Below are 142999 nucleotides of genomic sequence, written 5' to 3'. Positions count from 1 at the left end.
ACGCTGTGAGTAGTTTGAGATCTGATAATGCTACTCTCTCAGCGAAGAAGGATGTGTTGACTCACTGACTGATGATGCAAGGGGAATTGGTCACGATTGGTTTGCCACCCACTGTTGCCAAAGTATTTTCTAACACCATCTAAGAAATGGAGATCCTGTGAACTACACCTTACTTTCAGAGAACCCTCTTACTCAAACAAATGACTAAAGAGGCCAACAAAAGAACTATATTAAGCCAGCATAAAATGGTTGTTGTTCATGAAGGCTTTTAGCAGCTGATATTACTTGCACCAAATCAGCATATTAGAATGATTTTATCCAATAAATGCTTTGGTGAGCATCAATTTAAAAATCTTACTGACCCCAAATATTTGAACTGTAGTGTATGAATTTTTATATTTGCTAGAAATAATCATTTTTGTCTTGGTATTCATCATGAAAAAGGTTATGACAAAATATATTTTTTCCCTTAAAAAAAAATTGGCACCAAGCTGGAAATTATACAGCTACAATGTAACTGCTATAGACCTTATGTAGCTCCGCCCCTTTTCAGCGCTGCGCTCATTGTCTTTTGACTTCCGGTCTGTATTTTCACAGCGATTTGCGTGTTTATTAATGAACGGCTCGTTTTAAAATCTTCCCGGTCGATTTACATTTGTTAAGTCATCTGCTTTAAACATTACAGTCCTCATGATAACTTTCGTTAGTTTACATTAAGTAAATCCACTTAAAAAGCGAATTACTCCTGGACAGAAATGCCATATAAATTTACAGAGCGACCGCAAAACGGAAGTTAAAAGACAATATTCCAAAGATGGCGGCGCCCTTGTTTCTCTGGTGCATAAGGTCTATAATGTGTTTGGTTTGTAGTTTAACACATTCTTGATGATGTTTTCAAGACTTGGCGACAAAGCAGCACATTTTGCAAACAACAATCTCGAATAAAACTCAGAAAAACAAACGTTTAATTGTGCATGGCATAAAAAAAAGTAAATGTACATCATTGATGAACGTAAGAATTCCAGTGGAAAAGAAGCACTGTCCCAAAAAGGGAATTAAAACTTTGTCAGCTGGCCTGACACTCTTTTACAAAACAATCAAATGACCTTTCAATATTCAGTGTGATGACAAAACCTGCTAAGTAAATTGTAACTTGATACCTAATGGTTTATAATAAATGTTTCATTTTGAAGAGTTTTATTTGTCTACAGGCTCTTATGTATGTGTCAGCAGTGTGAGGTGTGTACATGTGACTCATAGTTGTGTATTAATGGAGAAGCCGGATGGAGACCACGAGGAGCTGCCGATTGAGTGTGGAAACACATACCGCCTCCTTGCATCATTTTGTAGATCTTGCTCTCGATGTGCAGCTGTGGGTGCTTCGTTTTCACACATTCTAGCTTGATGGCTACTTCTTCCCCCACAGAGATGTCTGTGCCTGAAGATCAGAAAAGACAGGATTACACTATACATCACCAAACAGACTGATAGTGGATGGAGAAACAACCAAATTGCTTGACATGTCTACAGTAGGGAGCTTTAACATAACATATCTGCTCATGTACCTGTGACGTACAATACACGCATACCCGAGAGTGCGAAGAATAAATCCACTCAACTAGAGAGGCTTTGCGATGTCTTAATAAGCATTAGCTTCCAGTATATTATGAGTCATTGGGACACAATTAAATATAACCAAAAAATATAATGTATATGCAGGCCCACTATGATTAAAAAAAGTCTGCATATCTAAGGTTGACTCACACACACACACACACATCTTTCCAGCGTGAGGGAGTGGGAATTATCTACGCGTACTGCTGTACCACCTCCTTTCCGCCCCACCATCTGCCTCAACTCAACATCCTGAGCAGAGGATGCTGAAAATCATCCACCTTCATCTGCTGTAACAAGACACCCAATAAAACAGATAAGGAGAATGACAACACTGGCATTTCCAATGACTAGGCTAGTATGTGTTGTGCCTGATGGACGTGACACAAAAAGCAGGATGAATAAGTTGGTTTAAAAAAAAAAAAAAAAAAAAAAAAACCTTGCTAACTTCCCTTCCCTCTTACTCAAGAGTCCGGGAACTGACATGCTCAACCACTCTGTCACATGCCCAATTTCCACAAACTGGGAGCCGCTACTCTATCTTAAACGGTTTCCACAGGAAATATGGTTCTGCACTGGAAAAGTCCCCTAAAACCTACTAACCACTGATGTCAGATGCAGGTCTACAACAAAACAGCAAATATCATGTGAATAAATTGATATAAATGTATAATTTTTTTACAATGTTTTATAAATATATCAGGCTGAATGATAAATCAATTAAATTGAAATCGTTATATTGTGACATGCAGTTATAAATTATCTGCACTTTAATGAATAAATATATGAGCTGCTCATTTCATAGTAAAGAGAATTTACACATGCAGCTCATGATTACGGTTTTCAGTCTCAGAGTAATTTGTATACAATAAATAATTACACCGTTGTAAAGTTAAAAATGATTATTTTATTAAAGGGATAGTTCACCCAAAAATGAAAATTCTGTCATCATTTACTCACCCTCAAGTTGTTCCAAACCTGTATGAGTTTCTTTGTTCTGCTGAACACAAAGGAAGATATTTGGAAGAATGTTTGTAACCAAACAGATCTCGGTCCCCAATGACTACCATAGTATATTTTTTTCCTACTATGGAAGTCAATGGGGACCGAGATCTGTTTGATTACAAACATTCTTCCAAATATCTTCCTTTGTGTTCAGCAGAACAAAGAAACTCATACAGGTTTGGAACAACTTGAGGGTGAGTAAATGATGACAGAATTTTCATTTTTGGGTGAACTATCCCTTTAAATAATTTTTATTTTACAGTACAGTATTGTTACAATGTACTTATTTTGCATAATATACAGGCCACCCATCATATACATTTTTTAATGTTATCATTATCGACCCGATAAGAAAATGTGGCTGATATATTAAAGCCGATAAATAATGGATTATTTCCTTCAGCTGAGACTCAGATGCACACGGCTCGCCATTGGTGGTTTTGAATTGCTTGAAATATGCCTGGAATCAGATTTTGCATGCGTTGGTTTTCTCTGTGATGGCAAGTTCAGAGAAACGTCCAATCGGAAGATGAGCAAGGTGAAGTGAGTATTTTGAAAGCCTACACAAAACTGTTTTCTGTTTTCTTCTGTCACGTCAAACTAGTATATAACAATTGTTTGCGTTTAGGTTTGTTATACTACTGGTTATGAAGGACAATATGATATGATAAGGTATGATATGGTATTTTATGTCGAATTAAAGGAGAAGCATTATGAATAAAAGTTACTTGACCTGAGAAGAGAACACGTAGAGAATAATTTTCGAATTATTAGAAAAATAATGCACACCCGAGGTGGTAATGCGGTCACGACGCAGAGCGCTAACTCAGGGAGTATGTTAACTGAAATAATTGAGAATCTCACCTGAAATATAATCAAAGACCTATTCAGGCAAGTCATTTCACTCTGCGATCATCTTTATAACACCTTTAGGGCAGCTGTTTCAGTCATGCAAGTGCAGCTCCAACCTCTTTAAACTGGGAAACATCAAATTCGCCAAAGCTGTTGTTCACTAAGCTTATGGTTAAATTTCATATTTGAAATTACCAATGAAATCTGACAACTGACTATATAAATTGTTTCAAAACGCTCAAATCATGACAAAAAACTGAATTATTGAGGTTGGACCAACCAATGTTGTCCTAGGTCCAAGTCCTAAGCAAGCGTCTCAGAACACTGACTGTTTCTGTAGCAGCCAGAGCTTCTAACAGCAGCTGCAGTGATGCAATGACTTCACTTTACCAATTGGTGATTGGCTCTTTTACTTAGAAGGCGGGACTTATTCCACCATATTGCACGTTGCACTTTCTCCCATTTATAGTAATACGAGTGCACCGTCTTAGAATATCTAAAGTCTTATATAATTCAGGGTATTTCCCACACATTCATAGGCTACATTCACACTTCGAGCCTTAGTGCTCAATTCCGATTTATTGTTCAGATCCGATTATTTTGTATAGCCGTTCACGTTGTTGTTTTAAATGTGGCCCATATCAGATTCCAGTGCGAACAGATCATGGTTCTGAAGTGACCCGCATGCACAAAAGAACAACAAAAAGACGTCATGCAGCAAATTGTCATAAGAAAACACACAGAACATTAAAGTAAGCGATTACACGTTTATTTAGTGTGATTTGCCGCCAAAGGCAGCAAATTTTTGCACAAGCAATGTGAAAAAAAAAGACAAGGATGCGAAAAAAGGATTGAGTTTTTAAACATTTATGATCCAGCCCTCGTGTTTTGCTTGTATGTAGAGCTGTCACTGTAATGCTGTAATGATACTGTAATGATAAAGTCAGGTATGGCAAATCTTTGAAGTGACTCCCTTGAGTGCAGAATTGTGACATAAGTCGCATGAATGACTGCTCAGACTGTGGTCACACTGCAAGACATCTGACCTGTATCGGATTTACCAAATATATAAGTGACACATCAGAATAGAAAAGATCAGATTCCATGTGGTTTGTGCTGTTCACACTGTCATTAAAAAAACAGATCTGAGTCATCATATGTGAGAAAAATGTGAAATTTGAACGTATCCATCCATAGTAAACTATTTGTTCGAAATACGGCGCTGCGCTTCTCGTGTGCGACCCCTCAAGATTGAGTCATGACATTTTGATAAAAAATTACATGGTCAAAAATATACAAAAATTGCATGGATGAATTGTTCACAATAAGATCAATAACATGCATTTACAAAATAGACCTTATGCCTATTTTGGTAGAGAAAGATGCACCACACCACAAATAAATGAAGGCATCGCTATTATCCAAAAGCGACACTGCCACTATTCTACGTCACCTCAAAAGTTCAGCAACACAGCTTAAAATCTAAACAAATCCCTGTGCGGTTGGGATATTTGAAAAGGCTCTTGCCAGGATTTACAGCTGTTTGTCAATGTGCAAGGCTACTCACACCAGCCCAATTTCCATCTAAATTGAACCGAGTCCATTGTTGGGGATGGCGAGATTTTCCCGTCACACACCAGCGAGACCAGGCCACACAGCTCCGATCACCCTGCCTTTTTTAGCCTCGCATAACGAGTGCATTCACAGGGAAAGACAAACAGCTACACATTAGACACATATTATTACTGTAATGAACATGAGCAAAGGCTGGACACATGATCAGACTTATCACAACAAGCAAAGTCCATGCTCTGAGACAGCCAACGGCCCATGCAAACAAATAAGGATCAATTTAACCAGTTTCCTCAAAAAAAGTCCATCATTTCTAAAAACGTGTTTGATTTATTTGAGACAGTCAAGACTAAGGTGAATGGTAGGCTATGCTTTACATTGTGCATTTCTCTGTAAAATATCTCCCCTGGATCTTTTATGCATTTCATGCCTCCATGAATGTGACACCACCACAACTGGTGAATATCAAAGACTGCAAAGATATGTACAGTGGAATTTGATTTGCCTGGGCACATATAGAGGAGAGAATGTTCTTCCTCCCCTATACTGATAGCACAGGGGATATGTTCAGACACATCCGCATAATACATCAGTAAACACTACAGGAGCCCATCCTTAACATAGATGTCGAAGTTCACATGGTTCAGCAGCAAATGACATGTCTTCAACGCCCATGGTGATTTTCAAGTGACTGCATATCAATCATGGTTTAGAGCTCTTGAGCCTTCCCTTTACATCTGCTTGCACACTCAGGGTTCCAGGCTGCAACCATTTTTTGAGAATGTGCGAGTTAGAATTTGATGTGGTCGCATTTGTGCGAGTGCATGGTCATTAAACCGCTAAATTTGCACGTGCGCAACAGTACGCCGTTGTATCCGTAACGGCTGCAGTCTATAACTTTTTGTGTTCAAAATGGAAGAAATGTATATAATGAACGAGAACATCACGAATCTATTTTAAACTTCCATATAAGCCAGCTGGAAAACCTGTGAAATGTCACTTGCTGGTGTGTTGGTATCTTCAATGTCCTGAATGTCGTGTTTCTTATTCCAACGTTCACATTAGCTTCAAGTCTTGATTGCAAACAATAAAACTGCTTTATTGGCAAATTAGGTAGGGCTAAGTGTGATAATGGCATTAAAATATAAATACAACATTAAAAAGTCAACCATTGATGGTTTTGTGTGGGTGTAAGCTACAGTGAGTACAGAATGTTCATCGGAAATGCCCGAGCTGGCTTATCAAAAACCAGGAAGTAACTGTGCATATAGTCCATTAGGAATTCAGGGAATTTAGGAATTAAGTCATATAAAAATGAAAAGATTGAGACAACTATTCATCAGCATGCATTGATTAATCCTATGTTGTAGCAGGGAAAACAAGGTATGACCAAATCATGTGCTGCTGTGACCCATTGAGAAAGTTGGTAACACCAGCCAGTGCAACCAGTGGAAAAGTTAGTCTGGAGCCCTGACACCGGTTCCTTCATAAGACTCTCTGTGCAATCATTTCCTGGGGAAGCCTTCCATGATGTATTCTTGAAGATCAATAAAATTCAGCCGTCCCCCCACTGCAGGCAGCTGGCATGTTTCTCAACCCCTATCCCACACACCAGGCCCAGGGCCCTCCAGAGGGATTGAAGGTTCGGCCTGAGCCTGTCTGGAGATCAAATTGGTTGCACTCATCTCATTCATGTGCATATGCTCACATTCATTTTTCGTGACCACACACTTGTTGGTTTGTGCAGTGCGGAGACAGATGGATACTTGTGTTGCAGCGCTGAGATTCAATTCATTAGCGAGAGATCTGCTAAATAAGCATGTTGGTAAATGAGAGAACAGCATGTTAAAACTGTGTGGATCTAATACCGGTTCAGCTACACAAAAAGAGAGTAAGAACAAAGAGATTTATGACAACACTGGCTGTTAAACAATATGATTTATCAAACAGCATGTGGGAAAATGCTCGATAGGGTTAAACCTAGCAACAAATTCAGTCCTTTTTTTAAATGCTATGGCCGATAATTGATAAATGGCAGATATTAAAATTCTAAACATTTTGTCTCTATAAATTAAAAATGAAACACTAAAAACAGCAAGTAAATTTGGGAATCATAAGTCATCATATATCAAAGTTTTGCTGCTTAATTTTTGGGGGAAACTGATTTAGCCTTATTTTATAAGATTAAAAGAACAGCATTCATTTGAAAATATGTGATATCTTAAATTGTCACTTTTGATCAATTTAATGCATCCTTGTTAAATAAAAGTATTAATTTCTTTCAAAAACACCCCAAAACTTTGAATAGTGTCATTACGTATACTACATACATGAACTTAATTTTTAGTAATAACAAATAAGCATAAGTGTTCCAGTTTGCCAGTATTCACCCTGAACTTATTTAACATTAATTTCTTCAAAAATAAAAAAAAATACTTACTGACCCCAAACTTTCCTCAAAAAAAAAAAAAATCTCATTTTCTCCTATTTTTACAAATAAATGTCCAAAACTGACTGTTCTGACAAAAAAACCAACTCAAATATCATCTGATAAACAGTATTGTTGAGTATGTGCAATCCTAAGAGGTTAGTTACTGGAGATAATGTAAACAATGCACAGAGTGCCAATAAAAACACTCTTGGCTGCATGATTTAACAAGCCACAAGACAGCTCTGTGAGTATTTCACCCTCTCTGGTCCATGTAGGCAGGCCAATGCTGTACTTTTTAAGAGGCTTGGTAGAGAGAGAGCATGTGTTGTTGATCAGGTCGGTCTGGCCTCCTTCAGCCCCAGCTGGAGTTCATCAGGCTCTGCCTCCCCAGGTGTGGGGATATTGGGAGTCTTTACATAAGCCCCTTAGCGAGTACATGGACACGACTGTTTCCACTACACCAGCTGAATCACCACTGTTGCGTAACATTTAGGCACTTTGCAATTCACACACTCGGATTGCACTGTTGACCATTAATGCCAAACCGACATGTACAAGATGTGTAACGTAACTCTAGAGTCCACAACCGCTCTGATCCTGCCATTCTGCAGCAAACAGAAACAAAGAGCCCAGTCTGTATGTAAACAACAGCCACACAACAATCAGCTGATCTACTTTTTCCTACTTTGTCTGCAAACCTCAATGGACTTCCGAAAAAAAAAAATGTTGGGTAATTTCGCAAGAACATACTGGCTTATGTATTCAGATTTGGGATCTTGCTTTTGGAACTAACGGTTGTTTTTTAGGCCGTTTCTGGAAAGAAGTACAGAGTGGAGGCGTGGAGTATTCCTCCACCAAAGTACTGCAGAGAGCGTATCATAAACACAACTCTGTCCAGCAAATGAGATCATTGCGCACAACTCCAACTGTGAAACAAAAACGAAGGAGTTGTGCAAGAGAACAAAGCTCAAACCACAAGGAACCATATGCATCCCATATTGCAATGAGTAGTTTATAGAACTTTGCATCAGAAGTCAAACCATAAAGGCCCGGGCAGAATGCTTCAAAAGGAACCGAACAACACAAAGACTACTATGTCCAGAACCACGTATAACCGGCAGCCTTCAATATCTTTATTGTGGTGACGTGAGAACTTACAAGAAATGTACATGTACATACAGGGCAGCTGCCTACAACAATACTCCCAAAACCAATGACGAAAGCAAATATTACATAAGCAGCGCCTTTCACAACACAAAGTGGAAGTTAAGTTGAAACTTGCACACTAAGGGAAATTGCCAGCTAGTTCAAGTTGAGCATAACAGACCTTTTATAAAGGTTCTTATAATTAAAGACCTCCACCAACATGTAGAAACAACTCAGAAGTTGCGAAGCTCTGATCACACAAGCTACAGACAGCATGCGATACAAAGTGTTTACTTGTGACAAAGTACTTCACTTCCTCTTCTCTGTCAATCATTGCATTGTTACTCCTGACAAACCAGTGAGATATAACAAATATCCTGTATATTCTAGAGTGTAGCAAAGTCATTAAAAGGGACACATCAATCTTGATAATATTAGATGTTTAAGACACAAAACACAGGCTAAACTCGCCATTAGATTGTCTTTGACAGGATATGCTGGGACATTTAACGACATTTTGAACGCTCCAACACAACTTCCAAACAAATTATACAAAAATAATGACATTAAAAATGCACTTGACAGGTCAGCAACCCAAATGCATAACCGTGTATTACAAATGGCAAAGCACTAATATATATATATATATATATATATATATATATATAAATGATCTGAGACCGACAGTCTGCTCAATGTTCAGCGAGCACAGCAGGTTCTTGACAATATAATATCTGACAATATGTGGTCCATAGAGCATAACTGTCAAGGTTTGACTGCCTGATTCTGTATTTTCACTCAAGAAAAGCTTAATGGTGTCACGTAATGTTCATAACAATACACATACAAATACGGGCCTGGTGTCTTTTTAAACTGGTCTACAGTTAACTGACCTTTTAAACTAGCTGACTACCCATCAAAATAGCAATGGCTAGTGGGGGTTTTCAAGCTACACTGAATAGGACCTTCAAGAGCAGCTGACTGGGGGGACCCCACTGGCCATCGATTTGACGTTTCAAAACAAAATATGATGTTTACCTTGATTACACTGACAAATAATACCGACTATCTCGATAAAAGAAAAAAGAAATAAACAATTACTTACCCAAATAAATGTCACCAAAGGATCCAGAGCCAATTTTCCTTCCCAGTCTGTATCGGTTTCCTACTCTCAATTCCATGATAAATGGCTATATTTCAAAGCTAGCGATAAAGCTAGCTTTAACGGGAATAATTTAAATGATATCTGTTCGGAGAGCTTGATAAAAGAAACGAAAATCCGCTCTTTGTTATCCGTCTATTCTTCAGTGTCTTCCAGCCAGAATCCCCCAGCTAGCTTGCTAATTCCCTTCACAGTAAGCTACCCAATTTTCACCAGTCGTTTTCTAACATTCCGAATCGGTGACTATCGAAATATTAGGCTTATTAAAAAGAGTAAAGTGTGAACTTTATGCTCTGGCAATTTTCACCCTGAAAATAGATCGTTTAAAAAAGGATGAAGTCGGATTTTGAGAACGACTCCCTTCCTGTTGTGCTGGCCCCGGATCTACCATCGACTCCCTCTCTCTGTCTGTGTATCTTCTACAACAGAAGCTCCATCAGTTGAATAATCCAGCGGGTCGCAGTGACGTCACTTCCCGTAGCAACAACGGGCCACTGGAAAATCTCGGGGTTAGAAACCCAAACCAAAATTTCTGTTGTTAAACCTGTTAACATTTAGAAACATTCATAACCATAGCGTCAGATATATATTAGATGTTTATTTTAAGTTGGTGTAGGTCTATGGGTAAAAGCGTTTTATTAGACGACGCACCACCAAGGGGATGTAAATAAATGTGTTTTAAATACATTTATGTATATATATTTTAGTCAATTTATTTGTCATTCCTGAATTACATTTATAAACTATTTTTTTCAGTTGTAGCCTTTTATTTTTTAAGTCTTTGTTAAATATGGTAAAAGTCCGTTTACATCTATGGCTGTTTACTGTGCACTGTGTGTTCATCTTGATGTGTCAGGAAGATATATATACCTTGAAAAACCGGTTTGCAAAGTTGAAACTGATGCTAAACACATAACTGACATCTTATTTTCATTCATGTCATGAAAGGTCTTCAGATGGCGATAACAGATAATAGGTTCACAGTAGTTCCTGTTGAATATTGATTGGGTTTAAAGTTGTTTATTTACTTGAAGAGAAACTGCTTGTTACAGTTGACTTGTTTCATGCAGCAGCAGCCCTGAAAATCATTAACTGCCTTATTAAAACCAAACCGTTTCTGACTGTCACAAATATCATTGAAATTTCACATGATTTGAAATATACAAGCAAAGCATTGATGTGCAAACTTGTTCTGAAAGTTGCAAAGAAACAAGCAAGACCATACTCTAAAACATTATGATAATCGTATACTGAATATATTGACTTTATGTGATGCTTTAAACGTAGCACCTGTACAATCACATGAAGCAGATGATTTACTAATATCAACATGAATCCTATGCCTGCTGATAAAAAAACAATTACATGCAATTACATTTATTTAAATTGCAGGTTATATTTAATCAGCTTATTTGAGTTCAAATCTAAGCTTTATGTAATTCATATTTCATTAAGTCATGTTTAGAGATGCTGTACAGTGTGACAAGCTGCCAAAATGTGTTGGTAAAAGAATAATACTTTTTCAAAACACAATTATGTCTTCTTGGCAGTCAGTCTTGAAAAACAACTTTTTTCAGTAGTTTGAGCCCTCCTTCTGAAACATGATAACGCCCACAGAAGCTGGTGTTGTATTCAGTGGACCATGATTGGTCAGAGAACAGCCAATGCTTGAGGCTGAATGGAGGAAAGTCACATGACTGGATTACTTCGCTTTCCGTTGCATGTGTTCAGTCACGTTGAGAGCAATGCACAAGCAAAGTCTGTGAACGCCTACTCTTATCAGCCATACCAGATTTCTAAAAGAGAACTAGATCCGAGTCCGACACACAGTTTTAGTACAGTGATAAACAACACTTTTATCCCCCGGTTTCACAGACAAGGCTTAAATAAGTCCCAGACTAAAATGCATGTTTTAGCTGTTTTAACTGAAAGCAACTTGCACTGGCATATCTTAAAATATGTAAGTGCCATTGTTTTGTCTCAAGATGCACAACCATAGACTGTAAAAAATAGTGCACAACATGGCACGTTTAAAAAAGCTACTTAAATGTCCTAATTTAACTAAGGCCGAATCCTGGTTTAATCTAAGCACTGTCTGTGAAACCAAGCCTATAAGATCTAAACAGGCATAACAAATGAAAATAAATAAACTTTCACAACAGAGTTGACAAAGAAAATGTGTATGTTCTTTTACAGCTACTTGCTTAACTGGTATTTTCACCGGTGCTGTGTCAACACAAAGGTCCTAAAACATGATGAAACAATTGCCTGCTTGTTGATTCTATTAATAATAAAGAGAAGTGTCACGATAACAGACATTCGTGCTTCTTAATATATGATGTATTAACTCAGTACAAATAGATTGATTACAGTACAACTGGCCTTAAGACTAAATTATGATATAAATATGTATTTTAAGTTGAATGAATGGAATAATTTTGCCTTTTAATAATATCTCCTGTATTTTATATTAACTTTCAGTCTTATTTTGCTATTGGTTAATGAATGTGTAGGCCTGCATCTAAGAGCTGCAATTAGTTCATGTGTATCTCACAAATAAACCTAAAAATTAATCTTCTTAAGTCATGAATACAACCTGTATAATTTTTTTTTAAATAACTAATGGTGAATTAATATATATATATATATATATATATATATATATATATATATATATATATATATATATATATATATATATATATATATATATATATAAACACTCAACTAAACACAATTAAGACCCATAATTCAGCTTACAAAGAAAAATACAGTATATCCCAGTAATAATATTTGGTTTGCAGTGACATCTGGTGATCAGTTATGGCGCAGACGTAAATGTATTATTTCACTGACTTCTGTAAATCTTGTAAAATGAAAAATCGAAACAAAACAGATTTTAAGATTCTATATTCCAGATTGCTTCACTGAATCCGTCTTTATTAACATGGCCCGAATTATGGATATACTGTATACGAACACGATTATATACTAAAACAAATGTGTCTATACATTAGAAAGATCGGTGACATGAGTAATTTTTACTTTTCAACGAAATCTTTTTTTTTTTTTTTTTTTTTACCACAAAAAAAGTTATCCGGCAAGATAAGTAATCTGTTTTCATAATCAACACGGAATAAATCAATAGGTATATTGTTTCCTCACGGATGTATATCACCGCGACACACACACAGCAGTTCATGTGCCGCATTACAGAGCTGCTGTCTGTAGCTGGATCACAAGCTACTGTAAGTAATCTGCTCTCATCAGTCTGTTTTAAAACAATGACAGCTCGTAGTTTACATATAAGCTCTGTCAATGTGTTTGCCTTTCATATGTATTATTACAGTTTATTTCTAAAGATGTACAGCACAAATCATTCCGTGGTCACAGTCTCTTGCTGAAGCACATTTCAAAATGTTTAGTAAAGAATGCCTTGACAGATCCATATAGACTACCATTACTAATGTGTTAATTAATGTTCCTTTTAGGTCGTATAGTGAATCTAATTGTTATGTTAATCAAAACATGCAAGTGAATAATATCCATGTCTATAATCTTATGATTTAATGTAGTCAATATGACTTCATCCCATGTAGGCAGCATGGCGAAACCCCGCGGGTTCGAGTTCTGGAGGAGCACTCTGAAGGGCGCGCGCTACGTGGTCGCGCCTATGGTGGACCAGAGCGAGCTGGCGTGGAGGCTGCTGAGCCGCAGACATGGCGCAGAGCTCTGCTACACACCCATGCTACACGCTCAGGTGTTCCTCAGAGACGCCAACTACCGCCGCGAGAACCTTTACAACGAAGTCAGCCTGGAGGACCGACCCCTCATCACACAGGTGGCTGTTTGGCGTCAGTAAACACAAGAACACATCCTCCTCCGTGAGGTTACAGAGAGGATTGTTCGAGTTATTGACTTGAGTATTTTTGTGTTGGTGTCTCCATATAGTTCTGTGCCAATGATCCTGAGGTGTTTATCCAGGCAGCTTTACTTGCCCAGGATTACTGTGATGCTATTGATCTCAATCTGGGTTGCCCCCAGATGATTGCCAAAAGAGGTAACAGTACATTTCTGTTGTATGCAAGATATGCCATTCAAAAGTGTTTTTTTTTTTTTTTTTTAAAGCAAGAATTCATTAAATTGATCAAATGTGACAGTAAAGACATTTATATGTTGCAAAATACTTCTATGTCAAATAAAGCTTTAGATTCATCAAATAATCCTGAAAAAATGCATCACGGTTTTCATAAAATATTAAGCAGCAACCGTTTTCAACATTGATAATAATAAATGTTTCTTGAGCATCAAATCATCATATTAGAATGATTTCTGAATGATCATGTGACACTGAAGACCGGAGGAATGATGCTGCAAATTCAGCTTTGACATCACATGAATAAATTAAAGTTTAAAATATATTCAAATAAAACATTTTTTTTTAATTGTAACTATATTTAAATGTCACAATATTACTGCTTTTACTGTATTGCTGCTGCTGTTGATACTTTAATATTAGTCCCCTAAGGGAAATTGGTTTTGGGTAATACATATATGAAGCTGCAAAACAAGATAAACACATCAATAACAATAACACAGTCATGTCCTTCACACTAGAGGTCAACAGTTTTGTAGCCAAAGGAACAAAATAATTCTCATAAGCAGTTGTATCTAGATCTTGGGGTGTGAAAACGTTAATCAGATGGGAGAAGTTTAAATTCTGGATAGAGCGCAGGAGAAGGGTCCAGACTAATTTTTCTTGCTTTGTTGTGCTTAAAGGGATAGTTCACCCAAAAATGAAAATTGTCCCATTATTTACTCACCCTCAAGCCATCCTGGGTGCATATGACTTTGTTATTTTAGCCAAACACAATCGGAGTTATATTAAAACATATCCTGGCTCTTCCATGCTTTATAATGGCAGTGAATGGTACCTTAGATTTTGAAGCCCAAAAAAAGCTCATCCATCCATCATAAAATAATCCATATCCGGCTCCAGGGGGTTAATCAATTGTGTTGTCCTTTAAGGAATTTAACTTTAGAATATTTGTTTTAAATATTTGTTGGTACATATTCTCAGGTGAAAATGTGAAGTTTATTACTTCTGAAGCAAAGTGATGCATTTTTGTAAGAAAAATATCCATATTTAGAACATTATAAACTATAATCACTGGCTTCCGGTAACGATCGTACACGAGTCGAGTTCTGGGGGAAGAGTGACCTCTGAACCCGATGCATATTAAAAAAATATTTTTAATATAACTCCGATTGTGTTTGGCTGAAAGAAGAAAGTGAAATTTTTCTTGCTTTGATAACAGTAGGATGGCTTGAGGGTGAGTAAATTATGGGATAATTTTCATTTTTGGATGAAATAACCCTTTAAGAGACTTCTTTCAAATCCATTCAAACATTTTTACTATCCCAAACCTTTGAATGGTAGTGTTTCATTTAAAAAAATGTGTCCCTGTATGGAATCATTTAATGTTTTTGAATCTCTCCTAGGCCATTATGGTGTGTTTCTTCAAGATGAGTGGGACCTTCTTGAGAAAATGAGTAAGTGGTCTCATTTTAAAAGCTCAGTGCAGATGTGAATCATGCAGAGAATATGTGTCTTATTCAGGTGCTGTTGTTTACAGTTAAATTGGCTGATGAAAAACTCTCCGTGCCCATTACTTGCAAAATCCGGGTCTTCCCGGAGATCGAGAAAACAGTGAAGTATGCAAAAATGCTGGAAAAGGCTGGATGCCAGGTAAAGTGTTCCATATAGAAGATACTCTTATCTAAAGTGACGTCTAAGGGGTAGTGCATATGGAGCAAATTGGGATTACGTGCCCTTGTCAGGAACCCACTGGTGGATGGGGATCTCTTCTTAGGGTCTCTCTAACCTGGAATTGATCAGTCAGCATTTGTGTTACCAGATAGAACCACTTAGTTACCAAAAACCTATCATATGTTCTTGAACCAACTGATGGTTTGGTATCTGTTTTTTTGACAGCTCCTCACAGTTCATGGGAGAACCAAAGATCAAAAAGGGGCTTTGACCGGCATTGCAAGCTGGAAGCATATCAAAGCTGTACGGTAAGAGATACAACCCTTGCTGCTGGTGCTGACTGTAAGTGTTTAGTCCTGGTGATTAACTTTTGTTGTACTTGTGAAGGGAGGCTGTAAACATTCCTGTTTTCGCCAACGGAAACATCCAGCATCTGAGTGATGTTCAGCGCTGCATGGAGGAGACTGGAGTACAAGGTGTCATGAGTGCAGGTAACGCTCTCCTCATACAAAGAGAAGATTCATAAACATACTTGTACAGAAAGACTGATACTTTGATCTTTCATATTGCAGCAGTAATATAAACATGAACACATTACATTCACAGAAGGGAATCTCCACAATCCTGCCCTGTTTGAAGGCCGAAGTCCACCTGTGTGGGAGATGGCTGAGGAGTACCTGGATGTTGTGGAGAAACACCCACCCTGCAGTCTGTCTTACGTCCGTGCCCACATCTTCAAACTATGGCACCACACGTATGTTCCTTCACATTTGACCCCGATATTGTGCTCTGGCTTGAGATTTTCATCTCTTAAAACGGAGAGAGCCACCATTCGGGGGGAGGGGGTCAGTACGAATTTTCTTTTGAAAAAATAATACTTTAAGCTGGGATGCATTAAAATGATCAAGAGTGACCTTAAAAACATTTGTAAAGTTACAAACGTTTTCTATTTCTAATAAATGCTGTTCTTTTGAACTTTTTATTCATCAAATATCCCAGAAAAATATTAAGCAGCACAACTGTTTTCAACATTGATAATAATCAGAAATGTTTCTCGAATCATCATATTTGAGTGATTTCTGAAGGATCATGTGACTGAAGACTGGAGTAATGATGCTGAAAATTCAGCTTCACAGAAACAAATGAGTTATTAGGAGTCCAAGCACTATAGGTGCTGGAACCCTATTGTGTTTATACATAAAATACATACATAAAAGTGTATGGGCACATAGAAATTAACATAGAAATTAATTATAAAAATGAAAAGGGCCTTAAGATAAATAAGGTTTTGAGCTGCAGATGATATCTTCACATTTACTTCTGATTGTCCTGTGATATCCTATGGCATGCAATTCATCTGAATTTAAATGTTGAATGCGAGTCCACTCATACATATTATGATCAAAGATTCAAGATGGACTTTACTCTAAAAACCACATAAGATACATTTCAACTTATTGGCTAATCATCCACATGGGCCATTAGTGCTTGGACCCCAAATTGGCAAAAATGTTCAATTGTAATAATATTTCACAATATCACTTTTTTTTTTACTACATTTTTGATCAAATAAATGCAGCCTTGGTGAACATAAGAGTTCTTTCAAAAACATTTAAAAAAAATCTAACTGACCCCAAACTGGTGGTCACTTCTGTAATGATAAGTATGTATATGTTTACAACAGCCTACAGATACATCAAGACCTCAGGGAGGAGTTAGCCAAAGCCAAGAACGTAGCTGGTATTGTGGAGATCAACAGACAGCTGAAACAACGTTGCCAGGTAAAGGAGCATTGCTGATTACAAACTTAATTCCAAGAATAAACATTAGGCGTATTATAGATTTTGGGAGTTTAATTCTCTGGCTTTTTACTCTTAAGGAGGAGATGGATAAAGATGAATCAGAATGGAATCAGACTGGACTTCCCTTCCCTCACTGGATCTGTCAACCCTACGTCAGACCACCGTGAGGATGTGTTTTCTGATCTTGTGTGACACCATCACAATCATAGTATTTCTGTGTTCTCAGCAAAGCAGTATATTATTAATCATAACGGTCACTGAATGACCCAAGGTTTGAGGAGGTCCATGATGGACATAAACTAGTTTGACTATAGCAGTGTATACCCTGGAACTTGTATGTGAGGATGGGATATTTTGCAGGCCCAAGGACCCAAACACTGAAAACGGGCAGAAAGCACTGGAAATGAAAGCTGTGTGTGTGAAGAGGGCACTGGAGGACAGTGACGGAACCAACGACTCGCTCTCTAAGAACAAGCAGAAGAAGAAAGCCCGTAACCCCTACAAGAACTTCTGTCCAGAGCTGAAACGTAAGACCAAATCTTTTCCCAGTGTTTTCTAAAGCCTGTAGACCTCACTGATGGCACAGTGCACACTATCCTAACCAACTGAAGTCTTCTATGCTCACCAAGGCTGTATTTGTTCGATTAAATTTACAGTAATATTGTCATGTCAAAGCTGAATTCTTCAGTGTCACGATCATTCAGAAATCATATGATGATTTGCTGCTCAAGAAACATTTCTGGTTGATACATAGACACTAAAAAATGTTCAGGATTTTTTGATGAATCGACAGCATTTAGTCTATAAATGTCTTCCCTGTCACGTTTGATGAATTTAATACATCTTTCATCTTTGCTGAATAAAAGTATAGCAGGTTCTTTGCTGAATCAATTTCCTTCAAAAATAAAAACATCACTGACTCCAAACTTTTGAACGGTAGTGCTGAACGACATTCTTTCATTGATTTAGGTCAAATAACATGCCTTTGCTTCCTTGTGTTCTGCAGCAAAATACATTAAGTGTGAGCAATGTGGCAACCCTAAAGTAAGACTTTTGATTATCTTTTTAACTGTTGTTTTAAGTTTAATGTTCTCATTAAAATCTTAAAATGTACACAAGGTGAATATGTTATTTTACTCCTTCAACAGGGGAATAAATGCGTCTTCAACTTGTGCCGTGGCTGCTGCAAGAGGAAGGCTTTCAAGGAAGTGGCTGATTGTCCTGGTTAGTATATCAACCACAAAGAGACTTACTGATCAAGTTGCACATTGCACACTATGAAATGAAGTAATTTTTTGTCATATTTTTAGTGATTTAATACTGTTGAGAATGAGGTATTTGGTTTTAATTTGCCAAAATATATAGTAGTGTAAATATTGTATATCGTTCTATGAGAAAGTTACATTAACTATGAATGTTTAAAATTAAAACACTATTGTTATGGTCAGTCTGCTCACCCAGCTTGTATCTGTATGTATCTAGTAATATCCGTCCACTTCTACAAGACTAACTATTTCCTCTGTGTCCATTGTTGGGTTTCAGGCCATGGATTGAGATTCAAAACCAAGGCTTTGAGACAGAGTAACTCCGACACAGGTGGTGGGCTGACAAATGGGAAACTCAACAGTCAGACAGATTCCACCGCTGTCCATGATCCATTGTAGGATGTGCCCTGACCTAAAGGAGGCTCGTGTCCTGGATATCTCATTGAACTGATTGACCACTTAACCATTGGGAAGCTGCTGCACTGAATTTGAAGCAAATTCTGGAACCAAACCTGGTTCTCATCTCTTTATATGTAATTTGGATCATTTTTGTAGATGAATCCAAAGTAACTGAACATGCAAAGAAACAGACAGAAAAAGGTTCAAGGTGCATCAGCTGTTGATGTATCCTCAGTGCTGCTGTTACTTGTGCTAATCATTCTCTTCAATGATGCACCACTTTCTGGACTGCTGCTGGGTGAATAGATCCATATTTTGAGACTGCTTATTAGAATCAGTGTTTTGATAATCACTTATGTGTTTGATAATGATAGGAACATGGTATATGAAGCAGCCACTCTGAACGCACAATCCTGCTTGGCCAAGAAAGAAGATCTGGCCTTTTATCTCGGGACATTCTGTGGAAATGCACTGATGGACATCTTCACGCAGACATAATCTGGAATTTGCTTTTTAATTTTATTTATTGTCTTCTGAAATGAAAGATTCAGCAGATTTGTATGTTACAGCAACAGTGAAACAACAACTTTTAATGTTTTTTTTGGAGCATGTAGGCATATATAAATTCACTTTTACCCCGAGATCTCTTACTACTTTCCTCTGCTGCCGTGATCATGTATGATCACACATATTGACATTCATTTTAGAGGTGAGGACAGTTACACTACAAATTATCTGATTTAGATGCCTTACCCCATTTGCCATCATTGTGTTGCCTTTTTTTCTCTTAGCATTTCAAGTATGCAGTTCTAATACAACTTTGGTTCAACAATGACTTTTATTATTATTATAGCCAAACATGCTTATTTTTCCACACAGTACTTTAAAGCATCAAGACTCAACTCAGTGCCTTATCCTAAAGAATGTGGGTCAGTTACTCAAAGACATCCTTGAATGAATCCTCCTATACTGTCCATAAATGTAAATGTGTGTACAGAGCTGTGGTTATTCTGTGTGGATTGTTTTATTTTTTTTGCTTATCAGTTACAGTAATGGTTTTGGGAATTTTGCTCAAATAAATGAAGTTCTGAAAGAAAGAAAAAATGTAGTTGCCCTTCTCCCTTTCTAATAATGACCAAAAAACTGCATGGTTTCTAAACGTTTCTGTGTAGTTTATTCAAGGCCATAAAAGCAAGTAAAGTCTACCTTTGTTTTACGTCACTCTCCAGCTCATGATGATTCACTGGAGTGACAATCAGAACACAATACAACAGAGAAATAACAAAATGTTATTAAACAGAGATGAGGCTGAAATCGCTATAAAGAGTGTTAAAGTCGGTGTATCTGCGTTTTCATCTGCACCAGAAACGGATGGAGAAAGAGCCTTTCCAGGTTGAATCATCTTTTTGAATGTATGTTTATTTTAAAAGCATGTTTTGTGATGAGGTTTCTCAATGTGTAATCAAGGTTTGTCACAAGATACAGAGGAAAGTGCATCCTTTACAAAGAACAACAGGCCAGTACAGCTTAAGTGCCGCATTTCTCTTTTTATCTATTTTTCCTTTTCATTTGAGCAACAGGGTGTGCTTGTCTTTAATAGACAACAGATATCTTCTTCCCAACTTAAATAAAGTCTTTAGATTGTGATTTTTCTCTCTTCAGCAGGGAAATAATTGATTTCTAAACGGGGGCCTAAGATGCGGCAGTGGCCCCGTGTACTTTACTTTCCTTAGAGAGGCATCTGGTCGAGTCTTCACATGTTGGTGCTCATTCGTGTTTGGCTGTTGGCAGGTGTGAGCTCCCCTTGACTGCCTTCTCTTGGAGGGGACTGTGAAAGGAATCAGAGGCATCAGTGTGAAGCATCATGTAGAGCGAGAAAAACAGACTGAGAAGGAAACGCATGCTGATGTTCATGAAGAATGACAGGGCGACTGAGGGATGAAGACTAGGGGTGTAACTGAAACATTTGAATGTTTATGTGTCTCCGATTCTTTTAGCTCCTTTTCTGGGAACAGAGCCTTAAGAAAGCTGAAGAGAGCTCACAGTTATTCTGGTCATTGGAACTTAAAGGAATTTGCATCTAGTTGAACAGTTGAGTGCTGGACAGGTAATAGAGCAATGACAGGCTAGTGGACCGCTTTAAAGGAATATTCCAGGTTCAACACAAGTTAAAGCTCAATTGACAGCATTTGTGAAGATGATAAAAAGACTTTAAAAAAAATGGTCATGGTGAAGCACTTACAATGGTTTTAATGGCCGCCAATTTTTAACAGCGGAAATGTAAAGCTTATTTTTTCAGTTAAAACTTGTACTGTTTGCAGAGTAAAGTTGGTCTCTTCAAATTTGACATTTGTTTTAGGGTTTAACCCTCTGGTGCTCTTCACACGTCGGTCAAAAATGACAGATCTTTTTTTTATTTCAATGAAATTAATGTCCTATATTTTAGTTCGATAATGTTTTTTATTTTGTATTTTTAGGAGATTTTACGGTACTAAATTATATTTATGCTGTATTTATAATCCATTTATTCACTCTTTGAGCATAGACCTGAAAATTTAATTTCCAACTTAAACTGTCGTAAATTTTGAATGCTTTAGAGCACAGGCTTAAGTTTAATCTCTTTTTAAAGACCACACTTGGCAGAATATGGCTGAAGTAAAAAAAGTAAACTTAAAAAAAGTTATAGAATTTTACATTTATTATTTTTAATTAATTTTTCTATGAAATACATATTTTCAAAAAACATGTTTTACTCTAAAACTGTGAGAAAATCAAAGCCATAAATCTAAACAAGTTTTGTTAAAGCCTGATACCTCAAAAGATTTGCTTTCAGTAAGATTTTGTTTGGCCGCAGTACCAAAAGTTTCCACCAGATGAAATTCGTCTCCCATTCATTTTCCAATGCGAGGAGCACAAGTGTGACTATTTTTTTCAGGACCATTTAACCTGTTCAAATGAAGTCCATGATTTTTTTGTGTGTTTACATAGCAAGTGCCAAAACCTTTACCAAGAAAAAAATTCGGGGGAAAAAAGAAGAATCTTTGATGAATAGAAAGTTGTTTATTTAACATTATTTAATTCCTTAACTCTCACTTTATTGAGAATAAATATATTCCTTGCTGAATAAAAGTATTACATTCTTTAAAACTTATTTCTTTACTGACCTCAAACTTCTGAAAAGAAGTGTCACTTCACAAAGAGAAGTTAAAATTCATCTTAATGCATTGCATACTGCCTACTTTTTGTGATCATACTTTTGAAACCGTAAGTATTTTAACATTTATATGGACTGGGCCCATTAATTTCAGTAAGTTGTAAGAGCCTCACTGTAACCCAGATTTTTTTTTTATTTGTTTAAAAGAAAAGTAGGGACAAAAGCACTGTTGAATTGAACCTGGAATATTCCTTTAACATTCGCTTACCACCACAAAGCTCATGCAGATCACTTACTGCCTTAGAAATACAGAGGAGCGTAAGTGCTCTGAGACACTCATGCTGAAGGGACGGGGAAGGAGATGGTCAGGGGATGGTGAGGTGAAGAGCAGAGCAGAGCGAGGACACATTACCCTGGGGACCCTGTTACCTTGACGTGTATCTGATTACGAAGCACAGCTGCCCGCAGGATCATGGCTTTCGCTCGTCTCTGGAACTCTTTGCCCATCTGTAGAGACTTCTCAAAAGTTGTGCTTCTCTGATCCACATCCCTGGCATACAAGATCTACAAACAGGGAGACAACATTTTTTTTAATTCACAGGTGCAACTCATGTGTCAAAGTTTATTGCATTTTAAAGACCAAAGGCTGTTTCTATAATGGTCCCTAAGATACAAAAATATGTATCATAGCATGTTTCATTCAAGATCAAGCTCAATGACAAAGTGAGAGAAATGTTGACAGTAAATATAATTCATTCAATGCAAAAAGATATTGATTAAAAAAAACAAATCGAAGTTAGGGATGCACCGATCCACATTTTTTCACTTCCGATCCGATCCCGATACCTGAATTTGGATATCGGCCGATACCGATACTATTCCGATACCAGAGCTGTGTTTGCTTTAATATTATTATTATCATTATTGTTTATTTTATATGATGCTGAAATAAACTTCTCTCAACAGGCAAGTATGAATGATATGTTATGTACGCATGTATGCATGCATGTACGTCCCAAAAGGCAACTTGAGGTAGGTATAAGCTCAGAAAAGGAAGTCAGAAAAACAGGAAATCCTGTTAACAGGAAAAATCCCATTCTGAAAACAAATATGCAACTGTAAGGGTTTCAAATTGACTGTCATGTCAATATTTATTACATTCCCAAAATGTCAAATACTTGCGTCTTGAAGTGCAAGTGTAAACATCTTACACACACACTATCTGAAGGGTGATCCTCGCTCCGATGCAGTAAATGAGTAAAGATCAACATCAGCATCGTGCAAACGACAAGCGGATTTTGCCTCAGACGCGCGTCAATTTCGCTTCAAACTTTTGCTTTTTTCGCACGTCAATTTTACTCTGGACGCGCGAATGGATTCAAAATATTCAAGCGTTTAACTAGACGCGGTAGACGCGAATTTGACGCGCTATTCGCGTTTGGTGTGAACGCACAGTAACGTGGTGCTTTTTTAAATGTTTGCGTTCGTTGTGTTGTACGACGCGAGGGAGCTTCAAAGGGCTCTGAATTACAGCTTTGCAAACATAGCATTTTGCTGTCTCGCTCTGCGGTGTTTCCAGTGTGAAGTATATCCACACAGCGGACGTTGTTGGCTAGCCGCAAACTGCGGAATGGATTTCCTGAGCGGGGGCGTGTCTCATAACTCTGTGTCTCATTGAGCCGTGCCTCCATTCAGGAAATCCATTCCACAGTTTGCAGCCAGCTAGCAGACTGGCCGGCGGGAATCACTTTTGGAGTCATTTCAGCAGACGTTAACAGACATGACTCGTAGATATCGGATATCTCCGCAGTTTGGATCGGGAAAATCCGATACGTGAATTACGCTGGTATCGGTCCCGATACCGATACTGGATCGGATCGGCCCCATCCCTAATTGAAGTATTTTAGATTAGCAACAGGCAAAGGGAACGTTGTTCCAGAAGAGGAAGTATCAGGGTGACAAATGAGAGAACGCAGCCCTGCCTTGCTGTGGGAGTCGATACGAGCATTGATCAGGCCCTCCAGGATCAGCTGGGTCAGTTCATCCTCCAGATCTGCCACTGTGGTATTAAAGGCCACAGCCATTTTGTTCATGTCTGCTGACACATAGGGGCTAAAGTACTGCCCATGGGAAATAAAAGACAAAATTAATCAATTACTCATGTAAGTGCAACTATGCTGATACTTTTCAAAGCAAATATCAGTATTCCTACAAATTTTCCATTTAAAAAAATCCATACTTTTCCAGACCCAAATTTCCAAACCTCTCTGCAAATTTTTCAGACCATGTTTATCATTAATGATACAGCATTATATTTGGTATATAGAACAATCATCAACGGTAAATATAAAATAAAAGTTTCATTGGTTTTCTCCATACCAATGCAAATATTTTCCATACTTTTCCAGACCTGGAAATTACTCAAATCAAATTACATACTTTTATAAACTGTGTAGTATAAATTCTCGAAATTTAATGAGTTTATTCTCACGATTATTACGAATTTAATCTCGCATTATAATGACTTTAATCTCAAGATGGTTTTATTGTTTTATTATTGCTTGGCCCTAATCCTCTTCTGTACAAATGACTCAAAAGAATAAAATGTAGGACAAAACAAAACAAAACAAAACAAGTTTCAACTTGACTTCTGCTTAATCTGATTTTACTGTTTGTAGTTCTTGGATACAAGATATCAAAGAGCAACAACCATCAGATTAAGCAGAAGTCAAATTCAGCATCTAAATCAAATGCATTGACTGAAACCTCATATCCATTTACGTACCTGTATGAGGGCTCTGTTCCTGATTTGTGTGTACAGTGTTCTTACATGAGGGGCCAGATACATGTCTAGGAGGAGATTATCCTATAAAACAGTGATAAAACACTTATGAATCACAATATCCCAACTAAAATGAAAATATATATATATATATAAGTCTTGCAATTGCACATTGTCAGTGTCAAACTTACCTTCATTTCATCCAGCATTTTCAGACAAGATGCATACTTTGACTCGTAAAACTTGAAGATAATATCACGGACTTGGGGTTCCAACTCTAAAAATAATTTAAAGGAGCTAGAAAATAAAAGGAGAGTTAAATGAAAGAAGTGAGGTTTATCCACATGTAACCAGTAACAATCTAACTCTCATTAAGGCACCTAGCATAAACATTCAAAAGGTTCACCTGCTTGAGATGACATTTCGTTGCAGTTCCTGTCTGTCAAATGTAGCCAGGGCACAAAGCCCCCCGTACACCGCTACATTACTGGGGGAAAGCAGCTAAAGAGCAAATAGAGCATCTCATTACTAATTGTAGGAAAAAACTGCATCTCATTCATCTTCACTTCAATTGGTAATATGACTAGACATATCTGCTGTAGCATTAGAACAGGGTTGAGAATGACACCAACCTCAGGGAAGTCGCAGTGGTCAAAGGAGGCTTGCAGGAAGCACTTGGCAGCCGGTTTATACTTTCTTGAGGCAAGTTCTGCTAATCCTAATGTGACCAAAGAGAGATGATGATTATGATGATGATGATGATGATGACGACATCAAATCACATGCTCAAAAAGGTTTTTAACACGACAAATCGTAGGAATTGACTACCAACTGAAAATGTGACTAATAGAAATTACAGATTTTATATATATAGATATATTGATATATATATATATATATAGATAGATAGATAGATAGATAGATAGATAGATAGATAGATAGATATAGATATACACAGATACATAAAACATAAATTTTAAAATCATGCTAAATTTATCATTCAGAATGGGTCAAATGACACTTAATATACTTGAAAAACAAATAATGTACTTGCCTGCAGCACATTTTAGTTTGGTTAGTACAGATTGGTTTTGACTATCTCTCTCTCCTCGTTGCTAGATTGCAGAGACAAACAAAAATGAACATTTTATGAGTGAAATGAGTCATTTTCTATTGTTATCGCACGGTCAGTAAAGCAGAAGATGAAAGATTGCTCTTACCTCTGCTATCTCTGGAGTTGATTCAGCCTTGCTGACGTAGCTAAGTACATGGGACCAGTTTTGGAGGTAAACGCTAACCTATAAAATAAGTTGTTTGGATGAGTTGTTAGAGATTGCCTGAATTTTCAAGCTATAAGCACCAAAAAGATTCACAACTGTGAAACAGAAACTTCTGCTATATGCAGGCAAAATTGAGAGATTTTATGCATTAAAGCATTAACCAAAAATAAAAAACTTAATACCCTTTCATAAATGTGTATCCAGAGCCTAAAATTAACACTCGCCAAATGAGAGTAAAAATCAGCGCTGGTGAGTATATGAAATGTCAATCGCCAATTAACCGATATATGATTCCTAACAATGCAATGTTGTGACTGTGAGAACATTAACGTGAACTAACGTGAATGATGCCCGTGACGGTTGAAAGGACAGCACTGCATCGTTACTACAGTGTATGCCTTGCCAATTTAAATATTCAAGCGCACGACGTGAAGGGGAGCACAATTAGTTACTCTCGGCGGTGTGGAAAGTTTTCTCTGCGCAAACATTTACAAACATACGCAAATAATTAATTGAGCTTTCATATCATCTTGTGCTTGAATGGACAAATTCACAAAAAATTTTGCAAAAAAAAAAACAAAACAAAAACACCAGTCTCCTTGAGCATCCTAGTAAACAGTCAGTTACGGCTTAAGTAAATGTAAACAGTAGAAAAAGACAACAAGTGTGACAGTATCAGTATATTGGATCAGTGCATTAGCTCTTAAAGTGACAGCAGCCTAATAATCCTTCTGCTGTCTGAGTTTTTAATATCCTTTCTACAAAAGCACTTTTTGTAAATGATATGATCACAGATCATAACTTACATGTGCTGTGTTTGACAGAAACCTGGCTAAAACTAGACAATTGCATTACTTTAAATGAGTCTACCCTCCAAGACGGTTATAAACATGTCTGAAAGGCAAAGGGGGAGGTGCTGCTGTAATTTATAGTAATATTTTCAGTATTACTTCGAGGTCTAGTTTCAAGTATAAAGCGTTATCTAGTGCAAGTGATAAATCCTGTTTGACATCTGAACTGGCTACTGTATACAGGCCACCAGGACACCATACAGATTTATCAAAGAATTTGCTGATTTCAATCGGAATTAGTACTGGCTGCAGACAAAGTCTTAATTGTTTTTATTTTAATATACATGTAGATAAAGAATAAGTTGCATTGGGATTGGCAGGACCCACTAATTGTCCTAAATCAAACTTCAGATCTAATACTGTCACACGGAATTGATGTTGATGGCGTTGAAATTCTGCAGCAGAACGATGACATCTCAGATCATTATCTAGTCTCATGTATACTCCATTTAGCCAAGGCGGCAAAACCATCTCTGTTATAAATATGGTAGACCTATCACTTCTACAACTAAAGATTGCTTTATAAATAATCTTCCTGATCAGTTTCTACTCCTTAGCATACCAGCAGCTGAAAGAAAACAAAACTAGAGGCCTTTCGCATTGAGGAAGGAAAGTGTTATTGCATACAGAAAAGCCTTAAAAACTGCTAGATCTGCTTACTTTGACTCTCTTAAAAGAGAACAAAAACAACCCTACGTACTTATTTGATACAGTGGCAAAATTAACGCAAAATAAAGCTTTAACTTCAGATGTTTGCAAACAGCACAGCAGTAATGACTTTAGGAATTTCTTTACTTACAAGATTGATACTATTAGAGAAAATTATAACCAAGCAATGGTTTACTACACTTTCACATCAGACATTGTGCTATAAACCCCCTGAGGAACAGTTTCATTCATTCTTTGCTACAGGAGAGGAAGAATGGTCTAAACTTGTGAAATCATCAAAAACAACATGTATGTTAGACCCTATACCCTAAGCTACTGAAACAGATACTTCTAGAAGTCATAGATCCTCTTCTTAATATTATTAATTCATCATTGTCATTAGGATACGTACTTGATCCTAGAGAATTAGTTAATTACAGACCGATCTCGAATCTACCATTTCTGTCAAAAATGCTAGAAAAGGGAGTATCCTCACAACTATGTTCCTCTTTAGAAAGAAATGGTCTCTGCAAGGATTTCCAGTCAGGATTTAGACTATCATAGTACTGAGACTACTCTCATTAGAGTTACAAATGATTTGCTCTTATCATCGGAATGTGGATTTATCTCTCTATTAACGTTACTGGATCTTAGTGCTGCATTTGACACTATCGACCACAAGATTCTTTTGAATAGACTCGAAAATTACGTTGGCATTAGTGGAATTGCATTGGCATGGTTCAAATCATACTAATCTGAACATTACCAATTTGTATCAGTAAATGAATAGGTATCATATTGATCACAAGTTCAGTATGGCGTACCACAAGGCTCAGTACTAGGACCGTTGCTTTTCACTCTGTACATGCTACCCTTGGGAGATATCATTAGGAAGCATGGCATTAGTTTTTACTGTTACACTGATGATACTGAGCTCTATATTTATTTGTGCCCTGACAAAACATACCAATTCACAAAATTAACAGAATGCGTAGTTGATATAAAAAAATTGGATGACTAGTAATTTCCTACTTAATTCTTTAGAGAGATTTTAATTATTGGACCAAAAACCTTTGCATGGAATAACCTAGAATATTGTTAGACAATGATAGTACTTGATGGCTGGTCTGTCAAGTCTTCATTGTCAGTTAGGAATCTGGGTGTGCTCTTTGATAGCAATCTTTCATTCGAAAGCCACATTTCTAACATCTGTAGAACAGCATTTTTCCCTCTTAAAAATATATCTAAACTACGACATATGCTCTCAATTACAAATGCAGAAAAGTTATTTTTCTTTAGCGTTCATGACCTCAAGGCTAGATTACTGTAATTCTCTACTGGGTGGTTGCCCTACACGCTCAATAAACAAACTCCAGCTGGTCCAAAATGCAGAAGCTAGAGTTCTTACTAGAACCAGAAGTATGACCATATTAACCCTGTCAACACTGCATTGGCTCCCTATTAAACATCACATACATTTTAAAATCTTGGTAATTACTTAAAAAGCACTAAATGGTTTAGCCCCTCAGTACTTGAGCGAGCTCTTAACGCATTATTATTCCTTCACGTCTACTGCGATCTCAAAATTCTGGCCAGTTGATAATACATAGAATATCAAAATCGAATGCTGGCGGTAGATCCTTATCCTATTTAGCACCCAAACTCTGCAACAGTCTTCCTAGCCTTGTTCGCGAAGCAGACGCACTCTGTCAGTTTAAATCTAGACTAGTAAAAACCCATTTCTTTAACCTGGCATACACATAACACATTATCAATTTCTATCATTCAAATCAGTTAAATGATCGTCATGCTGGATAAATTAGGTCAACCAGAACCGGGAACACTTTCTATAACACCCGATGTACTTGTTACATCGTAAGAAGAATGGCATCGTCGCTAATATTAGTCTGTCTGTCTCATCCTTATCCCGAGGTTACCGTAATCAGTCGGATCCGGTCCATCTCCAGATCAGATGGTGGACCTGCACCTAGACACGACCACAACACAGCCCTGAATGTCAGCAGAGACCGTGCCTACTAGACAATCCCCTGTGAAGGCCTTGTTGACACGACAGCCATCAGCACAGATCCTCAGCAAAGACCACAAGAACCAGACAGGTCCTCTGCAAAGACCCTATGGCCAGCTACGTCTCCATACTGGCGTGATGAATCCGATCTTCAAGCAAAAAGGAACTGGATGAATATTTGAATGCTACCGATCCCGATCTGCATTCTGACTTGTGAATCTTGTGAACAGCCTGAATCACAATCACGCCGTGTTCGTTCGTTGGCCAGATGAAAACTGGGCCCCCCCAGACTGAGCCAAGCTTCTTCCTAGGTTTTTTTTCTCCATTCTGTTACCTGATGGAGTTTGGGTTCCTTGCCACTGTCGCCTCTGGGTCGCTTAGTTGGGGACACTTAATATTCAACAATATTATTGATCTGACTGACTCGGTTATATGAGAACTGAGATGGACAATGACATAATTTTTTGCAGAACTGCTTTATAGATGAAATTAACTAATTTAATAATTGATGATCTTTACAACAGAACCGAATCAACACTGAACTGACTTCAGCTGAATAACAGCCAAAGCTGAAACAATTGAAACAATCTGTATTGTATAAAGCTTTACAAAGGTGACTTGACTTAAACAACAAGACAAAAAAAAAATCTACCTGCTCTTGACTGAATAACTTTTTAAACGTTAAGGATTAATCTATATTAAATGTATACAGCGACTACTATGCAGTGTTATTACTCTGATCAATTTCTATACTACTGTTAGACCTACCTGGAAAAACCTGAAAAGCACTGTTCATTTCATTTGTATCTTTGTTCTACTGCATTTATTTGTCCTATTGCTTGTAATTTGATTATTTGTTATTGTTTTTACAGACTGTTTACTTGTCCTTGATAATGTTTTAAATGTATATTAGTTAGGCTAGTAGTTTTAGCTGTGGTATCGAAATTTGAATATAAAATTGTGAATTTTCACTGGTATCTAAAATTTTGGTGTCATTTGGTTTCATGGTCAGTAAAAAAATATTTATGGGCAGTAAAAAAAATTTAAGTCACCGACCACTGGCATGTGTGGCAAAAAGTTAGTTTTAGGCCCTGTGTGTATCATTAAACACACCAGTTGATGGCCAGGGAGGACAACACATCCATACCTTGATTACATTAAGACACATGTTGATGACATGCTTGGCGCTAGTGCAGTAGTCTCTGGCTCGGGAGTAGCATTTCAAGGCATTGCTAAGGTCACCACAGTCAAGATAGTGATCTCCAAGGTCATCATGACCCCTCCTGAACACAAGCAAGAGATATTCAGATGTAAAATAGCCACGGAACAGAATCAATAGGGGCTTTCGCACCGGGTAGTTCTGGGAACTAATCACCAGGGTGGTTCTCCTAATGGTTCTCCTAGGAACGTTTTCCTGGTTGCATTCGCACCGCCAGTAGGACGGTAGGACTCTGAAGTGACGTAAGCCGCGCTTGTTGTTGTGACTTTTAATTTGACGGCGAGGCGGACCTTTAGTTTGACGGCGCTGAGAACGCCAGCGCTCGCATTCTCCGTGTTCATTAGTTTACAATCTGCCTAACACGTTATTAGATAGAAATGTTAAAAATAGAAAGTAGACAGTAGACAGTAATGAAAAGTTATTAGATTCTGCCGTGTGGTTGATGTACAGTGTTGCTAGCTGAGCAGAAATACATGATCATGTTTAGCTTGGTTCTCTCAAAGTTGCGTTGGATTAACGCATAGAGGTTAAGAGGCCCATCTATCACTGTTTTCCATGTTCGTAGAGTTAGTTTGTGGAGTAAATATATAGGCTATAATCTGTGCGTTTACACAGCCTTTTTAAAAATGGCGGGTGCTGGTGTTTCACGTGCGTTCGGCCAATCAGCGTACACTAACGTCACAGATAGTTCCTATAGCGCTGGTTTAGACCCTACTCTGAAGTAGGAGCTAAATTAGTTCTTCCAAAAGTAGTTCCTAGAACTAAAATCGTTCTTAGTTCCTGCAGTGCGAACGCGCCAAAATCCGGGTACTTCCGGCAAAAGTTCTAGGAACTATGAAAAGGTTCCTCCGGTGCGAAAGCCCCTAATACCAAAAAGAGAGAAACAATAAGTCTGGCCTTGCCTTATGCTTTCTTTGATGGAGTTTCCCTTGTAGTTCTTAAGGTCGGTATCCAGCTTCTCCAGTTTGAGTAGGGCTTTTTTCCTGGTGGATTCTGCCCAGGCTGTGTCGAGAGGAGGGGGTTCAACTGCTCCCTCCGGTACTGCATCAGGGACACCTTGCACGTCCCTGCGATTGACAAATATTTTAAGTACAAACTTAGTCAAAGCCATGCATGCTATGCTAGAAATGTTAGAAATGGAACTGGAATTGCCTGGTAGCTTCAGTGAGTTTGCGATGGATTTCTTCATAGACATCAACATTAAAGGTTCTTTGGACAAAGGACAGGGCCATCTTCAGTGCTTCCACTCGTAGCTGGGGGCAGTGGTCTGCAATAAACTGCAGCCTCTCAATCCTCATCAGTCCACTGTAGCTGGAGGCATACTGCTCAAGATCCTGTACAGAAAAAAGAAAATAAAGATCAAGTCACAAAAAAGTAGGGAAGCAAACTATACTGACACCATATATTACTGGATATCGAACAATAAAGTGATGCTCATTTGAATTCAGTGAGCATTAGGTAAGTGCAAAGGTAAAGCAGTGTTGTGACTGTTGAAACTAAAACTACTAAAGTAAAAATGTATATATTTTTTTAATTGCCTTTGTCAACTGAAATAAAATAAAATACAAATATTAGATGAAAAAAAAACAATAAATAAATCATATGAAATGGCAAAAGCACATATTAAACAAAAATAGGAAAATACAGAAAATAAAAGCATATTCATAATTACTATAATAGTATATAAATAATACTAAGATAACACTGAGGTAAAGTAAATGTTTAATAAAAGTAATGATGTAATGTCAAATGTAATCTTTAGCAAATCTCAAAATGAAAATATTTCGTATTTTGAATTATAATGCTGTGATACCTAAATCCTGAAGTGTGTTTATTATTTTTAATACAAAATATTATAGAATTTCTATCAGTGCATCTCTACCAAAAGAAGATCAAGGATCAAAACACCAAAAGAACTTAGATTCTGAAGGATATTTTGTTCAAAATAATTTAAAAATAAGGATAATACTCCGTCAATCATAAACACTCAACATACCAAAGTCGGGTTTTCCACAACATAGTTGGTGTCAGGCGCATTCTGCTGGTCTTCCTGAGGGTCAGCATCTATCTGCATGGGCTCTACAGACCCCTGGTAATACAGAAAGCGTTACGTTTAACACACTGCACAGGAGAAGTGACCTAAACAAAAAGTCCTATCGAGCATGTGAAATATATGAAGTTCTGAGGAACATTTTGCCCTTGCCACCGAACAAAACTTGTGTGGAAACAAAAAACATAATATCTCAACACTGAGTGTGAGCTCCCAGGCTTTTAGATGGATTCATCCTGTCTGCCTACATTGTGTGGTTACCTCCAGAGAATATGATGAGGAGCTCGAGCTGTACACACTGAATCGTGCGTGAAATTCCATGAACGGGTCAGACATGCTTCTTTGACAGAAGTAGTTCAGCTCTTCCCATGAGGATGAGGCTGATCTGACTGGCAAATACAAGCTTTCCCTGATCCTGCCCTGAACCTGCTCTGCAGCATCTCTCCGTTCTGACTGTAAACTCTCCTGCAAGAAGGTGCATGCTTATAAAAATAAAAATAAATCACACTGGGCCGGCAGCAGCCTCGAGACAAAAACAAGTCAAAGTTGTTGAAATTAATACAAAAATATAGGCTAAACCAACCAAATGGGACAATGTTCGTACTCTAGAAGCGAGGGTTGTAAAGAAAGTCATTAGATGAAAGAAGTGACAGCAACGATCACATTAGTAAACACTGGCTTCACACAGGCAACATTTTAATACTTGTTACCATATGCGTGATTGTAACAACCAAAAACATTGAGGGGGAAACGTTCCCTAAAAATTCATCTCCCTAGTCAATTTTATTAGGTTTTCAAAATACCATTATTCTCCCATCTCGAATAAGCGGTTACATCATTCGCCACATGCACTTTACTACACGCAACATTTTTAAGATTACATAGTGCATAATGAGACCTGGTCTGTCGTTCTTGATCAACTACATTATAATGCACTTTTTTTTTAACGACAGTCTAATACAGCTGAATGTGTCTAGTGTTTCTAAAATGGAAATGTCACTCAAATTGTGAGCAGCTCCACAGTGTTTAACCATTTTGGTTATGTGGTTGGAATTGAAATATACAATGTTCTATATTCATCTCTGCAAGCAAATGATGGAGGCTGTCTCAAAACCTAGTGTGCTGCCTACCTAGACAGTATTTTACAGCACCATATGTAAGTGTGGAACATCTGAACGACGACTGAAATACTTTCTAGGCAGGCAGCACACTCTGTTTTGAGAGACAGCCTGAATTTCAAGCACACTGGCTAATTGACACAACAGACTGCTTGCTAACGAGATAGCTAGCTAAATACACTTAGCCGGCTAAAGAAAGTTTCTACCCAAGTGTTTCACAAACAACCACGAGAAAACCAACTGGACCGCTTCGGGTGTAAACCAAAACAGCTCTGTTGGTTGTATTCATTGTCGAAACTACATTGATCAAGGTCCTCGGGCGGATAGTCGCGCGCTGCCGCTAAACTTGAGAAGTGCCTGTCGCATCCTGAGGGCCGCTCTGACTTACGAGCTCATGCTAGACGAGCTAACAGCTTACAACGGCTGCGAGAGGTGAGGAATTAACATTGTAAACATAGGTACTTCAACTTGGTATGCTTCTTCTACCCGCTCTCGCGGTGTGGAAGATGACGATAAAGCATTTAAAGGCGCTGATTTACCTGAAAGTTAAAGACCTGCACGGGTAGTGGCATCTCCTCCTCCTCTGCAGAAACAGAGCACACAAACACATCCGGGGCATGAGAGTGCGCGTGGTCGACGTCTTGCAGCGCGGAGACGTCACTACATCGAGTCTTGGTTTGAAATATTAATACAGGTCAGGATAAAAACATATTTACACATTCTAACATGATTGGCTGGTTTTATACACCCCGACCAACATAAACTACAAAAGCAAACATAAACCTTTTTTTTTATATATACTTTTTTAAAAAGAAATCGTTACTGTAGTGTAAACGGTAGCCAGTTGGTGAAAATGAATATATTAAATATACAATTATATGTTTAAAATAATAATGTTGTTAAATACAGTTTTAATTATAAGCTGATATTTGTAATGTGTTTTTGTAAAGTCATAATTTTGTTATAATACTGTTATGATCTCTTTGAAATTTGGCAATGGTTACTATTTACTATTTGTGATTGGTTTTTGGTGAATTGTATTAAGACCACATAATAATAGTAAGTGGTATTAACAATTAAAAAACAAAATCATACAAAAGTGTATTTATTTTTGTATTTTTTAATTAATATATAATAACAAGTGAGATATCAATTATATTTTGACCTCTGAACTAGGAAATGTCCCCCTCCTTTTCAGAAATCTGGTTTAATCTGGAACTGGTTATGTCTGGTTATGTAAGCGATATTGTACAATCAGCCGATCATTATCGAGTTTCTTATATTCCCCTAGAGGGGTTTATTTTCATATAATGACCGGTTGGCTGTACATTTTCTTGTTGCACAGTTTATTATCAAATGAATAAAAGACCATAGCCACAACCATCCCTTCAAAATGATGTCACACTCATACTGGTTTATTTTATGGCAAGAACTGATTATGTATGTGCCAGTGATTTAATTTTCAGTCATTATTTATCAAAAATGCCTAATGCTAATGTATACTAACAAAACATAAATGTTCAGATGGCACACATAGACACATTTCTATCTCGAAATTGAAATATTAATCATTTAGAGGTAAAATAACATTTCAAAGAAATATCTGAACACTTAAAACAATGACATGTTAGCCCTGCACAAATATCAGAAATGGCACATTTCATCATGTTTCAAACATCAACACATATAGGAAAATGTTTAGCAAAAAAATATAAGACACGACAATGACTTTTAAACAAGACGTACAGCCTACACAAAATGATTTCCACTGCAAGTTGCAGTGTGTAGTCCATTAAACATTACAGCCAATTCTGAGTACAGTTTATTTCATATAGTATTCATTTTATTAACAGTATTTTATAAGCAAACAAATATTTCAGTACATTCACAGTAAAACACAGGTACAGTATGAAATGTTTAACAGGCAATAAAAGCTGAAAGTAAAATACTTTAAAAAGAATGTATTTACCGTCACCCCTCAAGTGAGAGCACTGACTATATGGCCACACATTTAACTCGCAAACGCTATTCACAATATCTTCTGACACATTCACAGATCCCACACGGGAAAAGTACCTGCAGATAAAATATGAATAGCCACAATTTCCACATGAAAAAAGCTCTGAAAAATGTAACATTTGTTGCAACAGGGCAAAGAACTTTACAGTTAGCTATGCTTGTTCTTTAGTAACTAATTATTCATTCTGATAGACATGCCATGGCCTTATGTCATTCTCTTCCAACATATTTTTGTTTTAAACCAACAATTTAAGGCAAAGTTTAATAATAACAAAGCAAATTTGGCATGTTGATGTATCTGTTACATCAGATATACCATGGAAATATATGTCTGCAGTTCATCGCCTCACAAGTTGGATTTATCTGTTCATAACAGCAGAGCAGAGGAGGAAGAAACCGCTGTTTACATGGCATATCAGTGAAGGAATTAGTTGTATTGTTCCTCAAAATACAGTACACTTCTTGCCCCTCTTCTTTACAGGTGGAGGGCACAAAACAGCACGGATGGCCTCATCAAACACGGTTTTTAAACCTCGCTGAGTAAGAGCAGAGCACTCCAGATACTTCACAGCACCTACAAAGCCAAAGAATCCAATGAGCCAACTATACATGACACAAAGCCCCAAGGCAATAGTGAAACATCATTATAGCACCATTGTTTTTATACCCAGGAAATCGTTCTTACCAATTTCTCTAGCCATGGCAAGTCCTTGCGGGTAAGTGATTGGAGCTAGTTTTTTATCCCGCAGTCGTTCAATCGTGTCTTTGTCATCCCGCAGATCAAGTTTAGTGCCCACAAGTATGATAGGGGTGTTTGGACAGTGATGGCGGACCTCAGGGTACCACTACAAAAAGAAATTTGGTTAACACAAGGCACCTAACACCTAGCGGATCTCGTTAAGGGATGTCTTTGAAAATATTTCGTATTCTTAGGTGGATACTTACCTTTGCTCTTACATTCTCAAAGGAAGCAGGGCTCACCAGTGAGAAGCAAATTAAAAACACATCCTGCAGAAAGAAAAAGGAGGCTCTTTGTAAAAATCATTGTCATCGATTATTCATTTCAGATTACATGGCACTATATGTAATTGTAGGCCTCGTCGACATGACAGCCGTCGGCACAGATCCTCAGCAGACAGGTCCTCTGCACAGACCTTATTGGCCAGCTTCGTCTCCATACTGGCATGATGAATCGCTCTTCAAGCAAAAGGAACTGGATGAATATTTTAATGCTACCTATCCCAATCTGAATTGTGACTTGTGATGCGGCCTGAATCATAATCACACCGTGTTCGTTCGTTGGCCAGAGGAGAACTTCATTAGTTGCACCAGGTGTGCTTGAGCTAGAACACATAAAATACCTGAACTGGCTAGGTTTGTTGAGTGTCACGTTTGACTGCATGTTAGAAATAGGCTATGGCTAAGTCAAATCATTAAATGCTCCAAAAGACACAGTTGGAAGCATAGTTTGCAACTTCAAAGTTAAAGGAAACATGATTACGCTACCTGGACGGGGCAGAAAAAGGAAGCTATCAACGGCTGCAACCAGATTTCTCAGAAGGCAGGTTCAGAAAAAACCCTTGAGTGACTGCAAAAGGCCTGCAGCAAGACTTGGTGGCAACAGGCAACAGGTTTCAGCTTGCACAGTAAGACGCGCACTAAACGCATGCCAGAACTCCAAGACGTACACCACTACTGATCCAAAATCATAAGAAAAGTGCTCAAAATCATATAAATATGGCACAGAAGTTTTGGGATTGTGTTCTGTGGAGCGATGAAACAAAACTGGAACTTTTCTGCCCTGTGGATCAGCTGTATGTCTGGATGAAGAAGAATGAAGCATATGCTGAAAAGAACACTATCTGCAGTTCAGCATGGTGGCGCTCGGTGATGCTCTGGGGCTGCTTTGCATCCTCTGACACTGGAAACCTGCAGCGTGTGGAAGGCAAGATGGATTCATTGAAGTATCAGGAAATCCTATGAGAAAACGTCATGCCGTCAGTGAGGAAGCTGATGCTTGGACCTTCCAACACGACAATGATCCCAAGCATACCTCAAATTCCACTAAGGCTTGGTTGCAGAAGAAGTCCTGGAAGATTCTACAGTGGCCATCACAGTCACCTGACTTGAACCCCATCTAAAATCTCTGGTGGGATTTGAAGGCGGCGGTTGCAGCACGCAAACCCAAGAATATTACTGAACTGGAGGCCATTGCTCACGAGGAATGGGCTAAGATTCCTCAGTGTCTGGTTATTCATCTCGTTTGCAGCAGGTCATAACAGCAAAATGGTGTTTTACTAAGTACTAAAGATGCTTGCCATGAAGCGGTTGAATAATTTTGAGAATGTGGAAGTCATTAAAAGTTGCATTTTAAGTTGAATTTGGGGAAACCACTTGAAACATTTGTTGTGTTGAGCCATTTCAATTACTTTTGTTTGATTTGTTCATTGCAAACACTTGAAAGTCTGTAAATTTTGCCAATAAACCTGATTTACAATGGAGTTTGAATAATTTTGATTACAACTGTATGTTCACCAAGGCTGCATTCATTTGATCAAAAATACAGTACAAACAGTAATATTGTGAAATATTATTATAATTTAAAATAGCTGTTTTCTATTTTAATTTAATTAAAAATGTAATTTATTCTTGTGAATGTCTTTATCAGTATTGAAATATTATATAATGTAATATAATTTCAAAGGAACAATTTGTTTGAAATAGAAATCTTTTGTAACATTATAAATGTCTTTCCTGTCACTTTTGATAATTGTAATGTGTCCTAAAAAAATCTTTTGAGCGGTAATGTACATTTTCATAGAAAGGGACAGAAGAAAGGTGGGGAATTCATATTTTCCAAAACCACTGTATATATTTGAACAAAGAAATAACTCAATTAGCTGCATTCCCAAATCCCACCCTAATGCTCAAAAGAAATATGATGTACATGTTGCCTTGCCAACTCAAAACAAAGCTAGTCTGTAGCTAAATATAATGAATTATTGGTTATATTTACAAAACAAAGAACAGGCCGTCCAAAAACATGATGAGGCAATAGATATATTCTACAGTTTCTACTTAAGAATAAAAATTATGAATGTTATGTAAGCCTGTTTCCGCCATGGAATAAAATAAATTTTAAAGGATAATTGCGAATTTTTATGTCACGATTCTGATTTTTTTTTCTCACAATTAAAAAGTCCAATTCTGAAGAAAGAAAGACTGACTTCATTTCTCAGAATTATGAGTTTATATCAATAAACTCTAGACAATTTTGACTTTATAACACGCAGTTGGAACTTTATATCACACAACTGCAAAATCACGCAATTCTGAGATAAAAAGTCTTAATTATCTTTTTTCTTTTTTTATTCAGTGGCGGAAACAAGTTTTGATAGAATGCAGTCCCAGTAATTAGTAAAAGAAAAATTTAATATCTTAACTGAAAAAAAAAAACACCATTGTGTCAAAACAGATAAAAAATACATGACTATACTCTGAGCTAAACTAGAAGATGATTATTGATAACTCAGGATTACAGAGCCAATAACAGAGATATTTAAGTACCGTTTGAGGGTATGAGAGTGGTCTAAGGCGATCATAGTCCTCCTGTCCTGCTGTATCCCAGAGGCCTAAGTTGACAGGTTTACCATCCACCATAACATTGGCAGAGTAGTTGTCAAACCTGAGGGTCACACAGATTTTTCAGAGCATTTCAGAAATACATACACAGAAGTAAACTGACACACACAGGCAGAACAGACACACAGGAATAATTCCCAGTTCAAGGTATCAAACTGTACTCACACTGTGGGAATATACTCTCCCGGGAAGGCATTAGTGGTGTAGCTGATGAGCAGACATGTCTTACCCACGGCACTGAAATACAAAAGATGCTAAGTGCTAAGTGTGATTGCAGCACTCAAGTCAAGTCAAGTGAGTTTATATGTAGAGATATACAAAGGAACGAAATGTCGTGCCTCACAGGACAACGATGTTCCATGTATAAACATATATAAATGCACATTGCCTATATTAAAAAGAGGTAATCTAACAAAACATATAAACATATACTCTGAACGGTCATACTGAGGGTTCAAGGACAGCACACCAAAAGTGAAAAGTCCTTTAGTTAGTCATCCAGACATCACGTTCACTCCTGGGCTCGATGGCACGCTGGCAGCAGCTCTTTAACAGCGCTGTTTTCAAATGAACTGCCCCACCGGATGAGGAGTGAATACAGGACGACAGCTTGTTGTCATGAAAAACACACACTCACATACAAAGAGCGTACACAGGAAATGCATTGGCGGGGTGACACTGAATAAGGAAAAGTGATAAAATTTAGGAGCAAGAGTGAGGAAGCGTGATAATAAAAGAGAGGGGAAAGAAGAAGTGAACAGGCCAAAAAAAAAACAATTATGTTTAAAGGCTGAGAAGCCCGGCTGTGAAATGTGGTCGCCCATTGCAAATGACAGAAAGCATGTATCATGAGACAGGGACTAAACCCTTAACAGTTGCAAGACCAACTGCATCAATGAAACAGCTTTTTTAATTCTCCACAGTCTAAAATAAACTTTGAATTAAGCATACATTTAACCAACACCATGATATAAATCCAAATCATATCAAATAGTATAGATAATAAACAGTTTGACTGATATTTTTTTGCTTCTATCAGTCCTTCAATATAACTATTTATAATAACAACATCACCCAACAATAGCGTTGCAGCGCAGGTAAATTAATTTAACATTTTGTAATTATTCATCATTTTACAGAACAGCTATTCATGCTTATGAATTGTTACAGAAATGGTATTGTAAGCAGAAATGTTAGTATTATTTAGCTATTGTTACAAATTCATAGTGCATATTATTTACATTATACTGTTGTAGTCTAATCATTATCTAGATTATTCTTTCAAAATATAGCAGTAAGAAAAAAAACGATGTTGTGTAGTGATTATATGACCACTTAAATGTTAAAAAATAACGGTATAAGTAATGTTAAAAGAAATAACATTTCACTTGATCTCTACCAAATACCAATTGCAATGTAGCTATTTGTTATTTCATTGTGGATTATCAACAAATGCAATTTTATGATGTGAAATTTTGCTCTCAGGTAAAAATAAAGGAAGGAAAAAAAGAATTATGTGAAGGTTGATAATAAAGTTCAGTCTCACGAGCACTTTATGATTTAGGGGAGTGGATCATTTCCAATTTAGAGCTCTAGTGATGTAGGAGTAAACCATGACATCATAGCCATTCCACGTACACGCGCATTATTTCTACGCTGCACGAGATCCGTTTAATATCCGTTTAATGCATTTTCTGCATGGTTTACAAAACATTGTCATACTACTTTAGTGTGAAAAACATCAATTGAAACATTGAAAAAAACAGACAAAACGCCTGAGCACAGCAGCATATATTAAACAAAACGGCCACCACCAGAGTCTGTGCTCATTACAATCTCATTTAAACGATGATGATATAACACCTAGGCTACAGTGTCTCGAAGAATGACAGTAATATTTATAATTATAAAATTATCAGTTTTGTCTAAGCTGAATCCACTCAACCGCTGTGCCAACCCAAAATCCCGAAGCTCCTCGCAACAATTGCTTTTCTCCCAAAGAAACCTCCGTACAAACACGAGCAATTTGACCATTTATTCTTCAACATCTTACCCGTCGCCGACAACAACACACTTGATGGCTTGCATTTGCAGTGCACGAGTAGTATCCGACGAGAGAGGAATCTGTAGAAATAGCCTGAAATGTGATGTTGAGGTGCCTGTGCAGCAGCAGAGCAGCGGTCGGTGGCAGTCGGGGGTCTTTCACGATACTTCCGAAAAAACACGAACAGAAGGTTCGTGCTTTTTCGGAAGTCTCGTGAGGAGCCCATCTGCTTTTCTTCTCTCCTATTCATTTTAATATTATGATGCGTCTGTGAAAATATTCATGTTATAGACAAAGTAAACGCTTCGCATTAAAATGTAATTCTTAAAAACACGTTTACATCTTTAAAGAAACTGGAAATAGTGGATGTAAATGAGATTTGTACACCAGTGACGGGGTTAAGAGAACAACTGTCATTCCAGTGCCAGCTGGAATGACAGTTGTCTGTTGAGTGTGGACGGCAGGGTGGGGCAAAATGACAGAAATCTCTGGGAAAATCCCATTAACTCTCATGAAATGGTGAAATAAAAGTCCTCAAAATAGGCATTTCAACAACTGGATGCAGTCATCGATCCAGATTAACATCTCCGTCAGAGTTCTACAAAACAGCCGCTTACATGATTTTATTTTGTAAAAGAGAACATTATTGCTGTAATTTCCATGTTACACACAGTATAGTCTTAAAAGTCTGGGATGTTGCTTATGGAGTGAAAAGTGGGAATGATTCACAGGGCCTACAGGTAGATTTCAGCAGGATAGAAGTTTGATCCATTAGGATTAATTCAATGTTGGTATTTGATGTCGAAATATGTAGCCTAATAAACAAATCATACATTGTGGGATGTAAGAGTTAATATTTGAATCTGTAGTCCTTGAGACATACTTCAGAAATACTTTTGATGTATGAAAACAGCACAGAAAACAGAAGACGCTTACATATTCAAGAATTAATCATTTTATTGCTTGACCTGCCATTGGGACAATCTATACCAAAAGGTTTACAACTTGAGCACATCCAATGAAATCAAACCGTACACAGTTATACAAAAAAGCATAATAGAAAAATGGTCCCTCGACATTTTACAACTCTCTGTGTTGAGGGCTTAAACTGAAGAATGGGTGAACAGGAGTCTCTACGCTCTGGTGGCAAAGCTTATGAGCAAATATCAATTCCTCTGTACTTACTAGAACACAATTTTACTGAAAACTCCAGAAGAAAACACAATTGGCAGTCACAACCAGGTAATGAAAAGCAGGCTACAAAAAAAAAAAGGGGGGTAGAGGTTGCTAATACAAACACATTTCCAGTGACCACTGAATGATCTTCAAGAAACATGGCCTGAAGTTGTTTAAAAAAAAAAAAAAAAATTTTTTTTAATAAAAGGTAAGCAGAAAATTTGCAGAGGAACAAAATCATTTAATCCACTCATAAAGGGGAGAGAATTACAATAAACATCAATGATGCATTTTACAGAAAACAAGGGATTTGCTTTTTGTCATTTGTCATCAAATGAAGTTAAATGAATAGACCAATGCATATATGAGCAATAACAAGTAGACTAATCCGCAATTCTTTGCCTATCTTCGGGTGTCACAGTTTAACATTAAGGACTCATAATAATATAGAATTTCAACATGTTCATTTATTCAACCCCATCATAAGGCATAAACCACTCATTGAAAAGACAGTGGAACGGTTAATCAAAAGGCTATATGGAATCCCCTGTAATTATGGGTGCAAATTCTGTGTTTTTAAAGCTACAGCACCAAGATTTGACTGATTCTGAAATTCTAGTCTAGAGGGGCAGAAATCTGTGAATGTCAGAAAACATCTTATTTTTCCTAGACATCTGCACTGACATGCTGTAAGGCTCTCAAATCAAGCGTCAGAGTAAAGTGAAAACAATTCTCCCATGTGGTTATTAATAGGACAGAGTCAGATATTGAAGATAAAAACACACACTAAATATAAGTCTTTCTTTATAATATCTTTCTTCAATTAACAGCAATTTTGGGACAGTTCTGTGCAAACTCTTAATTACTGGAGCTTTAAGTCTGAATAAATTACACTGCTCAGAGGATCTGGATATACAGATGAAATAAAACATTGCAGATTACAAATAATACAGGTGACGAGCCAAGAGAATATTAATGAATATATTAGGGGGAAAATAACTACAAGAAAACGTCTGTTGGCTTTGCATTATGAACGTAAAGAAATCAGGCACTTTTCGAAACCCAAATTTGCTTTCAATAACATGAGTCTGTTGTACAAATGAGCTGGATATCTGTAATTACATAACACAAGATGTGTGGAAAACAAAAATAAAATTCACATCAGTTATTTCCAAATAATACAAGAGTATCTCTGTGCGATAATTAAAATCTACCTTCAGCAACTGTTAACACTATTGTACCACCCAGTAAAACACAACTCGGAGAACTCGAAGAACAATATCTGATTGAGATTAAGGTGGTGGCAGTAGTGGATCGCAAATCGATTTCCAAACATTTGATGGATCCCAACCCTAATGGCATACAGACACCACGAACTCAACACAAGCGGCAAATACTGTCCCTGTTTTAAGACTTTCATTTGACTATATAGGTAAGGTGAATAATCTAAATCTCAACAGTGAAAAGGACTAAATCTCAACTCTAAAAACAACAGTGATTATTTGAAAACAGTTTTTCTTAGACCTGCCCTGTTTATTAACCAGACTATTTCAGTTAAAAATAAATAAATAAAACAAGACATTTGGGGTTTCGAAGCAGTTCGCATACACTAATCGAGAGAGAACCCCTAATGGGATCTATGTGGGTCAAGGAGGTCACCAAGTAGTTACTTCCTGTTGAGGAGGATCCTCACGTACTCAGAAAGCTTCAGATTTCATTAACCATTACATTTCTGTAACTCTTCTTAACAATTAAACAAAACATACAAATATAATATCTTTTCTGTATCCGCCATAAACACGATGTTGAATAAAATAAGATTACACGGCCTTTGCGTGGGGGAAACAAACAAATAAAAGCATTTGCAGCATGTGGCATTTCAGAAGGGAGAAAATGCGATAGAAAAAAAGAGAAAGAAAAGAAAAAACAACTTTAAAAGGAGATTTAACTAGTCCTGGCCTGTTCTAAATAAGAGTCCAGAGCAAGCCTGTGTGTATAGCAAAACGCCCAAAGGAAAATAAACAAAGCCCAATGCAAAGGGATCAAATGCCACAATGAAATACAGCAGGTGTATATAAAGCATTTTTTAAAGCATCAAACTGTGCAAAAAAAATAGTATGGTCATTTACTTCTAATATATAATCTTTTACATACACTATATATGTGCAGCTATAACAATAAAAGAGCAAAGCTGATCACCATGATAAACACGGTGACATTTTAACTTCAGTACCCCCAAGAAAACAATATAACACACATGGATTTATGCCTTTGGCTTCCCTATATTCAAACGCTTGAAATTAATGAGGGAAAACTGCATCTGAAACTCGATGGCTCAATTAAGATACATCCTTATATACTGAGTAAATACACTACATGAATATCAGTCCTGCCACTGTTTTCCTTCCATTCCAAACACTGTTATACAGAAACATGAAGCAATTCGGACGCAAGAGAAAATCCCGATAGACCTTGTTATTTCAACATCTGTTCACGTGACAGGCATCTGTGGCACAACGACTGGCTCGTTTCTCAGGCAAAACTAGCAATCGGCCTTATGGTAAATCTAGGATGGATTCAAATGCGACAGGGTACGGCACAAATCGGAAAAAAACAGACAGACAGAGAGAGAACACTGAAGTGAATGGGCACCTGGGTGTTGGAAAATGCGTAAAGAAAAGTAAGAAAATAAAGCAAATTTGCATTGGTGGACCCTGCAATTGAGGAGGTAAGAGCCTAGCGTGCCTCAGACCGACAGAGACACGAAGCTGTTGTACTGCTGTATGTTTCTCTTCAGGATATCTGAGCAGGGGCCGAGCACGCGTTCGAACCTGGGGCGGTCAAGTTTTACGCACTTCAGAGGGCCGCGAGCAACCACGGTGGCAGCACGAGGCCGGTTCATGAGCAGAGCGATCTCACCTGATGAAACACATGGAGGGAAATCAGAAAAGAGCGACAGAGAAACAAACACATTAAGGTGCGCTAATGGACACTGTACATGGAGTCAATAGCCGTGTTTCCGCTGTTGGGCCAATGTCGTGCTAGTGCGTGCCAGGGCCAGTCGCGTTTCCACTGCCACTTCTGGGGCTTGATCGGCCTCATCGGGGTCCAAAGTGGGCCAACTGGGGCTTGAACAAAGGCGGAGTTTCCCTGAGTCAAGTGAGGGTCAACGCCACCGCTCATTTCCCATGTTATAATACCAGACTATCAGCTAACCTCAACATTTAAGACATTTAAAAAAGAAATTCAGCTCAAAACTCACTTTCAGACACCAGCGAGACTTTGAAATAACTTCCGATTGCGATCTGATGCCGATTCTGATCACCTTATGATGCAGAAATATATTTATGCGATGCTAAAGGCTACTTATGCTAACCATTGCAATAATAAATACGTATATGATTATGGAAAATACCAGAGACTGCTTGAGGAACGTAGACAAATCATACATGATGCAGACGGGCTTAGGACCGTCCTCGGCAGTGTCTTTAAGTAAAGTGTTCGGCGGAGTCTTTAAGTAAAGACTCAAGGTAGCGCTGCGGGTCTACTGGCCCGACAGTGGAAACGCAGCTTGGCGCTTGAGGTCCGAGGCTATTGGCCCCGCCGGCACGTTGTTAGCCCTGGCTAGACAGTGGAAAAGCGGCTAATATGTAATTACATTAAAGGGATAGTTCGCCCAAAAATGATATTAAACCCATGATTTACTCACCCTCAAGCCGTTCGAGATGCATATGTCAATCTTTTTTCAGACGAACACATTTTCAGTTATTTTAGAAAATAGTAGCGGTCGACGCGCGTTCATGGAGATGGATGCTGGCGTATGACGTAGGACGTAGCGTAGGAAGCGTCGTGACGTAGAACGAACGTAGAGTTTTGTTTTGCTCTGCTCTCTGGCTGCGCTGTCACGTTCGTTCTACGTCATACGCCAGCATCTATCTCCGTGAACGCGCGTCGACCGCTACCGGAAGCCAGTTATTTTCGTTTATAAAGTTTTAAATATGTATATTTTTACGACAAAACCGCACGGATTACCCTCAGAAGGCCTTCGTTTATCCCCCTGGAGCCGGATGGATTACTTTTGTGGAGAATGCATGCTCATTTTCGGACTACAACGAGCTGGACCCCATTGCTTCACACTATAACCACTGAAAGATCTAAGACATTTTCTAAAATAACTGAAAATGTGTTCGTCTGAAAAAAGATTGACATATGCATCTCGAACGGCTTGAGGGTGAGTAAATCATGGGCTAAATATCATTTTTGGGCGAACTATCCCTTTAACAAAAGAATTTCTGGGAGATGACTGGGATAAGCTTTCCAGAGAGTAAAGAAAAACACATTTACCAAAGTAGTCAGATGGTGCGAGTCTTCCGACCTCCACAAATTCCTCATTCTCCGACCGCCGCTGCAGGACTGCTGCCGAGCCCTGAGGACACAAGTCTAAATCAATACATCTATTCTCCCATTACGTTCTCATTATTTACTTGTGTTTGTAATTGTGCATAAATGTGAAGATAAAAAAAGTCTACAAAACCATATGACTCTAATTAACAAAGACTTGTTTGATGAGAACAGTGTAAAAAAAAGAGCATGGAAAGTTACCTCAAGGATAATGAAAAACTCATCTCCCGGTTGACCCTGCACAACAATCTTCTGGCCATCTTCAAACTGGACTGTCTCGAGTGCGTCAGCAACCGTCAACCGTTCCCATTTATCCAGAGACTCTGCTCACAGGATGTTAGAATGTCATCAGTGAGCACTTCACAAGATTTGCTTACAGCATTATTGAGCTGCATTACACTGCCACAAAAAGCAAATGCTTTGTTTTGCTTTTTTACACAGTTTACTATGAAAACAAGCCTGCAAATATACATAACCTAAAAAGAAATGCATTAAACTCACCCAAAATGGAGACCTTGCTAAGGAATTCCTCATACATTTTTCTCTTTCTTAGAGTACTTCCCTAAACACAGAATAAAAAATAAAAAAAGTTAAGCAGGAGAAAGAAAATGTGGCCATTTTATAAAATACAAGACCGGTAAAAATCACAAATGATAAAAAAAATTTAATAAATCACAAAACACTTCAAAATTAAAAAGTAAAAGTTGTTTGTATGATATCATACCATGCAATTATCAGTTAAATAGTGTACTAACCATGAGTATTCTCCTGTAGCTGTCTCTGTCAATTCCCCACAGCTTGACGTTAGTTTTTGCTCTGACAGTGGCAGCTCTGGGAGTGCCGTAGATTAAAGCCAGCTCACCAAAACTGCCACCCTCTCCAATACTGGTCACCCACTCATTGTTGACGTACACCTATCAAAAACAACAGTGATATCTCAGTCATTATCATTCCAAATGTTAAAGAGCCCCTGTTATGCTAATTTAAAGGATCCTAATTGTGTTTTGGAGGTTTCCTACAATAGCACCAAAGGTCAAACACTTTATTTTTTCATAATATACATTGCACATGACCTAATTTCTCAAAGAGTCTGAAAACGGTTTGTTCGAAGATTCAGGCTCTCTAAACCCTCGGAGACAAAACGCCTATTACCATATCTGAATTTCAGCTCCGGAGGCTTCCTCAGCACTTGTGTATACAGTGATACAAACAGTAATCATGGTGTTGGTTTTACCGTGTCAATTTGAGCCTGAATCCTCATCCTTTGAAGTGCATGCAAAGTGGATTCACAGCGCAGAAAACGACAACATGAACCAAACTCTTCCAGGCTTCAGCTACAACTACAGTTTGATGGCACGTCAAAGTACTAATTTAGACGTTGTTCGCAGGCAGCTAATGAAGATCATAGGCTGGCATTATGCAAATGTGTTACAGTGTAACATGGATTCGTAACAGGAAGTGAGACTGACGACTCGTTTCGGCAGTTCAGAATCAAAATCTTCAGAATCTTTACAATAAGTTTATTTGTTGTGAACTTTGATCTTTAAAATTTTGCTGACCTTTTACATTCACAAACAGCTATATTACACACTACATGAAAGGTAATATTCGAAAAAGCATAATAGGGGCACTTTAATAACTCTATCCAAGTTAAAAAAAACATGTATGTATTATTATATTACATCCTGATTCAACATCAATTTAGAATTGCACTTACATCCATTTCGCCTTGATCAATAACATAAAAATTGTCACCCTCATCCCCTGAAATTAGAAACACAATATATTAGTCTAAATATTCTTTCCATTTTTACACAATCAGCTCCTCCTCAAAAGAAGCCTAACCTTGTTGAATGACAGTCTCTCCTGCAATGTAGGTGACTGAGAACATGGCGTCAAATATGTCACTGTGAAGAGAAAAATAAGTTGTTTTCAGTAAATGAAATACTTTATTAGTTAAACTAAATCATTCAATCTACTATTCAAAAACAAAATGTGTTACCTTCTTTCGTTGTCATCAAGATGGGCAAAAAGCACATTCTTTTCAATCGCTTTAGCAAGGGCAGCCATAGTTTTGTAGTCTTTAGGAATGACCTGTAAAAACAGAACGTTTTCTAAGTAAACAGCAACTGCAGGGAAAGTAGAATTCAGCATCCCAATAATATTATTTTGAAAGATTTTGAAAGAATGACATGTAAATGCAACAAGTTCTGATTTAAAATACAAATTTCTAGGAAAAAGTAGGAAGCTAGTTACCTTTCTGACATAAGAAGCTGCATCTTCCTCAGTGTAGACCTCTGCGCTGATGGCACCGCGGCGTCGTCGGCCCTTAACTACGGGATTCATGGGAGGAGAGACCTCATCTTCTCGGGAGTCTGAGCGAGAGCTCGACTTCTGCTGGTTGCTGATCTGTTTTGCTTCCTCCTGATAGACATAAACTTTGTTCACGGCACTGAAACTCACTTTTCAAGAGTAAAGAACATCTGTAAAGAGTCTAAGCCTATGTGGTTTTACTCCAAAGAAAATGACTAACCTTCTCAAGCCTCTCAAAGCACTCTTTGAGGAAAAGCATGGGCCTCTCAGGCCTGACGGTGCACAGCTGCACAATGCATTCCTTCAGCAGCTGCTGGATGTTGTGCTTCTGCACGTAACGCTCACACTCCCGCAAGCTCCTCTCTTCTTCACTGCTCGTACTGCTGGACGCCATGGTGACCTGCTGACCAGAAACATGCAATTCACATCAGCTTATGAAACCCAAGAAATCTGGAGCAAATCCAAACCTTACCTAAATGTCATTGGACCAACTAGTTTTATAGTGAAATGCGAAGAGTTATCAGAGTAGTGTAATGCCATGAGTGCAATTTCATTGTGAAGTCCTCATGAATCAGAAGTTGCAAACAACTGTTGTGACAAACAACAAATTGTAACATATAGAGGAGAGGGCTTGATTTTAGCACACCTCCTCGCCATCTCGAGCTTGTAGCCGACTGACATGTGGAGGGAGGTGGTTAAAGGATGTTCTCGAAATTCCTTCAAACTAACGTCATCAGAGAAGGAATGTCATTCCAGGAAGAAGCACATTTTCAGATTTTGACTAAAGACAAACTATTTTCTCCAGTGCATACCACATTGTTATGGAAATTCTTAAAATCACGCATCTAATATATTTGTATGTTCCTGGTTTGAGCCGCATTCATTTGTCAAGCATTCTGGATTCTGTATCTTCTTTAAACACACACACTGTGTTTTCATGTTTTATGGTGACTTCCCATAGACATAATGATTTTTATACTGTACAAACTGTATATTCTATCCCATTACACTAACCCTAAACCTACCAACCAATGAAAACTTTCAGCATTTTTACATTTTCAAAAAACATCACTTAGTATGTTTTATAAGCGTTTTTTCTCATGGGGACCAAAAATGTTGCATAGTTGCAAAAATGACACAAAGTTTGTCCCCATAATGTAGGATTTACCAGGCCACACACACACACACACACACACACACACACACACGTGTGCTCTCATTATCAGATCAAGTGTAGATATTCCTCTGGTTAAAATCATCTCCAACAATCCTGTCAACAGTATAAGTAAATAATTCTGTGAATTCAAATGTGTTACAGTGTTACAATATTCCCACATATTTTAACCATTTTACATTTCCAGTCATCTGCCATTATGGGATATGAAAACTAATTTTGAAAAGATTGGACTCACAAAGAGAATTTCCCAACTGATGAAATTCCAACTGAATAAAATACCAAGATATATCAAGATTTTATTCAATTCCATGACTTATCCTGGCCTAACAGTTGACATTTTAACAATCCCTTACATTACCAGGTCTTCCTTGACCATGTGACCTCGTGATCATAACCTAATAAAACAAAAAACAAACTACCAGTGCTAATAAATAGACATATTGCTGCAAACCAATAAACCATTCAAACACTTTCAAAGGAGGTGCTGTCAAAGTGAAACAAGTTAAACGGCTAACATGGCTCCCATACTTCGCACATGCTACATATCTAGACTAGAAAATCCAGCTATGTCTCTCAGCTATCATGTAAATAATCAGAAAGTGTTGCATTTTGTCAGGTATGCTGTGGTCCCTGGTCCCAGTCCGGGCGCCTGAGCTCATAAAATGCGCAGTTCACATCCCCACAGGCATCTCACGAATATAACGCTATTCGCTCATGTGAACATAACATTATTTTAGCGCAGAAAACACATGCCGATGCAAGTACAGGTCATTTAGCGCGTGTTTAAAAGTTAAACAGCGTAAACCTGCAGCTCTGGGTTATCTGTAGCTAGTTTTGTCAAGCAGCAAAATACGCCATCTTGCAAGCTACATTTTCACAACAACGGAAGCCGACGGCATTACAGTAACCTCTCTACGAGCCGGTCGACTCACACATCGATATCAACAAACGTTACAGCGAAGACCTCTACCTTTAAATATTCATACCTGAGACGCTTCGATGAGTTTGTCGACGTGTTTTACTCTTTTACACTGGCTTTCCCACAGTCCTTGGATGGATGGATGCCTCACCGGAAAAGGTTATGACCAATCACAAACAACGATTGACGTCAATGCGCCTCGATCTGGGAAACCCGTTACTCCTCACAACCTTAAAGGGCAAGTGCTTGTTTTTGTATTTCGATGAGATCGAGTTTATCAACCAGCTAGTTTATTACATTCTGCTGCACATAATGTGCTACATGCGCTGAGTGTTTAAATCATATTTTACAGTCATCCGGCAGTGACATTTAAACCAAAAAACACTGTGACCCTGTGTGATATGGATCTGATGACAGCTGAAAAGGTTAACGTTAAATGGTCTGTGCATAAACCCAAGCCTGCCTTGTCCTTATTCAACCAGAGTCATAACCACCACTGACATTGAGGGGGAACGTAATCCCCGCAATATTAGGATTAAGTCGACCGATATGTGCATCTGAATGGTTGACTAATATTATTAGGCCTACATTACACCCCCTTAAAATAGGCCTAAATTACATGAATGCATTCTTGACTTCAACTAAACCACTTCACTAGCACATCATCACTGGTAATGAGGTCCTTAATCAAAATGTAACATTAAATAGCTAAACATTTACATTTATTCATTTACCAGATACTTTTATCCAAAGTGATTTACAAAGGAAAATTATATAAGCAGAAGCCATTATTACTTCTAGATAATTATCTATTTGGTGAGTTTAGCGTAACCACGTAATTTAAAGGGATAGTTTACCCCAAAAAATAAAATTCTGCAATTATTTACTCAACCTCATAATATTTTGTTTTACGGAAGACAAAAGAAGATATTTTGAAGAGTTTTGGCGACCATTAACTTATATTGTATGGAATAAAAAATGTATAGGCCTACTTTATGCGCCACAGAAGAAAGAAATAGTGAATAAATTATGACAAAATTTCATTTTTGAGTGAACTATACATTTAAAGTGCAATTTCGCATTAAATTATTATCTATAAAACAAACAAGTGATTTTCCTTTTAGTTAAAGTCAGTATAAAACGAAAATTGTTTCTTCCCTGTTGTGCCGCTATGGCTTCTCATACCACGCACTTATCAGACGCTCTCACGCCACACATCCATTTTCTCACGCACAGAAAAATCGCGAAGCAAAGAGGACACGGAGACCGACAGACTAGACAGAGCAGGTTATTTTTTATATAAAAACAATTCAGCTCTCAGATTCTGTCAATTCTATTACAATACCGTTTTGGCGCTTGTAAGTGTGATGTGAAAAATCCGCGCCTCAGTTCAAGTGGCACGTGAACCGATCATCTACTAGCTAATAGTAGGCTAAATAAACACGAATGAACAATGTTGAAAGATACAGTACAACTTACCGAAATGTATATTCCTCATACATAATATCGATCAATCTGTGTTTTTCAACCGCGGAAAGAGGTCAATAAAACAGCTGGATAACAATTATGTCACATAACATTTACCTCAGGAAAGCCATTTAATGACCATAATATAGGCTATAGTACGTTAGTTGGCTAGAAAAAAGAGCTATAGAGAGTATTTTGCAAAATATGTGCACTAATAAAATGTACTACTATTATTACTAGGCCTACTATTATTTAAAAAAAAAATATATATATATATATATATATATATATATTTACTTATATCATTAAATAAAGTTGTTATTATAATAAAAACTAGTTATTTTTAACCTTAAATAATACTACCAGCTGATAGGGCTCTCTGTATGTTTACAGCATAGGTGAGATTTTTTTTTCTTTTTTTTTCTTCTTTTTTTAAAAAATTAACACCTTTCTTGTTTAGGCTACCTAATATTTAGAGTCAATATTGAATCAAATCACAAGAATTGAATTGAAATCGTGAAATTTGTGTCAAGCAATATTTAAAAAAACGTAGCTTACCAGAAATTGTGCCATGTAAACATTGTAGCATGTTGTCACTAAACCTAATACAATTGTTTAGTTACTAAAATGTTTTGACAATCATAATACATTTTTTTTGTAATACATTACTTTTTTATTATTATTATTGCTATTGTTGTGATGTCATGTAAACAGGTCATTAGAGATGTTGTTGCAAGAGAATAAAGGAAGTTATTTTGATTAAAGATTTCAAGGAAACATGCATTAAAAAATAAAATAATAATAATTTATAATAAACACTGCAATATTCCATAAAAAATATGAGTTGTCTATTTTGATTTCATGGTGACTTTAATGCTGAGGATAAGACTGCACAGGCCAGGTGCCTATATCAGAACATAAAAACACACCCTCTGTTATCTCCTCCCTGCTGCCTCTGCAGCCCTTCCTGCCACTGCTCAATCTCATTCGTGTCGACTGCCCAGAGTCCACGAACATAGCCTTCCAAAAGCTCTCCAGCTCGAGGATAGAGGACATAACACTATCTAGCAAAAGAGAGGAAAAGATAAAGGTGAGGGCATAGTCAGTTGTCCAAAGTCAGGTAGGGTAAGGTTATGTTGTTTGCTGTGCAAATCTGTAATCACTGCTCAGTCATACCAATGTACCATAACTTAACTGCCATTTTTAATGGGAACGGGATGAAGAATGGCTCTTTTCCGGTACTGAACAGTGTAACATGTCTGTAAAATTAATTTAAATAAATTGAAATTGTGTAAATGTTGTGTTTTGGTGAGGATTCTAGATCGTGGAAAATGTGAATATAGTAACAATGTACCATCTGAATGAATATGTTGAAAGTGACTATTGGCTCAGAGGAGAAATTATAACATTTTTGAAAAATTAAAACAAGAAGATTTGGGTGGAGTAATCCCAACTAACAACACTGCCTTCCTTTTGTAGTCACGTTCTCATGATTGCATACTCTTTCTAACACCTGTGGTGCATTCCAGGGCCTCGTTGTTGAAACATGTCCCTCTATAGCTTTGGATTGGAGCCTCTGTCCTGTCATGCCTGGAACAAAGACCGAACACGTAAGAGCAAACTAGTTTACATTTTAAATATAAATGACATCCCTTCAGCCTCTTAATGTTGCAGCCTGCAGTTCCATTTTCATCCATTAAAATACTCAGAGGAATATCAGTTTGTCTTTGGGAGAAAAGCATGCACTCTTCCATTTGTACGCAGCATTTTGCTATGAACTTACTGTAATATTGTTGCTTTACAAGTGGATTTTTGTTTACAAGAAATTCCAAAATATACTTTTTTCAGGTTTATTTTATGTGTATAAAAAATCCTAATAATATAGTTTTTTATTAGAAATCGCCCTTAGCCCCAACACCAATGATGTGCACATTTACCAGAAGAAAGGAAAGGAATGGATTAAGATTCATGAACTGACAGAGCACAGTGGGCGAATCACAGGTAAGACAAAAGAGAATAGCTGCCACATTAGTCATTAACCTGCCGATACTGTGAAACTGACCCATAAAACAAACATTATCTCAGCGCTCCAATGAAGGGCATGAACTAAACCACTGTAAACATGTGCAAGCCTATATGTCTGAGTCCTTTTTGAAAGTTGCAATGAAATGGAAGTAGTGACAGATCTTTTCTTCCATATTATGATGCACATCCCAGCGAAACAGATTATCGATAAAGAAAAAAAACAGGATGCAGTGGATTGTACACAAGGGGCGTGGTTTAAGATCGAGTTATGACATTATGACAAGGACAAGGTCAAAACTAATTTAAAAAAAATGAAACATATGCATGGATAGTTCACAATAAGATCAATAACATGCATTTAGAAACTAAATGAATTGATACTATTTCAGTTTGCCAGTAACTAAAACTGCACAATAAAATATGTTGCACTAAAATCTTTTAATATATAGATTTTAATAATAAATGAACATAACTAACAATTGATGTCACTTTTTAGGGATTGATTGGGCCCCAGAGTCCAACCGTATAGTGACATGTGCCTCCGATAGGAATGCCTATGTGTGGACACTTAAGGATGGGGTTTGGAAGCCAACATTGGTGCTGGTTCGCATCAATCGAGCTGCCACATGTGTCAAGTGGTCACCTCTTGAGAACAAGTTTGCTCTTGGAAGTGGAGCCAAACTTATTTCAGTGTGCTACTTTGAAAAAGAAAATGACTGGTGAGACTTGATTGTATAATATCTTTTGTTGCTTATAATATGTCTATGACTATTATGCATTATCTCTCATGTAGCTTTAATAAGCTCTCATGTTCATGATTGCCTCTATAGGTGGCTGAGTAAGCATATCAAGAAACCCATTAACTCCACCGTTCTGAGTCTAGACTGGCATCCCAACAACATGCTGCTGGCAGCTGGCTCTGCTGATCTCAACTGCAGGTTTGATTATTGCGATGATATTATATTCAGACTGCGCAATGTTTTTTTGTTTTTTTTGTAACATAAGTCTTTTTTGTTGTCATAGAATTTTTTCTGCATATATCAAAGACATTGAGGACAGGCCTGGACCAACACCATGGGGATCCAAAATGCCCTTTGGGGAGGTGCTTTTGGAGTATAAGGAGTGCGGAGGCTGGGTGCACAGTGTCTGTTTCTCTCCTTCTGGTGATGCTCTAGCCTGGGTTAGCCACAACAGCGCCATCAGTGTAGCAGACGCCTCACAGGGAAAAGAGTAATACCAAGATTTACATATAACAATTAGCTTAGTTAAACTCCGTTTTCATGCATACACAGAAAAGCAAACTAAAATGATTTGATGCTCAATATCCTTGAATTCTATGCATCTATTAAAAACACTGCCTGAAAGTAATAATATGCACAGCATGATCTTTAGCATTCACTTTTAGATTGCCCACATATGAAATTTTGTGCATTGCAGGGTTACTCAGCTGACAACAAGAGATCTTCCATTGCTGAGCTTGCTGTATGTCAGTGAGACTCAGATTGTAGCTGCGGTAAGACACTAATGATGATAATAAGAAATGTTTCTTGAGCATCAAAGCAGCATATCAGAATGATTTCTGAAGGATCATGTGACACTGAAGACTGGAGTAATGATGCTGAAAATTCAGCTTTGCATTCAAAGGAATAAAATACATTTTAAAACAGATTTAAATATAGGCTACGTCGGTTATTTTAAATTGTAAAAACAAAACAAAAATCACAATATTGCTGTTTTTACTGTATTTTTGATCAAATAACATTTGCGTATATGTGTGTGGTTGATCTTAGGGCCACGACTGTTGCCCTTATCAGTTCTCATACAAGGGTCCTGGATGCTTAGAGTTTGTGAAGAAAGTGGACATTCCCAAGCAGAGCTCCAAGGGCAACATGTCTGCCATGCAGCATTTCCGTAATCTGGACAAAAGAGCGACTGATGAGGAAGACACTGAGTTGGGCAGTCTTCATCAGAACAGCATCACGTAATAGAAGGCGCTAGCACACAAGATTTTGGCCTAATTTCAACATCTTTTGCATTATGCTAACATTTTAGAGAAATTGAATTGCAGTTTGCTAAGACTTTGTTTCTACTGTAGCCAACTATGTATTCTGGAAGGGCTGAAGGCCAAGGTGGAGAAATTCAGCAGTGTGTCTTTAGATGGTGCCATGGTTGTCTGGGATTTCAAGGTATTGTACTGTCACGAAACAACTTGTGAGCCATTTTAATATTACTGTTTAAATCTAGATTGTCTAAGCATTGTCTGTACTTATATTAATAATGACATTTCCTCTTTAATGTTATTTTTAGCACTGAAACACCATGGGATCTGGAGAGAGCAGAAAACAATAATAATCTGGGACCATCTTTTTTCTCAGACACTTTTTTTGCATTAACTTTAAAGTAATTATAGCCTATTAATATAATGATGTACTGTGGTGTGATGGCTGATCCCAAACTCGGTTTTGTTCAATAGCTTTTGTGCAGTATTAATTCATCTAAACAGTGCAAAAATAAATGACCGTTTAGCACCAAGAAGACAATTAACTTTGTATGAAATGACTATCATAAATGCACATTTCATTTTCTATTCCAAGTGTGCTGCTAAAGAAAGAACACAGATTCTGCATTTCAGGTTTTGTTTTTTAATGATTTGTAAAAAATACAAAAATGACTATTAAAAACATTGGGTGATTTTGTCTTTTTTTTCTCTCTGTGTGTTGGAACTCTTGCTACAGCACGTCATCAACTGCAAAAGTTTGTTAGATGCAAATGACTACTATGCAAATGACTGATAAACTGATGAGTGGACGAAGGATTTGACGGATGGAGTGAAAACACTTTTTATTTTAAATAAATAGTATTTTCATAAAACATGAAAAAACAACAACTTTTTAACCGAGAGATATAATGAATGAATGAATGAGGAATTTATATAGCGCTATATAACATTATAATAAACTTTGTATAATGTTTATGTATATGTTTTCATGTATTTTATTTACTGAATAACGGCTGCAACAAACTGGAACACATTACATTTCAATAAACCATTTTTGATCAAACTGGAAAATATTCCAGGCCAGGATGTGAATGATCACGTGATGACGTTTAAGAACAACCGAATCGGGTTAAAATCAGTCACTAAACTGTTGGAAAGAAGCGATGCGCAGAAATAGAGTCGGGCTTCCTAGGACTAATAAATATTGCGCGGCAGAGCAAGAATAAAAGGCTGTGAGTGAGTGACTCTTTCATGGAAGTATTCGTGAAAATTGGACAAATGTAATACTGCAAAGCCAAACCACTCCCCCTTTGACTTAATTCCGCACTTACCGCCAATCAGCGTCCATCTTAGTTCACTCGACCAATCAGTGCTCAGCCGGACGACAACACAGCGCATTTTCCTTCAACCACTAGTATGTGATGTTGATGTGACGCAACAACTATCAGCTGGTTTTGTTTTGCTTCATTCCCTATGCTCCGCTAGAAGTCGTAAATGTACAAAAACTTGCGTTTTAATTCATTAATGTGAGGCAGAAGAATAGCTGAAGCGTTGGAGTATATTTGTCTTCCACTTTATTCGGACCTTACAGTTTTTTCTTCAGTAGGTCTCCGCTTTGCCACTATCTTTCCAAGAGGTCCAACCGATCCCAGGCCTCCGATCCAGGGCGGAGGGAGGGAAGGAGGTCGTTGGGAATCGGGATCGGGATGGAGATCGAGGAGGGAGCCGACGGTCCTGGCGGGCCGGGGCCGGGGCCGGGGCCGTGCTGCGTCTCCTTCAACCAGGACTCCACGTAAGCATCATCTGCCGAATCGGATATTTCTATGATGCTATTAACAGCGGGTTACCTTACAAGAGGGAATGTCACCTCTGCTTAAAGGATTGTCCGCTATTTACTGTCTGTTTTGATTATTACACATCCATAAAAAGCCAGTCACTATGTTATAACGGTGTTTTGCATGCGTAATAATGAGAGATGAGCTTAGTGTTGTTTCAGCACTGTTTTTCAATGGTTGTACAATGTTGTTTTTTTGAGCAGAAGTGCTTTAAATGGGATTGAACTTACAAACAAAACACAACAAAAATCCACTAATAGTACTTATAGATTAGATATGATTATGAATATTGTAGCCTATGATTTTATAGAGAAGAAACTGAATGTTGCTCCCTTTTTCACGTTTTCTCAAAGCAGCATTTGCAGTATTGTGAGACTGTATTGATCAGTCCACAGTCTCCTGACTAAATGAGCCGCTCGTGTCCTCTTTTCTAGTGGCTGATTGATCACACTGGTTTCTTGTCTGAAAAGTCAAGCACAGCAAATCAAACACAAAACATGACACTGAGAGTCAGGCGATCTGATATATCGCCCCCTTTGAGATTGTAGTCAGCTATCTCTCTTGGGACAAAAAACACATATGTATTAGAAAAATGTTGTATATATAAGGTATACCAGTCACAGTGGTAATTATTACCAACACATGTCAGACAGTCCTGCTGTAAACACAAGGTTTTGTTTTGGGTTTCAGCAGTGTGGTCAGTGATGGTGGAGACATACCTATGTTCTCCAATAAAAGTAGAAAAGGACATGCTAAGCACAGGATCTGACGTGAACAGCTTTTTCTAGAGGAATGAAGGGCCTGCAAAACAGATGTGGGCTTTCCTCCCCCCTCCCTTAAAAATAGATCCCAGTTAATGTAACAGACATCAACTCTTCTGTTTATATGTAAGCCAAATGATTACAATCCACACAAATGCTTCTATCTTGAGTCAGGACCTGTGTTGTATTAGGATTTTAAAAGGACTTGGCTTTCCACTTAAAAATTAAGTGGTAGTTTCTGTGTTGGCCATTGCATCTGTGTTTTCCTTCATTATAATAAAGAAAATCAATCTAATTATATTATATTGTACTGTATTAAGCTGTTTATACATAATAAATTGCATGTACACAGTGGATAATGGATGTATTCATTTACCAGATTTGATACAGCATCATATCTTGTTGTTTTTCCAGGTCTTTGGCTGTGGGCACCAAAACTGGATACAAACTATTCTCTGTGACCTCTGTGGAAAAACTGGACTGCATTCATGAGAGTAGTGAGATATTTTTCCATTCTTTTTTTTGCGTAAACTTGATATAAATGGCAAGTATGACTGTCTGCCAAACCTACAGTGCAATAGGAGGAACCATCATGTGCAATATAATGAAGTTATCATAGGGTGTAGTCACTTTCTAACGAGTCACTTAACAAATACATTGAAAATGCCATCTCATTTCCTTGGTATTTTGTTGAGAAAGATAGGAGAAGATATTTGACTTTACAAATATTTTGGAGAATGTTTGTCTCTGTATGTGACATGTGGCTGTGTTGCCAATATTGATGTGATAAACTCACCCTAGAGGGCGTAAAGTTGTCCTTGTCTGTTTTGATTTATGTTACATCAGACATCCCAACCTGCAAAAGGTCATTTCAGGGAGGTATCCCGAAGACACCCCCTTTTTTGGGGCACTCTCCCTCTGCCATGGCGCTCCTGTGTCTAGAGACACTGAACTGATTCATTCGGTTCGGGAGAAGAGATAAAAGCTCGCCCACACTGACAATTGATTGGTTGATTTACCGAAACAGGCCAATCAGATGCTCTCTATCGTACATGCGCTTCATGAGGCACACACGCACACACATGCAAGGTCTCTCGCTCCCTCTCCCTCTCTGCTGTGCACGCGTGCTACACGTTTTTTGGAGCACAGTCTCTGTCTCCCATGCGCGCTCTTGCTCGCTCGCTCTAGATTCCGGGAGATTTGAACTCATTTGCGGGCATTAGGGAGCCGCTATCAATATGCGGGAGACTCCCGGAACTTCCGGGAGACTTGGGATGTCTGTTACATGGTGGCAATGCCTTATGTGTTTGATATTGTATCTGCAGCCCACAACAAAGATGGCGGGTAAAAAGCTAAAGACAGAGAAACAGCCTGTTTTGCTGATGTGTGTAAAATAAAAGGTAAACTTGGAAAAGCATAGGGGACTTATTTACAATAATGTAATGGTAAAGAAAAAGAAATGAAAATAATTACTTTAGCCTCATATCACTGACAACCTGTATATTTATTTTATTTCTTTGGAACAAAATAAAGTGGGTCAAGCTGCAAAAAACACACATTTACACTGATTGTTAAGTGTACACAATGACTGTGTTTACATTTTATATTTGAACTGATTTAAAGAGAAACATTTTCCCCTTTAAATGTAGCTCATCCTTAAAAAGATGTGCCTCAGCTACATGTGTCTTTTTTAGTTTATGTTGCTGCTAATGTGTCCTTTTCTCTTCTCCCCTTCAGCAGAAACTCCAGACGTGTATATCGTGGAAAGGCTTTTCTCCAGCAGCCTGGTTGTGGTGGTGAGTCAGTCCATGCCACGTCGCATGAATGTCTACCACTTCAAAAAGGGCACAGAGATTTGCAACTACAGTTACTCGAACAACATTCTTGCAGTGCGTCTCAACAGACAGGTAAATACAACACAGCTGTGCTGGAGCGAGGCACCTGCCACTTATAAATTATAAAGCTTCTGGACAAGATGATTGCCTTTCTGTGCTCTTTCGTCGTTAAACTTGAAAATGTGGTTTGGTTTGTTAGTAAATATGTAATTTGTTTTTATATGTGTGTGTGGTTTTTTTTTTTTTTTTTCGTGGCAGAGACTGGTTGTCTGTCTGGAGGAATCCATTTATATCCACAATATAAAAGACATGAAACTCCTGAAAACCCTTCTCAACACACCATCCAACCCATCAGGTAAGGGAATTGAAAAACAAATCAAACAAAAACAGTTCATCTAGACTAATCATTTTTAACTGTCTGTGTAAATCTGTATAAATATTAACCCTCTCATGTGTTTCTGTAGGTCTCTGTGCTCTCTCCATCAACCATTCCAACTCTTTCCTGGCATATCCAGGCAGTGACACCATCGGAGAAATTATTGTCTATGATGCCAACAATCTGGTAAAAACGCAGGCCAAGAAACTGTTTAGCTGTTCATTTTGGCAGTTCCTTTGGTTGAGTTAGTTGCTATACGTGAGACAAATGCCTGCTCTTCAGTCCTGATGCACTGTATAAATCTTTGTCTTTGTTGTGTGTTTGTGTGTCTTTGTCTGCTCAGAGCACTGTGACCATGATTCCAGCTCATGACAGTCCACTGGCCGCCATCACCTTCAATGCCTCCGGCACCAAACTGGCCAGTGCTTCTGAAAGGGTAAAGCTCCACTGTTATACAGAAACACTGTTAGTGAACCTCACAACACCGTTTAAGAACACGTCTGGGTCAAAAAAACTTCACAATAAGGTTCTATTAGTTAACATTAGTTTATGTATTAACTAACTTTAACTAACAATGAGCAATACATTTGTTACAGTTTTTATTATTCTTTGTTGATGTTAGCTAATAAAAACAACTGTTCATTGTTGAAATTAATGTTGAAATTAATATTAAATAAGATTAATAAATGCTGTAGAAGTATTTTTCATTGTTAGTTCATGTTAACTAATGTAGTTAAATAATGTTAATAAATGGAAACTTATTGTAAAGTGATGCCGAAATTATATTTTGCCTTTTTTTGGTAGCATTAAGATTTTTTGCATTGTGATTATTTTCATGTCAGTTTAGCACACCCCACATTGTCATTAACATAAAGCATTTTTTTTTTTATTGTATTTTCATATGCAAAATTTTCATTATGCAAAAAAGAAATATGATGTTATGTAATTGTTTTATGTTTTTTAGGGTTGTATATGTTACAAGGCTTTTATGCTGATTTAAATAAAAAAAACATTATATAATAATATTTTGTTGTAATTATAATATTTGTTTATTTTTAAATGTAATATTTAATTATATTTACATTATTTGAATCTTTTTGACTCCACAACAATATTTGAAGGCCCCAGATATCTCCAGTTGTTTGTGATTTATTGGACAAGAATTAAGGATAAATATTATATTTTTTACTCAGAATTTCTACCCGATAAAGTATTTTAGAGCTGTTAAGTAAAGGGGTCATATGATGGTTCTAAAAAAGACCATTATTTTGTGCATTTGGTTTAATGCAATGTGTTTACACTGTTTTAGGTTAAAAAAGTCATTATTTGACACATACTGTGCATTATTGTTGCTCCTCTATTCCCCGCCTTTCTGAAACGCGTCGATTTTTACAAAGCTCATCGTTCTGAAAAGCGTGTTGTGCTCTGATTGGCAAGCGATCCAGTGCCTTGTGATTGGGCCAAAAACCTTAAGCGCGTGACGGAAATATCACGCCCCTTACCATATTTGGAACATCAGCTCCCAGAGCAATAATGACAGGTGATTAAAGGTTGTATCAGTGATTTCAGGCCCAAAAAAGGCCCAAACATAAATGATCACATTCATCTAATCTTTCCTAACGATCCGCTAGCTGCCCGCCCCATAAGCAGGCCGTCAAAACCTCACAACACCCTCCCCCTGTCGGTGATTGGTTGGAACACTATTGGTTTTGAGTGGTTGGTGAAACCAATTGTTTTTGTGTGCAGATCTCAGAGCCTAGGCTGCCTACGGAGACGCGTTTTTTTGACGGCATGCTTATGGGGCGGGCAGCTAGCGGATCGTTAGGAAAGATTAGATGAATGTGATCATTTATGTTTGGGCCTTTTTTGGGCCTGAAATCGCTGATACAACCTTTAATGATAATGACACTGTTCTGGAACAGTGTTGAAAATAAAGCTTAAGCACTGTTTTCTAATTGTGTCCTCTTTTGGAAGGCCAAACAAAGTAGTTTGGCTTTAGCAACGAAAAACAGTGTCTCCACGACATGGCGGCGCCGGATAATACAGCGAGAATAAAAGTTAGGCCTTCTTTCTTTGAACACATTTGGGTGGTGTTATGAAACATACTGACCATATGTCCAGATTTGCTGTATTGTGAAATATACGGAGCACCTAAAGGGACAAAAATGAGATGAGAGGGAAAAAATATTTCAATGCTTTTGCATTCACTCACAAAAGTTTCTCGGGGGAACTCAAAAATATGCGAGGGAACGCAAAGGCATTGGCATCATTTTTCCATTTTCCTCCACCATGTCCCTTTAGGGGCTCCATGGAAATAAAATGTCACAATGAAAAACAATTCTAATTGTCCTAAAATATGTTTTGTATTCTTTAGGCAAAATATAATGTCTTGTTTTTTGGTGTTTTTTCTTTCTATTTACGGGGTGAAATGCAACCCAGACGTGTTTATGAGAGATTCACATAGTCATACCTTACACACAAACGTAGACACACAGCTCCGAGCATCTGTCCACTTCTTTTCTCCCGTCCCAGGGCACAGTGATCCGAGTCTTCTCCATTCCAGAGGGACTGCGCTTGTTTGAGTTCCGGCGGGGGATGAAAAGGTAAAATGATGATGATGATGATTCAAAGCTCACAGTGAGCACTGAAGATACTTTAATCATACAGAAAGAGAGTTGAAGGTGTGTGTGTAAACTGTGGTATGTGTGAGTCTGTTTTGTGTATGCTTTTGACCTTTGTGTGTTTGTGTCCCCAAAGGTATGTCAACATCAGCTCCCTTTCCTTCAGCCCGGATGCTCAGTTCCTCTGTGCCTCAAGCAATACAGAGACGGTGCACATTTTCAAGCTTGAACAGCACAGCCCAAGGTACTGAAAAAGCTCCTTGCTACCAGTCTAACTGAGTCAGGATCTCTTTTTTTTTTTACTGACAAATCTAAACTTTGTCAGTGTTTGTGTTTGTGTTCATCCATGTTTTTTTTACTTGCAGTGGGGAGGAGGAAGCTCCCTCTTGGTCAACATATGTAGGTAAGATGTTCACAGCAGCCAGTAGCTACCTCCCAGCACAGGTGTCAGGCATGATGAGTCAAGACCGAGCCTTCGCAACCGTCCGTCTCCAGATGGCCGGTCAGAAGAATGTCTGTGCCCTGGCAATGTGAGTCCTGCAGTCATTACACAGCAATCTAGAATGAGTAACAGTATTTACTGAGATAAAAACTCATTCAAGAGTTTCACTTGACCAATCAGAATCCAGAAACTTCCACGTTTGCTTGTGGCCTCCTCTGATGGGCAGCTATTCATCTATAACATTGACCCTCAAGATGGGGGTGAGTGCACTCTGGTGCAGAAGCACAGGTGAGTTTTCACTCTTTTTTTAAACAAATGAGCTGTGTGGTACGTTATTAAATATAGCATGTCAATTTTTTTTAATAAAAATTGTTTTTGTGCTGTTCATACTTTCATGCTGGATTCCATTGTAAGTGCTCAGGCAACTGGACGAGTGCAAAAGGCTTCAAACTTTTCACTGTTCACTTAAAATGGTTAAAGGAATAGTTTTAAAAATGAACATTCTATCATCATCAAGTAGTTTCAAACCTTTATTCTACTGAACACAAAAGAAGGTATTTGAAGAATGTCGGTAACAAAACAGTTGATGGACACCAATGACTTCCATAGTAGGGAAAAAAATACAATGGAAGTCAATGGGGCACATCAACTGTCTGGTTACCGACATTCTTCAAATATCTTCTTTTGTGTTTAGCGGAAGAAAGAAATTCACACAGGTTTGAAACTACTTAAGGGTGAGTAAATTATGATTTTTAGGTGAACTATCCCTTTAAGAAGTTCAGTGACCTTTTCTGCATTTTACATCATCATGCCAGTGGATGACAAGAATCAACAAGTAGTGTCTTTTTGTGCATTATGAGCTTTGTCATTGAGTCTGACTCAAGTGATTCATTGAAAAGCACAAACAAAACAAGTCTTATTAAAATTTGCATGCCTACAATTCTACTGAGATTCTACAGAAAGAGTGTTCATTAAGATGCAGAAGTGTTTTCCCCCCAAAAATGACTAGTTTTGTTACAGTTAGCTAAAACTACAACTAAAATGATTGAAATAAAGCTGAAATAAAAGATTTTAGTTAAAAACTTAAACTTACAAAACCTAAAATTAACCGTGGAAACTAACTGAAGTTGAAAATAGTATTAGAATTACTAAAACTAAATCTTAAATAAAAATAATTAAAGCCCAACAGAAATATAAAAAACTACAAATGACAGCACATAACAACATTACTAAAACTTAAACTAAAATGAAAATGCAAACTGAAAATATAAAAAGAAAAATAATATAAAATAGTTAAAAATAAGCTATAGTAAATACTATATGGTGCATAAATAATACTAAAATAACACTGTAAATGACAAAAAAGAAAAGAAATTTTCTCCCTCCAGTCAAATGTGGGGCATAATTAATCAAGAAAAAATTGCTCTAAATGAATTAATAGATTCTTAGTGAGTTTTAAGTGTGCGTGGTAAGCGGTAAGTTTTACAAATTCATAATTCTTCCACCCCTTTTCTTTCATTGCTCGGAATGACTCGCATGCCGACATGCACACTCTGGTTCAGTCACTGACTCAGCAAATCCTCGTTCATGAATGAGGTGACCCAATTCATTCAATCCATTTACGAACAAGAGGCCTCGATGTGGTAGTTAGCAACTTACATATTTTTTTAAAGCACAGCAGTTTCAAAATTCATGTTTGAGGTATGACTGTGCTAGCCTGACTACGTCAGACTTCCTACTTCCGCTCAATTTCATTTCGCTTCTGTCAGTCTGAGATAGCAGCCTATCTTTCAGTTTTCCAGCGGCCTTCGGACGGCCGGGCCAATCAACGGACAGAGGGCGGGCTGAGAGCCGTGACGTAGACGCTGATTGTACCGTGGATGCGTAGATTTACTTCACATAATCTGCAAAAGTCGTTCACAGCCATGTTCACTCCGGTATTTCGCTCGATGGTTTTGTTTTCGCATCATACATGTGTTTACAGTGGAAGTTAGATGCGGCTGAGCATGCGCATAACACACGCCATAACCAAACGTCATGTGATTGGCTTACGGGAACCAATGATTTTAAACGTCAGACAAGCGCCCCCTAGCAAGAGAGAAAACACTTCTCTATTATGCCATTTCAGACTCTGTCTACGAAGCAAAGCGAAGTAGCAGAGTTTGGTATTACCAGGCTATGACTGTGCAATTTATATCGTAGAACAAAGCATGAAAGTCTCTTTGTACTGATGTCTCCTTTAACCCCCAGGTTGTTTGGATCAGATAAGGAGTGGGAGGAGACAGAGAAATCTGAACTCGCAGAGCCACCGCAAGCATGCCAGTCATATGCTGCCACCGTGGCCATCCCCACCTCTGGACCCGTTACAGCCACTCTCACAGGTACCACAACACCCTTAAACACGCGCATTCATTCACATTTGAACTCATTTTCATGATCACCCAACTGTGTTCTTCTCAGGGTACTCCGAGGATGGGGGAGCTAAGAAGGGCGAGGTGATTCCCGAGCATGAGTTCGCAGCAGGGCCTGTGTGCCTGGACGACGAAACTGAATTTCCTCCCGTGAGCATTCGCTAACCTCTCCAAGTCAAAGCACCGGTGTTGCATTCCAGTGTATGGGGTTGTCTTGTCCCTCTGTCCACAAGCATTCAAACCAAGTGTGATTTATTATCTGTAACCAAACCAACACCAGCCTCTTCAGGTCTGATGAGGACCAAATGTTGCAGTTTAGTCACATCAGAAGCTGAATATGTTGTTTCTTACACAACATAAAATGACAAATATCACTCCAGACATTATTTCTTTGAAAAATGAAATAACTTAGTATATATTTCAGTGGTATTACTCTGTATTTAGACTGAAGTAATGCTACATTAATGTATTTACCCCAAGTTCAGGGTGAATACAGGCAAAGTGGGACACTTAAAGGTACACTATTTAACTTTTGGCCGGCTAGCGATTAAAAACAAAACTGCATGCATTTTGCAGAAGAACATTGTTTTGGTTGTGCTTGTACACTGCGGATGAATATGGTTATCCTACTGATCATAAAACATTCACTACTTGGCTTAAGAGATATAATATACAGTTTGGATAGAAAGGATGTTAGAGAGCTACATATGGCAGTCTATCTGTTTAATAAAATATCTTACCTGTTGAGTAATAAAACAGCATCTCCATGATGCTTTTACAACATTTCAAATCCCTCAGTTCTCGCCATCTCTGAAAAGTCAAGCCAGTATTGATTCTTGTTTTATTACGAGCTCTGTCCCGTTCTCTTGTTGCCTGCAGACTCTCCTCTGTTTTGTGTGTTTTAAAAAACGGGTGATTCGTTGTGTGAGCTAACCTATACCACTCGCACACCATACGCGCGTCAAAGGAGCTGAAGGAACTTTCCTCTATTTACGGATATGACGAGACAGGCACGGACGAGTGACGTATCAATTTACCCGCCTGTCTAAACACTTAAAATGGGCTTACCATAGAGAATCAGGGAAAGACAAGAACATGTTTTGGAAGAAGGATTGATGATGTATTGAACAAAAACAAAAGTTACATATTGTACCTTTAAGCATAGTCACTATTACTAAAAACATTGCATTTACTTCATATAAATAGTATGTAATGAAATACCATTCAAATGTTAAGGGTCAGTACGATTTTGTTTATTTCTTAAAGAAATTAATACTTTTATTCAGCAAGGATGCATTAAATTAATTAAAAGTGACAGTAAATACATTTATAATGTTATAAATGATTGTTATTTTAAATGAATGCTGTCTATTAACTTTTATCAAAATATGTGACATTGAAAACTAGTAAGTAGTAAGTAATGATGTTGAAAATTCAGCGTTGTCATCACAGGAATAAATTATATTTTAAAATACATTAAAATTACATAAAATATTTTAAATTGTAATAATATTTCACAATAGTACTGTTTTACTGTACTTTTGATCTAATAAATACAGCCTTGGTGAGCATAAGAGACTTTCTTGAAAAGCATTTAAAAAAACTTTTGAACGGCGGTGTACACTGTATGTAACAAATCTAATCATAATTTAAAAACAAAGGCAGTGACAAATCATCCAAATGTGTTTCACTTTATATATATTCATCTTAGATGTTGAAAAACATTTTCTGACACTAAACCAGCTGTTGCTGTTTTATGATGTCTCTGATCTTATATACATGGACGTGAGCAGATGTCAGTTGACTGATTCGTTTGTTTGTGCACAGACAGGACCAAGATATGAATGCATTGAATCCACCCTAGTTATTTGTTTTGATGCAGTAAATGCTGGGTTGATTCCTGGCCATTGCTTCATTAGATAACTATGTAACTATGAGAACTCTTTTTCTATTTCAGTCTAAATTTCATGACGTCAAACACATTTTTGTCTATGCACACACACACAACACACAACATACAGGAGCATAAACATTCTACACCTTACATTCTGAACAAATCTCAATGGATTAATTGGATTTTAGCGAAGATATTTTATGATGCGAACAATCTCAAGATCAAGTGGAGGTATTAATAATGCTTTACATTGATGCAGTGCTCACTTAACTCCACATGGTGGAGCACTTATTGTTGTCCAGCAGGCCTTGTTACTGCTAACACTTCATGTCTCATTTTGATAGATCAGAAACTATAGTCTTTCAGATAGTTTAATAATATTGGTTTAAATGGAGGAGCTCAGGACTCTGTTGTCAGAAGGATTTTATCATTTATAAGATATCAGTTTGAACTTACATATTCAGATGCCATTGCTATTGCTTTCATATACCTTCCGAGTGTCGTTGTGACTAACTGATATGGGTCAAACATGTTCTCAGCTAGCTCCTGTTGAGATCTGTATCTGTCTATAACACACCCATGGCTGAGGGAACAATAAAGCTCTGTTCTGGTTTCCGGTAGATAAATTGGTGCCGTGACGGATCTGGGCGAGGCAAGGGGAGACGACCGTGAGAGAGGGTAGAGAACAGGCGGAGGCCGCAACTGTCAATGGAGGACCCTCAGTGCATGAGCAAGGACAAACAATGATAATAATGATAAAAACTAACTTCAGGGTGCTAAATTATTAACGGAACGGTTGAAATGCTAATATCTTAAATTGAGTTGATCAGGGATTTGGGTCGTTGTCACTCAATCCCCTGAAGGGTGTGTTATAAATGAGGTGCATGACTGAAATATAACCACATATTGTTCTAGTTATGTAACACATCGTATTAATTCAGTCGTAATACTGTAGCATTTTATTCTTTTAATTTATAACACCATCATATTGAATCATAAGAGAAGAGGAATTACTTTTTTTTATATATATGTGTTTTGCTGTATTGATACTTAATATGTTTACATGTTACCATCCTGGATACTAATACAGCGGGATGTTTTGTATGTATGTGCCTATAATTTTACTTGTAAAAGTGCAAAGTATTTTGCTGGATCGCTCAAGACCAAAAGACAAAAAAAGATATGAATATGTAGGAAATATATTAGGAATGAAATTATGCAAAGCACCTCTTGTCTCCTGTGGTTTTTTCTTTAGCAAATTATTTGTTACAAAGGAAGTGAATAGATACTACCATTCAAAAGGTCTTTTTTTTTCTTTTAAAAAAATAAATTCTATTTATTAATATTGACAGTAAAGACATTTGTAATATTCCAAAAAGCAGCACAACTGTTTTCAACATTGATACTAATAATAAATGTTTCTTTAGCAACAAATCATCATATTAAAATTATTTCTGAAGGATCATGTGACACTGAAGACTGGAGTAATGATGCTGAAAATTCAGCTTTGACATCACAGAAAATAAAATTACATTATAAAACATATTCAAATAGTTCATTTAAATTGCAGTATTATTTCACAATATTAGTTTTACTGCATTTTAGATCAAATAAATGCAGCCTTGGAGAGACTTCACAAACTTTATGTTTTTATAATTATATCTTACTGACCTGACTTGACATGACTTTAAACAGCTTTCTGAGTTATCACCAGTCAACCTGATAAAAATCGAATGATATTGGAGATAGACTGAGGACACCATGAACATTTCTGACTAACGTCATATACAGTATTTGTGCCATAGGTCGCAGTAGATTGTCTTTGTCTATCTAACAGTTGATTTTAAAGATGAATTGTAAAAAAGGTTTGAATAGAAATGCATTTCACAAATTGCTTAAGAGGCTTTTGTCTTTACAATCTTGATGGTATGGCCCACAGAGATCTTGAGATCCTTCATACTAAAACATATGAAGTGTGAGTTTGCCATGTCTTTCTTTTACAGTGTAAACAAAGCATTTCATAGTCGATAACACTACAAAATGATATAGGATATACGTTTGTACAAATATGAGATCATTAAGGCTAGAATAATCCCTTGGTTATACACCGTTGTATATTTCAGCAAGAAAACCTTAGAAACTGGAGCACTTCGGGTAGTGTGAGAAATCAGCTGTACTTCACTGATCAATATTTGTTTTGAAAGGCAAAAGAACATGTTGAGCTTTGGGCACAATCCCGTCAAAATAACTCCGTTGTCCCACAGTGCTGTGTTCAGCTTCTGAGGTCACGTTATGTTGCCTATTATTCTCTGCACTTGCTTGCAAAAGGATATTAATGGGATACTAATAATAGTTTATAGGTTAGGTTATGTAATTCTATATGTCCTGAAAGTTAGGCCCGCAGCATAATTGATGTACAGAGCTCAAATACAGGGCATGGCTTTGAGACAGGACTGGTGTTGTGACAACAGAGACAGCAGATGAGGTTAAAGGTCAGAGTGAACAACAGAGCTGATAAGTGTAATAAAGGAAGTGCTTTCACGACCTGCTCATGCCAGACAAGGACAAACAGATGGAAAAGAACTGTTTCAACGTGACATGTAGGTACATTTATGTAAATGTATTTTGTACGCAGTCTGAAATGATATGATCTACACATGCGCAGCTGAGCAGGGTAACACTTGACAATAAGGTCCCATAGTTAACATTGGTTAATGCATTAGCATTAACTAACTGAGCTGTTCAGATTGCATTACATACATTACAGTATATATTAATGTTCAGGGGTATTACATAATATTAATAGATACAACTTTTGATTTTAATGTATTAGTAAATGTTGAAATTAACATTAACTAAGATTAATAAATTCTATTAAAGTATTGTTCATTGTTAGGTCATGTTAACTAATGTTAACAAATGGAATTTGTTAATACTTATTGTAAAGTGATACTGAGCTGTTATAGCTTAAAAGGTCCTCTTATAATATCTTACAGTGTAAAACAAAGAATGTGCCATCAAACAAAAATTAATTGTGCTGTCAATTAAGTTAAAACAGATTCTAAAAATGGCTCATTTAGAATAAATCCATAAATTACACTTTGTACATACACCTAAAGCACTACAATGAACATGCTTTAGTGACATTGTTTTTGTTTCTTTTTAGCTTTCCCCCGCTGTGAGTATTTGCATATATTACATCCTTGGGCTATGGAGTCAGATAAAGCCTACAATCAGTTATCAAATATATTAACAAATGCAAATTTGATTTAAAATGATTGAAGCAACGCACATCTGGAAGGGGGAAAGGACAGCAAAACAAACATAAAATCACCAATATGACAAGGTGCTTTGAATATCTGGGACCTTTTGATGCCTCCAAGCATATAAAAATGCAGATTCTCAGAATGGTATTGATGATAAACTCTTAAAGTATTTACCTAAAAGCCCTGAAATGAACACATTCCCGAGTTTTTGAGCATTCCAAACGACAATTATTTGCATAGGAGTGTGATAAATGAGCTGTCCAGGGTACTGAACATTATTGCGTCTTCTGCTTCGATGCAGGGTTTGGCATAGACACACGCATACCTGATATCTCCTTCAAGTTACCGAAATGATAACTGTAACACATAAAAAAATTTCACAGGGGACACTTTAAGTAAATATCATTACTCATTAACGACGAATATTTAGATGCAACTCAGTGCTCTACTTTCACCCTTACATTGTAGTAAAGCTAAAATGATGGTCAGCTATTCATTGTGAGGACAGAGCGTTGCCCTGTAATCTTGTTTGTTAAAGTCTGACTGTACACAGTGTATAATTTAACTTGACATTGTAAGTCAGCATTTAATGATCATATGAACTCTTGTTATGGTTAAATCTACTGTGTAACAACAACATCTTATGATGTTAATTATTACTAAGGCTTCTGTGAAAAACAATCTCAAAAACATAAATAAAATAATAAATTATAGTAAATTAGACAAACACGATTTGGAGTTATCCTTCTGTCTTCGATAAGTGATGGATTCCTATATTCCTCACCATATCATCTGCAGTTAAATCTGATACACATGCCTCTGTTTTGTGTGCTGAACACAACACAAGCTTTCAACACCTAATTACTAAAGGGAATGACGCAAGCCATTCTTAGGTAACAAAGTCGGTTGGTTACTTATCTCTCAATGACAGGCCTCTGTAAGGCCGCCTGGAAAGATAAATGCATAATCTACTGATAAATGCATAGAGAAATTATTTAGATTTAGATTTAATTTAACTTTTTAGAAATGTAATTGGAAATAAGATAGAAATGTAAGGATTAAAAAAAAAATGTAAATGAACCAATTTTGCCTCAACATACATGTGAGATTTGTCAGATGTTCCTTTTATTGAAGTTCAAGATACTTTTTGGGTGATCTCAAATCATGCTGGAGACCTCATGATCGTCAGGTTTTAGACAAATTTGTTAAGTTGAAGCAAAAAAATTTTTTTTTTCATTTTTTAAATTATCTTTTTACTTTTTAAGAACTGTTGTGCTTATAAAATCAAAAATATGTATATTAAATTGGTGGTCTCAGACGTTTGGACCCCACTATAGGCCTATATAGAATATTTTATGTATTATTAAGCCAGCATCCATGAACCCTTCATCTCACAAACTACGTACTTTATTAAAGCAGTCCTAAAAAAACGTATTCAGTATATGGCAACAGAAAAAAACCTGTTTTAAATGTGACGACGGCTTTGTGTTATAGTTGGGTATTCATGTTTATTCATGTGTATTCATCATAGACTGTAAAAAAATCCATGCATTCATCAAGGTTTGCTTTACTACCGCTACAAGTTTCCTAGATGCACGCTTACTGTCTATGGATGCACGTCACCCGGGTGTCTGTGAAAAGAAGGAGGATGTGCATGTGACGTCACAGCCGGCAATGTAAAAAATAACCAAAATGTCGGAGTTTTAAGGAATCTCCTTGAAAGGTGTTTAACAAATATTTACATTTCCGTCCGTATTTACATGGTGCCATTAAAACGCACGCTGATAATGCAATCTTTAATGAGTAAGCTCATGCTGGAGACAGAACTGGAATAAACCTGTTTTACCCGGCCGGCTCCTATCATGCTTCACGTGCACGAGAATTGAGTCCCGAGTCCCCCACAGCTCTCACCGGCATGCGCATGCTCGTGCATTTAGATCAATACAGTCCTGTTATGATCCTCAAATTCCTCACACAGTCTTGATTATTCAAAATGCTGTTCATAAGATGATTTATATTGTTAACTAAAACTCATTTTGAAATACTTGTATTTTCATATAACTATATTTCATTTTACAGAAGGATAGTGATGTTGCAGTCAAATAACAAATGATTTAATTCAGTGCTGTGATATATTGACTCTTCAGACATATGAGCTCCAGGTCTTGTAAGGATTTGTTTCTCTGTTTAAACAGATAGCAGAGATAATTTGCCTATGATAATTTGAGTCCACCCAGCCAGTTCACTAAGTCCAATGCGCGTTCACGATTCAGTAGTGCAGTCGCAGTAGCAGTCGTGCACGAGCTCGAATACCGGCTTCAGCCGGTATAAAATCTGCCAAGCTTCAGTGAGAGGAAACAGAGACAGAGAGCTGGCAGATAATACTTGATCTAGTATAAAAGCAGTATTTATAAGTTGTTAATGTAGTCGAACATAAACTAGGAAACGATATAGTTAAATATATGTCACTCGGTTGTGACTTACTAACGACTCGCGCTCTCCACAGGAGTGACTGCGGATGCTCAGGGCAGGAACGATGATCTCTGGTTAACACTTTTACAAAGAAGCCAACTAGAGCTGTTGGTTTTTTGTTTTCTTTCAACATCCCGAGTTTTCCGCAGTTTCGTCAACGTCTCGGTAAGTTAAAACGATTTATACCCAAAGTAACAGTTAACGTATAGCATGTGAATGCCATTTTTTTCTAGCGCGTCTAAGGACAGATGCCCTTATTGCATGATAAAGTTACTTATTGCGTCACATGATGTACTATTTTATGATAGTAAGCTAGTCATTTATTGACTTAATTAAATGAATAATGCCTATGTCAGATATATTACTGTTACACTTAATTTTCCTGGTTAAATAAACTTTACATAAAAAAAAGAGAGACTAAATACAATTCTGCTTTTGTATTTTACACTAACTATGTAATGTTCTATTTATTAAAACCAAGTATAAATGTCACCAAATTAGTGTTATTATGCATTTTTGCATTTATTCCAAAATAATCACTAAAGCCAATAACAATTTCATACAATAGGCCTATATATTATTTGTGAACTGAAGCTCAGCTTTTTTTTTAATAGTCAGCTTATTTTTAGCAGTCATCAAGCTTGTTCACAAGGCCACAGACACGAAGATGTACCTTTAATTTCCCCAAGCTGATTGCTCACAAAAAAAAAACACATTCATCATGTTTTCAAGTTTGATTTTGACATAAAGCAGTGATATATAAGTATCTATCTATATATATATATATATATATATATATATATATATATATATATATATATATATATAAGATATATAACTGAGTTGCTTACTTACTTTTTCATTAGCCTTCCCATTAATGCCATTGATAGGCTTATACGACTTAATGGAGAGGCTACACACTGCAGAGCCATGGGTGAAGCATTAAGTCTAGATCTGGATGTAATTTGGGCATAATGGATGGAGCTAGAAGTTCCAACCACACCCTAACCATACCCATAACTCTATCACTCCACCCGTTTGAAGTCCAGAGAGGTGGAGCTGTATGTAATTTGGCTCTGCATTGAGCACCACTTGACTTCATGCAGCGCTGCGTAGACCGATCGGCAGCTGACTTGAAGCAGTGCATGCCGGTTAGATTTTTTTTATTTTTTTTACGAACTTTATTATGAACAGTTAGAAATTTTGTCTGACTTGAGACAGCACTGACGCCACGTCACTGTGACGTATGACATCAAAGTACCACGAGAGAGATTCGAGAGCAGGCGGTTGACTCAGCCGGCGCAGCTTCTCAAGAGGGGCCGCATGAGCTCTGATGACGACACAGCTGTTACATGACTGGCCGGATTCACCCTAACCGATCATATCCAATAATAGCGCAATGGAGTTATAGCGCTATCAGGGTTCTCAAGTTTTATCAAAAGCTTGGAGTGAGATCACATGCGGTTAGGGGAGGAGCCCTAATGGAGCCCCGCCCCCGCCCGTCCGTCCGTCCCCGCCCCCCAATTTTAACCATTGTTCATAATTAACCAGCACAAATTGAAATTATAACAATTGGTAAATCTGATAAATGACAGAGCAATTAATCACATCAAATATAGGCTACTCTTTAATGTTATATTTAAAAATGACAAATATACAAAAATATAACAAATTGCTCCAAACAGTTTGGAAAAACAAATCTTTTTGCATTTTGAATGTGTCTAGTCTAACCCTACCCTATTGTAAACAAATGACATAGTATTAAGGTGTGTGTGTGTGTGTGTAAGTGTGGCCTGGTAAACCTTACATTATGGGGACAAAATGTCCCCACAAGGATGGCAATATCCGAAATCCTTGTTCGTGTGGGGACATTTTTTGGTCCCCATGAGGAAAACGGCTTATAAATCAAAAAAGTTATGTTTTTTTGAAAATGTGAAATTGCAGAAAGTTTTCTGTGATGGGTAGGTTTAGGGGTAGGGTTAGTGTAAGGGAATAGAATATACAGTTTGTACAGTATAAAAATCATTATGTCTATGGAAAGTCCCCATAAAAAATTAAAACACTACATGTGTGTGTGTGTGTGTGTGTGTGTGTGTGTGTGTGTGTGTACACAAGAGTACACACTGCAGCTTATGAAATGTGTTTTGTGTTGTAAGTGTTTGTTGCACATTTTGACGCCTTGATAACATTTATATATTTAATGTTCTGGCCTAAAAATGTTAGACGAGCTTTCTTAATTCCAACTTACCTTCTCCATCACGACCAGATCACGACGTGTGTTCGCGTGATGTTGTTGGTTACTTAGTAACGAACGTACTGCGGCCGAGAATTTTCCGTCAACTTCCGTGTGTTCCCGCCTATGGTTCGCGCATCTATGTTGCCTAGTAACGAACGCAATCTGGCCGAGATACGTGCTGGCGGCAGGAAGCTTCACTTTGTGTGCCTGCGCCTCGTATACAACGTTATATATAAAGCTTGCAGGACAACTTGGTTGGCATTGCCTTTTCAGCGTGAGAAATACACGGTGTGGCGTGTGAGCGTGTGAACTGGTTGAATTGCGTGTGTCTCACGGCCAATGCGTGAGACTTGAGAACCCTGGCTATTATATATATATCAAATCAAATAGACTTTATCATATATATATATATATATATATATATACACATATACAGTAGTCAACACTTGAAGTGGATCAAAAAAGTTCATCAAAGTTGTCCTAAGGCAAGAACGGGTATTGTTCAAAATTCATGTATAACTTTGATGAAAGGTTTTGATTCACTTCAAATGTTGACTACTGTGTATATATATATATATGTATATACACACACATGCACACACACTTATATATATAATAATATGTATACACATATATTATATAAACAAACTTTTGTTAGATGCGATTATTCGCAATATAGCCTATATATATGAAAGTGTAAAGTGTTGCTTGACTCTGGCACTCCCTTTTTTCTATAATATCCCAACAGTGGTTACATAAGGATTTTATGCATATGGATTTGTAGCACCTTGAAAGGTAAAATAATCCAGCTGACAAGGCAGATTAAAGACAAGCTTGCAAACAAAGCCCTCTGTTAAGTTGATACGGGGACACCATCAGAGCCGGTGTGGAAATACATCTAAAACTCTCTGTACTGTCACTTTGCTTACATTTATAGAAACATCAGTGTCCATCATGACAGGATTGATGTCAGCCCTGAAGGGCTGCACAAGCCCTAATGTGTACACTGAGGTGCCAGATGGAGGCTGGGGCTGGATGGTGGCTGTGACCTTCTTCTTCGTGGAGGTTTTCACTTACGGCATCATCAAGATTTTTGGGATTTTCCTCCAGGACCTAATGAGAGACTTTAATGAAACCAACAGCAGAGTGTCTTGGGTCGTCTCCATCTGTGTCTTTGTCATGGCCTTCACAGGTAATTCAGTCAAGACATTTAAAGATACAGTACGATAGCGCTGGTTGTACCTCACAGTGTTTGTTTTCACAATACAAATGGTGTTTGCACAAATGGTAGGCTAAGCTTTACAAGTGAAAAATACATTAATGTATGATAATACAAGAAGATTGTTTTCTGGTGAACACTTTTGAGACATCAGTAGTAGAAGCCATTGTTTACTATTTTTTAGTTTCACATAGTTTGTTTCATCATCAGTGCAGGTTTTATTCTACAGCGACCACACAACTCAGTTTTAGTTTAGGGAAGTTGAAGGGGAAATTGGTCATTATAAAAATACCAGGCATATCTCAAAAGAGGTGGGTACAAACTGAAATTAAGAAACAAGCTGTGTCATCAGATCTGAGATTTCCTTGTATTTCTCCCATGCCTTAAAGGGATAGTTCACTCAAAAATGAAAATTCTGTAATCATTTACTCACCCTTTCATTCAAAAAGAAGATATTGTGAGAAATGTCTGAATGTTTTTTTGTCCCACCATGGATGTCAGTGGACTCCAAAACTGTTTGGTTACCAACATTCTTCAAAATATCTTCTTTTATATTCCAAAGAATTAATAAAGTCAAACAGGTTTAAACCGACTTTTCATAATTAGGTGAACTGTCCCTTTAAAACATATCACATATTATGGTCTTTCAGTGTGAACCTGTCAAACAGATCCTGACTTCCAAGCAAATCTTTTCATCTTGGCATTTGTGCTAAGAGCGAGCTGAACTGTGCTGTGAAAGAAATGCCGACTGTTGTGATGGCTGACTAGAGATTCACTCACTTTGCCCAGTGACAAAGCAGCGCCACCATTTCATGACTCAGTGGACAGATTCACATTTTTTCCTGCTGAAAGGGCTTCAAAAGATCATTCTTGTTCAAACAGAAGCAGTCTGAGAGCGAACCAAAGCTAAACCTGCGGCTGCTAGTGATACTGTCTTATGCCCTTGCTGTAAAAATGACACCACCATAAATGGATAATTTAAGGAAGTGCATAGACCCACTGTGTTGTTTCTCAAACATGTTTGTAATTGGCGCCATCTTTCCCACAGCTCCTCTTTCCACAGTGATGAGCAACCGGTTTGGCTATCGGCCTGTCGTCATGCTCGGTGGGTTCCTGATTAGCCTGGGCACTATTACAACGGCCTTCACCAAAACCATAACTGAGATGTACATCACCATGGGAGTCGTTGCAGGTAAATTCACCTGCTGTGTGAGTTTATATGTGCGATACATATTTTGGGACCCTAATTGTTCCATAACAAAATATGTAAAGTAAATGAAGATGAATTTATTCAGTATTTTAAGAAATTTTGCACTGCGTTATTTTATTGCCAATGCGGCGTGTTACTGAATTTTTTTTTCCTCAGGGTGGCGTGGCATGACATTGTGAAAACTGATTATGTTTTAATTTTTATTTTAAAGAAGAGACATACACTCACCTAAAGGATTATTAGGAACACCTGTTCAATTTCTCATTAATGCAATTATCTAATCAACCAATCACATGGCAGTTGCTTCAATGCATTTAGGGGTGTGGTCCTGGTCAAGACAATCTCCGGAACTCCAAACTGAATGTCAGAATGGGAAAGAAAGGTGATTTAAGCAATTTTGAGCGTGGCACGGTTGTTGGTGCCAGACGGGCCGGTCTGAGTATTTCACAATCTGCTCAGTTACTGGGATTTTCACGCACAACCATTTCTAGGGTTTACAAAGAATGGTGTGAAAAGGGAAAAACATCCAGTATGCGGCAGTCCTGTGGGCGAAAATGCCTTGTTGATGCTAGAGGTCAGAGGAGAATGGGCCGACTGATTCAAGCTGATAGAAGAGCAACTTTGACTGAAATAACCACTCGTTACAACCGAGGTATGCAGCAAAGCATTTGTGAAGCCACAACACGCACAACCCTGAGGCGGATGGGCTACAACAGCAGAAGACCCCACCGGGTACCACTCATCTCCACTACAAATAGGAAAAAGAGGCTACAATTTGCACGAGCTCACCAAAATTGGACAGTTGAAGACTGGAAAAATGTTGCCTGGTCTGATGAGTCTCGATTTCTGTTGAGACATTCAGATGGTAGAGTCAGAATTTGGCGTAAACAGAATGAGAACATGGATCCATCATGCCTTGTTACCACTGTGCAGGCTGGTGGTGGTGGTGTAATGGTGTGGGGGATGTTTTCTTGACACACTTTAGGCCCCTTAGTGCCAATTGGGCATCGTTTAAATGCCACGGCCTACCTGAGCATTGTTTCTGACCATGTCCATCCCTTTATGACCACCATGCACCCATCCTCTGATGGCTACTTCCAGCAGGATAATGCACCATGTCACAAAGCTCGAATCATTTCAAATTGGTTTCTTGAACATGACAATGAGTTCACTGTACTAAAATGGCCCCCACAGTCACCAGATCTCAACCCAATTGAGCATCTTTGGGATGTGGTGGAACGGGAGCTTCGTGCCCTGGATGTGCATCCCACAAATCTCCATCAACTGCAAGATGCTATCCTATCAATATGGGCCAACATTTCTAAAGAATGCTTTCAGCACCTTGTTGAATCAATGCCACGTAGAATTAAGGCAGTTCTGAAGGCGAAAGGGGGTCAAACACAGTATTAGTATGGTGTTCCTAATAATCCTTTAGGTGAGTGTATTTTCCATACATTGTGTTTTGTTTGAAGAGTAATGGCTGCTGAAAATTCAACTTTGCCATCACAGGAATGAATTAAATTAGCAAACATATTTAAATAGAAATATTTTACAATATTACTGTTTTTACAGTTTTTTTATAAAATAAATGCAGTCTTGGGGAGAATAAGAGCCTTCTTTCAAAAACATTAATACATCTTTTGAATACATCATTAATACACCAAACTTTTGAACAGTATTTTTTGTAATATCACTAAATTATAAAAAAAAAAATTTGATTACTATATTACTGTATTTCCCTAGCAAACATGATGTTCTTTTTTTCAAAGACACAGATAGGGAATTCAATCAGTGCTGTCTGGTATATGACTTGTTATCCCTGACACCTTTAGTAACACACACCCTTATATAACATGATGAATTTCTATAGCGTTTTTTGGGTGGAGTGTTTTCATGCGTTGACATTCATGCGGTAACACACACAAACTGACGTTAATGAGATTCAAGCACATTCTCCCAAAGTGAAATTGTCTTGTTTCAAATTTCCTTCTTTAAAGGAATCTGTAGAAAGCTATAGACAGTAATTCATTTAAATATCTCACAATGCACATTTTAAACACCCCAATATAACACTGCATTTTATTAACTGGTTTAACTGAAAGAAATATATCTTAAATTATGTCAGTGCCATTGTTTTGTCTCAAGATCACCAATGTTTTTTTTCCCAAGGCGTGTTTACTTAAATGTCCTAACTGAACTGAGGTCTAATCCTGGCTTAATGTAAGCCATGTCTGTGAAACCAGGCCAAGATGTTTGAATATTTCATTTTGACTAAATAACATGTTCACACTCTAGCTGATCAGTCCACATGTCCCTCTTTCATTTATTGTTCCAAAGGGCTGATGTTTTCTATAAACAAAATTTGAAAATTATGACCACATAATCCTTTTGGGTAACACTTTAGTTTAGGGTTCAGTTCTCACTTTTAACTAGGATACTGGCTGTTTATTAGTACTTATAAAGAACATATTAATGCCTTATTCTGCATGACCATATATATTCTACATCCCTTAATCTTACCTGATACCTAAAGTTAACAACTACCTTACTAACTATTAAGAAGTAGTAATTATGAGTTTATTGTGGCAAAAGTCGTAGTTAATAGTTAGTTAATAGTGAGATTTAGACCTTAAACTAAAGTGTGACCTCCTTTTATTTTTCCAGATTTTTCTAAAGATGCACTGCTAGCTTTCCCCAAAATTCAAAACACTCCCTTCCCGCCACTATTAGTTGATCCTAACCTTGCCGATCTTCTCCTTGTCTCTTTTTTTGTCTCTTTTAAATACAGTTTTCTTTCAGCCCTTTGTCAAGTTTGTCCCACGGAAGAGAGCGGCCTGGTTCTTTGCGCACCTGAGCCCCTTGTGTTGAAGAGACCAGTGGCTGTCATCTCCCTCTTTGCATTTTATTTACAGGCCTGGGCTACTGCCTTACCTTCCTGCCTACAGTCACCATCCTGTCGCAGTACTTCAGCAAGCGCCGCTCCCTCGTCACATCCATAGCCTCCACTGGAGAATGCTTCTCCCTGCTAGCCCTCGCGCCAGGTATGATCGACGAGGTTGTGCAATAGATTCGTCTGGGTGGTTCACACAAAATAGAAATTGTGTTATTTTCTCACCCTCACGTTTTTCATATGAATGACTTTCTTCTGCAGAACACAAAAAGAAGATATTTTGAAAAATGTTTCAGCTGTTGGATATTGGAATATTGGACTTAGAAAAATACATATTTTTCAAAATATCTTCTATGTTCCACAGAAGAAAGAAAGTCACACATAAGGCTGAGTAAATAATGACAGAATATTCATATTTAGGCACAGGCAACTTTTACAAGCACTTGCAAACTTATTTTGAATGTTACAGATTAGCCAAGCATGTACATAACATGATAAAAGCCTATTTGGGAGTCAAATACATTTGAATAGTCATAAAAAAGCCTAATGTTTTTTAGACCTGCTGAAAAACTTGTCTTTATTTGAATTCATGCTGCAGCTCTGAATGCGCTGAAGGAGCAGATCGGCTGGCGTTACTGCTTGATCATGATTGGGGTTATGCAGGCCTCAATCATTGTCTGTGGGGCTCTGCTGAAGCCAATAGTAATTAAACCCGAGCCTGCCACACCAGAGGGTTCCACATCCCCCCTTAAAGAACCGGAATCCAAATATGACCTGGAGAACGAATTCACACACACCTCTATTGGCTCTGTGGACTCAGGGGTCCAGTCCGTCACCTCCTCTCAGATCAACCTGTCTGGCCTGGAATCTACAGAGCGGGACTCTGCAGAGAAAGAAGCACTTAGGAAAAAAGAGGAAGGAGAAAACGTTGAGGACGAGCCACCAGTGCTAACTGAGACCTCGAGGGTCTCCAGGCCCAAGCTGTTGGACTTCTCCGTGCTCAGGGACGCCAGCTTCAACTGCTACGCACTGTTTGGCCTGTTCGCCACGCTGGGCTTCTTCGCTCCGCAGCTCTACATCATTGAGCTGAGCGTGAGCCGAGGCGTGCCGCGTGACAGCGCCACCTACATGCTCTCGGCAATGGCCGTGGCTGAGATTCTAGGTCGTCTGTCCATGGGTTGGGTCCTTAATCGCAGGCCCGTTCGCAAGATCTACATTCTGCTGTTTTGCACAGTGCTGCTGTGTCCGGTGCTGGTCATCTTCACCTTTGTCACGGAGTTCTGGGGGCTCATGTCCTGCTCCTGTTTCTATGGCTTCCTGCTGGGCACCGTGGCCTCCAGCCACATCCCCATGCTGGCTGAAGATGACGTGATTGGCATTCAGAGGATGTCATCGGCTGTTGGCGTCTATGTCTGCATCCAGAGCTTTGCAGGACTGGCCGGTCCACCTCTAGGAGGTAAAAACAGCTTCTGTCAACTAGCAAACAGAACAGGGGTTTTATAAAATAGATGAAAATATGATGGCACCCCTTACTAGAATATAAAAGCAGCTAGATATTTTTACACGCATGGAAAATAAAGGGGTATCCAAATTATTGTTGATTAAAATTGTTTACTCAATTAAATTTTAGATTAATAAAATGAAAAATTTGACATGGTCATTGTGCTAATGTAAAAGGAGTAACACTACACCAGTCTTTACTTTAAATTAGCCTCCACCACACATTTATGTTAATCTTGGTGTTTCAGGTTTTCTGGTAGACACGACTGACAATTACGGATCAGCCTTTTACTCCTGTGCGGCTGGAATGGGAGTAGGGGCTCTGTTTCTTGGACTGGTCCGTCCAGCCAAATCCGGATTCTGCCTTGGGAGGAGGAGAAATGACCAGCAAACACCAGACAGAGACTCTACCTCACAGGGAAGTGATGATGGCACTGCTGACTTTGTAGAAATGGACATGGAGACGGACAACAGTCCTGCGAAGGGCAAACCTTGGCCAGTATGAATACTGCCTCACCTCAAGAGTAAACATGCTCCTAATCCTCCACTTGAATGTCGTCCCAAAGGTTGCAATACACAAAACCCCTGTTCCAACAGGGTAAAACAGTCACAAATCAAATGTTTAATCACTCTTTCATTGCACTTCTGCTGAACACCCGATCATAACCCCCGAAACAAGTTTACATTTTATGTGTTACTCGTTATTATTTATTGAAACAGGGAACAAGACTCCTTTCCATTCATACTGTGGTAGTACGCATACTACAGTCTCCACACACTTTTAGACAGGGTAAAGCGTTCAATTATGTAACTGTCATTTACCAAAGTCTGCTAAGTGCGAAGCTGACTATTTATTATTATATTGGCCAAAAATCATCACAACGCTCAGTTCTCAGCTTTAACTTCTAAAAAATGAAACCTCAGGCTGTTTTGCTGCTTACAGTGAGGCCATGATGCGTATTTATAGTGCATTAGGTTGAATAAACCTCATTCAGAGTTAAAGGCGAGACGGGTACGAAGCTGTCTAGTGTTTCAGGGTTATACATCATTTGCTTACTTGGGTCTCTTGTTTGATGCAGCTTTGATGATTTGCACCACTTATTCCCAAACATTCACTATAATAGATGATGCAGATTGTGATGTAACCTTCCCTCAAGAGTAACTCATCATCAGTCAGAACATGTTGAATGAGGGATCAATTATGCTGACAAATGTCCAAGGCCTCTGAAATCCCGCTCAGAGATGCTGTCTACTTAGAAACACATTCAAGAATTTCTTATAAGTTATGGTGAAAGAATGTCATGTTACCGCTGTAATTTGTAGTCTGTGCCTTGTCCAAGAATTCTGCGGAATCAAGAGCTTGCGACTTGAAACGGGAAACTAAAGGGGCCGTTTCACATGGAACTTGTTCTCGCGGTGTCTCTCGAGATGCGTTTTTAAAAAGTTAATTTATAACTTGACATGAGACGCTGAAAACGCCACATGAGGCGGTGCAACAGCCATAAATGTCAGTCTAGTTATAGTCACCATGAAATGGTGATTGGCAAATCATTTTTAATGGAATATTTAAGTATTATAATTATCTTTATGGTAATCTTTGATCAAATCATCTCTTCACTGATGACATGGCGCGAGGGCGGGACAACCTGTCACTCACATGACATCACAACGATCCAATCAATTCCTGATGGACAAAGTTAAGTCCCGCCCTACATTTTTTCTTGTTCAGGAAGCCGTTTCACTCGAATATACATCACAATATTGAAGAAACCACTATCACAACTTCTGTGTCTTGTCGACTTTAAAAGCAGCATGTGGCACGGAAGAATGTCTCGAGACGCGTAAACAGATGAAATGTGACATTCTAGCGTATGAGATGAGTCTGTAGGTAAATTCCATTAAATGCACTTAATGACTTGAACTCTTATGTACCTCTTATGTTCTGTAAACTTAATTTGTCATACAAGTATTTAAAGACTGTTTATTTGGGTTTTGTACTTTTTTCTTTGATTTGTTCAAATCTTTTTTTAATGTAATGCAGACTTTTGCCTGTGAGATGGTGCACTTCTGAATCTTGCAATGACAATTTGTTTAATGTATAATAAACACAATGATTTTTATAATCAGGATGTTCCTTTCCATACTTTTCCAGACTCAAATTTACAAACTTTTCCGTAGATTTTTCAGACCATTTTTAACATAAATGGATTATACAGCATTATTTTTGGTATATAATAGTCACCTGTAAATATTATTTTCAGGTTTTTTTCTTCATTGGTTTTCTCAAAGTGATGACATGCGTTTACAAGATGAGAAGAACGCTTTATAACCTGCATTTATTCACCTCTGACACATCAGTATGATACTGTAATCGTGTTTTGATGTTGAATGATCACCAAACGGCCGAGTAAAGACTGATTCAGATGATTGTTTGCTGCTTTATCGGTTGCTGGCTCGAGTGGCACACGCACATTCGATGTGAAAATACGCGCCTTGAATGTATTCAACTGTGTTCGGCTGTGTACTAAACTTGTCTTTTGCTATGAAAACATTCTGCTTGAAATTCTTAATTATATATTTTAGAAAACTTTATAGGGGCAGTAGTCTAGAAATGTTTTTTCCATACTTATCCAGACCTGGAAATAACTCTGGAACCCTGTATAATGGAGTCCTGCTCAGTCATTTTTGTTTGATTGCCACTACACAGGGAAACACCACATAAGCACAGTGGCCTTGAAGCAGTCACATGACACTGGACAAAGAGCTGAGTCATCTTGCTCCGCTGCAGCAGAAGATAAGCACAGCACATGCACTGCCTGCAGTGTGTGTGGAAACAGTCCCAAGCTAAAAGAGATTCGTAGTTTAAAGCTAGGTTACGGTAAAACTATTGTTTTGATGTAGTAGCTACACTGCTGGCTATCTGCTTGAATATTTGTCTAAACAAAAGCGAATTATAAGGCACAGACACAACTGTTTTTAGTTCGCCTGCATTATATTTGACATGAATTGGCACTTAACTGCAGATGAAAATAAAATTAAACATTTGAAATGCATTTAAACATTTCCATTTCCGCCTCGCACCACAGACTAGTAGTCCATTAGGGCGCACAATGATTTTTCACGCTATTCTTAAAAGGACGTTTTAGATTTAATATAAATTAAGCTTATTTATATAAAATCTGAAACATTCTTTAAGAACAGCGTGAAAAATCCATGATATAAATACAATTGTGTTTATAATATTACGAGTGTAAATTTGATCATTTGTAAAGTCATGCATTTTAAATGAAGTAGAACTGACTGAAACCCTGGCTACATTTGGTATAACACCACAACCTAGTGTTCACAAAGTGGAATTGCACTTTCACCATTGTCGATTTAAGAAATATTTGTAGAAATTAAAACTCAAAGGTAGTTATTCTGAGCCAAAAAAACAAACATCAAATGACAGTTTTTGCAAAATGATTTTATTGAGTCAATGATGAAGCATAGGTTAGACTGTACAATGAAAAGCAGGTCTATATTCAGTACTGAGCACAACAGTCTTAATCTTTAGAACGAATTATTTTGATGAGGACTCACATAAGCATCCACATTAATCAAAATTCAAAAAACCTAAGTACAAAAAAGGACCAGAAATGTCTGAGGCATCAAACTCGAGGCACTAAGAAGAATCCTTTGTGGCAGGCATAAGTCTTGCATAATTACAATAATCAAACTTGATTATCTGGGCAAAACTGAAAAGGGCAAATCAGCCACCTCTGATCAGAATCGTCGGGTTTAGGAGAAAAGCTACAGTGAGAAAGACAATTCTTACAGGAAGAGCAGAGAAAACGTTTCTCTCTCTCTCACACACACACACATCACAGTTGTACGGAGGAGGAACACAGCTAAAGTAGTGTATCTATCTGCAGCATCGCCCTTCCTTTAAACCTGTCAACTGTTAGGAGACGACAGAAACCGGTGCGCTCTGACCGAGGCATTGTGTATGTCAGTCGGTGACGGCTTTTGTCCTGCACCCGTCACATCTGTCAAAGCTACATTAGACAGTGACGTCATCTGCAAAAGCACTTGGGTTCACCCTCAGGGCTCTCGCACACAGGACGTCGTGAGACTCATAAACGTCCTCAGCCATCCCTCTGGGTTTTGCCAAGTGCATAACACTTGCTTTATTAAGTTCAAAGGCAGATAATACAACGTTTTAAGACTCGGCATGCTAGAACTAGGCAGCAAATACTAGAGGTTATTCAGCATTCTCAAAATGACACAAACTCGTTCGAATCAGTCAAAATCTTGTGCTTGGAACATGTTGAGTTTAAAGAGAAAGTCGGATACTAAGACGACAACAAAAGCTCCGCAATGCCCAATTTGCTGGCATCGGGGGGGGGGGGGGGGGGGGGGGGGGGCAGTGAATGGCACTGGAAGACACAGGACACTGTCAGTGGAGCGTGAAGACGTAACACTTGCTTTTCACGAGCCTCCCGGGACTTGAGCCAGGGGCGTAAGGCAGAATTCGACACCAGACAAAGAGTCCTCTGCTGCTGTGCCCGTCCACATAGACGACACATACAGGCGTCATTCAGCGCAATAGCTGAGATGAAGCAGCCAAAAGCGCTCAAAGAGCAGCCCTGAATGGGACGAACTGCGGGCAGGGGGTCAGTATCTCTGGATTTGTGGGTGCAGTGGCAAATACAGCTATACATTTCAGTGTAGGTTACAAATCTGTTAGAAAAGAGTGAGGAGGGTGAGGTACAGACTATTTACATAAAATACTTACTACAACGGTAGTATTCAGGGCGGACATGGCACTATACAAAGTAGCTATACACAACCATTGAGGGAACGAGGTTCACATCGTAAGATCCATCCCTTTTGAGGAAAGTTGTTCGAATTATTGGTACCTTAAACACGTGGCACTTGTGAATACAGACGCTTTTGTTAGCGGGGTCTGACCGAAAAGCCAGTATAGTTTGGTTGTGGAATTAAAACAAAGCAAATAAATTAACAAGACACCGTTTTTTTTTTTTTTGTTCCCTGATGGATAAAGAAGTTCTTCCTGACTCTAGCTAGGGCAGAGCGGAGGAGGATGTCTGCAGGCCAGCAAGGAAATGTGATTTCCAGCCACTGATGGAGAGCTACAATTAGTGGATGTTCCTGAAGGCGAACAGTTAAAAGTGGTCTACATTCAGCCCTGAGTTTATGCTGTATGCATACTGTATCTATCAGCTCGCCTAGCGTGGCTAACCACAGTATAAGTTCAGTTTATCAAGTGGTATGAATTGTGAGCGTTGTCCATCAGAAGAGGAAAATCAGAGTGTAAACGTTTTGAAACATAACTTAAGAAGTTTATCTGTAAATATATTCATAGATCTATATATATATAAAAAAAAAAACTGATTCTAAAATTTTACAATTGATTAGACATCTACACGTTAAAAACACCAATCAAAATGAGGAGGGGGGAAATTAAGGCCAGGCAGGTGTCGACAGAAAGGCTCAGAACATAGTTCCTGTTAAAAGGTTAAAACAGCATTTGCATCTCATCTTGCTATTTGGTCAGTAATAAAAGGCTCAAAGGTAACAGATCAAAGACAGTGCTAGAATCTCTTCCTGCTTTCTTCCACTTTTTGAGGGAGGAACGCATTGCGTTTGGCACCTTTCGGCGAGAGGGTGCCGCTCAATGACACGTACAGCTTCTCTTGGCAGGACGAGTGTGAGTGTAACGCACTCTCTTCTCTAAGCTTACTCATTAAGAGAATAACTACCCGCCGTCCCGTGCTCGTGACAGACCGCTAGGCTAGGCCGCCGTCGTCTTCCTCGCATAAAAGCACGTCAGAGCTATTCAGAAAGGTTACTGTGTGGAGTACAAACATCTGAGCAGAAGAGGGTTATTTTGGAGAGATCTGAAAGGAAACGGTTGGACAAACATCACTGCAGCATGAGCTGTTTGAGGTTGTCGTGCAAGATGGTGTCCTTGACGTCACGGAAGACCAGGCGAATGTTCTCTGTGTTAATGGCGGTGGTGAAGTGGTGGTAGAGGGGCTTCTGCTGCTGGTCTCGCCGCTTGTTCCGGAAACAATCCACCAGGAACTTCTGCACGTCCTCCAGGCTGTGCGGCTCACCTGTGTACTCGGGGAAGTAGTCCTTGATGGCCACCGTTTTGACCTTCTCCTCAAGCAAATCTGTCTTGTTGAGGAAGAGGATGATGGAAACGTTGCTGAAGACGCGGTTGTTGACTATGGTCTCGAAGATGTTAAGCGACTCCATGAGACGGTTGGTCTGCCGGTCCTCCATCAGCACCTGGTCGAACTCGCTTGACGAGACAAGGAAGAGGATCGAGGTGACGCTGTCAAAGCACTCGAACCACCTGCGGCGCTCCGACCGCTGGCCGCCCACATCCACCATCTTGAAGGGCACATTCTTGATCTCAAAGTCGTACTCGTGAATGCCCTTGGTGGGCTTACGTGCCAGCAGGATGTCTTGCTGTGTTGGTAGATACTCCTGGAGAGAGAGAGAGAGAGAGAGAGAGAGAGAGAGAGAGAGAGAGAGAGAGAGAGAGAGAGAGAGAGAGAGAGAGAGAGAGAGAGAGAGAGAGAGAGAGAGAGAGAGAGAGAGAGAGAGAGAGAGAGAGAGAGAGAGAGAGAGAGAGAGAGAGAGAGAGAGAGAGAGAGAGAGAGAGAGAGAGAGAGAGAGAGAGAGAGAGAGAGAGAGAACAAAGGGACCATTAACCATTAATCAGGGATGACGTGAAGGGACAATACAGAAGATTCAAAGCAAAATTTGACTTCGGGGTCAAGCAGGCATTAAATAAAAAAATGCATGTTATTCAATTCTTGATGTTCATGATAAAAAGATTGTGGTGTAAAACTGGTGAGCTCCAAGCACAGGCACTTGAATCATGGTGGAATGAGATTTGCATGTGGTGGACAATATGTTATTAAATCACAGCATTCGCATGTTTGCATACCACACATCCGATAGATACCTTTTGAAGTCTGGAATACACTACACAACTGTGTACAGTCTGAAAAGATTTTTAAAACACTAGTATCAAACACTTTCATACATTTAAACTTTGTACATGGTTAGAGAAAATCTGGACATTTTCTGCACTTTTCTGTAAAATCTGCCAAAATCTGCAGACTAGCTCTGACTTTGGGCAACTAGTGTTGACTACAGACTGCGAATTGGTGCAAAAATCTAGGCTAAATTTGAGTAGTCTATTCCAGTCTTAAATTAAACTACTAGAGAAAATAATTATGTTCAATTAAAAAGACATTAACCCAATTTGATATTTTCCCTAATAGTACTGCATACACACCTTATCTTAACAACTCGGTAGCAACTGTAAATTCTTAAACGTCTTTTACTGAAATTAAAGAGAATTTAATTTAATTAGAGAGAAATTAAAGAATTTAAGAGGTAGAAATAGTGTTTATAGAAATACAGATACAGCGGGGGGTCCAAAACTCTGAGACTACACTGGGATATTTATTTCCATTTAAACATGGAAATTACTATTAAGTTTAACTAAATAAAAGTTGACATAAAATGAGAAGAAATATTTAATACTCTGCACAGTTTCTACTATAATGTGAACTTTATCCTCAGGAGAGTGACGAAACAAATAGTTTATCAAAATTGTAGAGACATTCATGATAATTTTTTTTACTGGTAAAATTTCTATGCTAATATTAACATTTTCATAAATCAAACATTGTTTATTAAAATGAAGGAATGTGATCTCAGACTTGTGGACTCCATTGTGTGATCTCATCATGGTTTTCCTTACAGGAAAACAAAAAAAACTTAACACTACAATAAATCAGTGGTACATAAAACTCAAACTGTGGGGACAGGACAACCAGGACCAAAAAAAAAAAAAAAAAAAAAAAAAAAGCAAACAACTATTACGGCCAGCCCATGGCTCATTCTCCACATTGTTGGCATACCAGAGTTGGGGGTTGGTGGGGGACAACATTAGCAAAAAGGTGAATCTGGATCGAAGCACTGGCCAATACAGAGTGTGAGGGCAAATGCACACAAAATGCATCAGCTGAAACGCTACACTAAGTAAACGCAAGACACATCAAGTCGATAAGAGAAACCATGCTCAGTGCTAGCACATAAAACCTGAGGAACATTTCTGAAATTCCAGACAGGATAACATCGAAGACGTCTGCCTTGAATGGATACGGCATCCAACATGGCGGTACTCATGTCTGGATGCTGAACCCATGGAAAAGTTGCATTATTTGTAGGGCTGCACGATTAATCGCAACTTCCATGTAATCGCACTTAAACCGATTTGGCTTAAGGAGCTTAAGATGCATCTAACAATGATTTAAGATAGGGGTGGGCTATATAACAAATATTATATCACCATTTTTTTTTTTTAAGGAAACTCACGATTCTTTTTCATGTTGGTTTTACTATTTTGCAAGTGACTGAGCATTACAGCCAAACTAATGTCCCCGTTTTAAAAACAAAGCCTTACAAGGTAACAAAATATAAGATAAAAAAAAAGAATGGCAGACATACATCTGTCTCATTATTTTCTTTGTTATTAAAAGATAAGAACAAAAGATACACATTACATATACACAACATATTATACAAATGAAGTAGGTGTAGGCCTATTTAACAGCAGCAACCAGAAAGAAATTAAATGAACAAATATAAAAATAAAACACTACATAGACTTCACTGCATAAATTATACATTGATTCTTAAAGCTACTATTAAGGTTCTCAGTCAACATCAGGGAGTTGTTTTCTATTTGTTTTTTGTTGTTTTATTAACATTAAAAGGATAGTTCCCCCCAAAATGAAAATTGTCATCATTTACTCTCTCAAGTTGTTTATTTTTGGGTGAACTATCCCTTTAAGGACAAGGTGCAGCATGTTTACTATTAGGCTACTGTCACTTTAAGACCGGCACGCACCTACGAAACACGCAAATGACACGCACCCGATTTTCTCTGAAATGTTTGCTTTCACTTTATACATACTGTGTTTATGTAACTCTTGTGTGTATTTGACAGTATTAGCGCAATAAGACTCAAAAGATAACTTAGTCCAGTTACCAGGCGCTGTTTGGCAGGCTTTTAAGTGCATAGGGTGTATGCGCTCAGAAAAGCGCATCAGCACGCAAAATAAATGTTTAACCGGCAAGGCTTTAAAGCACATGCAAATAATGAATTTTTGTGAATTCCCGTGAGTGTAACTCTACCTCTGCGTTAACGTGATGTGAATGTAAGTCGCACTGTACAGTATGTTGGGACGAAGGGGGCAGAACTGCAACTGATAGAATGCACTGTATCACGACGATACTACGATATTTCTTCAAAAGCAGATCGTAGAGACATTTTAATCGTCCACTATCAAAAATCATGATATCGCACACCCCTACTTTAAGATGTGAAATAAGGATTTCTAGTCATATGAAGATTAATTGCTTTTTCCATTGAGAGATTCAACCAAACACACCTCTCTCCCTGACACATACTCTCTGCATGCCTGCATTTTGTTGCCTAAGGTAACCATTATTCCTCATCTCTTCCTAAATATTTATGCGTCTGGGCCGCTGAGATCTGCCTTTCCCCAAACATTTGACTCCCACACTTCATCCACCCAAGAAGGATGAATGTAACTGAAACAAACACATACTTTCCAACAGACTCAAGCGGCCATTTCCCTCTCTGAGCACACTCGGAAGCGTGCAGTATTTCCTCTTCCTGTTTGTTGATGGTGTGATTGCAGAAGTGGGTCCACATCGCCGTGACGTGGCCGAGTGAAGAGTAGCCAGTCTGAGGCGTGCCGCCCGGAGAGCGCATTCAACTCTGCTTCCTTATTCCCCCGAACAGAAATTTACTGTGCCAGACATGAGAAGCGAGACCGAACGACAGCATGATGTCAAGAAGCATATTAATGAAAGTAAAGATATGTGGGGAAACAAGTGAATGGTCCTTTCAGTCTCTCTTCCACACGTGGCATTAGTGCTTTAAACAATAAGAACCACTGTGACTGTTTTCATAAGCTGTGAATTTAAAACAGGTCATCTGATCTTTGGTTCAAGAACAGAGCTGTCTGGAGTCAAAGCTGAGATACTAATCATCACATTTACTGCAGTCAGCAGCGTCTAGAAAGAGCACAAAACCACAAACATCCGTTTAGTACTGAGAGCAAGAACACGAGCGGCAGGGCGGCAAGTCACATGACGCAAAGGGAACTGCACTGGGCCCTCGTGCATCAGCCAGACGCTGATGCTGTGACAGCTGCAGTCTCAAATGATCTTCAAAAAACTAATTCGTCAACACACTCCACATATAACATGCAAAGGAAGTGGGAATAAATATAGGGATCTAAATAACTAGGACTAGGTCATCATGGTTTGAATATGGAACAATAGTAGTGTAGGCCTATTAAAAAAATGAGTGTAAAGACTGCTTTTTTCCATCAAACTGAGTCATTCAGCAAGTCTTGATGGCTGCTCTATAATCTATTAATTCATTTTATATTCGTTTTTTTTGCCCAATTTGGTAAAGAGAATCATAAAATGTCTTTGGTATTACTACTGAAAGTAGGATTGTGCTTATTTTCTATTTCTGATGGCCAGTGTTGATTGTTAAGAAAACCTACAGCACATTTCATCATTCTTCATCAGTGTGATCACGTGGATTATCCGAGCGAGTAAGAAAACCCTCAGGTCATCCTTAAATCACGCAGCGTCTTCTCCACTGATTCTTTCAAGTAACTTAAAACTGAAGACTGGCCATTTCTCAGGGAAAAATGTTATGCGAAAAAGTTGCTATAGGAAGTATTATGAGAAAGGGTTGACACGTGACCTTTGATGTCAGCAGAGCTAGTTTCACTTCTCTCCGCATGTGCTGGCGAGCAGGGAAACCCTGTCGAGGCCCACAGCATTGTGAGAAAAAACAGACGGGCATTCATCTTTCTGACATTATCTTCAGCATTTGCCAATGCCCATTTCCTTCATGCTCTGCCATATAAAGTGATTCATCTAAGACTGCTTTGACTGACAATATAAAAGAGCTCTTCAGCAATGCTAGCTGTTTCTGTACTGCACTTAATCATTCAATATGAAATGGATCAGTCTAACGAATGCAAGTACAGGCTGAGATGTTTATTTAATATGCACTGGACAAACTCCATCATAAGTACTCCATAAGACAAGGTTCCTAATTTCTATTCTGGAACTATTGTCAATATTTATCCAATACACTTCCAGGCCCATATGGAATGTATGCCCGCACATTTCAACAGAAATTAAACTGCCGGGGGATCACGTGATGCTTGCAACTAGATAGACGCACTTTCTTCGCCTCCCCACTGGGTTGACGTAAAATAACTATTTGAAGTAACAATTTCGCCGTGTGATTCACCGCAACAGCTGTAATAAGTGTCAAAATGTCCCTGGATAACTTTTTTGCACCGCCCGCATCGAGTAAGAAGAGAGACTGACGAAAGAAAACGGCTAGCAAGGCTAATGCTAATAGCACTGCTAACGTGACATCTGTTGCTAGCCAAATTGACACTGAACACGAAAAGGATGCGCGTGATACGGAGCAGGCGGCTATAGAATGTGAAGCGGAGCCAGAGGACGTCAATCTCCAAAGAGATGACATATTAGTTGAGAGAGTGACCACCGACATCGCTGAGATGCTAGACACCAAACTTGCTGCTGTTGTTAAACCAGTTACGGAACTGTCTCAGAAGTTGGACGGCATTTTGGAAAGAGTGACGGCTGTAGAACAGCGCGTATCTGATCTTGAGGACGCGTCAACGGTTACTGAGCCGAGATTAGAATCTTTGGAAAATGCTCTCAAAAAAAGCACTGGAACGCCTTGATAATTATGAGAATCAAAGTCGTCGCCAAAATATTAAGATCACAGGGCTTAAGGCTGGCTTTGAGGGTGAAGATCCAGTTACGCTCTTTGAGAAATGGATTCCTGAAGTTTTGGATATGCAGCAGGACAGGGTCAAGATTGAGAGAGCCCATCGCACGGGACCCGCACTTGGAGGAGGAGAGAAAAGCGGCTCTCGAGTGGTCCTAGTGAGATTACACAATTACACCGATAAACAGAAGATCGTTAATGCAGCGAGGAACAAAGGCAGGCTGACAGTGGACGGTCAGGATGTGTCCTTCTACCAAGACTTTTCGGCTGAAGTGATCAAGAAGAGGCAAGAGTCGGCAAACGCTCGGCGGAGGTTACGGGAAGTGGGCATCAGATACGCCCTTGTGTACCCGACCGTAATACGGATCTTTCAGCAGGATGGGACTACAAAAACACTTTCCAACATGAAAGATGTCAACAACTACATTAAAGGACTGACTGAGAGATAAGAAATTAAACTGCCATTTACAAACATGAATGCCTCTTTAAAGCTTTTCAAACTTAAAATGTTTCACCCTGGGTCACTGCACACCCCATGTAAATGAAATCCTGGGTTATTTTGCTTCAATGTTTTACATTGCATATAAATTTACAAGGGTTTAATTAATCCTCGGTATTCATACGCTGCTGTTTCATACTGTATATTCCTAAACCCTGGGTTAACAACCTTATTTGCACATTTGCTGCGTCAGTGTCACTGCCTGGACGAACACCGCAAAGCCGGTGCTCCAGAGCAGGTTTCATAGCACTAGGTAAAAAGTGGTGCTAACCCAGGGTTAAAAGCCATGTGAAAAGACCTTTTGTTTGTTACACGCGTTGGCCAATTTGTTAGTGCTTTCCACTTTCAATAAGAGTCAGCTCCATTAACAAATTTCACTGTGTTTAAACCCATTCAGCAGAACTCAATATAAAATGAGTGCATTAATTTTTAGTGGTGGGTAATCAACAATCAAAGGCACCCTAAAGCATACTAAATTACTTAGAAACACTATTAATCATAAATATCAGGTCTCTAAAAAACATGTGACATCATGTGAAACATGCTTACCAGTGATCCGAGTTTGTCCAAGTTATCCAAGAAATATTTCACCGATTCACCCTGAGAACGACAAAAAGCAGAGAGAATCAGTCAGGTTATCAAAGAACTATAAACTGACAATGAAAACAGCTGAGCAGAAATGAGTCATACAATCAATTTGTACAGAAGTTAACTGAGGTTCATTTCTTCATAGTTAGATTGATCTAGATGAACTTATGTGCTCGTGACAAAAAGGTTATTATAGTAAAATGGTGTCAAATAAACCTGTCAATCAGCGAAAGTGTAAAATGTGCAGAGATATGCACTTAAAGAAATGAGGGCCTCATTCAACATCAGAACAGACGGATGTGACTCATGAAAACCCTCTGACAGGATGTCAGTAATCACAGAATTACAATCACAGAAAATTTTACTGTAATCTTTTATTGACTCCCATGGAGAAATTCTGTATAGGCTCGCTGAGGTAGTCGGTGTTACACCGTGTTCGGACGTACACCGATTACATTACTTTGCCATGGCAGCACCGCCCCAATGTCATTTTGCTTACTTGTAGAAATAAAAAAACATTTAGTTCAGTTGGACAACAGACGCTACAATTATTAACTTAAAAGCATCTGCTCTGCTCCATACAGCATGAGATGCAGAGTCGCAGGACAGTGAGGCAGGAGTCAGATTTCACTTATTACGTGACAAGAGTAAGGAGAGATGGCGGACAAGCCGATGCCGGAGGATTTGGTGTGCAACAGATATTAAGCGTCATTGACAAATATCTTATCTTGTAAAATGTGCGGCCAGTACCGCCGCTCCCTATACAGACAGCAAGCGTGAGGACAGCACAATATTGGAAAAAACTGACATTGCGATATTTTGGTTTTCTGCTATATATATATATAGCGATATGAAAACCATGTCACCAGTTAATTGATTAGCTTTATTTGGAAAGAACTAATCATTCATGATATTGATGTTGTAGCAAGTTTATTTTCATTTTTAAGAGTTCATAATGGTGACTCAGGGCTGTACCAGAACCACTTACAGCTTTAGTCATCAATTTGTGACATCTGGTCTCAGTATGGTACACCAACTCCAGAAATTAACTCCAAATGAGATTGATTTTGCTCTGATTTTGTTTGAAATGACACACCAGTTTGTTCTCTGATTTTGCTTGAAGTATATCTGGGCCTTAAAGGGATAGTTCACCCAAAAATGAAAATTAGCCCATGATTTACTCCCCCTGAAGCCATCCTAGGTGTATATGACATTCTTCTTCAGGGGCGAGTAAATCATGGGCTAATTTTCATTTTTGGGTGAACTATCCCTTTAAGGAAGAAAACACCAACGCGCACTCTGGTTTGGAAAATGAAAATTGTGAGTAACAGGAACAAGCTGCCCAGGAAACAGCAACAGGGCTTGAGTTAATGTTCCGTGACGCTCATATGTATAATGGACCAATTAGCCGCTTACAATTTCAACAGTTTGGCATGCTGACAGGACAGCAGCTTCCTTCTTAACATCATCCTCATCTTTCTCAGCGTATGATGGAGCTGTAGAGCAAAGCTCAGTGTGAGCAGTCGAAAAAAGAAGTCGTCTTCCTCATTTCCTACATAAAATACCATTTCAAAATATGACGGCATCTATTTGCATCTTGGGGTTAGCTGAGGTCTACAAGAAGTACACGCAGGTCTTTTGAGGTGGCTTTCAGTAGAGAGGGGATTATGTACGTCTTAAGAAAACCCCTAGTAATCCTCCCCCAGCTGGGCATGAAGCCACACTGTGCTGTTCATCTTCAATGAAGGGTGTGGGCACACAGGAACAACACACTCAGAGCAGGCCAGGATATCAGTTTCTGAGAAATGCTAAAAAGGAAGTCCTGTTAACTCAGCAACACCTGAAGCAAAGCCCACTGAGCACTGTTGGTTCACTGCAATCTGTACATCAACACACACACACACACACACAATGTTTTTGAACGCAAAGTCACTTGCTAATGTATATAACATTACATAAAATGTATATGCAAACTGAAATATTCATAAAAAATATAGGGATCCATCGATATGAAAATTTTGGCGCTACCGATGACCAATAATTATTTATATTTGAAAGCCACTAACCGATATATTGGCAGATAAATCTAAATCCAAGTTTTCATTTAATTTTTGAGAGCCTGATTACAAAAACAAAAGTCTCACCATTAAAATCCATGTCCCAAGCACACAATTATAATGTTCTTCTTCTTATTTTTTATAGCCTATATGACAGACTTGTGTTGCACTTAACTGTATTTTCCTTTTTTGAAGTAATTCCAATAATATTTTTAAGCAATTCAAAAGCATCATGGCGAACAGTGCACATCTAACGCGTCTCAGGCAGCTGAAGAAAATAATCCATTATTTATCGGCTTTAAGATATTGTCCAAATTCTTTTATTGGGCCGATAACGATATCAAAAATGAACATATCAGCCGATTCCGATATGGAAAATACAGATATAATCTGAAACGTGCTATGATTAACATTTCCAAGGCGACTTAAATGATTATAATACAATATATTACAATTAATGTCAAGCACGCAAAACATGCGCAAAGCATACACATTGGGATTTGTGCCGAATTAGAGAGCCACACAAGTCCAAGTTTATTTGTATAACGCATTTCCCAGTTTCAGTAGGTTAAGGCATGGCATTTATAATAAATGTTTATGATGAATGCCACTATACTTTATATTTTTCATTCCTCTTCTGTTCTGAATATAGTTACATTTAAATGATTTATTGTTGAGTAAGAGGAATTAAAATACGTTTATAGTGCTTCTAACTTTTGTAAACATTGTTTTATTTATCTGCATTGCACATCATTTCTGAATGTAATAATAAAATGCTACTTATACACAAATGCGACAAGCAAAAAAAGAGCTGAGCTGATACTGTCGTTTTCACAATATACACAATATTCCCCAATTATAGAATTGCTAATATTCAATGTATTGCCCAGCTCAAATATATATAGAAAATATGGAAAGACTTAAATAATAATATAAATTATGTTTATTTTTAGTAATGCATAACAGTATATGTATTTCTCTTTTATGTCTTATTCAGAGTTATGTATGGAATGTATGGAAGACCACATTTAAAAATATATAAATATAAGAAATGAGTAGCTTAAAGGCTTAAAGGCAAATTAACAGCATTAGTGAAAGTCAAACACATTGGACAACCTAAATGTCAAGATAATTGCCAGACAAGATGATTAATAAAATAGCCTAATTGTTATCTGTATTAAATAAATAGAAATAATGAGCAACAGGGTCAGCAAAATATCTCCTTCCCCAGGCCTCAGATTTGCAGGCATGCACAAGGGTCTTCATTTTAAAAATCACAGCTCAACATTCCTTCACGGATCATGCAATCCTTCTTATTGATCCAGGTAATCTTAGGCTGGGACGAAGGGAAGGGGAAAGATAGGGAAGCCTGAGAGCTCAGGCAGGTCAGCCTCCACAGAGCCCTCTTCATCCAACAATCACACTTACACTAGTCCAGAGTACTACAGAAATGGACACAAAACTCTTTCATGCTCCTTTCCAACCCTACAAGTTTCCAGCTGTCCCTATATGGCGTGGGCAGAGCACAGAAAGCAGTATTTGGGAAAACGGGAGAGAGAGAGCACACTTGGGTGGATGTCTCCTATCAAAACATCTCTTCTGGTGCCTTCAATCTGCAGACATCATGGATCCCGCGGTAATCGGAGCTGAGATGAGCAGTGATGAAGACGGTTTCGTTTTATATTGCAGCATGATCATCTAAATTGACCAGACAGTGAGCGTTTTGAAAATGCACTGTCTTGCAAGTATTACCTAAATCAGATTAAGCCTTCAGTGAGTGGGTTTGAATGAACCTCACTGACTCACATAGATGCTCAAAGACTATAAGTAAACCATGTAATGATTCACCGAACTGAATCCGACAGTTATAAACTACGTGCTGGCTTTTTACCAAAAGACGACGGATCAGAGTGCCGTGTACAGGGGTAGTGAGAGCAGAACAGCGAGGACTAAAGCAGTGGATTAGGATTATGCAATGCCTAGAAATAAGAGGAGGGGTGGAGCGAGGAGGAGCCAGAGGCGAAGAGATCTTGGCTGCAGGAATCTAGAACAAGTTTTGTTTTGTTACATGTTGGGTGCATACCATAACCCCCAGAGGCTGGAGGGGCAGAGTTGTGAAAGCAGGAAGCCTGATAATGTTTTGCACTCGACACACGTGGTTAGTGGATTACAGAGCACAAAAGTGTTTTGTTTTGTTGCCTTCACTCACACAGGCTGAATGCAAATCACCAGAGCCTGTGGCAGAGGCTGCCTACTTAACAGGCGAGCGGTATGGAAACCTCAGCGGTAATGCAAGGATTTGCACTCGACCAGCCTTTGCTCAATGAAAACGGAGATTCCTGAGCTTGGTGAAGAGCAGATCTACCCTGTTATCAGTTCCACAGATCTGGGCCGCAGTACACAGTCTCAATGTTGTGTTGTTTCTTGTCCTAACCAGCATGCATCCGCTGCTCTGCTAAAGTCCCAACATGCCCATGCTGAGAGGATCACTAGAAATGGACAAAGGCCACCTTTATCCTCCAGCAAACTGTCTGCATGACACCAGTGATTTCTAAAATGAAAAAACTACATCATAGCTTATGCACAGGGAAAAACCACGTTTCTCGTTTAATCACAATAATACAGCCGCCTTGGGCTGTCATAGTCATGCCATTTTAGCTAACAATTTATTGCCGTACAAATAATTAACTAGCAGCAATTAAAATGTCAGTTTTACAGGTCACTTACACAGCATGTTTGACATACATGCAACTTAAAGAGCCATTCATGAACTTGGAATCATACAATTTGCACTTTCAATGCATGTTAAACTTTGTTTAGCATTAGGGCAGCACAAAGTACTACAGCACCAGAAGAGAGACATAAAAACATGATGTTCATGTTGCATGGATGATCGCAATCATATGATGCATAAGTGCAACAGCCCCAAATTCTTCCACATCAATTTTACTTATCAATGTAGGAAAACGTGGATCAGTCTATAATCTGCAATCTCTCGTTCTTTGTAACCTCTACAAATCATAATAATAGGAGTTGGTTACGGGGTGTGAAGTCCTTTGGTGAAATCAACATTTAAAATGGGGAAGCAACGCATTAGGAACTGAGAGCATTTAGAGAAGTCTGAAGTTGTGTGCTAAGATGGCACTTGCTTATGTTAGGGCCTAATGAGAAATCGTTTGAGATTTATAGGGGAAAACCAAAAATTAAACTAAACTGATTTTTTAAATCAAAAAAAAAAGAAAAAAAAGAAGCAGGAATAGCAATCTTTAATCTACGTTAGATAAACAAATCCTAGGGCAGAAAATCTGATGATGTCAGAAGCAGACTGATGAAAAACAGCTCACAGCAGCCAGGCCTGAGCACAACAGTGATGTGGTTTACACATCCTCCTAGATGTACGCACACGCCATCTTGGCAAGGCAAGCTGCAAAACTTTTAAATGGGGTCTAAAGTCTCAAAGTATTTTTGTCCAAGACTTGTCAAATGCCAAAAAAATCCCACAGACTCTCTGTAGTGCAAATTAGGTGGCTATGACCTTAAGTAACACTTGCACACACAAAAAAACAAAAAAAAACATAACTAGCATGATGTTAGTTAATAGGTGGGGAAAGTGATATTTGATAAACGCTGTTTGGAAGTTAGTCAGACCGACACACGAACAAACAACAAACCTGTGTAGCCAATCTTCAGCATTAGGGAGCGTATGACAGTGGAGGAGAGAGAACAAGCAAGAGAGTCTTTTTTGAAGAAAGACTGCAGAAATAGAGATGAGACAAAATACAAAGAGAAAAGCTCAGAAGAAATCACTGGAAAACTAAGGGTTATGGCTGGGCAAGAGCTTTAGGACCCGCGTTAACATTAGAAAAGCTTTCCAGCGCTGGAGAGAGAGAAGCGGAAAGGCCTGAAAATAGACACGGAGGTTGCTTTGATTCGCGTCCACACGTGAGTAACACTGGGTTTGAGTGTCATTGTTTGTCTGGAGCTGCTGTGCTGTTGGCAACTGACAAGAAACTCTTGTTCGTTCATCACTGCGCTTTATTTTTCGTGAAGCATTATTTTGTTGCGCTTCTGCTATGATTTCTGCTGAAATCTACTCCTGGATTGCTTGCGTAACGGATGATGACTGCTAGAGAATGTGGTGTTTAGCGTCATTGTTAGTGCACTCGACTCGCATGGCGACAACAATTGTCCCAAACAGAACCCATTTCCAGCTAAATATACAGTTTCACATTTAATCACACATTACAGAAGTGAAAAGCATTATGACTTCACATTGAGATCACCAAAAGCTCACCAGCTGAAATTCCCTGCGCCGGTCATATGCGTTCTGTATGCCGCTGTCAGCCCAGAGGGCACGGATCGATGGCAGGTACTGCAGGAACACTTTGGTCTCCACTATCCCCTGTGACCCCATGGCTGACCGTGTGTCAAAAGCCATCATGGTTTCTCCATGTGCCTGGTTTGAAGGGTCCCCCCACGGGATATGCAGCTTTTCTCTGGCATCCACAAGCACTCGAACACCTGTGATGACAGCAATAGGAGGAACAATGTAAAAAAAGGGAATATTATGAGTGGCTCTCCACTGTATGATGCTGTGTACTGACAAAGTTCAATATGATGCTGTTTTCAAGTTTAACGAAGCAAACAACATTAGACCCTAAACACTTGGATAATTGTATCATTTTATTCAATTTTCAAAGGTTTATCATTTATTTATCACAATACAAGACAATGGGTCTGTATGAAAGCATGCATTAGAACTGTGCAGTAGCCCATTAGGGTAATTAGTGGGGGGTGCTTATGAATACGCGCTCATTTTTTTGTAATAACACTCAAGACCTGTTGCACACCAAATCCTCCACCACCGTCCTGTCAGCCATCTCCTCTCTCCTTACTCTGGTCACATAATAATTGAAATATGACTCCCGCTTCACTATGCTGCGACGCTGCAGCTCGTGATGTATGAAGCAGAGCAGACCCTTTCAGTTTATAATTGTAGCATCTGTTGTCCAACTGAAACGTAACACAGACTAACGCAGCAAGCCTAATACATGCATGCATACATACATCTCAGGATAAAAATGAAACGCAGAGCCTTTGAGTAACTTCACACTGACTGCACGATTAATAGAGCTGCACGACTAGTTGTCGATAATTTAATCGCTTAAACTTATCAATGCAACAAATTAAGCAAGGTCATCATTAGAGCGCATATGGCTTAAGCAAGGTGTGTATGGCTCATGTGCAAAACAACTGCAGCAGACACACAAGGAAACATAGCAAGTGTGTGTAGTTACGTATTCTAAAAGTATTAATGCTAGTGGTCGACCGATATAATACCAAGGCCGATATATATTTTCGCAGTTATAATTAAATGCACTGGGTGGCGCTGTGGAGCGTGTTTAACAAATGAATTGTATTTGATCACATAATGTCGTCGTCAGCCTCGCGAAGTTTGGAATTACTTGGATGAAAATGATATTGCAAAATGGAATTACTTTGAATCAAATTTATTAATGAAACCGAGTTATCATAATATCACCACCACAATGAGAAATCACATGAAATCCAAACACCAGTCGACTGAGGAAGCAGCTGCTCATCACGCATTAACGACTGCAGGTAAGCGCAGCTGTACCCCGAGGGAATCGTGATCCGAGATGATGTCTTCTGATAGCAAAATGTATATTGCCTAATCGTAAGCTTGAGCCACTTTTATGCGGGTACCCGACCCGTTGCAGGCCTCCGGCTGTCATCATCAGCACATGCTACAGTGACTCTGCTCACAAGTGTCTACATTACTGAACATGCATTTAGTGCAATAAACCTTCAAATCTATGCTACAGATATGTGGAATAAAGGAGTTCTGCAGCACACACTCAAGATGCCATAAACATCACATACGTACATTATTTTCAGTCTAAATGGGTCTCAAATCTCATCTTAATTTATGCTTAATTGATAGTCCCAAAAGAGCAAAATGTCCTCCACAGAGGTCCGCATGTGTCCTACTACAAACGGCATAAAGCACCAGAACAACTTCAGTTGGGTCCTCAAAAGCTATCTGTCCCCTTTTGTAATGTAATCCTACAGCAACAACATGAAAATCCTGTTTGTATCAACACAAAGATAAAAAGATTAACGTTTTACTGATGTACTTGTCCCAAAAAAACAAATAAGAGCACGAGACATCACCTACATCACTCCTGGGTGAGGGTTTGAGTATCAGTAGTGTTGGTCTCTAGTTTTGTATACTCAGATTATCAGCGTAGGAGAGACTGCGTAAGCTGGTTTTCACACCTGTCCTTCTCTTTCAAAAACTGGCGTACCCAGCAGTCATAGTACAAATAACCTGCTCAACCGGTTTCCACTAGCAGCTCTCACCCTCACAATGACAGAGCACTTTTGACCTTTTGGTGGAAAAGTTCTTGGTAACAAAGAAAGGTTATTGAAACAATGAATGGATTTACTTTGCGGTTATCTTCCATTCTGCATAGAAACCAACCAGCCTATTCCATCCCAGAGTTAAATAAACTGCTCTTTCTAAATCATTTGTTTACAGTCAGTTACGCTGCCAATATAACACAAGCATTTGATGGAGGACTTCACACAATATTCTTCACCCTTCTAGACCTCACGTGCAGTTATAAGCCGATCCAGGGTCTTTTCACAGGATAAGACCGTAATTGTTCTCGCCACACATTCCGCTGTGAGGTGACGGCAGGTCAAGAGTATTTAACCGAAGGCCCTTTAAAAGGTGAGTAATGTCCAAGTAGAAGCCCATTAGTACAGCGCAAAATGGCATGTAAAGAGAGCTGTCTCTATTATATGCATGTCCTAAAGCACAATCAATAACAGCAGTCCATAGACACACATTAGCGAAAGCAAATAACCATTCTGTCTAAAATACTCATGCAGGGTTTTTCCTGCATAGAGAATTATGAGGTGGCCGCCTCCGTCAGATTGTGTGCCGCCTCCGGCTCTTGACAAAACTCGGACAGACAGTCACATGCTCAGAGACACTTTTCCCACCGTGACGGTTTTGTTGCGGATGTCCATTCTCAAACCGTATAATTTGCCGATAGCGCTGCGCGGATCATCATAATCCACGGGTCAGGCGGGCCAAGTAATAAAAACATAACATTACAATTAATCGAGGGTGGATGACAGATAAATCATTATAATATGTTGAGTTTAATAAAGACACGGAACTCTCATCACGGTGAAACGCAATGAACGTGCGTCATTCTTTTACTTCTGTTTTCAACAACGTAGGCCTAATTCTCTTCAGGGAAAACCAATCAAGGAAACCTTATCAGGGCTCGACATTAATGCTCGTCCGGGACACGTGAGAGAGAATTGTACTTGCCCAACCAGACAAATGCCCTGATTAAAACGCCAATATCAAAAAAAATAAAAATAATAATAATAAAGGAATCACAGAAACCGCGAGGATGATTCTGATTTAATTTAATTTAATGTAAGTGGCGATTGATAGCCTATAGTTGATAATAATATAAATGTCTTGAATTGAATGTATAATTGATCAAATTGAAGAATTTGAAATGAAAGATGAAGCATACATTTAATAAAATTAGGAAAAAGTGTTTTCCAACAGTGACGTAAAGAAACATTGACAATTTAAGTTCTAAGGGAGTAAAGCCTCTGTTTAGGTTATTAAGGAAATGTAATTTTGCCAAAAGAAATTTTTTTAACTTTTATTTTAAATAAATGTTAATTTTAAATCAGCCTACTTCAGTGTGATATGTGGCCATATCATCATGCTTAACACTGAGAATTTCAATAATTGTAATGTGATGAGATGAGCAGATGTAGATATCTAAATCAAAGGATATCATATTTTGGGCGGTTGGTGGGTGGAATGTTTTTAACAGCGGATTCGGGTGACTGAAAGTGCACCAGATTCATGCCCCCAGACCCCCCTAGAGGTACCGACCTCCACCCACAAAAATACTGTGGGAAACACAGTAGGCTATATGATGGTCTACGAAAAATACTAATTTAATTATCTTACTGTTAAAATACATGATCAGGATTTTACCACCTCCGCCTCGTTTAGAGCCAGGAAACTCATGCGACACATACAGTGCAGTTTCTCCCCTGTCATTTAGGAATAAGATCGCGATCCTTTAGGGATTATTCATGCAGCCCTAATTAGAATTACTGCACAATTCTGGATAAATTGAGAATGTTTTATTACTGAATGATTTAGAGTTTTTAAACAAATCTCTTAAATGAATGATTCAATGACAAATACATGTCATGCACCTCCAGAATAATTTTTTTTTAAATAAGCCCTTAAACCATGACTTCTGGCAAGTGTTGTGGATAGAAATGGACATTGAGACATACAAATATGACATACCATCAACAGATCAAGGCATGATTATTGCAGCACGTACCTTGAACTGGTCTCAGACAGAAACCTTCATTTTATAATTTTAGACAGGATTATTCATGGTTTTCTTTTGTGTTAATTTTCAGCTATAAGGTAGAAATTGATAGGGGGAAAATTAAACTTATCTTAATTATCTTAATGGGAAAGGCCACACCCAATCTGTGAGCACATAATTTTTCTGGGCTTTTCATAGATCTCTAAGGCTCTTTGGTAATTGAATGTTATTGTGGGGCATTAGGTGTCCCAAAACAACAAACCCACGTATAAAAAAGTAAATACTTCTTCTATGTCACTCCCTCAGTTACCATATAAAGCTCACTCGCAATTAACCCGATAAAGAATATTAACGTAGCTATCCTAACCTTATTCAACTACAGACCTTCCTCAATATTAACGTAGCTGACCTACTTTATTGAAGCGACCGTTCGTTTCATCGTCAGAGAATGTGGAAGTTATCAGAACACGTCTTTATACTTGGTCATAAGAGAATGTAGCCTACAGTATGTTTAATACCTTAAACGGAGAAAAGGTCTGTTTGTGATTAGCCTATTTATAACTACCTGGTGTTGTCACGGTACCAACATTTCAGTATTCGGTACCAATACCAGTGAAAATCCACAGTTCTCGGTACCAATTTCACAGTTCGTACCGCTTTCTCCTTTCCACAAGCTTGGAAAAACGAGTGAATGAAGTGAATGTCGTGATATAACTGATCATGTGAAGATTTTGCAGCGGCGCTGAAAATCCAACGGCGCAGCTGTATAACATTGTAGGGGTTAACACTGTAATGTGTGCTGGTCAACTAGTCTAAAATTAAGAAACCCCTAGAAAACAGTAAAAAAAATTAAGATAGGCTACTTAATTTATTAATTAATACTTAATAAAATTAAAAGTTAATACTATTTAATTTAATATTCCAATATCCAAATATGATACTAAATCCCACAGAAAAAAGGGCTTCTATTTGTCTTTACATTTGAACATTGCGCATTTTAAACAGGACACGCATTAGCTGAGTAAATGTTAGCCAATACAAACATATTTATAGAAAACAGTTGACAATGAATAGACAGGAGTCCAATAATAGCAAAACGAATCACTTATTTTAAAAACCATATCAAGTATAAGTTAGACGAATCTGACATATAATGAGGGCTGTGTTGACAGTAAAACATCCGTCATGTAACGAATTTTAAAAACACGGATGGATAATTAAAAATGCTTTCTGACATTTTGACAGAAAAAAAGAAAAACACACAAGAACAAAATTTAAACTTAGTCCGTCAATCTTCTCTCTCTGAGTGCGCACGTCTGTGTTTGTGAGAGAGCGCTCGCGCAGCACTGATACAACGGTACTTTTTTTTTATCCATAAGTAACTAACACGCTAGTTTTCATAAAAAATAAATATGTAACATAATTAGGTACTTTAGTTATTATTAACAATAACGTGTAACATGTAGGCTACGTTTCTCAACACTGAGAATGAATAAATAAGCGCTTGTTTCTCCAGACTCGCGCTTATCCACAAATCACATCACTTTCATAATCACTAAGCCATTGCAATTTCAAATTTATTTAGATTTATTGTTCAGCATTACTTGAGCATTTTACAAGTCCTCGCTTATGAAATCAGTCAGACGGCGGGTCGCGGGAGTGGAAGGGGGATCGAGCGGGATTCTTTATTGGTGTCGATTTTCAGTCTCTTTTTAATGATAGGCCTTACGCATCTGTCAATCATCTCCGCTTGCTATTTGGGAAATTAATCCAGTGCTATGATTGGTCGAACTCTTCTTTTGCTGATGCTTGATTTGAGGACTGCGCGGACTGATGACAGCGCACAGAGGCTTCACCAGGTTTTAGCGTAGTTTAGAGTGACAAATCGTACCCGCGTACTTTGAGGTCAAAATGCGTATCCACTACGCAACATGCGTACAGGTTGGTAGGTCTGCAATCATCAAAATAATGTATAGTCCAAGGGATGCTAACGATTAATCAAGTCGATTAAGCAAGGTCATGTGGATGCATGCTGCTCAACCACGAAACGCAAAACAGACACGAGGAAACATTAAGCAGCAGAGTTATGCCTGGGACCATTTTATGTTAAAAGGCTAGAGTTGTTACACCTTCATGACTATACGTTTGCGTGTGCATTCGCAGCCTTTTGTTTTGTTCAAATGCAAGTCGTAATATTGTGTTTATTTTGTGTAGGCCTATATATATCCGATTTATAGGATGCATTTGGTTAAGAATTAACGCGGTATGAAAGCGTGCCGCTGATCATCTTCAGCGCATGCAACAGCAATGCACGACTAATAATAACTATGATTGGGACTGCCATATTACTACATACATAACATTATGCTATTGTAGAAAAAAATAACTTGAGGTCATTAAATATATTCTGGGATGAATATATTCTGGAAATCCTGCTTTTTTGTCATTAAGGGAAATCATATTGTTTTAGTAACAAATTTGACTGGTAAATCATAAAGAATGTGTTTTTTTTCCCTCCCTTTTGTATTTATTGCATTGTATATTGTATGTTCAGGGATGACAGATTGATAAACAGACATGCTATTTAAGACTGGATGTAACTTTTGATACTTTGACCAGGACAAGCACATGAAAAGGCTTAATGTTGAGCCCTGAAAGCTAACTATAGTTAATTTAAACGACCATCCATCAATTTGTGTAAATTGACATCCTTAGTCCAAGCTATCATTATCAGAGCATGAGACCAGAGTGTGGGAGCAGAGGAGTGAATGAGATTGTAGCATCATTTTACCAACGTTGCTCAGCACGGTTTACCCACGGCACGTCATTTGAGCAGACATTGCTTTTCCAGTGAATGTTCGCTTGGGCCGTGAGCGACTGAGCAGAGAGCGCAAGACACGGAGCAGAACATTGAGCAGAGCAAACTGGGTGCCGGTACAGACCTGAGTCGCTTCAGAGTTTTGCGCCTTCGGAAGCGGAGTTACAAAAAATTCTGCGCGAGAGTGAAACCCGAGCGCTGAACACTAAGTATATATTGTCGACTCTTATTTTTGGCCTTTTTTCCTCTTTCGGACAAAAAAAACAAACATTTTCAGCGGCCAACATTTTGGTGCATCCCTAGTTAAAATGTATATGAATGTGTAAAGGTAAATGTTTTAGGTCCTGTAACTGGTCTCTACTAGCCTGACGTCGTCATACTCAGATTCTAGTCAGAATGTGAGTCTGAGACTGCTCCATAGAGATTTGATTATGGGGTGTGTCTCAACCGAACCAGGAAAAAAAAAACCTCTGCACTCAATTGGATAGACCTACAACCAATCAGAGCAACGGAGTAAATGACGCATGTTCTTCATTCATATTTTCAACCAACAAAATGTCGCGGCTCTCTGTTCCTCTTTTAAAATGAATGCGCTGTGAATATCTTCTATAACAGACGCGATGGCGGAATCTACACATGATTTTTAATAAACAAAGTTCGGGAGGAGCACGTACAAATAATCAATCCAATATCAACTTGTCATCAAACAATACCATGTCTAACGTTACCCTATATCAGCATGAGGAAGCATATTCACTCTGTCAACTTACCTAACACTCCTTGACAGTTTTTCAGCATCCCTCCACCACCCCGAATCCTCACTCTTGTCTTGTTCTCTCACAACCAGGAATACGGGGGAGTATGGCTACCGAGCCCACAGCCCTCTCCTCGGACAGCACGTCATATACGCATTTATTCTATCGACTTATTTGTGTGAAATCTTATATACGCATTTATTCTATCTGACTTATTTGTAAATGTGAGCTCGTGAAATCTCAATTCTCCAGCAGCAGTCGTCTTTGTTGTAAACTAATTCAAATCAAGCGCTCTTTGGTGACGTGGATGATTACGTTACCGTTGCTCATCTGTCCATCATCGTATAAAGCCCGCCCTGACAATTTGATTGGTCCGAACAATTTTTGTTCGGGCATAATAGCTCCTCAACGGAGCGAGTCCAGACCGAACTTCCCGACCAAAAAATTTTGTGGGCGGGGTTCGGGCTGGCACCCAGGCTAGGTCTCTACAACTTCTACAAAGTCTTTAATCATGGTTAATCATTTGTTTTGCCTTCATTAGTTTATTTTAAAAGGTTTTACATTGTGACAAATGAATTTCTAAAAACAAATAATATTTAGCCTCAATTAAAAAGAGCTCAAAGAGTATGCAAAAAAGAACGAAATGTTTAAAATAGTTTTAGATGAAGTATCGTACGTCATCACAGGACGTGTCAATTTGTCAACTACTCATACAAGACAAAATGCAGCACACAGGAAAAAAGTTATGAACGTCAGAGACGTGCAGGAAACTGAAAGTGTAGAAAGATGCGCTCAGAGGCGTAACCTCCTCGACACATCCCACATCTGTTGTGAAGTGGTGTGTCCATGTGACCTCACGATATGCATGTGCACTTTCACCTTAAAATTGACTGTGTCTTACAAAACTCCTCTTCAAATCTGCCCCATAACCGCAGATGTTAATGGAACCTTAGAAGTAGATGAGGTCTGGACGAGATCTAGAGATCTATCATTTAACATCGAATTCTATAAACAACAGCAGGATGCGACAAATGCACGCTGGGCTAAACTATTCAAGATTATAAACAGAATCATGCCCGAGTTAGAAAAGATAAACAACCTGCTAGAGTTTAAGAGAGAAGGCAGGATTTCATCCATACTGTCCAACAAACTCACAGGATAAACTACACTGACACAGCTGGCGTTTCAGTCCGGTTACACAATGTGAATGCTCAGGGCTTGATACTCTGTTCTCTCTGTTTAGAAAGGAGTAGTAGAATTAAATAAAAATGTTTCCATCCAACTACTTTTAAGCACATTCGGGGTTAACGCTGGATGGAAACGACAAGATGTGCATCAATTCCGAAAAAGCACTTAAAACTTATTCGCTCAATTTAATTGGAGACAAGAAAACCGATAAGAAAACATGCACATAAAGGCGATGTTCTGGTCATTCTGAAATGCCTGAGCAAAGTGGTTCTGTATAATTCCCACCCAGAACTGTTTCACACGACTGCGCTCCCAAACATCAGGCATCCGAAAGCAAAATAACATAAGCTTTATCTGCATGCTCTGAGGCACAAGTAATTTAGCAAATTATTAGGCTATATACAGTGGCTTCTCCTACTTTTCTTAGTGATATTAAGCAGCAGTTTGTCAGGAAGTGATGGCTTTGTTCTGTTCTTACTGGATGGAAACGATGCTTTTTTCGCACAAATTTTAATGCGATATTTCAATTTTGCGCAAATTAAATTTGTAACTTTGGATGGAAACTTAGCAAGTTAGAAGAGTTTATTAAAAAACCTTGCTAGGTTCCTCCTGCCCACTTCTGTCTCTATAAGTGCATTAAAAGTAGTTCACACCTGCCCTCTGATCTGTCTAAGCTAAAGAGGAACATCTGTAAAAGCCCTGATGTTTTCAGTCGATTCTGTTGGACTGACATACACCACTGTTTAAAAGTTTAGCATCAGTAAGAACTAATTATTTACTTTATTATTTAATTTAACAAATTAATACTTTATTTCATAAAAAATACACTAAGGACTTTTTTTTTGTTGTATTTTGTAGTTTCCACAAAAATACTAAGCAGCAAAACTGTTTTCAACATTAGTTCATCAGGTCGCAGTGCTAAAACATTAACCAGTTGTGTTAGAGATGTGATCAGTGGCCAATCGGATCTGTCAAACAGTGAGAAACCTTTCTGCTTCAAACATCTCCACATCTCCACAGGTGCATGCAAGTGAAACGTGTGAAAGGAATTAAAACGCCACTGATGGTTAAAGTGTCTCTAGTCATTATAGGGAGACATTTCTGTGTTTTCTGGAATGCCTAAGGATTAGATCCAAGCAGCCATTTGACTAAATGCTTCCTGTTTAAGTTGAGTTAGGGAAGGATATGATGTTAGCGACTGCTACAGACGAGTCTCCACGAGATCACAGCTGAACCATTTGTCACTGCGGTGCCTTTGTAAATGATGACCGCTGTGACATATTAATCTTGTGCAGGAAATCTCAAAATCTTTTCATAGCAATAGGCACTGGAAATCCCCGACTGAGGCAGCCCAAACGGAGAGCCCGTATTATACCAGGTGGATATACTGATTTATTATCACATCCCTTTTTTGAAAGACAAAAAGCAAGTCTGAAGACAGAAACCTAAAGTAAAAAAAAAAAAAAAAGACATGCCTAAAAACGTTAATGACAAACTCACTTATTGAGGATCATCTGACACCTTTAGCTTGGTTCAAACTGTCTGTATCTCTAAAAAAAAAAAAAAAAAAAACGTCAAAAATAGTAAAGCTGGATTTCTTCCATAACAGGTGCTGGTGAGTGGTTAGTGCCAGTGTGTTAACCCATGTTCTCCTCATCATGTGCTAGTCTGAGAGCCCTGGACTCCACCCATTTCACAGATGCCCGAAACACGTCCTTTACAAGAAATATATCAGGCTATATAGTACATATATTTCAAAATAGCCTTTTCATTTAAAGTTTAAAAATGCTACAGTGAAGCCAATTAATAAGAGGCTTTGAATATGAGTTGAGTGGTGTGCTTTTGGTAGACACCAGTCTCTTTGTTATTTATGAGACGGGCTCAGCATACCAACAAACAAGAGAGCGGATTTACAATTTAAGCCAGGCTTTACATACTGGATCGATTTATTTTACATAATCCAGTTTCAGTTATGGCATTAAAACTCGGACAGACCAAAACATTAGCACACACACACACACGAGGGGAGATTTCGCAGCTCTTTAAACAGATCCGAGATTCTGGTAAAACGCCAAAACTAAGATACTACGGAGTATAATATTTCAGAAAACGAAAATGTATGGTACTTTTATAAAGTACAAGGCTGAGTTTAAATGAGTCAGCTCCTTTAAGAAGACGTTACTAAAACTACAGCGCTAACGTTCATTTCTGACGAAATTCAAAGCCGAGCCCTGCTTTTCTAGACCACGGAAATCACGCGTGAGATTGAATCCACATGTTTAATGTGACGACAAGCTAAGAGACGACTTAGAAAGAAATCAGGTCCTCCGCGGAGGTCTTTGTTCAAGACGGCGGCGGGGAAAAGTTGAGAGAATAACATGGGCGTTTCTCCTGGGCAGGTTACAGCGCAACTTCAGCTAACGCTACAGCTAAACCTCATTTCACGGTCCTCTCATCACTCCCGACCCCGTTCAAAGTCAAGTTTGGACCCGACACGCCACTTGGCATAGGTCTGTGAATGAGAAACGCGCCTCCTACCTTTCATAACATTACTGTAAATGGTGGTTTTGAACTCTTCTTTGGCCCGCTGATCGAAGTCCTGCCCGTGTATGATGCGCATCTGCTTGAGGAAAGTGGACTTGCCGCTCTCCCCGGCGCCGAGCAAAAGTATCTTGACTAACCGTTTCACATAGGGTTTGTCTTTCATGAGACCTCGGTCAATTTCTTTAGATTTCCTTAGTTGTTCCGCCTCGCTGCTGTTGAGAAGACAGTTTGGAAAACAAACGGATAGAAAGGACCGGGACGGCAGGAAATCCGCCATCTTTGTGCAACTTCATCGATACAGTAGGGAGTGAAACTGCGCGCGCCTGAGTGCTGGTGGCGGGCGGGGCTTCGTTACCAGTTCTCTCAAATATACGTCTCTGATGAAAGTTTTGGGCGGGTTCGAACTTCGAAATATAGGGGCAAAATGTTCCGAGTTTGTTGTCCCCCACTTAAAGGTGCACTCGGTAATAATTTGTTTTGAATTAAACTTTTACACGTAGAAATTAACTCCGTTATACCCCAAATAGGTTTGTATCTCATATATAAAACCAATCTAGTGAGAACTTTTTTTTATTATTATATTTATTTATTAATTATATTTATTTGTTTTCATTTCATTCAGTGGACCAAATTTGATGAAGTTGTTGTTTTTTTAATAGCCAAAAATTAAGCTGAAATTCTGATAGATTGTAATGTAAATCAATGAGATTGTTATAATAGCAGACTACTTGCATAAAAATATACCCATATAAATATCAGTTGCCACTGAAGGCCTATTATTGTCACTGAAGGCCTAGCTCCCAATAATATGTCTTAAGATGATGTTTAAATGCTTAGTTTTATTATTTTTATTTAAGATTTATTTATATATTTTAAGATACATTACAAAAAAATACAAAAAGAAAATAATAGGAACAGTGGGAGACAAAAAGACACACTAAAATATGTAACGGTAAACAGATATATTGAAGTCCCACAAAAAAAAACCCCACAAAAAACCTTACTACTAATGCAATCCAATACAATCCTACATGTAAACCCAATTGTATATTAGCCAGGCAATACAAAATTAGTATCATCATCATTTAGGCTGGTGATTGGTGGTGATTGGTGGGGTTCAGGTGGGATCCAAAATCAAACACAGAAAGCAGGGTCAAGCTGCATTTGGACATGTTCACGGAGGGGTTGCCAAAGCTTGACAAAAAATAGCACTAAGTCGGCAAAGAGAGTACCTAAAGAAAATAAAGAACATCTCTAACCCAGCGAGTGTGAGAGGGTGAGGGCTCTTCCAATTCAATTGAATTAACCGCCTATAGCCAAAAGAGTTAAAAAGGCTACAAAGTCTGAGAAATAAGAAGGCAAAGAGTGGCCAGCCCGGAGAACCTCAATTCTTTTAATTACCACCAGTAATTGGACAAAGTGAGATTTCCACAGAGGTTATGGCTGACAATGCGACAAAAATTTTAAACCAGTAATTGGACAAAGTGGGATTTCCACAGAGGTTATGGCTGACAAAGAGACAAAATTTATAATCCAGTAATTGGACAAAGTGGGATTTCCACAGAGGTTATGGCTGACAATGAGACACAAATTATAATCCAGTAATTGGACAAAGTGGGATTTCCACAGAGGTTGGCTGGCAATGAGACAAACATTTGCATCCAAAAGGAAAACAGGGCAGGGCATACAGGACCAGAACATATGAATTCAAGTTGCTGAACCAGAATGACACCTGTCACACTCCGGGTCAATAGAGGGGTTATTAATGCGAGCTAACCTGGTCTTAGACCAGTGGGCTCTATGAACCACCTTGCACTGTATGAGTCTGTGACGTGTGCAAAGAGAGGAGGAGTAAACCCTGTTCAAGACTGCCTTCCATGTCTCCTCGTTGATGTCAGTACCAATGTCTTGGGACCAGACAATGCATAGGTTATCAGAGGAAAATTGCAAATTAACAATTATATGCTAGTTTTATGATCAAATCGCTGTAGTTTTAACTGTGGGGGGCAAAACCTATAATGCAATCAGTGGTGTATAAGTCAGCCCTGCGCCCCTTATACAAAAAAAATGTAACGGGCCCCTTCCATTAAAATCGCATTCCCTGGGCCCAAGCTGCGGGCAACCCAATCCGCCGGGCCATCATGCACGTGCCATTCACCACTGAATGCAATGTAACACAATGATGATTGAGAGAGAGAACCACAAAGCCACAAACGGTCCTCAAAAGATGTATCATATTGATACATTTTAACATGTTTTTTGTATCTGAACTTGAATTATTAATAACAGTATAAAAGATATTTGTATATTTACTTTATAAAAATCATTAAAAAATTTACAGCAAAAAGACACATGAATGAACGAATGAATGAATGAATGAATGATTTTTCTTATGTAGGCCTACCATACCCAAAGCACTTCACAATCATATAAGGGCGTCTCTCCTCACCCACCACCAGTCTGCAGCACTAAAAGAGCAACGGCGCCAGTGTGCTCACCACACACCAGCTATAGGTGGAGAGCAATAGAGCCAATTCAAAGGATGGGGATAGAGAGGCCATGATTGATTAGGGCCAATGGAGGGAATATGGTCTTACGTTTACGAGAAGTGCCATGGGATTTTTAATGACCTTGGTTTAACATCTCATCCAAGACAGTGCTTGTTACAGTATAGAGTGTCCCCCTCATACTGGGGCATTAGGACCCCAGGAGGTCTCCCATCTAGGTACTGACCAGGCTCAACCTTCAGTGGGCAACCAGTCTTGGGCGACAGGGTGATATGGTTGAGGGCATTTACAATGTACACACATGTACAATAACCTAAAGGTGGACATTATACACTCCAAAAAAAAAAAAAACTTTTATATGCTGAAAGGGTTATTTGTGTTAAAGTTTAGGGTTCTTTATTCTCACCTTTCTGTTTTTCATTTACATCTACATTTAGTCATTTAGCAGACGCTTTTGTCCAAAGCGACTTACAAATTAGGACTAAATTAAGCGAGTCATCGTGAAGAGGCAAAAACAACGCAAGTTGCAAGAAGAACGCAAAATACAAAGTTCAAGCATTGCTCATAAGCCCGATAAGGGAGGATTAAAGGAAGTTTTTTTTTTGAGCTGCAGCATTCTGAATCATTTGTAGAGGTTTAGTTGCACATGATGGAAGTCCACCCCAGATGACCAGGGCCTGGACGTGAAGTTGTGTTGCATGCTCAGTTAGGAAAGGCCTGATCTTCATGATGTTGTGCAGTGCAAACCGGCATGATCGAGCGGTCTTTGTAATTTGGTCTGTGAAGGTCAGCTGGTCATCAAATATTACTCCAAGATTTCTGACCGACCTTGATGGGGTGATTGATGATGAATCTAGCTGGATGGTGAAGTCGTGCTGTAGAGACGGATTGGCAGGGAGGACGAGAAGCTCAGTCTTTGCCAGGTTGAGCTGCAGGTGATGTTCCTTCATCCATGCCGAGATGTCCGCCAGACAGCTTGAGATCCGTGCAGCTACTGTGGGATCATCTGGTTGAAATGAGAGGAAGAGCTGTGTGTCATCAGCATAGCAATGGTAGGAGAAACCATGTGCCTGTATGATGTGTCCCAGTGATGTGGTGTAGATGGAGAAGAGGAGAGGTCCAAGAACTGAACCCTGAGGAACCCCTGTGGTCAGTTGACGTGCTTTGGTCAGTTGTCGCCTCTCATGCGACCTTGAAGAAAAAATAAAAATAAAACAATATGGATCATTTTCAAATCTTTAACAAAGCCACCTCATTACTGAATTTCTGGAGCTCAGCTATACAACCGTTACTAGACAGACTGTCAACATACTCTCAACAGGTAAATGGTTTCTTTCTTAAAATGTCTATAAATTATAATTTAAAAAATTGTAACAATCATTTCCTAACAATCATGTCCTTTTCTCTTTTTAGTTTAACTGAACATGTAAGTGTGAGCAGCTCTGTTCAGTTAAGGATACTCATCTTCTCTTCTCCACAAAGTAAGTAACAGAGATATGGAATTTACGATTTAATTTTTTCTTTTTTATTATGACCTTATGCCTAAACATACCAGCTACAAAAAACATTAAAGTTATCTCATGCGTTTATGTCACTTTTTCCTTTTAACATGATAGTGGGCTCATACTGTCCACTTTTTGCTAATTTTGGCCTTCATGAACATAATTGTTTTTACATAATCAAATGGAAGAGACACAACTCAATTGTGTATTTCAGATGCTGTCACATATCATAACCTCATCATCTGCAGAGAGAAACTGCCACTCAGAATACACACATAAATAAGGACGTAAAGACATCAGAGGATTTTGAAGATATTTCACCGGAACTTGGTCTTCATTACATCTGTATCGTGTTCACCGTCAATTGTTATTTATTAATGTATTCAGCTAACAACTGTTATTAGATCACTGTCATTTTTGCTACAATTTGTCATGTCAATAAAAAATAAAAGTACCTAAATGACACAACATGCTGTAAAAAAAAAAAAAAAAGTAAAACGCAAATTGAGGCAACAAGATATAAGACCAGGCAGTTAGGGGGCTAAAAAACAATATTAATAAATACTATATAAAAATAATAGTAATAATAGTAATATTAATAATATGAAGATACTAATATACTAATATTAATGAAAATAAATATTGTTGAAAAGGTTATTTATACCACCATTAAGGTCCTATATAGCACTTTCAAAGCATGGTTCTTTATGGAACCTTATAAAAATGGTTCTACTTAGCACCAACAAGGGTTCTGCTGTTGTTATAAGCCGAAGAACCCTAATTTGGTACTGTTTAGGACCACTTTTCTTAAGAGTGTAGAATAATACTAAAAGGCCTTTTACTACAAAAAAAAGTATAACCTCACAGAAGGCACATAGTAGACTGAGTGCAATTTAGTAATTCATGTATCAAATATGAAACATGCCTTTTAGCACTTTTGGGGAAAATCATTAAAATGGTGTACACTCACATAAGATGAAGACTAAGATGTGTCAGTCTTTTAAAAATAGCTAGGCTACTTTATACTCGACACATTCATAAAGGCTGTTGGCATTAAAATGCCCAGATATGAAATCCTATTGCTGGGATTGATGAGTGCACCTTTAACTTAATTTCAAAATGAGCTTATATGTGCCCCCATCCAACTTGACTCATATAAAGATGCTGTCTTTGCTTTGGTCGATATGGCGGCCACCTTGGACTATTAGTGCTCTGGATGCAGTTCCCAATGCTTATACTGGGATAAAGTGAAGTATTCAGCTGATCGTGTGATCTAACACGTCGGCCCCCATAAGGCAGTCCTCCATGTAAATTATAGCAGCTGAATTTCTTATAGGCCTTTAATCAGACTGTAACTGAAACGGCAATTTCTGGTGATGGAAAAACGAAATGAAATGAAGTGCGTTCCCATAGGAAACAGTGGCGAGTGAGTGTGTGTCTTTCTGTCGCCGCCTGTCTGTGTGTTTCAGCAGCGCATCACCTGATCGCTCTGATGCTGCGCTGTGATTGGCCGCTGTCACTTTCTTATGTTTGCCAGTCTCTGTTTTTGATGCTTGCTGTGTGTGCGCGTGCTGCAGGGACCTGCACTGTCCACCACTCTCAGAATATCTGAACTTAAATTCTCATTAAAGGCTGCTGACAACAGGATTTGTTTTCTGTTTGTAATATTATTTTTGTGCGGACTGCAAAATGACAATAAGATCGGACCGAGACCATGCACAACATTATCGGCCGCGGATGTCCTGCCTTAAAAAGGTAAAGTTTTTTTTTTTTTAAAGCAAAGTAAGCAAGTGGTGATTTATTTAGTGTGTTGATCTATTATTGATCAATTAACTCACTTTTAAAGACCATATATGCTTTATAATTAGCAATTTGTCTCATTGTTCATTCTGTTTGCTGTTGCAAATATAGGCTACCCCAATATGCCCTGCCTGGTAGAGTTTCATAAATTCATACATTTACCTGACTTTCCAACACTTATTTTTTTAATGATATAATAATAACAACTGTAATATGTGATTCTAACAGTGTCATGATTAAAATGGAAACCAAAAACTCTCATAGAATATCCAAATATATAACTAGGCCTATTTTTTATTTGATTTTATTGTTGTTTCTTGATTCTGTGTTTATTCTTAGCTTCTGGGAGAGATCTTATTCATTGAAGAGATTCGCTCTAAAAGAGCTTTCTGATTCAAATCCAATTAGCCTGGCATCATGCCACATCTGACAGCTTGCCTTAAGAATGGCTCTCAACTTCAAAGGTCATGCATGCTGCCATAGTACAGAAGTGTCAAACCCATTTTAGGTAAAAACTGTTACCTGTAACAAAAATGTATTTTAGTTGTTACTCTTGCAGAGCTCATGTACAGTACATGCTTACAAATGCAATATCAAAATGTCCATTAGGGAATAGTAATCAAACATAACGATACAATGTTAATTAAAGTAATAACAAAGAAAAAATGGCAACACTTAAATTGGACAAGTTCTTTTTTGAATATTGACAAATTATTCAGCAAGATTCACAGACAAAAAGGTTCAGTGTTTTTTATTTAGGTCAACAGGCCCTTCCCTGCTGACTTATAATGAATAAACTTGATTTTTTATGGGTTTATACATCTATAGCATGAAAACTATTAACAAATATTTAATGCCACACACTTTGGGAAAATAAACAGGCAAATTCTTGAGAAAAAGAAAGGTAATTGTTTAACTGCGTCACTTTTTTTTCCGTCTTTGAAACCCCTGCCATAGCACAACATCTACTGGAAAAATGATATTTATAATTATGCAGGATTTGTATTATTTTAAATATTTGTACATTTATTTTGTAAGGAAATCTATTGGTATGTGGGTCCACATGTACAACTGAAACTCATTATGAAATGTGACAAAGTCACGGCTGATTTTCACCGCTTCAGCTAAATATAGCTGTTATGAACCCTGTTTCCTGCATTGAACTTCAAAAGTTGTGACACTGCCCTTTCTTGAGCATTGTATTGTGTCCTTTAGCACTTTCATCTATATATTAACTTCTTTATATATTAAATATTAAGCTTTCATATATTAAACAAACTTCCTGAATTTCACAGCTGGAGGCCATAGTGGTTCAGATGCAGGACCCATCGACTGGAGTGAAGGGATCAGAACAGAAGCTAAATGTTACAACCATTCCCCATGCCATCGCTGGTGAGTTTGTAATGGAGTCTTGCTGAATCTCAACACTGTTCACAGATCACCATGTATTGTATACTGTACATTCCCTTTCGGTCTATATACAGACACAAGCAATGTGCTGCCAGATCATAATCTGACGGCACTGGCTATATACAGCAGACTTCAATTGGATGAGATCTTTACTACTTTAGGCTCCAAAGTTGCTCTTTAATCTCTGCAACGGTTGTCTGCATCTTACATTTAACTGGGTCTTATAGTAATAAGCTTGAGATTTATAAAACACAAATGTTCAAAATGCAAGAAAATTGTTATAAATATTTTCATTTCATCACAATTTAGTGTTGGGCCATACACTGACATGCTTAATGAGTTGTTTGTAATGTAATGTAATAATTTAATTTAATTTTCACACTTCATTACTTGATGTGCTATTTTTAGAGTTGTCATGATGTTGTCAAGTTTCTGCTTGTCTGACAGGTCAGGACATTGTTGCATGGATCTCCAAACATATGAACGTGGACAATGATGGTAACTGTGAAAATTTGTTCTTTTGAATAATTAATGGTCTGAAAAAATATCCTTTAAATGTGTTTGAATACATTACTCAGCACAATAATATTCTTGAATGCCCTCTGGCAGAGGCTCAAGCATTTGGTACAATGTTAGCGGCATTCGGGTACATCTACCCTCTGCAGGACCACAAAAAGCTTGTCCTCAAACCAGATGGCAGTTTGTACCGCTTTCAGGTAATTGTGTCAGTAGACCTTGTGTCTTTAAAAATGTTTTAATAGTGGTGCATAGTAATCAGGTGACCTTTTCCCTCTGTCTAGACCCCCTATTTCTGGCCTGTGCAGAAACTGAAAGCTGAGGACACTGATTACGGTTTGTAATATTCCGCCTATTCACAAACATCTGGCTGCAGAAGGAAAAAACATATCACATAAAGAATTTATAACACATTTTATGAAGTGCGATTTATAATTACAATTTAAAATGAATCTGGATATGAAAAGCTGCTGACCAGAGGTCTTTCATTTACCCATTTAAAGAGACATGCTTGTATGTCACCATCTCCTAATAAAAGTGTTTTCTGTCACTAAAGCAATCTATCTGGCAAAGAGAAACATTCGAAAAAAGGGAGTACTTGATGCTTATGAACAGGTACGTAAAAGTATTAATTTGATTACTCATTAGTGAAGCTATTATTTTAAATCATTTTAAAGTCAGCATGAAATAGACTTTGCGATAGTCTTTTCTTCCCTATTGTGATGTATATATCCGAGTGAAACTGCTTCTCAAACAAGAAAAAGTGTTGGGCAGGACTTGATTTTGTCCATTGGGAATTGATTGAATAGTTGGATGGTTGTGGTTTTCTATTGCTGTGCAAACAACGTCATCAGAGAAGAGATGAGATGTCACTACAAGAGGGTGGGAAAGTTATTTTGATTAAAGATTACGAGGGCACATGAATAAAAAAAAAAAAAATGATGTGAACAGATAAATCATTTATAATAAATACTGCTATATTTCATAAAAAAACACGAATTGTCAAAGAAAATACATTGGAGGGAAACATATTATAGAAAAAGAAAACAATTTAGGGCGGGACTTCTATTCATAAGTTGTTCATTGAATGGAGGCAGATCTGAATGTGAGCTTGCAGTTGATTGTACGAAAGGGCCGGGGTTTAAAGGCATACTATGCAGTTTCCGTTTTTCTCAAACAGCGACCCCTAGAGTCGCTGTGGAGTACTTGTATTTAACGTTACTGTCGTAAATACAACTCACGCAGAGCCGTCTCTGCACTCTTCCGACCGCGCTTTCTTTGTTTTCTTCGTCGACTCTGCCACGATTCACGTCTGAAATGCGTGCTACTGTCTTCCATAGAGGCTGCTTCACATGTTGTTGATGTATGTGACGTCGAGCCGTAAAGCAAGTCGTGATTCTCGCGAGATTTGTCGAGGCGCCACCTCTCAAACTTGCATTGCTGGTTTTTCCAGCGGCGTCTCCCCCCCCCCCCCCACCCCCCAACCCTTGCTATCAGGATGATTCGCCCTACTACGACTTCGTTTACCATCAAAATTATTTCAAAGCTGTTATATTAAGGTACAAATCTTGCATAGTGTGCCTTTAAACTACCTAATTATTGGAGATGTCTTACATACGTCACCAGAGAGAAGTCTGTCGCTTCACTGTAACTTTGAGCTATGACATTTTGATAAAAAATTACAGGCTCAATAAATAAATAAATAAACACATAAATGGGTGAATCGTTCACAATAGGCTTTATGCCGAATGTCACATGAACAAACAGGAAAACAGGTCTCAACACATCCGCTTGTTGGAGAAAGTGTTAATGGCAGTATGAACTGACCGGCGATATCTGACTTTTAAGGTAATCAGCTAACCTAGTAGCTAGTTACTTTTATTGTTTGTGTTTTATTCACATTTTAATATTCGAATGTTAGTGAGAAGAAGGAAATTAAAAAAACTTTTAGATCGGTACATCGGTAATTCTCATTTTTGGCAGCTCCTTTGAAGGCGTCTTGAGGAAAACAGCTTAATATTTAACCAAGCACATACAAAATAAAGACCTAGACCGGACGTGATGCAACCTGTTTTACTGAATGTGAATTTCCATTTCCTGTTGACTTTAATGACATTATAAAGCAACATTTTTGTGCATTTTTACAGGAGGAATACAACAAACTCCACAATTGGATGAACCACAAATGGGATTTTATTGTGATGCAAGCTAAAGAGCAGTACCAGTGAGTTTCTATACTCTTTTGCTGTCTTAGTTACTACTTCTTCAGTCTTTTCAGTGTCCATCAGCCATATTTCTGTCATGTGGTTTGTCCTTTTACTTCCTTTACTGTGATTCTGTAGGACTATATCATGTTATTAGTGCTTGCTTGATTTAATTGTGTTCTGTTTTTCAAGGGCTGGGAAGTTGCGTCAGAAGGCAGACAGAGTTGTGTTTGACTGTCAGGAGAGAGCCTACTGGATTGTCCACAGGCCTCCAGTAAGTGGTTGGCAGAAGCTGCTAGTATACAGTTGCTTTGAAGACACTATGATGAGGATACAGTTTCTTTTCTTATGTGTGTCTACAGCCACAAACACACAGTGCTATGGATGTCCTGGATCGTCATATTGACCCTATTGCAGAGGAGGTAACTGGTGAGTTTCCATGTGAGCCCTCAAAAGTCACCACACTAACTCATCCAGAGCATCAATAATGATCATTTGATTAGTCTGCTAACCATCACCATGGCCATTATGAAGTTTAAAGGGTACCAAAAATGAAAATGCTGTCATTTTCAAACCGGTATGACTTTCTTTAATCTGTAGAACATAAAAAAAGCTATTTTGACTGTTAGGAACCAAAAGGCATTGAACCCAATTGACATCTATTCTGTGGACAAAAACAAAGCAAAACAATACATGGAGACAATTCTCAAAATATCCTGTTTTATTTTCCACTGGAGAAATATAGTCATACAATTTTGGTACAGCATGAGGGTGAGTTGGGTGAACTATCCCTTTAAATGCTTATGTTACTATGGGAGGGACTCCATAGGCAAGACTACTGAACGCAGTGTGGTTTGAAAGGCTCTTACTATAGAGCCGATTAGCAGTGTGTCTGTCTCAGTCCTGGGCTGGCCATGAAGATTCTCTCACAATCTTCTTTGCGATTTAAGAGGATTTTTGACCTGCTGATCTTTCGAGGAAAACCCCTTTACCCACCGACTCTTCCCCCTCATAGGGCCTGTTGGAAATACACAAGGGCAGCTTATCATTGTATTACTGTTTTGCTGCTGCTGCTGTGGATAACTTAGAAATATAACATTTATTTTAAACTCGGAATGAAACATTGCACACTGAGCAGAGGACCTGTTGGAATGTGAATAGATTGTAATGATATGATATTACACTTTGATGTATTAATAGGATAGTTCACCCAAAAATGAAAATTCGCTTTCATGTTGTTTCAGATTTGTATGACTTTCTCTCTTCTGGGGAACACAAAAGTTATTTTGAAGAATGAATAAATGAATGAACTGTTTTTGTCCAAGTAATAAAAAGTCAATGGGATCCAAAACAACACTGGACTCTATTGACTTGTATGAGACATTTCTCAGAATATCTTCTTTTACTGTATGTTCCACTTAAGAAGGAAATTCATACAGGTTTGGAACAACATGAGAGTTGGTAAATGATGACAGAATTTTAATTTAATTTAAAATGCATAAAGTCATTGAATAAGTCACATTACTGTTGAAAAGTTTGGGGTGAGTAAGAAAGTACAGAAATTAACACGTTTAAAGAAATCAGTACTTTTATTCAGAAAGAGTGCATTAAAATGATCCAAAGTGACGATTAATACATTTATAATGTTACAAAAAATGCTGTTCATTTGAACTTCCTATTAATCAAAGAATCCTGAAAAAAAGATTATCACAGTTTACAACAAATATTAAACAGCACAACTATTGATAATAATAAGAAATGTTTGTTGGGCAGCAAATCATCACATTAGAATGATTTCTGAAGGATCATGTGACACTGAAGACTGGAGTAATGATGCAGAAAATTCAGCTTTGCATCACAGGAATAAATAAATCATTTAAAAATGTATTAAAATAGAAAAGAGATATTTTAAATTCCAATAATATATCACAGTATTACTGTATTATTGTAACCTTGGTGAGCATAAGAGTCTTCTTTCAAAAACCTTCGAACAGTTGTGTATCTGTCATGATCAATCATAATAATATTATGTAACCTTATAATATGTGGTGTATATAACTCTATTTGACTGCTTTGAGAGATAAGACTGTGAATCTGTTGGTGTGACTGTTTCTTTTTCTCTCTTTCCTTTCCACGCAGATTTGTACTAATACGTCTTCAGTTTTCAAGATGATTCCTATACACACACACACACACACACACACACACACACACACACACACACACACACACACACACACACACACACACATGAGAGAGAGCACAAACTATCCTTTCCTTCCTTGAATATCATTCAAACGCTCAGAAATACTATATGAACAAGTGTGTATATATAGTGTGCCACAGTATTTCCCTTTTTTACATACCTTGAGCATCACTTCAGGCCATTACATTGACTGCTCCTTTAATTTTTCCTTGAAATTTAGACTGTGGCTATATGTAGTTGCTTGTGCTTGTTTGTGTTTGGCAAGATACTTTGTAGGCATCACACATATACTGTATATCACCTGTGTTTGGCAGAATAGCATGTTGTGTGTGGACTTGTGGTGTCTTATCGGAAACATTTCGTAACATGTAACAGGATGTTGTTTCTCCATCTTTTTCAGAAAAAACCCTATGATTATTATAGAAGAATCGTAAGTGACATTGATTCTTTACCCACATTTAGAGAACTGGTTTTATTTTATTTAATGATTTTGATTAATTGGTTCTAACTGTATATTTTAGATAATCTACACACAACAGGCAATCATGAGGTCAAGGGTCAAGTCTACAGTATCTCTTGGAGCGTAAGTCAAAATTAGCCTACCAAAACAGAGCAGTTGCCGCTATCAATTTTAGTTGTCACCTAAATGTGCTTCATGGGCTTTTCTTCTAAATATCTTTTTCTTTGCATTCAGCCTGGTCAAGTATATGGCGACATTTATGAACCATGACCCGTTCCTCGTCCCCTGCCTCCCTAGTAATCCCTGGCAAACGGATGATGACGCTTTTTGGGAGCTGAACATGGCAGAGTAAGATTCCCTGAGAGCTTTCTAAATGAATTATAGTTAAATTCATTCATTTTAAAGGTACACTATATAACTTTGTTTTGTTCAATGTTTACAAAAGTTATATAATGAGCTAGTGCATCATAAATCCATCTTCCAAACTGTGTTTTTGTCAGTACGCCTACAATAAGTGTTCATATTTGGACTATTTTAGACCGGGCGGTACGACAGCCGCTGTAGAGTAGCCTAGTCATATACATAAACAGAGAGAAGAAGCTCCGGCTATAATATTATTCCGCAAGACGTTGCAGTTTTGTTTATTAAAGGTTTAGTTCACCCAAAAATGAATATTAATTAGTCACCCTCATGTCGTTCCAAACCAGTAAGACTTTCGATCATCTTTTAGATGAAATCTGAGAGCTTTCTGTCCCTCCATTGACAGTCTACACAACTACCACTTTCAAGCCCCAGAAAGGTACTAAAGACACCTTAGACTGTCAATGGAGGGACAGAAAGCTCTCAGATTTCATCAAAAAGATCTTCTTTGCGAAGATGAGCGAAAGTCTTACGGGTTTGGAATGACATGAGGGTGAGTAAATTAATGACAGAATTTTCATTTTTGGGTGAACTATAAACTTTAACCACTAGAGTGCCAAAAGTTACAGTGTACCTTTATATCACTTTGGTGTATTATATTTTTTACAGTGCTGAAGCTCCGACAAAGATGAGAGTGGAGCGCTGGTCCTTTAGCTTCTGGGAGTTGCTCAGTGACCCACGGGGCCGTGCAGACTTCAAGGTTTTCCTAAAGAAGGAATTCAGTGGTTTGTGAATATTTAATTAATGCTTTGACTAATAGTTGGTATGAAGAAAACATTTTATATTAGGATCATTATCTATCATACCTGTCAAACAAATGATTTAGACCACTTTTGTGAACTGGATCAACTGAGACATCAGACTCAAAAGAACACCTTTGAGGATTACTTTTATGGTGTCATTTTTGTATTATTTATGTACTATTATAGTATTTATTAATATTTAGAATTAGCTTTTATTTTTATATTTTAGTTGTCATTTTAATTTTAATCATTTTGTTATGTGCTTTTGTCATTTCTATTATTTTTTTTAAATTCTAATTAGTTTTTATTTATATCTATTTGGATTTTTTGAGTAATTTAAGTACTCATTTTATTTCAGTTGCATTTAAAAGTTTTGTTTAAAATTTGTAAGTTTATGTAATAGTTATTTTATTTTATTTCAGCTTTATGTCAATTAATAAACGGTTTTAATAGTTTTACAGGTCCAGTGCTTATTTACTTTCATTTTATATCATTATAATTTATATGTTTGTGAAACAAAATGAATTTCCTTTTTTTTTAGGCAAACTATTTAAATTAGTAATTGAATATGTTTTTCTTCTTTTCATTTTCACTGCAGGTGAGAATCTGGCTTTCTGGGAAGCCGCTGAGGAGTTGAAATGGGGCACAGCAGCTTCTATGTCAGAGAAAGCCGAACACATTTTCAAGTCAGATACACATTATTTTTGCACATTATTGCTTTACATGTATTTTTCATGTCAGGCCTCCATTTCTCAGCATTTTTTATTTTTTTATAGAACCTTTTTGGCCCCGGGAGCACCACGCTGGATCAATATTGATGGCAGGACAATGGGTATTACAGTAAAGGGCCTGGAGCATCCTCACCGATATGTGCTGGACGGTGCTCAGACCCACATCTTCATGCTGATGAAAAAGGTGCGATTGTATTCTCACCTCTGTTTTTGGGATGGCCACTTGCATTCTGTATGTTTTGTAATAGAGATGAAATGGTATGAAATTTCATATTGCGATTATAGTGACAAAAATAATCACGTTATCAATATTACCACGGTATTGATAAAATGTGCTGGAAATGTAAAAAAAGTACTGATACACACACTAACAATCATTTGACCAAATTTTATATTGAAAACCAACAAACAATAAATAAAATAATTACCAGCGCTGTACAATTTTTGGTTTAAAAAATAATAACTTTAAATGAACTTGGTTGGGTGACTTATGACATAACATTATTATTTACTAACATGATCTACATGTTCAAATTAAGTTTTATAAAATGAGAAACCTCGCACTTTAGCCTTTAAATCATTATTAATAATAGGGATAAGTAAAATGAGAAATGATTAGGTATTTTATTTGCTCTGTGAATAATTCTAGACACCGTATTATCCAAATTGTTTCGATTTTTAGAATGCACATTAGCTTATTTTTCATCAACTGGTTAACATTTACAACAGTGCATGAAATATTTGCATTGGTCTGAACAAAAGCGCTAGACAGGATGAATAAAAATTAAAATCCACTCTCTGACAGTAGTTGGCACTTATGGAACAGCAGAAACAGAGCTGCTGTTTCCCTGGAATGGCTGTACACAAACCACAAGACTAGGTTGTAAAGGTTGTCCAAAGTTGTCCACTTTGGTCCATTCTAATGGTTTCGAAAGGGCTTTATAAATAAGAGTTGAGTTGAGTGGTCTTCCGTCATGTTTTCACACAAAGCGAAATCCACGCTGGATGCTGCGTCTTTGTGAGACTTGCTAACTTAAAGGTAGGGTAGGCAATTTTTAGGGTAGGCAACACTTTATGTTATACTGGGTGGAACTCTCTTCACATCCTGATAGCAATCAAAAATAGATGTGGGTATAAATATTAAAACTAGTGCCGCCAATTGACTAAAATAAATAACTAGATTATTCACACATTTTTTTCTGTGATTAATCACGATTAATCGCAATTAAAAATACGTTCGTTTTTAATATACATTTTTAGAAGGTTTAATATTTTATAATGTAATAATTTCACAGTAAATCACCAAATTAATGTAGAAACAGCATAAAGACAGTAGCCTATTTTAAATACTTGTTTAAAGGGATACCACTTTTTTTGGAAATAGGCTAATTTTACAACTCCCCCAGAGTTAAACAGTTGAGTTTTACCGTTTTCGAATCCATTCAGCCGAACTCCGGGTCTGGCAGTACCACTTTTAGCATAGCTTAGCATAGATCATTGAATCGGACATGACCGTTAGCATCTCTCTCAAAAAAATGACCAAAGAGTTTTGATATTAATCAAGAAACTTTGCTGCCGTACCATGAGTCCAGCATGCGTAATGATATGACGCAGCGCCTGATAATAGGTCTAATAAGTTAGACAAACTTAGTACCGGTCACGTTGGAAGTTACTGAGCTGGGGACTATTATCAGGCGCTGCGTCATATCATTACGCCTGCTGGACTCATGGTACGGCAGCAAAGTTTCTTGATTATTACACAGGAATGAGAGTATAGTTCCTAGCCATATCAGCCTAGAAAATCGCAACTTTACATTTTCCGTCGGTCTTAGTACACGATGTAACTACAGAAGAGTCAAGTTTTAAATAGGAAAAATATCGAAACTCTTTGGTCATTTTTTTGAGAGAGATGCTAATGGTCTTGTCCGATTCAATGATCTATGCTAAGCTATGCTAAAAGTGGTACCGCCAGACCCAGAGTTCGGCTGAATGGATTCAAAAACGGTAAAACTCAACTGTTTAACTCTGGGGGGAGTTGTAAAAGGAGCCTATTTCCCAAAAAAAGTGGAGTATCTCTTTAAGGGCATCTTTTTATGAATGAAGGCCAGTATCACTGATACTAATAAAGTTATTGATGCCTCAATGAAATTGTTTTCTTTTTATAATGTTAAACATTAATTATAGCTATTCAACAGTGTAATTGAAAGCTATAATTTTTTTAAGCATTTGTTAGGCTTTAAAAAATAGCAATTTTTAATTTAAGTGAACTTAAAACAATCCTCACATAAACCCATAATTTACCTGTGCCCTGTGAAATATACAGAAATTGAATAAAGTTATCAAACTGTTTGCACTGCATAAATTTTGAATTAAATGTAGATTAATCCTTATTAAAAACCCATTAAATAAATCTGCAGCAGTCAGGTGGAACAAGAGCGAGCTCTTTAAGCGTTGATTATTATTGTAATGTTATGTGCTTTGAGACATAAGGTTATTTAACGCCATCTCTCTTGACGCTTTGAAGACTCTGCCGTGCCCGTTCTTGTCGCTGTTGCTAGGCTCTCTGAAATTGCCTACCCTACCTTTAACGCTGTACAGTATTTACCGCAAGTCTCTTCAAATCGTGGTATTGTTTAATGATAATTAAAATATGAAACGGTAATACTAACTGTCGAGATTATCCATTATCATGGTTTATCATCAAACTGGTAACTGCTTCATCTCTACTTAGTAATTGTAACTTTCGCATGAATTTGTTTAAAAAAAAAGCTGCACACTGGACATTTCTGAACTCTGTATTTGTCATTTAGGATACCTTTTATCGCTACCTGAAGTCACCAGTTTATAAGGAAATGCAGAAAAAGGCCATTTCACCAGTACCACACACTTTCTCGTAAGTCAGTTTTTTTGTGTGTGTATATGCGTTTTCACCCTTAATTCATCCTCTTCTGCTAGTAAATTCTGCTACTGATTGTCTTTATTGCAATTTCTACACAACAATTCACCAGTCATTTCAGAAATATAAAACATGTCATCAAACCAGCAGTATTTTGCCATAAAAAGACCTGTTCTCCCCCATTTAGTGATACCCAGCTGCAGCAAAACGCCAGTAGCCGCCGGGACAGCATCAGCCCCATCGTCACCTGGCAGAAGGAGCAGGAAGAGAAAGCGAAGGCAGAAGCTGCAGCTGGACCCATAGACATTAAAAAACTGATGGCCAGCAAACTAGATCGCAAATAGAAAGAGACAAAGGTACATGCTGGAAAATGCTTTACTTAATAATCTGACTACCGGTAATTAAAAGAGACCCATAAAATGTTTCATGATTTTTACATGTACATATCAATACAAAGTCTCACATTGAGCTAAACTTACAGACTTGCTACCAAATATATAAAAATAACAGTAAAACATGACAGCTGTGTACATATCACTGCCGAATAGCTAGTTCCAATCATTTGTATTGCTGCATCCAAATATGTTTTTGTAGCTGGCTAAATTCTGTAACAAAATGTCATATTCTCGGGTTAAATTATACACGTGGACGACTGCTGTGAAATGCGCTGCTTTTTCAATCACATTTGTTTTTGCACAGTGATTTTTCATCCAACAGAGATTGCATTACCTTCAGTTGCTGTTCATATAGCAGTTTCCCATTATCGTGTGAACATGTTTTGTATGTGTGCAGTAGTCGTGGCGATACCTGTATCTCTTACTGTAAAACAATAAAAGACAGCATGTTCATTGGTGCAGTATTGTATGCTGGTTGTAACAGTGCTCGCAGTGTTGGAGAAGCTTACGTTTCTTATTTCAAATGAATTAATTACAAAGCTACGTACAAAAGCCCTTTTATACAATTTTCTAACCATTACTTAAAAAGTTTAAAAAAAGTTAAAAATAAATAAATCCCATTCAACTTTTTCTTATGCTAACCAAAAAAATTTTAAATTAAATATACACAACATCTTAATAAGGGTAACTAACTGAGGATATAGAGCTAAACTATACATTTACACCTAAATGTATCCTATATTGTGCTTCTGATTCACTTAACATATTTAATCAGAATAAAATAATTAAAAGCCACTAAATAATAGATAATGTGCTTGATAAATACAAAGATGTAATTGTAATGTTCATTTAATCTTTCCCTTTTTATTAATGCTTTGCATTGCAATTTCTCTTTATATTATGTGATTTTGAAAGAATAAGCAATACAGGACACAGTTGTTACATTTCCAAATGTATTTTAAATATTATTTATACATAGTGTTGTACGCGGTTAAAAAAAACAACTTTATAAAAGTTTATTTGGCCATGCCAGAAAGCCAGCCTAATTTAAAGAGAGAAGGGGCTGCGGACTCCTCGTCTTGATCTGCTAACTGCCTGAAGAGATTTCCTGGCCGGAAACTGTCCTGTGGAGCAGAAGCAGAGGAGGGAGCCACCTAAAAAACAAAAAAACATATATATATTAATTGCCTTAAAAATGGATTTGCATCTCACAGCAATTACAGAGCTTTGAATAGTTTTTCACATTTAGAGCCACAAATTGTCACCACAAGCAGAAGATTTAGCAGGTTTAAAGCCAGTGGAGAAATCTGTAACTGCATGATGCTTGTTTGCTTATGATACAGAGGTATTAAACTCAAGTGCTCAATGTATCAGTTGCATTTGATTGCTGCTATGCCACGCGTTTCATTCGCAAAGCATATCAGCTGATGCAATCAGAGTGAATCAAGTCCTAGTCAAGTAAATCCAAAACTATGCACTGCAAGCTCACTGCAAAAAATGAAGTAGCACCACGCAATATGACGTCACCTATCGCCTTGAGATCCAGCAGCTCTTCTGCTAGGCCACGTAAAACTGGGAGCATTGGTAGAAAGTGGCTCATTTGAAAAGGCATGATAACATAAAACACCAACTGAAGTCTTTTTTCAATAAAAATCAATAACATAACATAAAATCATAACAAATGCTTAACCAACCTACCAGTGATCTAGTGACATCCGCTCCATGTGTGGCTGAATTAGTCTTTCGAGAGCTTGTCATACTCAGTGGCAGCAAACCAAACCTTGAGGGGGGAGGAATGTATAATTATATATTTAAATATACCAAATTAAATATTTAAAAATAGAATGAATTAAAAACTAAATAAATGGATGAAATTATTATATTTAACGAAAATAATTTCATTAAAATATAATAAAAAACAAAATATAAATGAGAAATTCAATTTGAAAAAGTATAATTTTACTTATCTAAAAGCAAATATGAAGTTTCTAACATAAAATATATTTGTATTATCTTGTACGATAATGAAGCACGCAGCATGACAGCAATTAACTAGCCATAAATATATATATAACAATGAGTTAAACAGTGTGAAGGGCCAGACAAGAGCTTTATACTCACCGGATCTGGCTGCTAGCCAAAGGAAGGATGTTGTATGGTTCCTGAGAGTTGATGTTGTTGGTCCTAGAGGTAAACTGCTTCTCTGTGCCAGTCAACAATCCTAAAAGCACCTAAAAAAAACCCCACAAAACACTGTTCAATACAAAAAAGACGACAAACACAATGCCAATCTAAATAAGACCAGGCAAATTGAAATGTGTAAAACAGGGTTAGTGGGAGATAAATGGCAATGCTTACAGAAGTCCTTTGTGAGAGTCGGTTCAGGTTGCTGTTCAGATGTGGAGTGAAAACATCCAGGTCAAATGGATCAATGTGACTTTCCAGGGAGTCACAGACCTGCTGGATCCTTTAACAAACAGCAAGAATGAAGGAAATGTGTAAGAGGTCTGCCGTTCAGGCGTAAGCTATTTTTGGTGTAATCGGTTGTGCTTTGTTTTAAAGTTGGAAGGTCAAGTCACGCTATGATTGTGTTTTTATGACAGATCATTGCTGTTACTTCCTACTGAAAACTTGTGCCCATCCCTAGCTTGTGAGGAGGTTACCTTGGGTCTTGGTGAGAGCGGGAACTCCTACCCTCTTCAAGACGGGACCCTAGAGTGGCACTGAGATACCGAAGGTCAAACAACAGCTGCAAAGCTCTGTTCTGGGTCATGGGGAGGCCTGCATCCTAGAGAGAGACAGGGAGGAAAGAACGGCATGAGACAGAACAATAGACATTTGGTTTTTGGAATTATTCCATTACACAACAGTGAATAAAAAGCAACAATGGAAGAATAAGATCTCCTTGAATCACCTTGCTCTGTGTGTTCTGAGTGAGTCTTTCATACTCACTCACCACCTGGTCTAGACAACTCCGCAAGATGTCCAACAGAGTGACCTTTGGTAACGCGTGACCTCCAACCCTATTGACCTCAAGGCACAAATGGAAGAGTAACGACTGAACATACCATGCTGGCTGTAAAGAGAGAGAGAGAGAGAGAGAGAGAGAGAGAGAGAGAGAGAAAAAAAAAGGGAAAACAATTATTTTACAATTAGTATAAAGACATCCTTTCTATTTCATAAAACACTGTGCAATAATACATAATCCAGGGGGCCACAAGGGGGTGCTAGGGAGTCCGCAAAAAATAAATATATCGATAGCCTCATAGCATAATTGCCTAAGTCATATTTCAATGTTTTTGAAAAACAAGACAAGTTTTGCAGCAGTGGTAGGACAATAAAGTTAGGCAGATATCACAATTTGGCCAAAAAATGACTTAGGCAATTATGCTATGAGGCTAACGATATTGTAGGACTTATTAATTAAATAAAGATTTACAAAATTGGATAACAGTATTAACTGCTATTATTCTATTCTGTAAAAATAAGAACATATTAATAATACCACAAATAAATAAATATGCACTTATGTGCAAGAAATATGAACATGTATTTATTTCTTTCATAAGTATATTTGTTTATCTTTCATTAGATGGGTTGCTATACATTTAAGGAGGTGATGCCTTAAAAGGGGATCATCATATTTGAGATTTGGCACTGAAAAGTTTGAAAACTCAGTATACAATAAGGTATAAAAATTGTGTAGCCCACATTTGGTCTCCTTAATGTATATATTAAAGTATTCAAGTTAATAATATTAATAAAAGGAGAAATGTAGCTGTTACCTGCACAGGAAGGCGTATTTTGGACATTATACTGTTGCCTGACTCTGTTTCTTCCGGTATTTCAAGTTCCTCCCAATTAGTTGCAGTACCCAGGATGGATCCAGCAGTTCCTGCATGGAGAGTCGCAGCAAAGCTGCCCACAAGTGCCTGAAATGCATTTTTAATTATTCAATTTTATTGAAGAATATAAGCATTCAAAAGTGAAAAGATATATGCCTTAAATATGTACTCGGCATAAAAATTTTATCGTCAAGCATTATCAAGCTGGCGAATGAAGTCTGTTGATTTCCTGTCCTCAGAAAGTTTCGTATTGTCTTCATAATCTTACCCTGGTGAGTGCCGAGCTCCAGATCCCATAGGCCTCCATGCTGCAGGAAAGAAGTTCCTCTTTCAGACAGCTCCACTTAGCCTGAGCTGGGCTGACGTCCGCTGCCTTGGCTGTGCTCCCTTTGCCCAACTTCTTGCCCTGTCGTGGAGTGCCTCTGCTCACCGGATCCATGCCTCCCTGCTTTCCCAGGATGCACTGTTTCAGACTAGGACACAGTTCCCCCATTGACTGGCATAGTCTGGCCATAAAGAGCACTGAACTTAAATGGCTGGGGCTGCTGGTCTGATTCTGGGCATTAGTGAGCTCAGCACGAACGCTGGCGAGGACATCCCTCACGCATGCCAGGCAGTGCTCTCTAAGAATGTCCTCCACTGCTCCAGCATCCATAAAGCGGTTAATAGGAGAGCTAGTCGTCACTGGGACCGTCTTTGAAGGCTCCTTGCCATTTTCCTCCGAGGGCAAGTAGTGCTGCAGATCATCTAGTTTGGCTTTGAGCTTGGAGTCCAGGGAGGAGCAGAAGGTCTGAACGCAGGGGGTGAGGGCCTGGGTCTTCATGGACAGGCCGCTCTTCTGCTGCGGGCTGCGTTGTGCTACACTCACCCAGGCTGTGTCGCTGAGCAGGTCGCCTTGAGACTCGGACCACAGGAAAGCTGCAACGTCACTCTCATACTGCGCCCCGCGGCTGAAAGTCCCAGCTGTGGCTTGACCCTGCAGATCCCGCAGGGCTGAAGACAAGAACTGTCTGGAGCTGCTGGAGATCCCTTCTGTGCCCTCCTGCGTGATCGCCTAGAGAGAGATCAAGGGTACATGGGTGCAGGAGGAGACGGGTTACCTTATATAAACTCAAGGTTTAGAGAGATAACTGACACCGCAACTTGGATGACAAGGCATGGTATTAACATTCAATCTCAGGTGATTCGATCACAAGAAGACAGCGGTAATTACAGGTGTAAAGGGGTTCCAAAACATGTATATTAAAGGTGCAGTGTGTAAATTTTAAAGGCATCTAGTGGTGAGGTTGCGAATTGCAACCAACAGAAGTTGCAATCAGCAGAGAGTAGCCAGTTAAGCAATGTTTCATTACAAAGATAAAGTAAGAAATTATGTTTACTTAATTATTCAGTAAAACGAAATGTTATTGCGAATATTATTGTTACTTGTTTTATTCGCTGACTTTAGCTAGTTTCTTCGCACGAAGAACAGCAGTGACGAAACGCGTTTGTCCGTTTAGGGCTACTGTAGAAACATGACGGCGCAAAATGGCGACTTAACATGTACGAGGACCCGCGGTGTGTGTAGATAGAAACTGCTTATTCTAAGGTAATAAAAACATAACGGTTCATTATATAATGTCTTTATACACCACTGAAAACATAGTTATGTATATGATTATATTGCATTTCTGTCAACAGATCCTCCTAAATATTACAAAGTGCACCTTTAATATAAATATATATATTTTTATATACATTACATCTTCAGATTATTTTACATTACATACACTACAGTTCAAAAGTCTGGGGTCAATAAGAAATATTAATCAGTAAGTACACTTTAAATTGACCAAAAATGAAAAGACTTTTTCACAGTTACAAAAGATTTCTATTTAAAATAAATGCTGTTTCTTCTGTTCATTAAATGTATCACGGTTTTCATAAAAATATTAAGCAGCGCAACTGTTTTAAGCATTAATAATAATAATAATAATAATAATAACAAATGCTTCTTGAGCAGCAAATGATCATATTAGAATGATTTCTGAAGGATCATGTGACACTGAAGACTGGAGTAATGCTGCTGATAATTCAGCTTTGACATCACAGGAATAAATTACATTTTAAAATATTGTCAAATAGAAAACAGTTATTTTAAATTGTAATATTTTTTTCACAATATTACTGTTTTTACTGTATTTTTTTATCAAATAAATGCAGCCTTGGTGAGCATACAAAATAATTATTTCAAAAACATTTTAAAAAATCTTACTGGCCCCAAAATTTGAAGGCTAGTGTACATAAATACAATACTAATAATATTATACAATTACTATAATAATATTGTAATATTTTATACAATTTACACACAATATATAGAGCATATTATAATCATGAATGTATCTTCAGCATTTAATTTGGACATTGGGAAAGATGTTTTTCTTGTTCATTCAAAGAACTAAAAAAACTGCACAAATATTATCAAGATAGTATTCTAATAATTAGATAAACAGTCTTTTTTTAATATCTATATATTTGTGTGCCTTATTAACATGTAGTACCATAATGACATGGTGAATTAAGTATATAGTCAGATACCCTTCTCTTGAAATCTTTTCACTGGTGGTTAGAATGGCAAACTTTCTCACCTGAATACCTGCATTGGGATCACCCAATATAGGTTAACTTCAGGTGTAAACACATCAGACCAGTTAAACTGGTTAAATCAGTTATGAATACCTGAAGTCTCTGCAGGAAGAGCTGCTGCAAAAGGTCATCCCACAAAGCCAGAGGTCGTTCGAGGAGGGACAGACACACAGTACTCCAGTGTTGACTGATGGACTCGCTGCTGAGCAGTTCCCACACGGCATCTCGAATCGCAGCCAGACCCTTTAGACTCTTCACGTAGACCAGAAGGCTGCTGACTCCACTGCGGATATCCTCCTTACAGCTATTACAAGAAAATTGAGCATATAAAACAAATCATTTGAGAAATGTAAATGAACGTTTGTAGGAGGGACATACGTATCGATCCACTGCTGCAGAGTGTCTCTGAGCTGCTCCCTCTGTATAGGCTGCGCTAGTGTCCGAAGGACAGGCTGGAAGTTCATCACTGAAGGGGGGAGGTATTTAAACCAGCTTCCTGTGCTCATCTCCTTGTCCAGGACCTTCTTATCTTTCCCTGGATTTCACAGAATATCACAAAGGTTCTTTTAGGCAAAGTTATTTAGACAATGTAAAAGAACAAGGTGTCAGGCTGGCTCGCACAGTGACCCTGAGGGTCATAAATGAACTTTTCCATTAAAGAGGCCCCTTGTAATTGATTTCCAAGGACATTTGTTACCTTTATAAGGGTAATTTTTATTAACTTATTAAATGTATCTGTGTTGACTTTTATGTCAGATACGTAGGCCTGGTTTCACAGACAGGGCTTAGATTAAGCCAGGATTAGGCCTTAGTTCAATTAGGACATTTAAAGCTATAATGGAGGATTTTTTACTTCCGGGTGGATCACCTATACTATTGGTCCTCCTAATTGTCAATCATTCTGGTGAATCAATCAAACTTATTCAAAAAGTGGAGAGGGCGGGTCTTATCTAAAATTCGGAAAGATCCTCCACTATACCTTTAAGTAGCTTTTATAAAGTGCCTTAGAAAAAAACATTACTGATGTGCATCTTGAGACAAAACAATGGCACTGATACATTTTAAGATATGCCAGTGCAAGTGGCTTTCAGCTAAAAGAGCTCAAACATGCATTTTAGTCTGGGACTAATTTAAACCTTGTCTGTGAAACCATGGGATAAAGTTTAAATGACACTGTAAGACACTGTGAAATGAATCTCTTAATTACATCGTATCTGCACTTTGTTATTTATGATGATAGCAGGATTTGCAAGAATTCAGTCAGCGAGCAAGCGCACTGAACAAAACTCCTTATCTGAGACCAATCTAAACACCTTTAATTGGCCATTGCACTCGTAAGCTCGAGCAGAAGAGAAACGTGTGATTGGTTATAATGGTCAATGCAAAGAAATGTGTAGAAAGAAATCTGATACAACGTGAGCAGATCTAATTTTAATGCCGCAATCAACACTTTTCATTCATTTTCACATTTCACGTTAACCAAGGCAGCTGTAATAGATTTAGCTTATTGTGCAGGGACATTTTTTTACCCCCTTATCTTGAATTTGGGGGGTAGTTTTGTCTCTTTTGGTGGCATTTTTGCCCCATTCATTTCTAACATTGCTGACCCCTTAAGCATCCCAACCTAATGGTAAAATGGAAATCTCACCAGAGGATGTGTTGGAGGTCACATTCTCCAAGGTGGTAAAAAGCAGGCCACAGCCCAAACCGGTATCGGACACTTGGCCCTCCGGAGGCACATAAAACACAGCGTACGCCTGATACAGAGTGGTGACCAGCAGCTCCACCAAAGAACAAACCTGTGCTTTAACACCAGCACCTAAGAGAGGGACAGCAGCATCACATCTGTATAAAGAACAACCATGTGCAAATGTAATGATATATTCTAATCAACCAAATAAAAGAGAACAAGCTTAACTATTCATAAGCCAAAAGGTTATTCATATTATCAAGGTTATTCACCGTGCTGGGGCTGATTGAGCAGTTGCTGAATGGATGCTTTCCTAGCCAGCAGGAAATCAGCAAGAGCCTGTCGAGGGGAGCTGTCCTCCAGGAGCATGGTGGAGACCAGCGCTTCAGCGATCGCTTGATCAGACACCGCCCTGCCCCGCAGCACAGACTTACTGTCCAATAAGATTGTAGACCTACAAATAAAAGGCAGGTAGATTTAGGTAAGAGCAATAAACTCATCTAAAAGATGCATTTTGACAGCCTATAATGTAGTACAGTGTACCTGAAATGACCTGCAGCTGCGACCTGACGCACCAGGATGGGGAAGCGAGAGAGGACGGGGCTGTATTGATGCCCTCCGCCCTCCAGGTGTAGCTGGCTGTGAAGGTGACAGCACAGCAGGTAGAGCTGTGTGGCCTGCAGGTACTGCGAGGACTCCATTGCGCTCCAGACCCGCTCAGGGATTTCCAGAAGGAGCTTTATCTGTGACGCCATCGTATAGAATTTTTCCTGGGACTGTTTCTGACCCTGCCAGGAATAAAAATACATCTAATGAGCATTTAACAAGTGAACTCTGACTTTGGGATTTATTGTACACTGATAGAAACTGGGGTTATGTCTTTTTTTTTCGGTGAACGAACGAATGAAAACTATTGAATTGCCACAACTGTCAAAAATCTAATCCAAATATATCACTTGGATATTGAGTCAACACTGTAAGATTTTATTTTTGACAGTTGTGGCAATTCAATAGAGTTTTCATTTCATAACAAATATCTGACATATTGAATTTGTATCTGACGGTGACCCATATCGATTGACTAGAAAAGGAAAGCAGCACCCAAACATAGGGGAATATCTCTGACGAAGCTGAATAAAAGAAGTCAGAATAAATACAAAAAAAAACGTGACATTTTCTGCATGCTGTTTGTTTTGTCCCCGTACTCCAGAATGAGAGCTTTACCTCTGCTTTGCCGCTGGACTGAGGGGCGTGTTTCGCCTGCTTTAGTTTGTGACAGTACCGGTACATGTCCTGGATGGACTGAACGACACTTTCCGAGCACTGTCTCATCTCACCGATAGTGTCAGCAGCATCGATCAAATCCCGGTAACGTTCACCGACCATCTGTCGAAGTTCCTCCTTTTTATGCTCTATCTCTCCGCGCACTTTCCTCTCGATCGCACGGATCTCATCCGTACCGTACCGTTCAAATAAAACGATGGGGTCTTTAATTTCTGAAACCCGAAGAGACTGGGCCGGTACCGTAGCCATCTCTTTAAAACTGAGCAGAGAACTGCTGAAATAAAACCCGGAAGCACGAACAGCTCTCCTTCCACGTAAACAAAGGGTCAGAGGTCATTATGAAGTGACACAGCGACCCCTTTAGTGGATGTTTGGTACTACAACATACATGGTATGTTGTTTTCGCTACAACCACACACACACACACACACACCGGTAGGGGAGAGTGGGGTGAGTTGTGCCAGTTTTTACTCAAAGTGACTTTAAAGTGAGGCCATGGCAGTAATGCCTTCAACTTAAGGATGTACATATATTTCAGGATGTGGTGCATCCCTGAGAACAATAACTTTGGATCTGAAATAAATTATTTCAGAAATATAGCTCTTGGGAAAAAAGTGGTCTCATGGCACAACTTCCCCCTGGTGCGGGGGAAGTTGTGCCTTTGGGGGAATACATTGGGGGTAAAT

At 38.2% G+C, this 142999-nt stretch overlaps 11 protein-coding genes across 17 annotated transcripts in view; 5 read left to right on the top strand and 6 right to left on the bottom strand.

Annotated features, from left to right (window-relative positions):
* csnk1da (casein kinase 1, delta a) overlaps positions 1-10208 on the bottom strand; it is a 26901-nt gene extending 16693 nt beyond the window's left edge. Inside the window, exons 1-2 of the mRNA XM_084420773.1 lie at positions 9726-10208; positions 1328-1438 (exon numbers count right to left, since the gene is read on the bottom strand). Coding sequence (XP_084276899.1) covers positions 1328-1438; positions 9726-9801 — 187 coding nt within the window. The 5' untranslated portion in view covers positions 9802-10208. The remainder of the gene's footprint in view (positions 1-1327; positions 1439-9725) is intronic.
* Positions 10209-12964: 2756 nt separating this feature from the next.
* dus1l (dihydrouridine synthase 1-like) lies at positions 12965-20108 on the top strand. Its single transcript, XM_084409092.1, has 14 exons — positions 12965-13030; positions 13382-13623; positions 13734-13842; positions 15285-15335; positions 15419-15531; positions 15778-15860; positions 15940-16043; positions 16159-16306; positions 17237-17333; positions 17432-17517; positions 17715-17881; positions 18361-18398; positions 18503-18578; positions 18897-20108. The coding sequence occupies exons 2-14, from the start codon at positions 13387-13389 to the stop codon at positions 19016-19018; spliced, it is 1431 nt and encodes a 476-aa protein (XP_084265218.1). The 5' UTR covers positions 12965-13030; positions 13382-13386; the 3' UTR covers positions 19019-20108.
* A 61-nt stretch (positions 20109-20169) lies between these two features.
* On the bottom strand, positions 20170-34799 carry gps1 (G protein pathway suppressor 1). Of its 2 annotated transcripts, none has more exons than XM_084408895.1 (14): positions 34686-34799; positions 32975-33067; positions 32131-32312; positions 31881-32045; positions 30907-31042; positions 26175-26252; positions 26009-26069; positions 25587-25672; positions 25361-25455; positions 25146-25251; positions 24958-25038; positions 24155-24292; positions 22602-22736; positions 20170-20846 (listed from the first exon to the last, which is right to left on the bottom strand). In XM_084408895.1, exons 1-14 carry the CDS (start codon positions 34716-34718, stop codon positions 20772-20774), a joined length of 1464 nt encoding a protein of 487 aa, XP_084265021.1. In that variant the 5' UTR covers positions 34719-34799; the 3' UTR covers positions 20170-20771. The 2 variants fall into 2 exon arrangements, with proteins under 2 accessions (XP_084265021.1, XP_084265022.1); XM_084408896.1 differs by having other exon boundaries at positions 20640-20846; positions 22585-22736; positions 34686-34792.
* A 741-nt stretch (positions 34800-35540) lies between these two features.
* On the bottom strand, positions 35541-42027 carry rac3a (Rac family small GTPase 3a). 2 transcript variants are annotated; one of them, XM_084419541.1, is made up of 6 exons: positions 41861-42027; positions 39973-40044; positions 39733-39850; positions 37111-37173; positions 36851-37010; positions 35541-36739 (listed from the first exon to the last, which is right to left on the bottom strand). In XM_084419541.1, exons 1-6 carry the CDS (start codon positions 41893-41895, stop codon positions 36609-36611), a joined length of 579 nt encoding a protein of 192 aa, XP_084275667.1. In that variant the 5' UTR covers positions 41896-42027; the 3' UTR covers positions 35541-36608. The 2 variants fall into 2 exon arrangements, with proteins under 2 accessions (XP_084275667.1, XP_084275668.1); XM_084419542.1 differs by lacking the exon at positions 41861-42027 and adding an exon at positions 40255-40278.
* A 763-nt stretch (positions 42028-42790) lies between these two features.
* On the bottom strand, positions 42791-52031 carry prkar1aa (protein kinase, cAMP-dependent, regulatory, type I, alpha (tissue specific extinguisher 1) a). 2 transcript variants are annotated; one of them, XM_084434694.1, is made up of 11 exons: positions 51905-52031; positions 49962-50141; positions 49685-49852; positions 49431-49522; positions 49274-49335; positions 49146-49192; positions 48184-48342; positions 47930-47990; positions 47630-47751; positions 47372-47453; positions 42791-45946 (listed from the first exon to the last, which is right to left on the bottom strand). In XM_084434694.1, exons 2-11 carry the CDS (start codon positions 50133-50135, stop codon positions 45774-45776), a joined length of 1140 nt encoding a protein of 379 aa, XP_084290820.1. In that variant the 5' UTR covers positions 50136-50141; positions 51905-52031; the 3' UTR covers positions 42791-45773. The 2 variants fall into 2 exon arrangements, with proteins under 2 accessions (XP_084290820.1, XP_084290821.1); XM_084434695.1 differs by having other exon boundaries at positions 49962-50144; positions 51905-52006.
* Positions 52032-54213: 2182 nt separating this feature from the next.
* Positions 54214-58306, top strand: LOC311306363 (actin-related protein 2/3 complex subunit 1A). Its single transcript, XM_084434719.1, has 10 exons — positions 54214-54394; positions 54834-54914; positions 55201-55305; positions 55826-56048; positions 56160-56267; positions 56353-56559; positions 56767-56842; positions 57120-57310; positions 57425-57515; positions 57637-58306. The coding sequence occupies exons 2-10, from the start codon at positions 54851-54853 to the stop codon at positions 57640-57642; spliced, it is 1071 nt and encodes a 356-aa protein (XP_084290845.1). The 5' UTR covers positions 54214-54394; positions 54834-54850; the 3' UTR covers positions 57643-58306.
* Positions 58307-58741: 435 nt separating this feature from the next.
* Positions 58742-70729, top strand: wipi1 (WD repeat domain, phosphoinositide interacting 1). 3 transcript variants are annotated; one of them, XM_084432976.1, is made up of 14 exons: positions 58742-58854; positions 58935-59120; positions 60339-60421; positions 61662-61831; positions 62018-62114; positions 62224-62321; positions 62479-62571; positions 64668-64738; positions 64893-65000; positions 65122-65286; positions 65379-65486; positions 67449-67579; positions 67659-67759; positions 70125-70729. In XM_084432976.1, the coding sequence occupies exons 1-14, from the start codon at positions 58823-58825 to the stop codon at positions 70173-70175; spliced, it is 1494 nt and encodes a 497-aa protein (XP_084289102.1). In that variant the 5' UTR covers positions 58742-58822; the 3' UTR covers positions 70176-70729. The 3 variants fall into 3 exon arrangements, with proteins under 3 accessions (XP_084289102.1, XP_084289104.1, XP_084289103.1); XM_084432978.1 differs by lacking the exon at positions 58742-58854 and having other exon boundaries at positions 58882-59120; XM_084432977.1 differs by lacking the exon at positions 58742-58854 and having other exon boundaries at positions 58884-59120; positions 61665-61831.
* Positions 70730-75040: 4311 nt separating this feature from the next.
* Positions 75041-86411, top strand: slc16a6b (solute carrier family 16 member 6b). Its single transcript, XM_084405248.1, has 6 exons — positions 75041-75406; positions 78415-78669; positions 79745-79888; positions 82819-82947; positions 83395-84252; positions 84545-86411. The coding sequence occupies exons 2-6, from the start codon at positions 78432-78434 to the stop codon at positions 84799-84801; spliced, it is 1626 nt and encodes a 541-aa protein (XP_084261374.1). The 5' UTR covers positions 75041-75406; positions 78415-78431; the 3' UTR covers positions 84802-86411.
* A 1330-nt stretch (positions 86412-87741) lies between these two features.
* On the bottom strand, positions 87742-115441 carry gna13b (guanine nucleotide binding protein (G protein), alpha 13b). Its single transcript, XM_084405915.1, has 4 exons — positions 115071-115441; positions 103652-103878; positions 97262-97312; positions 87742-90797 (listed from the first exon to the last, which is right to left on the bottom strand). The coding sequence occupies exons 1-4, from the start codon at positions 115351-115353 to the stop codon at positions 90225-90227; spliced, it is 1134 nt and encodes a 377-aa protein (XP_084262041.1). The 5' UTR covers positions 115354-115441; the 3' UTR covers positions 87742-90224.
* Positions 115442-120617: 5176 nt separating this feature from the next.
* On the top strand, positions 120618-135977 carry rgs9a (regulator of G protein signaling 9a). Of its 2 annotated transcripts, none has more exons than XM_084391075.1 (18): positions 120618-120840; positions 122181-122277; positions 122743-122793; positions 122905-123011; positions 123096-123147; positions 123368-123426; positions 124959-125035; positions 125208-125289; positions 125378-125437; positions 127622-127651; positions 127743-127804; positions 127916-128029; positions 128711-128826; positions 129443-129530; positions 129621-129759; positions 132386-132468; positions 132659-132827; positions 135514-135977. In XM_084391075.1, the coding sequence occupies exons 1-17, from the start codon at positions 120775-120777 to the stop codon at positions 132813-132815; spliced, it is 1440 nt and encodes a 479-aa protein (XP_084247201.1). In that variant the 5' UTR covers positions 120618-120774; the 3' UTR covers positions 132816-132827; positions 135514-135977. The 2 variants fall into 2 exon arrangements, with proteins under 2 accessions (XP_084247201.1, XP_084247200.1); XM_084391074.1 differs by having other exon boundaries at positions 135470-135977.
* Positions 133711-142637, bottom strand: cog1 (component of oligomeric golgi complex 1). Its single transcript, XM_084390951.1, has 14 exons — positions 142254-142637; positions 141573-141817; positions 141302-141483; positions 140988-141158; positions 139718-139874; positions 139433-139643; positions 136980-137765; positions 136652-136798; positions 135781-135942; positions 135530-135654; positions 135225-135333; positions 134988-135097; positions 134565-134646; positions 133711-134020 (listed from the first exon to the last, which is right to left on the bottom strand). The coding sequence occupies exons 1-14, from the start codon at positions 142560-142562 to the stop codon at positions 133883-133885; spliced, it is 2934 nt and encodes a 977-aa protein (XP_084247077.1). The 5' UTR covers positions 142563-142637; the 3' UTR covers positions 133711-133882.
* Positions 142638-142999: the final 362 nt, after the last annotated feature.

This window comes from Rutilus rutilus (genome assembly GCF_951802725.1).
Source record: "Rutilus rutilus genome assembly, chromosome: 1".
NCBI classification, from domain to species: Eukaryota; Metazoa; Chordata; class Actinopteri; order Cypriniformes; family Leuciscidae; genus Rutilus; species Rutilus rutilus.
The sequence above is the reverse complement of the archived record's forward strand: the minus strand, read 5'-3'. Positions and strand labels throughout refer to the sequence as shown.

Bases quoted from the DNA above. Each gene is read 5' to 3' on its own strand.
- rgs9a (XM_084391075.1), top strand. From the start codon at position 120,775: ATGACAATAAGATCGGACCGAGACCATGCACAACATTATCGGCCGCGG. The intron at 123,148-123,367 runs GTTTGTAATATT...CTGTCACTAAAG, and splicing joins AGCTGAGGACACTGATTACG to CAATCTATCTGGCAAAGAGA. The intron at 123,427-124,958 runs GTACGTAAAAGT...GCATTTTTACAG, and splicing joins TACTTGATGCTTATGAACAG to GAGGAATACAACAAACTCCA.
- dus1l (XM_084409092.1), top strand. From the start codon at position 13,387: ATGGCGAAACCCCGCGGGTTCGAGTTCTGGAGGAGCACTCTGAAGGGC. The intron at 17,334-17,431 runs GTAAAGGAGCAT...TTTACTCTTAAG, and splicing joins AGCTGAAACAACGTTGCCAG to GAGGAGATGGATAAAGATGA. The intron at 18,579-18,896 runs GTTAGTATATCA...GTTGGGTTTCAG, and splicing joins GGAAGTGGCTGATTGTCCTG to GCCATGGATTGAGATTCAAA.
- slc16a6b (XM_084405248.1), top strand. From the start codon at position 78,432: ATGACAGGATTGATGTCAGCCCTGAAGGGCTGCACAAGCCCTAATGTG. The intron at 79,889-82,818 runs GTAAATTCACCT...TTTTATTTACAG, and splicing joins CACCATGGGAGTCGTTGCAG to GCCTGGGCTACTGCCTTACC. The intron at 82,948-83,394 runs GTATGATCGACG...TTCATGCTGCAG, and splicing joins CCTGCTAGCCCTCGCGCCAG to CTCTGAATGCGCTGAAGGAG.
- gna13b (XM_084405915.1), bottom strand. From the start codon at position 115,353: ATGGCGGATTTCCTGCCGTCCCGGTCCTTTCTATCCGTTTGTTTTCCA. The intron at 103,879-115,070 runs GTAGGAGGCGCG...CTGTCATCACAG, and splicing joins TTACAGTAATGTTATGAAAG to GTGTTCGAGTGCTTGTGGAT. The intron at 90,798-97,261 runs GTAAGCATGTTT...CTCTCTCTCCAG, and splicing joins TGGACAAACTCGGATCACTG to GAGTATCTACCAACACAGCA.
- rac3a (XM_084419541.1), bottom strand. From the start codon at position 41,895: ATGCAAGCCATCAAGTGTGTTGTTGTCGGCGACGG. The intron at 37,174-39,732 runs GTACTTAAATAT...TTCTTTCTGCAG, and splicing joins CACTCTCATACCCTCAAACG to GATGTGTTTTTAATTTGCTT. The intron at 37,011-37,110 runs GTAAGTATCCAC...TTCTTTTTGTAG, and splicing joins TTGAGAATGTAAGAGCAAAG to TGGTACCCTGAGGTCCGCCA.
- prkar1aa (XM_084434694.1), bottom strand. From the start codon at position 50,135: ATGGCGTCCAGCAGTACGAGCAGTGAAGAAGAGAGGAGCTTGCGGGAG. The intron at 49,523-49,684 runs GTAACTAGCTTC...CTGTTTTTACAG, and splicing joins CAGCTTCTTATGTCAGAAAG to GTCATTCCTAAAGACTACAA. The intron at 47,454-47,629 runs GTAACTTTCCAT...TTGTGTCCTCAG, and splicing joins AGTTTTTCATTATCCTTGAG to GGCTCGGCAGCAGTCCTGCA.
- wipi1 (XM_084432976.1), top strand. From the start codon at position 58,823: ATGTACAAAAACTTGCGTTTTAATTCATTAAT. The intron at 62,572-64,667 runs GTAAAGCTCCAC...CTCCCGTCCCAG, and splicing joins TGGCCAGTGCTTCTGAAAGG to GGCACAGTGATCCGAGTCTT. The intron at 67,760-70,124 runs GTGAGCATTCGC...GGTTTCCGGTAG, and splicing joins ACGAAACTGAATTTCCTCCC to ATAAATTGGTGCCGTGACGG.
- gps1 (XM_084408896.1), bottom strand. From the start codon at position 34,718: ATGCCACTACCCGTGCAGGTCTTTAACTTTCAG. The intron at 26,070-26,174 runs GTAAGAGCAATC...TCTGCAATCTAG, and splicing joins CAACTCCAGAGATAGCAGAG to CAACGAGGAGAGAGAGATAG. The intron at 25,456-25,586 runs GTTGGTGTCATT...TTTGCTCTTTAG, and splicing joins ACCACTGCGACTTCCCTGAG to CTGCTTTCCCCCAGTAATGT.
- cog1 (XM_084390951.1), bottom strand. From the start codon at position 142,562: ATGGCTACGGTACCGGCCCAGTCTCTTCGGGTTTCAGAAATTAAAGAC. The intron at 139,875-140,987 runs GTGAGATTTCCA...TGTGAAATCCAG, and splicing joins GACCTCCAACACATCCTCTG to GGAAAGATAAGAAGGTCCTG. The intron at 135,098-135,224 runs GTAAGCATTGCC...GGTTTTTTTTAG, and splicing joins GACTCTCACAAAGGACTTCT to GTGCTTTTAGGATTGTTGAC.
- LOC311306363 (XM_084434719.1), top strand. From the start codon at position 54,851: ATGTCCCTCTATAGCTTTGGATTGGAGCCTCTGTCCTGTCATGCCTGG. The intron at 56,268-56,352 runs GTTTGATTATTG...TTGTTGTCATAG, and splicing joins TCTGCTGATCTCAACTGCAG to AATTTTTTCTGCATATATCA. The intron at 56,843-57,119 runs GTAAGACACTAA...GGTTGATCTTAG, and splicing joins AGACTCAGATTGTAGCTGCG to GGCCACGACTGTTGCCCTTA.